The following is a 144,179-nucleotide window of genomic DNA, read 5'->3' on the forward strand; positions in this document are numbered from 1 at the left end:
CTGGTATGCATGGCCCCCTCACCCCCCAATCCTGGTATGCATGGCCCCCTCACCCCCCAATCCTGGTATGCATGATAGCCCTCATCCCCCAATCCTGGTATGCATGGTCCCCTTACCCCCCAATCCTGGTATACATGGCCCCCTCATCCCCCAATCCTGCTATGCATGGCCCCCTCACCCCCCAATCCTGGTATGCAATGTACCCCTCATCCCCCTATCCTGGTATGCATGGTCCTCTCACCTTCCCTACCCTGGCATGCATGGTCCCCTCACTCCTATTAATACTACACACACATAAAAAAAACATTTATACTCACCCTTCTTTCCTGTGTTCCAGCGCTGTCACGTTCTGACAGAGGCCGGGGCAGGAGTGCGGCCGGAATCGCGCATGCCCATAGCGCTGTCCGGCGCCATATTGCTGAAGACACACTGCTATGCGCATGCGTGATTCCGGCCGCACTCCTGCCCCGGTCTCCGGCCGAAGAGAAGCGCTGCGGCAACGCTCCTCCCGGTAAGGTAAGTATGTAAGTATGGCGTTGGAGATGGCGGTATGCAGTGTGTACGCATACCGCCATCTCCGGCGCCATACACACTCCTCACCACTGGAAGCCTCATTCTGTCTGGAGCCAGTCTGCGCAGGCACATCGCGCTTGCGCAGTCTATAAAGGCTTCGGACCGGACAGAGTGACGCTTACAGCATTATATTATAGATATGTATGTATCATATTTTTTGGATTATAAGACAGACTTTTATGATGCCCAAAATTAGGAGGAAAATTGAAGTGCATCTTATAAAATGAACGCTGCTCTTACCAAGGGGTCAGTGCTGTGGGCCCGCAGCTGGGGGTCTTGTGGTGGTGGTTCAGTGGTTCTGTGGTGTGCGGTGGTGGTATGGCGACGAGCAGTGGTCCTGCGGTGGTGGTACGGCGGCGAGCGGTGGTTGCACGGAGGCAAGCGTTAGCCCTGCAGAGGCAGCATATGGCAGCTGCAATTCTTTTTCCGGGGACCGGCGTTTGGTTTCCCACTTGGCACAGGCGCAGATGGTGGAAAGTCAAGAGCTCCACGTGATCCACGACCTCTTTACTTCCTGCAACCTTTCCTTCCTGGCCCTCACTGAGACTTGACTGACATCCCCTAACATGGCCTCCCTGGCCTCACTGAGTTATGACGGCCTCCACTTTAACTACACTCCTCGCCATGGCAACTTACATGGTGGAGGAGTGGGTTTCCTCCTTTCTAAAAACTGCTCCTTCAACCCTCTCCAACCCCCACCCTGTTGTGAATTCGCTTTCTGGCCTACCTCTGGTTACTAGTGAAGGTAGTGGAGCTGGTTAGATTGACAAAGGGGTTGCAAGTTCTCTTTCCGGGCTCCCTCTGGTGGTTACTGGAGGTAATGGAGCTGATCTAATTAACAGAGGCCTGCCACCTGATAATGAGGAGGATGACTCGAGATCTGGAGTTTCTGACTGGATTTAAGACAGCCAACTCCCTTTATCCCTGCTGGTGATTTTTTCCTGCCTCCTGAGGTCTTAGTTTCCAGCTCAGTCCCTGCATGCTCAGCTAAGCGTTCTTTTGCTATTGTTCACATTTAATCTGGTTTTGTCTATTTCATTTTTGTGTGTTCAGTCAGCTCCGGCTGGGGCTGTGCTGAATTTCCATCCTTATGTTACTGCTTGTGCCAGTTTGTTTTTGTCCCTTATTAGATTGGCCTCTTTTTGCTCTGCTTTCAGAATATACCAGAGTGCTGATATAGTGGGCAAAGTCAAGTGACTTCAGTATTTTTCTATCAGACGTGTTGGGCATTTTTGCAGGGTTTTTTGCGTGATTGCAGACAGAGTCTTTCCTTTCCTGTCCTGTCTAGTTAGTGTGGGCCCCATCGTTTGCTCAGTGTATTTTCCTATCTGCGTTTGTGTTTCATCTTGTCTCACTGACAATATATGTTTGGGGGCTAGCTATTCCTTTGGGGTCTGCTCTGGGGCAGTTTAGATTTCCCCTTTCTTGCTTTAGGCTTATTTAGTTCTCCAGCTGTGTCGAGGCGTCTAGGATCATCGTAGGTAAGCTCCACGGCTACTACTAGTTGGGTGGATAGGATCAGGGGTCTGCAATCCACTTAGTTACCAACCTCTCTGGTTTTCTGTGGCTAAACTTGGTCTTGCTTTCCTCCTCGGTGACCCAATCATAACATCACCCTCCCTTATCTTCCCTTCTTTCGAGGTTCACTCTGTCCATATCTACTATCCCTCTAATCTCCAAATGGCTGTCATATACCGACCACCAGGCACATCGACCAATTCTCCACCTGGCTCCTCCACTTTCTCTCTACTGAAATCCTCACCATCATCATGGGGGACTTCAACATCCCCATTGACACCCACCAGCCAGCAGGCTCCAATCTCCGGTCACTTACCTCATCCTTTGGACTTACTCAGTGGTCCTCCACAGCCACCCACACAGATGGGCATATATTAGACTTCATATTTACCCGCCTCTGTTCCCTACCCAATCTCACAACCTCTCCCTTCCCCCTATCTGACAACCATCTACTCACCTTCTCATCCTTGTCCTTCTCACCTGCCCCTCATGTCTAGCCACTAGCACGTCCTCACAGAAACCTCGCACACCAAGACATTCACAGAGTCTCAGACTCTCGTCTACCTCTGTCCTCCATATCTTCACTCCACAACAGGGACAGTGCCACCACTTTCTACAACGCCAAACTCACATCAGCCATAGACTCAGTCGCCCCTCTCATGCAAGGCAAAGTGCGGCAAATCAATAGGCAACCCTGGCACAACAACCTCACCAAACAACTTCGACAAGCATCCAGGGTTGCGCAGCAGCATTGGAAGAAAACACGCCTGCCAGACGACTTCACTGCTTTCAAACAAGCTACACTTGCCTTAAAATCAGCCCTCACCTCTGCTAAACAGACCTATTTCACAAACCTTGTATCTTCATTATCCCACAACCCAAAACAACTGTTCAGCACATTTAACTCTCTCCTCCGCCCACCACTGCCACCTTCAACTCCCCTCCTCTTTGCTGAGGACTTTGCCACCTACTTCAAAACAAGATCAACCAAAGCAAACCTTTACTGTTCCACCTCCCCAAACACTCCACATACCAGACCTCTGCCCTTCCCTGATAACCTCCCTCTCCAACATCACTGAAGGAGAGCTTACTCATCTCCTTTCCAAATCACACCTCACCACCTGTGCACTTGACCCCATCCCTTCCCACCTGCACCCCAACCTCACTAACATGATCACTCCAGCCCTAACCCATCTCTTCAACCTATCCCTATCTTCTGGTACCTTCCCCTCTGCCTTCAAACATGCCACCATAACACTCATCCTCAAAAAATCAAACCTTGACCCAATTGCTATGCCCAGCTATTGCCCCATATCACTTCTCCCGTTTGCTTCCAAACTCCTTGAGCAGCATGTCCATGCTCAACTTTCCCCCCACCTCTCATCTTTGACATTCTCCAATCTGGCTTCCACCCCCACCACTCCACTGAAACTGCCCTGACCAAAATTACTAATGACTTACTCACAGCCAAAGCTAACAGACAGTTCTCCATCCTCCTCCTTCTCAACCTGTCCTCTGCCTTCGACACAGTCGACCACTGTCAACTGCTACAGATTCTTTCTTCCCTTGGCATCAAAGACCTTGCCCTGTCCGGGATTGCCTCATACCTTTCCGACTGCACATTCAGCGTTTCCCACTTCCACACTACCTCCTCATCCCACCCTCTCTGTTGGAGTCCCCCAAGGCTCTGACCTGGGGCCCCTACTTTTTTCCATCTATACTCTTGGCCTAGGATAACTCAGAAAATCCAATGGCTTCCAGTACCACCTGTATGCAGACGACACTCAGATCTACCTCTCTGGCCCAGATGTAACCTCTCTGCTGTCCAGAATCCCGGAGTGTCTATCAGCCATATCCTCCTTTTTTACCTCTCGCTTCCTAAAACTCAATGTTGACAAAACTGAACTCATTATCTTTCCTCCATCTCACATATCTTCCTTATGCGATCTATCTATTATGGTAAATGGCATCAAGCTCTCTCCCGCACCTGAAATCCGCTGCCTCGGAGTAACTCTCAACTCTGCCGTGTCCTTCAAACCACACGTCCAAACTCTTGACACCTTCTGTCGCCTCCAACTCAAAAACATTTCCAGAATCCATCCTTTCCACAGCCCTCAATCTGCCAAAACTCTTGTACATGCCCTCATTATCTCCTGCCTTGACTACTGCAACACTCCTCTGTGGCTTCCCTGCTAACTCTCTTCCACTACTCCAGTCTGTCCTCAACTCTGCTGCCCGACTAATCCACCTCTCTCCTCACTACTTCCCTGTCTCTCCCCTCTGCAAATCCCTCCACTGGCTCCCAACTCATCAACGAATCCAGTTCAAACTACTAACACTGACCTACAAAGCCATCCACAACCTGTCCCCTCCATATATCTCTGATCTAATCTCCCAATATCTTCCCTCAAGTAATCTTCGATCCTCCCAAGACCTCCTACTCTCCTCCACACTTATTCGGTCCTCACACAACTGCCTCCAAGATTTCTCCAGAATATCCCCTATCCTCTGGAATTCCATGCCTCAACTCGTCCGATTATCCACCACCCTCGGATCCTTCAAACGGAAACTGAAAGCTCATCTTTTCAGGAAAGCTTACAGCCTGCAAAAACCATTCTGCCGCTTCAACACCGCCCGAGCCACCACCCCAAAACCACCAGAGCTGCTGCACCCCCAACCTTCTGTCTCTTCCCCACTATCCCATAGAATGTAAGTCCGCAAGGACAGGGTCTTCTCCCCTCTGTACCAGTCTGTCATTGTAAATTTGTTCACTGTTAACGATATTTATGACTTTGTATGTAATCCCCCTTCTCATGTATAGCACCAAGGAATTAATGGCGCTATATAAATAAATAATAATAATAATCTCCATCCACATAGTAAACAGTGCAGGGGCACTGGGGTATCACAAAATGTCGGCGGAGCTCCCCACCACCGAACACCCGCAGCGCCACTCTTGCCTCCTCCAGCTATGAGCCTGGGACCTTGCACCACTGCAGCCTGCACCACCGAACACCCGCAGCGCCACTTGTGCCTCCTCCAGCTCTGACACTGGGACCCTGCTCCACTGTGGCCTGCATCACCGAACAGCCCTTTCTCCCAGTCCCCTGAGGAAGCCCATGCAAAACATGCGTTGGGACTGCTTGGTGTGACCAGTTACGAGGAACTATTTGGGTGAGATTTTTTTTCCTTAGTATTAGACTTTTATTCTAAGGTCCATTTTGGTTATACACGCTGTAATGTCAATATGTTAAAAGTTTTTTTAGTGCACCCAGAGTGGCATTTGATAACTTTTTACCTTTTGTCTAATATTTTGGTAAGATTGCAAGAGTAATTGTCATTTGATATTATGATATTTTACATGATCTCAATATCCCCGATCCATACATTAATGTAATTGTGTCTGACTTTATGTCCTATGTCCTTTACATTGTTAGTTTGTCTATATAACATTTTATTAAGTAGTATTATTCATGAATATATTTAATAAATTTAATACGTTTTATACTTAAGTTGCCTTGTACTCTTTGGTTTCTTTTTTTGTCTGCAATTAATAATTGGAGTATACCTTTTGATTGATTCTATTTGTAATATTAGTTTTTAACCCCTTGTTTTCAGGAATGTTTGTACACATAGTAAACAGTGCAGGGGCTCTGGGCTTTCACAAAATGTCAGCGGACCCCCCGCACCACCGAACACCCGCAGCGCCACTCGTGCCTCCTCCAGCTCTGACTCTGGGACCCTGCTCCACTGTGGCCTGCATCACTGAACAGCCCTTTCTCCCAGTCTGGGGTCCGAGGCATTGCCCCACTCCTGCCTCCACCAGCAACGACCCTGGGACCCCGCTCCACCACTGTCACCACCCCCGGTAAGAAATAAGACACCTGGATTGCAAGAAGCCCCATTTTATTAAAAAAAAAGTTTTTTTTCCTATTTTTCTCCTCAAAATTTGGAGTGCATCTTATAATCTGGTGCGTCTTACAAACTGCAAAATGCGGTGTATATATATATGTATATATATATATATATATATATATACAGTGGGGAAAAAAAGTATTTAGTCAGTCAGCAATAGTGCAAGTTCCACCACTTAAAAAGATGAGAGGCGTCTGTAATTTACATCATAGGTAGACCTCAACTATGGGAGACAAACTGAGAAAAAAAAATCCAGAAAATCACTTTGTCTGTTTTTTTTTCATTTTATTTGCATATTATGGTGGAAAATAAGTATTTGGTCAGAAACAAAATTTCATCTCAATACTTTGTGATATATCCTTTGTTGGCAATGACAGAGGTCAAACGTTTTCTGTAAGTCTTCACAAGGTTGCCACACACTGTTGTTGGTATGTTGGCCCATTTCTCCATGCAGATCTCCTCTAGAGCAGTGCTGTTTTTGGCCTTTCGCTTGGCAACACAGACTTTCAACTCCCTCCAAAGGTTTTCTATAGGGTTGAGATCTGGAGACTGGCTAGGCCACTCCAGGACCTTGAAATGCTTCTTACGAAGCCACTCCTTCGTTGCCCTGGCAGTGTGCTTTGGATCATTGTCATGTTGAAAGACCCAGCCACGTTTCATCTTCAATGCCCTTGCTGATGGAAGGAGGTTTGCACGCAAAATCTCACGATACATGGCCCCATTCATTCTTTCATGTACCCGGATCAGTCGTCCTGGCCCCTTTGCAGAGAAACAGCCCCAAAGCATGATGTTTCCACCACCATGCTTTACAGTAGGTATGGTGTTTGATGGATGCAACTCAGTATTCTTTTTCCTCCAAACATGACAAGTTGTGTTTCTACCAAACAGTTCCAGTTTGGTTTCATCAGACCATAGGACATTCTCCCAAAACTCCTCTGGATCATCCAAATGCTCTCTACCAAACTTCAGACGGGCCCGGACATGTACAGGCTTAAGCAGTGGGACACGTCTGGCACTGCAGGATCTGAGTCCATGGTGGCGTAGTGTGTTACTTATGGTAGGCCTTGTTACATTGGTCCCAGCTCTCTGCAGTTCATTCACTAGGTCCCCGCGCGTGGTTCTGGGATTTTTGCTCACCGTTCTTGTGATCATTCTGACCCCACGGGGTGGGATTTTGCGTGGAGCACCAGATCGAGGGAGATTATCAGTGGTCTTGTATGTCTTCCATTTTCTGATTATTGCTCCCACAGTTGATTTCTTCACTCCAAGCTGGTTGGCTATTGCAGATTCAGTCTTCCCAGCCTGGTGCAGGGCTACAATTTTGTTTCTGGTGTCCTTTGACAGCTCTTTGGTCTTCACCATAGTGGAGTTTGGAGTCAGACTGTTTGAGGGTGTGCACAGGTGTCTTTTTATACTGATAACAAGTTTAAACAGGTGCCATTACTACAGGTAATGAGTGGAGGAAAGAGGAGACTCTTAAAGAAGAAGTTACAGGTCTGTGAGAGCCAGAAATCTTGATTGCTTGTTTCTGACCAAATACTTATTTTCCACTATAATATGCAAATAAAATGAAAAAAAAACAGACAATGTGATTTTCTGGATTTTTTTTTCTCAGTTTGTCTCCCATAGTTGAGGTCTACCTATGATGTAAATTACAGACGCCTCTCATCTTTTTAAGTGGTGGAACTTGCACTATTGCTGACTGACTAAATACTTTTTTCCCCACTGTATATATATATATATATATGATGCTAGGCATCATACCATTTACTAAGGGCATTTTTTGCTAACCACAGGCAGGGCAATTTTACATTCTGACCTGTAATATTATGAAAATGATTTCCCCAAATAGCTGTTTATTTTTTTTTTAGTAAACGTTATGTAATTTTTAATGGAATATTACACCATTTTTTTACTGCCTGTTTTGGTAAGTACATTATTTTTAATACTACTATTATAATCATCGTCAAACCTTTTTACATAAAAATGCAAAGGTCGTACTTTTCTTTCATTATGCTCTATCTTTGTCATCGCTACTTCTTAGTTACCAACAACGCTGTTATCAGGTAAAGCATGTTTTATTCCAAGCCTGTGTCATCTCTCAATATAATGAGCACCAAAAATGCAAATACATATCGATTTATGCAGAGGTCACTAAATGTGACAAGCAATCTGTGAAAAAGTTACTTGGAAGAAATAAGTTATAAAAAAAGTAATTGGAAAGATGACTGTAACCTTTCTATAATGAATAGCAATAATAAATGGTTTTTGTAGTGTTCTGTTGACCCTGTCAAAACAGTAAGGTGGTCTTTTCGTTACCGATTCATGATTTTGATCTGTACTATAATCAGAAGATATAGATGTGACATCGTTCATTAATAGATCCAGTCATTGTGTGCATGCATGTTGGTTAGAAGCAACTTAATTCATTTATTTTTGACTAAGAGGTCATAGGAATAAAAATGAAACAATTTATCATTCCAGGATACAAAGTTCTGTTTATATTTTATATTTCTTTTCTTTTTCTTTACTAATCGAATACAATACAGAGAGGATTTTTCTTACTTTAAACTCCAACTTTATTTTGATGCTGTTGTAAAATATATAAGCTATTTATTGGAGATGAGTGGATCTAACAAGGGTCAAATTCACCAAACCACGCAGATTTTACCTGGAAATTTGATTCCCAGTCAATTTACTCTCCACAAATTAAATGTCTCTTATCATGCTCTGGGGTATGGAAAGACTCTAGGGCATAATAAAAGTAAGATGTAAGAAACAGCAACTAATACCTCACTGCTCAGTTGTGCTGCTCACTGTTCCCCATACGGTCCTCAGTGACTTTTCATACCTCTGCCGCACTAAAATTCAATTTCCACTGAAATTATTCTCCATGAATTGAATGTCTCTTATCATGCTCTGGGGTCTACAAAAGACCCCAGAGCATAATAAAAGTAACACAGCTAATATGTCACCACTCATTTCTGTTGCTCAATGTACCCTGAACAGTCCTCTGCGCTTTATTTTACTGCTACCATACAATGAAGCCCCAAACATCTTAATGCTAGGCAGAGACTTCTTGCACAACTAGGCACATTCTTGGCCTAGTCATTGACGGAAGTCCTAACCTAGTGTGAAGATGCCAGGTTTTAAAATCAAGGCAGCAGTAAGAATAGATGCCAAGGATCATATAAGGAATGGCAAGAAGTGCAGGTATCCAAAAGGTGAGCGGGGAGGTAAATCTTAATTTTTTTATAACATTTTGCCTTTTTGTCTTTTACCGCACAGTAAAATGATGGACAGCCAGCAGCCATTTTGCTGAATTGATAAGGAGCAAATTACAAAAAATATGTTTTCTGAAGAATACAGATTTTTGTAAATTAATCCAACTCTACTATGTATTTATTTCTAATGTAGAGCAACAACATAATGGTATTTTTTTTTATATTCTTCAAAGCATCCCTCTCAGCAACCATCATGAGAATATTAACTAATTTAATTTGCAGGATTTTGATGATGTTTCTCTTTCACTTTTTAAAGCTTTTTTTTATCATACATGAACAACCATTTTTATTCTTGTTCTGCTTACTTGCTAATCAAGTCAATTTCATCCATAAACAAAGGCAGTTCCTAGTCCATACCAATGCAACTTAACTTTTGGTGACCAATCTTCTACACACATGGATACAATTTTAGTACCCTTTTGTGAAAGTAAGAAAAGCCCACAATGGAATCAGACAAAAGTAATTTTCAATTTAATTTTGCTGAATATCAACTATTGAAAATCAGACAATACTGTTGAATTGTGGTTCAACAGAAAATTGTTATAAAAACAAACTAATCAGAATTGCCTGGACAAAAATGATGAGGGCCATAGAAAAGATTGAAAATAATTTGACTAGGAACAAGTGAGATACTAGGGATAATTTGACTTTGAATATGTGAAACTAAGTTATGTCACTATAATTAGCATCACAGATGTCGACAAACTTGTAATCAGTTAGTCTGCCTAACATGTAAAAGGTAGCCACTGTGTTATTTGGTTCTATGGTATAGGCCACACTGAACATGGACCAGAAAAAGCTTAGAAGAGCATTGTATCAGGAGATTCTAAAGAAAATTCCAGAAAAACATGTTAAAAGCTATAAGACTATCTCCAAACAGTTTAATATTCCTGGTAATACAGTTGCACATATTATTCAGACGTTTATGGTATATGGCACTGTATTCAACCTACCAGGATGTAGCAAAAAGAGGAAAATTGATGACTAATTGAGATGGATAATAAGAATCAGTGGCAGATTACAACATCCATCGCTGTCTTGGCCAAAGTGGATTTTATAGAAAATGACCAAAGAAGAAACCACTGTTGAAAGCAAATCATAAAAAGAGAGACTGGAATTTGCCAAAATGCACATTGACAAGTCACAAAGTTGCTGGGAGAATTTCATTTGGACTGATGAGACAAAACTGAAGCTTGTTGGCAATTCACATCAGCTCTATGTTCACAGATGCAAAAATTTGCAAAAAGAACATTATGCTGAATGTGAAACATGAATAAGGCTTGCTTATCTTTTGGAGTTGCTTTACTAAAGCTGTCAAAGGGTGTCTTTAATCTGTGCAGGATACAATGAGATCCCAAGGCTATCAAGGCATTCTACAGTGAAATGTACTGACCATTTTTAGAAAACTTTATGAGTTTTAGGTGATAACTACTCCAACAGGATAATGACAGAAAAGAAGCAGCTAAACACATAAAAAAATGACAAATAGCAGACCTTGGCAAAGTGTGGCTTATGGACCACATCTGACTCCCTGGAATGGATGCAAATAGCGGATAATATAATGGTGAAGAATGGAGCTGTTGGATCATACAATATATAGGGAGTGTCAGCATACAGTGGATACGGAAAGTATTCAGACCCATTTAAATTTTTCACTCTTTGTTTCATTGCAGCCATTTGGTAGATTCAAAAAAAGTTCATTTTTTCTCATTAACCCATTCACTACCAAGGGTGGTTTGCACGTTAACTCCCGGGCCAATTTTTACAATTCTGACCACTGTCCCTTTATGAGGTAATAACTCTGAAACGCTTCCATGGATCCCGGTGATTCTGACATTGTTTTCTCTTGACATATTGTACTTCATGTTAGTGGTAAAATTTCATTCAAATAACTTGCGTTTATTTGTGAAAAAAACTGAAATTTGGCGAAAATTTTTAAAATTTCGCAATATTCCAAATTTCAATTCTTATGCACTTAAATCACAGAGATATGGCACACAAAAAACTTGATAAGTAACATTTCCCACATGTTTACTTTACATCAGCACAATTTTGGAACCTAATTTTTTGTTAGGAAGTTATAAGAGTTAAAAATTGACCAGCAATTTCTCATTTTTGCAACACCATTTTATTTTTACAGACCACATCACATTTGAAGCCACTTTGCGGGGTGTATATGATAGAAAATACCCAAAAGTGACACCATTCTAAAAACTGCACCCCTTAAGGTGCTCAAAACCACATACAAGAAGTTTATTAACCCTTTAGGTGCATCACAGGAATTTTTTGAATATTTAAAAAAAATTAACATTTAACTTTTTTCACAAAAAAAATAATTCAGGTTCAATTTTTTTTATTTTACCAAGAGTAACAGGAGAAATTGGACTGCAAAAGTTATTGTGCAATTTGTCTTGAGTACGCTGATACCCGATATGTGGGGGGGAATCACTGTTTCGCCGCATGGCAGAGCTCAGAAGGGAAGGAGCGCCGTTTGACTTTTTCAATGCAAAAGTGGCTGGAATTCAGATCGGACGCCATGTCGCGTTTGGAGAGCCCCTGATGTGCCTAAACAGTGGAAACCCCCCACAAGTGACCCCATTTTGGAAACTAGACCCCCCAAGGAACTTATCTAGATATGTGGTGAGAACTTTGAACCCACAAAGGCTTCACAGAAGTTTATAACGTACAGCGGTACAATTAAAAAATCATATTTTTTCCTCAAAAATGATCTTTTCACCCCCAATTTTCATTTTACCAAGGGTAACAGGACCCTAAAAGTTATTGTGCAATTTGTCCTGAGTACACTGATACCCCACATGTTGGGGTAAACCACTATTTGGGCGCAAGGCAGAGCTCAGAAGGGAAGAAGCGCCATTTGACGTTTTTGGCTGGAATTGAGATCGGACACCATGTCGCGATTGGAAAACTCCTGATGTACCAAAACAGTGGAAACCTCCCACAAATGACACCATTTTGGAAACTAGACCCCCAAGGAACTTACCTAGATGTGTGGTGAGAACTTTGAACCCCCCAGTGCTTCACAGAAGTTTATAATGCCTGGGCGTGAAAATAAAAAAATCGTATTTTTTCCACAAACATGATCTTTTAGTCACCAACTTTTTTATTTTCCCAATGGTACCAGGAGAAATTAGACCCCAAAAGTTGTTGTCCAATTTGTCCTGAGTACGCTGACACCCCATATGTGGGAGAAAACTACTGTATGGGCACATGTCGGGGCTCGGAAGGGAAGTAGTGACGTTTTGGAATGCAGACTTTGATGGAATGGTCTGCGGGTGTCATGTTGCTTTTGGAGAGCCCCTGATGTACCTAAACAGTGGAAACGCCCCACAAGTGACCCCATTTTGGAAACTAGACCCCCTAAGGAACTTATCTAGATGTGTGGTGAGCACTTTGAACCCCCAAGGGCTTCACAGAAGTTTATAATGCCCGGCATGAAAATAAAAAAAATCATATTTTTTCCACAAGCATGATCAATTAGTCCCCAATTTTTTTATTTTCCCAAGGGTAACAGGAGAAATTGGACCCCAAAAGTTGTTGTCCAATTTGTCCTGAGTACGCTGATACCTCATATGTGGGAGAAAACTACTGTATGGGCACACGTCGGGGCTCGGAAGGGAAGTAGTGACGTCTTGGAATGCAGACTTTCATGGAATGGTCTGCGGGTGTCATGTTGCTTTTGGAGAGCCCCTGATGTACCTAAACAGTGGAAACCCCCCACAAGTGACCCCATTTTGGAAACTAGATCCCCTAAGGAACTTACTTAGATGTGTGGTGAGCACTTTGAACCCCCAAGGGCTTCACAGAAGTTTATAATGCCCGGGCATGAAAATAAAAAAATCATATTTTTTCCACAAACATGATCAATCAGTCCCCAATTTTTTTTACTTTCCCAAGGGTACCAGGAGAAACTGGACCACAAAAGTTGTTGGCCAATTTGTCCTGAGTATGCGGATACCCCATATGTGGGAGAAAACTACTGTATGGGCACACGTCGTGGCTCGGAAAGGAAGTAGTGACGTTTTGGAATGCAGACTTTGATTGTATGGTCTGCGGGTGTCGTGTGCGTTTCGAGAGCCCCTGATGTACCTAAACATTGGAAACCCCCCACAAGTGACCCCATTTTGGAAACTAGACCCCCCATGGAACTTATCTAGATGTGTGGTGAGCACTTTGAACCCCCAAGTGCTTCACAGAAGTTTATAAATGCCCGGGCGTGAAAATAAAAAAATCATTTTTTTCCACAAAAATGATATTTTTGCCCCCAATTTTTTATTTTCCTAAGGGTAACAGGAGAAATTGGACCCCAAAAGTTGTTTTGCAATTTGTCCTGAGTAGGCTGATACCCCATATGTGGGGGTAAAACACTGTTTGGGCGCATGGCAGAGTTTGGAAGGAGCACCATTTGACTTTTTCAATGCAGAATTGGCCGGAATTGAGATCAGATGCCATGTTGCATTTGGAGAGCACCTGATGTGCCCAAACAGTGGAAACCCCTAATTCTAACTCCAACCCTAACCCCAACACACCCCTAACCCTAATCTTAGCCCTAATCCTAGCCCTAATCCTAACTCTAGCCCTAACCCTAGCCCTAACCCTAGCCCTAATGGGAAAATGGAAATAAATACATTTTCTTTTAATTTTATTATTTTTCCCTAACTAAGGGGGTGATAACGGGGGGTTTGATTTACTATTTACGGCGGTTTTTATGTTTGGCAGCTGTCACACGCTAGAAGACACTTTTTATTATAAAAATAGTTTTTGCATCACCACATATTGAGAGCTATAATTTTCCATATTTTGACCCACCGAGTCATGTGAGGTCTTATTTCTTGCGGGACGAGTTGACGTTTTTATTGGTACCATATTCGGGCACGTGACATTTTTTGATCGCTTTTTATTTTGTTTTTTGTGACGCAGAATTTACAAAAACCAGCGTTTCATGAATTTCTTTTGGGTGGTGCGTTTACGCCATTCCGGGTGCGGTAAAATTTATAAGGCGGTTTTATTCTTCGGGTCAGTACGGTTACAGCGATACCTCATTTAGGTTTTTTTATGTTTTGGCGCTTTTATACAATGAAAACAATTTTATATAAAAAATAATTATTTTTGCATCACTTTATTCTGCGAGCTATAACTTTTTTATTTTTCGCTGATGATGCTGTATGGCAGCTTATTTTTTGCGGGACTAGATGACGTTTTCAGCGGTACCATGGATATTTATATGCGTCTTTTTGATCGCGCGTTATTGCACTTTTTGTTCGGCGGTATGATAATAAATCATTATTTTTTGCTTCGTTTTTTATTTTTATTTTTTAAGGGGTTTGCTTAAGGGGTTAACTAATGGGACAGTTTTATAGGGCAGGTCGTTATGGACGCGGCGATACCAAATATGTGTATTTTTATTGTTTGTTTTTTTTGTATTTCCAAAAAATGAATTTATTGGGGAATATTTTTTTTTTTAATTTATTTAGCGATTTTTTTTTAAATTTTTACACTTTTTTTTTCTTTTTTTTTACTTTATTACAATGTCCCAGGGGGGAAATAACTGTCCTGTGACAGATCGCTGATCTGTCACATCACAGATCACTGTGACAGATCAGCGATCTTTCACAGGCAGTCCAGAAGGCTTCCTCATGCCTGCGCTTTGCAGGCACTGAGGAAGCCAGCTTCCTGCAGGCCCCCGGAGGTCCCCGCCGCCATATTGGATCCGGGGACCTGCAGGAAAGGAGCCCCCCGCAGCAGCGCTGCACATTGCGCTGCCGTGGGGGCTCAGGGAAGCACGGAGGGAGCCCCCTCCCTGCCGATGCTTCCCTTTAACCCCCGGTACACCGCGATCGTGTTTGATCGCGGTGTGCAAGGGGTTAACATGTCGGGGGCAGTCCATGACCGCACCTGACACATTGTGCCGGGTGTCAGCTGTGATAATCAGCTGACACCCGGCCGTGATCAGCGGTGCTCACCACGTAGGCGCCGCTGATCGCTGTGATGTAATATTCCGTCCATGGTAATTAGGTCCAGGGTCACATGGACGGAATATTACGTCCATTGTAGGTAAGGGGTTAATGTATACTCTGCACCCCATCTTGATTGAAAAAAACAGAAATGTAGACATTTTGCAAATTTATTAAAAAAACTGAAATACCACATGGTCATATGTATTCAGACCCTTTGCTCAGACACTCATATTTAAGTCACATGCTGTCCATTTCCTTGTGATCCTTCTTGAAATGGTCTTACTCCTTCATTGGAGTTCATCTGTGTTTAATTAAACTGATAGGACTTGATTTGTAAAGGCACACACCTGCCTACTGGTGGTCCCACACTTCTTCCGTTTAAGGATTATGGAGGCCACTGTGCTCTTATGAACCTTGAGTACTGCAGAAATTATTTTGTAACCTTGGACAGATCTGTGCCTTGCCACAATTCTGTCTCTGAGCTCCTTGGCTAGTTCCTTTGACCTCATGATTCTCATTTAGTCTGACTTTCACTGTGCGCTGTGAGGTCTTATATAGACAGATGTGTGCCTTTACAAATCAAATCCTATCAGTTTAATTAAACACAGCTGGACTCCAGTGAAGGAGTAAGACCATCTCAAGAAGGATCACAAGGAAATTGACAGCATGTGACTTACATATGAGTGGCTGAGCAAAGGGTCTGAGTAGTTATGACCATATGATATTTCAGTTTTTCTTGCTTAATAAATTTTCAAAAATGTCTACATGTCTGTTTTTTTTCAATCAAGATGGGGTGCAGAGTGTACTTTAATGAGAAAAAAATCAACTTATTTGAATTTACCAAATGGCTGCAATGAAACATGGAGTGAAAAATTTAAAGGGGCCTGAATACTTTCCATACCCCCTGTGCATAATTGTGCTCAATATTATGTGGTACAAATATTAGTCTAAAATAGGAATTATAATTAATATGTTAATTCTATTATTTAGTAGAATTAATTTCAGCCTATTTGTTTGCCCCTCCACAACAAAATTTTTCCCCTCAGATAATTGAATTGCCCATCCCTAGCCAGGATAAAAGCGTTAAAGCATTCTAAAGTAGTTTTCTAAGAGCCTTGACCTAAATTCTATTGAACGTCTATTGAAAGAGCTGAAACGCAGTCTTGAGAAGGCACTTTTTAAACCTCAGACACAAGGAGCACTTTGCTCACGTGGATTGAGCTAATATACCTGAGTAAAGGTGCAGAAGTCTCAGTGAGAGTTACAGAAGTCATTTATTTGCAGTCATTGTCTCCAATGGTTTTGTAATAAAATAGTAAGTTAAGAACTTAAGGGTACCATAATTTTTTTTAAAGAATGTTTTGGTTAAAACATATTTCAAAAGCCATGTCTGATTTCAGTAGTTGATAGTCAGTACTTTTAAATATAAAATTACTTTTGTCAGTTTCAAGTTATTTCAGCGACCATTGTGGGGTTTTCTTACTTTAATGCAAGAGCCCTAACAATTTTGTCCATGTGTTTACATCTATCAATATGAGGGATATAAATGTTCTATGGAGGTAAAAGTAAGTACTCTTTTGAAAACTACAGGTAATTTTTATTTGACCAAATCAATCTATTCATATAGCTAATAGTTCAATTAGAGCTTTGCTATTCATAAACTGAAAATAAGCAGTTAATTCATAAATCCTGAAATACAAAAAAGTCTCCTTTATTCAATGACACACTTTGATACCTCACACTTTTTGTTTTTAGTTATTTCTTCTTTATCAAACCAAATAAAATAAACAATAAAAATAAAAGCTTTTAAAATACTGGAAGATAAGGGGAAAGTTCACTTGTCCTATTAATTTTTTTAGCGTTAGATTTATACACAAATTTTCATGTGATAAAAATTTATAAAATACTAGTGTCTCTCCAGAGCTGCAGTGACAAAGGAAAGCAAATTTGAGTTTTGATAATTTTTTATTTCAAATTTTGTTTATGTATTTCAGCTAAAGATTTCACCTTCTTGACCTGGTCAATTTTTTAATTAATTCTGACCATTGCCAATTTATGAGGTAATAACTCTGGAATGCTTCAATGGATCCCAGTGATTCAGAGATAATTATTTTGTGATATATTGAACTTCATGATAGTGGTAAAATTTGTTTAATATGACTTGCATTTATTTGTGGAAATATCAGAAATTTGGTAAAAATTTAGAAAATTTAGCAATTTTCAAACTTACTTTTCATCCATTTAAACCAGAGAATTATAGTATCATAGAATGTTAGAGTTAGAAGGGCCCTCAAGGGTCATCATGTCCAACCCTCTGCTCAATGCAGGATTCACAAAACCATCTCAGACAGATATTTGTCCAGCCTCTGTTTGAAGACTTCCATTGAAGAAGAATTCACCACATCTCATGGCAGCCTGTTCCACTCATTGATCAACCTCACTTTCAAAAAGTTTTTCCTAACATCTAATTTGTATCTTCTCCCTTTTAGTTTCATTCCATTGCTACTCGTGTCTCCATGTGCGAATGAGAATAAGGATCCCTCTACACTGTGACATCCCTTCAGATACTTGTAAACAGCTATTATTTCTCCTTATAGCCTGTTTTTTTGCAAGATTAACATTCCCAGATCCTTTAACAATTCCTCGTACGACATACTTTGCAGTCCGCTCACCATCCTTGTAGCTCTTCTCTTAACTTTCTCCAGTTTTTCAATGCCTTTTTGAAAATGTGGTGCCTATAACTGTACACAGTATTCCAAATGTGGCCTTACCAAGGAGGAGTAGAGATGGATAATTACTTCACACTAGACTGGACTCTATGCTTCTCTTATTGCATCCTAGAACTGTGTTGGCCTTTTTTGCTTCTACATGACACTGTTGACTCATGTGCACTATGTGATCTATTAGTATACTCAAGTCATTCTTCACACGTGCTTTTGCTTAACTCTATTCCTCCTATTCTGTAGATGTAATTTTAGTTTTTCTTGCCCAGATGTAGAATCTTGCATTTCTCCGTTAAATACCTATTAGTCCCTGCCCATTGTTCAAGCTTGCCTAGATCTTTCTGAATCCATTCTCTGTCTTCTCTAGTGTTAGCTATCCATCTTAGCTTTGCATTGTCTAAACATTTTAACAGTTTACCTTCAGTTCCCCTATCTAGATCATTTATAAAAATGTTGAACAATACTGGAACCAGAACAGAGTCTTGTGGTACCCCACTTGAAACACTCTTCCAATTGGATGTGCAACCATTTATTACCACTCTTTGAGTACGATCAGCCAGTTATGAATCTACCTAACTGTAGTCTTGTCAATCTCATACTTGGTCATTTTTTTCAATAAGGATAGTCTGAGATACCTTATAAAATACTTTGCTGAAGTTGAGATATACTATATTTACTGCATTTTCCTGATCCACCCAGTCAGTGATTCCATCACAGAAGGAAATTAGATTAATATGGCATGACTTGTTTGTTACAAACCCATGCTGGCTCTGGTGAATTACTGTATTCTTATCCAAGTAATTACATACATGCCATTTAATAATTTATTCAAAGATCTTCCCTTATGTAAAAGTAAAGGCCCCGTCACACATAAAGACGCACCAAAGCGATCCCGACAACGATACGACCTTGTCAGAATCGCTGGTACATTGCTACATGATCGCTGGTGAGCTGCCAAACAGGCAGCTTCACCAGCGATCAGCACCAGTAAGGACGCTGGTATCTAAGATAAATATCAGGTTAATAAGCGATGCGCGTCACTTAGTTACCCGATGAGCATGCAGGTTTCTAAGATACACATCGGGTAACTAAGTGACGCGTGCCTCTTAGTAACACAATATTTACCTTATATACCAGCTCCCAGTGCCTGCTTAGAGCGCTGAGAGCCTCGCTGATCATTGGCTCCCGCTGCCATATGCAGCGATGCGCGCTGGCCAGCAGGAGAGCAACAATGAAAAATGGTCCAGGACGATGCTGCACGATCACCGATAACCGGCGGGGGGGCCGGTCGCTGATCCACATCACACACAGCGATCTCGCCAGCGAGAACGCTGTGGCATCACAAAATCAGTAATCTCGCTAGCGAGATCGCTGTGTGTGACCCGGCATTTAGTCTCACTGGCATGTAATTTCATAGAAGGAAATTAGATTAGTCTGGCAAGATTTGTTTGTTACAAATCCATGCTGGCTCTGGTGAATTACTGTATTCTTAACCAAATAATTACATACATGCCATTTAATAATTTATTTAAAGATCTTCACTTATATTAAAGTAATTCTCACTGGCCTGTAATTTCTTGGCTCCATCTTCTTTCCTTTTTTGAAGATAGGGACAATATTTGCCCTTCTCACATCTTCTGGGACTTCTGTTCTCCAGGATTTTTCAAAGATTCTGGCTAGTGGTTCTGCAATGTCCTCTACTAACTCTTTCAGTATCCTAGGATGTAATTAATCTGAACCAGAGATTTAAATTCATATAAATTATCTAAATGTTCCCTCTCCAGCTCTCTATTTACACAAACATATATCACAAAAATATTTTATAAATAAAATTTACCACATGTCTATTTTACATCAGCATCATTTTTAATGACATTTTCTTTTGTTAGGAAATTAGAAGGGATACAAATTCATCAGCAATTACTCACTTTTCCAACAAAATTTACAAAACCATTTTTTTAACGACCACATCACATTTGAAGTGACCTTGAGGGGCACATTTGACTAAAAAATGCCACAAAATTACATCATTCTTAAAACTGCACTCTCTTCAAAGTACTCAAAACAGCATACCAGAAGTGTATTAACCCTTCATGTGCTTTAAAGGAATTAAAGCAAGGTGGAAAGAAAAGAAATGAAAATTTTATTTGTTTTGCAAAAAATGTTTATTTAGTTCCATTTTTTTATTTAAACAAGGGTAACAGTAGAAAATGGACCTCAAAATTTATTGTGCAATTTCTTTTAACTATGCCGATGCCTTATATGTGGGGGATAATTACTGTTTGGGCTCAGAAGAGAAGAAGAACCATTTGACTTTTTTACACTCAAAATTTGATGCAATCGAGAACGGACGCCATGCCACTTTTGGAGTGCCCCTGATGTGCCTAAACAATGGAAACCCCTACAAGTGACTCTATCTTGGAAGCTAGACCCCTCAAGCAATTTATCTAGATGTGTGGTAAGTACCTTAATTACCCAAGTGCTTCACAGAATTATATAAATTTGAGTCATAAAAATAAAAAATCTGATTTTTTTCCACAAAACTATTGTTTTGACTTTTTTTCAATTGTTTTGTTAATTTCTTATGCAATTTCTACTTAGTACACTGATACATCATATGTGGTAGAAAACTACTGCTTAGTCACATGGCAGGACTCAGAACAGAAGGAGCACCATCTGACTTTTGGTTCTCAAAATTGGCTGGAATAGTGGACGCCATATTGTGTTTGCAGAGCTTTTGATGTGCATAAACAGTGGAAACCTCTCAAACATTACCCCATTTTGGAAAATAGACCCCTCAAAGAACTTATCTAGAGGGGTGCACCTTGAAGCTACAGGTGCTTCACAAAATTTTATAATGTTGTGCTGTGAAAATAAATAACTACATTTTTCCCACAAAAAAGTTGCTTCAGCCAAAAATATTTCATTTTCACAAGTGTAATAGGAGAGAATGAACCATACAATTCGTTCTGCAATTTCTCATGAATGCATCAGTACCCCATATGTGGTGGAAAAGTACTGTTTCAGCATACTGTAGATCTCAAAATGGAAAGAAAACCAATATACTTTTGGCTGATGTATATAGCGGACGTCCTGTTGTATGTGAAGGTTGCTTCCAGGGCTCAGTGGGAAAAAGCGCCATCTGAATTCTGGTATAATAATTATACTGGAGAACAAAGCAGCCTATTTGCGAGGAGCAAGACACTACAGGGAACAGTTTGTAGGTGAAAAAGTCTATATTATAAATACATGGTGTGAGGGACGAGGGAGACTCCATTTCAGATTATAGGTTCAGGACATCTCACTCCACTCCTGAAATGTGCCCTCCACCCTTGGAATTCCTCCTGGCCATAAAAGCAATGCAATATTTTCCTTTAATTAACTCCAATAACAAGCCCTTTCAAGCTATGGTCCCCGGCAATTTGCACAGGGGTGTGAATTGTCCTGTAGAACCAGCGAAACTCGATTCCTTTGTCTGTCTCAAGCACATGGAGAGATCGTGGCACCATAGGTCACAGCAAGGCTCTGAGGTATTGAATCTGAAAAATGACCTATAATAACAGAATGCAATATCTCTGAGCCTAGCCAAACACATTCTCAGAACCAACATTCCTTCCCCCATGTGCCTGTGTCCGGCAGCCACCTGTTGCTTTCTGCGTTATGGAGTTATGAAGCTTAGCTAGGAAGGATTACATACTGTGGGCATATTTGGTCTCCAGCACAGATAAAATCCAGTGGAACCCAATGGTGGTGCTGCTGACCCATCTGGGCTATAGGTGGAAAGTTTTGGGCCATCCATAGTTCTGCCTCATACTCTCAGACATGGGAGGAGAGAAGTTGCAGAAGCCTAGGGGTGGGCACAGAGTGTGGGAGGGAGCAGCCTAGGAGTTAAGAGACAGATCCTCATTTTGAGCTTAGTTTTCTACTGGCAGGAGGATCTGTAAGCTGACGCAGCCAGAAAAACCAAAAATTTGGACCTGTGATCCATCAGTGCTTCCCTGTGGTCACATGCTACATAACATGGTAATTGCAACCTATCTATACCCTATCCTTGTACTACACTCCTGACTGTATACCTGTGTATTGTTCATGTAAATATATACCTGCAATTTTCTAGTGTGCCTTTTCGGCAGTTAAATATAAAATTAATCTTGGGCTCCACTTTTATCTCGATACATGAATCACCATGTCTGCATGCTCCGTTGATTTTTTATACGCTACCTGGGTTGGTTTCTGATCTGATATAAGCCTGCTGTCGGATGGGGCTTATTTCGAACGAGGAACTGGTGGCAGCAAACTGTACTGTTTTAGTGAGGAACTTTGACAGTGATGGCCAGGGGGTTTATATATATATCCCCAGAATGGACTGGTGATGTATATCCCCCTCACTGGGAGCGCCTCATTAACTCGTACCTATAAGGGAAGCCTTTCCGGCAACTATTTACCCTCGGTGTAGTTCTCTGACTTACCTGGGGCAAGTGGTGGTGCCAGAGAGTTGTTCCCTGCTGGGTCCTTCTCTCCCCTCCCCCAAGGTGAGTGAAGTCGACACACCCTTCCCCTGTGTAATTTGTCACACACGATGCATCAAACAAGTGCAGAGAAAACTCAAGTCCATAACACTTAGAATAGCTACTTAACAAGTCTGTGGGAAACCTCAGAGAGAAATGTAATCAGCTAAACAGTCTGTGAAGCGCAGTTTGCACTTGAGAATGCTGGGAACAAGTAGGTCCGTGTCTAATCCGAGGAAGTCCAAACAAGGTGTTAGATTTTCCAGGGAGGCCTGGGTAAGAAGTCTCAGATTAAGTAGAGCAGTCCCGAGCTTTGCAGCTAATTAAACAAAGGCAGAACCAGAGCAGCAGCAAGCTTATGTGTTGAAGGTCAGCGGCATCGAGGAAGCAGCACGAGTAGTCAGGAGCAAGAAGAACACTGGCCCAGGTGAATACAGCAGAACTCAGAGAACAAAGAGCCGGATATTCACACAGGTTTGCAGGAGCAGCTGGAAAGCCAGGAAACCACCAGGAGCAGAACACAGGCAGAATAAGCTAGCACAGACCTAGAGTATGGGTTGGAGTTATAAGGCAGGAAGACAAGGGGCACATGCAATAAAAGATGTCATCTTGAAAAAAGGCAGGCATGCCCAAAAGGTAACCAAAAATATTCAGAGCCCTGATATCTGGATTGCAATTTTGGCTGGAACATATTGCGAATGTCATTCAACATTTGAAGATGCCATAACATGCCAAATCAGCAGAAACCCCTACAAGTGTCCCCATTTTAGAACGTACACTTTTGGAGAAATTAATATAGTGGTGCAGTGAGCATTTTTAACCCCCTCAAGCAAATCACAAAATTATATAACACTGGGCTGAGTCAATGGATAATTACCATTTTTTTCCACTAACATGTTACTGTGGCCCCAAGTTTTGAAGTTTCAAATGGGTTAATAGGAGAAAATTTACCATAAAATGTTACTCTATTTCACTTGAGTACACCGATACTTCATATGTTAAAAAATTACTTTTGAGGCACAGTGCAAAGCTCAGAAGGGAACGAGCACCATAGTGGAGTGCACATTTTTCAGGAATGATTTGAGCATGCCATGTCACATTGGCAGAGCATCTGATGTGCCAGAACTGCAGAATCCCCCCATAAGTGACCTCATTTTAAAAACTACACCTCTCATTAAAATCATCGAGGAGTGCAGTGATCATATTGACACAACAGACGTGTCACAGAACCATACACATTGGGCTGTGAAGAAAAAATAATCACATTCTTACAACAAAAATTTAGTTTTAGCTCATTTTTTTACATTGTCACATTAGAAAATGGGTAAAAATGGCAACAACATTTGTCCCACAATTTCTGCTGAACATGGCATTGCCCCATATGTGGATGAACTGTACTGCTTAGCCACATGGCGAGTCTCAGGAGGGAAGGAAAGCTATCTAATTCTTGAAGAACAAATTATGGTAGAATAGTTTGTGGACTCCACATTCATAGTCCCTAAGTGCCAGAAGAGCAGAATCCACCTCAAGAGACCCCATTTTGGAAAATACACATGTCTGAGATTTTATCTACAGCTGTACTGATGATTTTATCTCCAAGAGTGTTTGCCAGAAACAAGCAGCAGTTTATGTTCCTGATTGAAAATTGCAAATATACCAATGTAGTGCCCGTACATTGTAGTGCCCAGTATGTTGTAGTACCCAGATTCTGCTTCTGGAGACAAGCACCGGTAAATTAAGAGGGCTCTCTTGGCTTTAAAAATGTCAAACATGTGGACACTAAATGTGGTTTTGGCACACTGGGGCTCAGAAGGGGAAGGGGTATTTAGATTTCAAATTCGCTAGACTTCTTTTGGGGGCAAGGAGTCATAGTGCTTTTCCAAAGCCTTTGTACTACAAGTGACGTGCAAGCTCTGTATATTTCCAATTACAGATGACGGACCAGAGTGGAAACTTGCTTTCTTGTGGACTGAGTTGAAGCTTTTATTGGGAACATTTTACGTAACATTTTGCATTTATATCACTTTTTTATGTTTGGTTAATATCACACAAAATGCTTTTTTTTTTTGCAAAAACAAGTTTTTGTATAGCCTTGTTTTGAGAGCTATAATTTTTCTGTATTTCTCTTGACAGAGTCATGTTAAGGCCTGTTTATTGCCGGAGAGTTTAAGATTTTATTGGTACCATTTTCCGGTGCATAACTTTTTTTTGATGGCTTTCTATTCCAAGTTTTGGGAGGCATAATGAAGAAAAAACAGCAATTCAGGAATTGTTTTAAGTTTTTTTATGCCATTCACCATGGAATAAAAGTGATAAGACAGCTTTATTCCTCAGGTCAGCACACTTACAGTGATATTAGTTTTAGATAATTTTTTTATGTTTTGGCGGTAAAAAAATAAAAACTATGCTATAGAAAAAATAATTGGGCTATTTCCCTCTCTTAACATTTCTGCAAGGAACTTTTCCATACGCGTTTCCTTATTTATTTGTCCCTGCCATGTAACATCAGGGCCTGGCAGTTTAAATTTAGATAGATAAATGATGTTCTAACCCCTGAAGCATATGTGGTAACATACAGATATATTTGCTGGGAAGTGTTAGAATACCATTCATCTATTTTAACTTAAACTGGCAGCCCCTGATGATCCATGGCAGGAACAAATAAGTTAGGAAACGAATAGGGCAAAGCCTCTTACAGAGCTGTTAAGAGAGGGAAATAGCCTTAATATAGCAGATAGAGGGGAACTATAATGTGGTAGTTATTGATGAGCGAGTATACTCGTTGCTTGGGTTTCCCTGAACATGCTTGGGTTGTCTCCGAGTATTTGGAAGTGCTCAGAGATTTAGTTTCTGACGCTGCAGCTGCATGATTTGCGGCTACTTGACAACCTGAATACATGTGATGAATGCCTGTTTGTTAGGGAATTCCCACATGTATTCAGGCTGTCAAGTAACCGCAAATCATGCAGCTGCGGCAACAGAAACTAAATCTCAGAGCACTTCCAAATACTTGGAGATCACCCGAGCATTCTCGGGGAAACCCAAGCAACAAGTATGCTCCCTCATCACTAGTTGTAGTCTCTGTGAAGGAAACAGTGTGGTAGCCATCATTTTAAACATCACCCTGCACCCTGTAGAAGGAATTGATAAGACTGGATAGATAGACACGTCTATCTCTTGTTAGCATTAACTGTTCCAATACATAATTAGGATATAATATAATGCACTTAACAAATATATATATACAATATACATATAATATTATCTAAGAGTCTGCTGAGGGCTAATTTTAACTCCTTCCTGACATTGGACATAGTATTCCATCAATGTGCCCAGGAACTTAATGCCCATGAATAGAATAGTTCGTCATACGAGCGTGGCTGATCGCGGCTGGGTATCAGCTGATTCTCGCAACTGACACCCAGCACTAAGTGACAGGAGTGGTCACAGGGTTGGGGTTAGCGTTAGGGTTGGGATTAGGGTTAGGGTTTGGATTAGGGTTAGGGGTGTGTTAGAGTTAGGTTTGTGGTTATGATTAGGGTAAGGGTTGGGATTAAGATTAGTAATGTGTTGGGGTTAGGGTTGGAGTTAGAATTGGGGGGGTTTCCACTGTTTAGGCACATCAGGGACTCTGCAAACGCAACATGCGTCTGATCTCAATTCCAGCCAATTCTGCTTTGAAAAAGTGAAATAGTGCTCCATCCCTTCCGAGCTCTGCCATGCACACAAACAGTGGTTTACCTCCATATATGGGGTATCAGCATACTCAGGACAAATTGCACAACAACTTTTGGGGTCCAATGTCTTCTGTTACCCTTTGAAAAATAAAAAAATAAGGGCAAATGATCATTTTTGTGAAAAAAATATATTATTTTTTATTTTTATGGCTCTACATTATAAACTTCTGTGAAGCACTTGTGGGCTCAAAGTGCTCACCACACATCTAGATAAGTTCCATAGGGGGTCTTCCTTCCAATATGGTGTCACTTGTTGGGGGTTTCCACTGTTTAGGCACATCAGGGGCTCTCTAAAAGTGACATGGCATCCGATCTCAATTCGAGCCAATTTTGCATTGAATAATCAAACGGCGCTCCTTCCCTTCTGAGCTTTGCCATGTGCCCAAACAGTGGTTTACCTGGATATATAGGGTATCAGCATACTCAAGACAAATTGTACAACAGCTTTTGGAGTCCAATTTCTCCTGTTACCCTTGGTAAAATAAAACAAATTGGATCTGAAGTAAATTTTTTGTCTAAAATAGTTAAATGTTCATTTTTTTAAACATTACAAAATTTTTTGCGAAGCACCCGAAGGGTTAATAAACTTCTTGAATGTGGTTTTGAGCACCTTCAGGGGTGAAGTTTTTATAATGGTGTGACTTTTGGGTATTTTCTATCATATAGACCCCTCAATGTGACTTCAAATGTGATGTGATCCCTAAAGAAAAAATGGTGTTGCAAAAATGAGAAATCGCTGGTCAACTTTTAACCCTTATAACTTCCTAACATTAACTATTTTATGTGACATATCTCCATGATTTAAGGGCATGAAAATTCAAAGTTGGAAAATTGCAAAATTTTCAAAATTTTAGCAAAAGTTTTTTTTTTTTTTCACAAATAAACGCAAGTCATATCAAAGAAATTTTACCACTATCATGAAGTACAATATGTCCTGAGAAAACAATGTCAGAATCCCTGGGATCCATGGAAGCATTCCAGAGTTATTACCTCATAAAGGGATATGATATGACTTGCGTAAAATTGTAAAAATTGGCCTGGTCATTAACATGCAAACCACCCTTGGGGGTAAAGGGATTAATTCACTTTTTACAAACTTTGAATTTTCTTTATATATAGTAAAAATAAAAGTTATTTTTTTTAAATATATTACTCCAACTGGAATTGTCAGTGAATTAGTTTAAATAAATGGTTGTTTTTGCAAGCCACCAAAAAATAACCAGGAATGATATAGAAAAAATAAAAAAAGTATGATTGCCTGATGCAAGCAATCATAGAAATAATAAGTTTTCTTTATCACAAAAACTAACATAGAAATATACCTCATGCTAATATGAAAAACTAAGCAGTTTTCAGTTTGTTAGGTCTTAGCGTCTTTAGATTCTGTAATAAAGTTGTTTTCTAATGAAAGGTCATTTAAAATTTTTTTAGACCTTTTATAATTCCGTTTGAAAACAACCAGGATGATAATATTTTATTCTTTCTAATCAAATGCTGTCTACAGTATAATGCTCCCTACCCAATGTGATATTTTATAAAACAAATTCAGCAAGCAAAACAACAGGTAGATCACATCCAGAAAGCTACTTGTATATAGATGGTTTGATAACATAAGCACTAGTCTGAAGTTAATCTAATAAGAAGAGAAAAGCCCATTTGTTACGGAGTGTGTTACGGATGGCAACACGGAGTGGACCCTCCGGGTCGCGGCTCCAGAGCCCCTGCGGACGAGCTGTACCAGGTGGAGCCACCCCCTATACAGGGAGTGTTAGGGGCAGGCCCACAAGGGATGGAACCGCGACAGCCGGAGCCAAAGGGACGACTGGGTGAGCACCAGGGAACTATGGGGGAGAGTCAGCAGAGCAGCGGAACGGGAGTACAGTGATAGGAGCCTGGAGGGGTACGAAGCAGGAAGTGGCTGGAGGCTGTAAAAGAGAAAGAGGGTAAGAGAAGGCACAGACGAGGAGTACACAGGGAGGTAGCACAACTGGGAAGAAGGCAGGGAAAACAGGACAGCCAGAGGAGCGCACCCAGGAAGAGAGCAGCAGAAGAACCTAAAGTAAGCGGAGCTAGGAGATGCAGCGCAGAGGGGCCTGAGAACGAACAGAGTGCTGGCCAGAAGGACAGCAGCCCGGGAACGATACACAGGCGTCTTACCTGGGGAGACGCCTGGCAGAAATAGGCGATGGGCGCCGCCATGTTGGGGGCGGGGCCACCGCGTCACATGACGCCGTCAGAGCTCCGGCCAGAGGAGTGTGTGAGCGACGTCGGAGAGGCTGGAGGTCAGCAGCGGGGACGCGCCGGGGAGCGGGTGCGCGCCTGGAGGTGCGCACAGGACCCTGCGGATAAGTCTCAGCGGCGGCTGTGACAGTACCCCTCCCTCTACTCCCTCCTCTCCTAAGGTTGTCGAGAAATCGTTTCATGATCCGAGGAACATTAATGTTTTCCCGAGGTTCCCAGGATCTCTCCTCAGGGCCGAATCCCTTCCAATCGACCAAAAACAAAGTTCTACCTCTAACCGTCTTAGTGGCGAGTATATCCTTTACCTCAAAGATATTATCAGAACTGCTGGGTTGGAAATTTTGCGGAGCGGTTGAGTGGTAGTGATTAAATACCGCAGGCTTGAGGAGGGATACATGAAAAACATTGGGAATTCTTAGGGAGGCAGGCAACTTTAGTTTGTAGGCCACGTCATTGACGCGCCTTAGAATCTCAAAAGGACCGATGAAACGTGGACCCAACTTATAAGAAGGAACCTTTAATCTGATATGCCGTGAGGAAAGCCAGACCCTCTCCCCAGGGGAGTACGGGGGAGCATCTAAGCGTCTCTTATCGGCGTAATCCTTCATTTTGCGACCGGCCTTCTCAAGGGCCTCCCTGGTGTCCCTCCAAATCTGGGAGAAATCTAGCGACACAGCATCCGCTGCCGGTACACCCGAGGTGGGGGAAACGGGAAGGGGAATGCCGGGATGTTGACCAAAAACCACAAAAAAAGGGGACTTGGTAGAGGCTTCACTGGGGTGATTATTGTACGCGAATTTGGCCCAAGGAAGAAGAGAAACCCAGTCATCCTGGTGCGCGTTAGAAAAATGCCGGAGGTACAAAGTTAGGACTTGATTGACCCGTTGCACTTGTCCGTTGGACTGGGGATGATAGGCCGAAGAAAAATCCAGAGTAATCCCCATCAATCCGCAGAGAGCTCGCCAGAATCGAGAGGTGAATTGGACACCTCTGTCCGAGACAATGTGCTGGGGAAAGCCATGGAGACGGAAGACATGGAGCAAGAAAATCTTCGCCAACTCGGGGGCAGAAGGCAGACCAGACAAGGGAACAAAGTGAGCCATTTTTGAAAACCGATCCACGACCACTAAGATAACCGAACACCTCGAGGACTCTGGCAGATCAGTGATGAAGTCCATAGCTATGTGGGTCCAAGGAGTTGTGGGTATGGGTAATGGGTGTAGGAGCCCATAAGGTCAGGATCGAGGAACCTTGTTCCTGGCACACAAAGGACAGGAGGCGATGAAGTCCAGGACGTCTTGGCGAAGCGATGGCCACCAATAATGTCGAGAGACGAGATAGAGAGTCTTCTTTATTCCAGCGTGTCCGGAAAATTTAGATGAGTGCCCCCAGTGTAAGACCCTAGCCTTGTCCCTACCCGGAACGAAGGTCTTACCGGGTGGTGGAGAAAGTACGCTTAGGGGAGCCACAGCGATAATCTTAGCTGGATTGATGATGTGTGCTGGGTCATCTTCACTGTCCACAGGTGAAAAGGATCGAGACAGGGCGTCAGCCTTGACGTTCCTATTTCCTGGCCGGAAGTGGAGCTGGAAATCAAAGCGCCCGAAGAACAAGGACCATCTAGCTTGACGCGGGTTGAGCCTTTGGGCGGTCTGAACATAAGCCAAGTTCTTATGATCCGTGAATATGGTAAACGGATGGACAGCTCCTTCCAGAAGGTGGCGCCACTCCTCAAGGGCGAGTTTAATGGCCAGTAGTTCTCTGTCTCCGATAGCGTAATTACGTTCTGGAGGGGAGAAAACCTTGGAGAAGAACCCACAAGTGACCATGCGTCCAGAGGAGGTCTTTTGTAGAAGAACGGCTCCTGTACCCACAGATGAGGCATCAACCTCCAGAAGAAATGGCCGACTGGCGTCTGGACGGTGGAGTACTGGGGCTTTAGTGAATTCTCGCTTTAACTCTTTAAAAGCGGCTTCAGCCTCCCGCGGCCAGGAGTGGGGATTTACCCCTTTGCGAGTGAGAGCAGAGATAGGCTTGACTAGGGAGGAAAAGTGTGGAACGAATTGCCTGTAAAAATTGGCGAAGCCCAAAAAACGCTGGATTGCTTTCACTCCTTGGGGACGTGGCCACTTGAGAACGGCCGAGACCTTTTCAGGATCCATCTCCAAGCCAGTGCTCGAAACGATGTAGCCAAGGAACGGTAGCGAGGACTGCTCAAAAAGGCACTTCTCCAACTTAGCGAACAGGTAATTCTCCCTGAGAAGATGTAGAACCTGACGGACATCTCGGCGGTGGGTAGACAAGTCGGGAGAGAAGATCAAGATGTCGTCCAAATAGACTACTACACAGACATAGAGGAGATCTCGAAAGATGTCGTTGACGAGTTCTTGGAAAACTGCCGGAGCGTTGCAGAGTCCAAATGGCATCACTAAGTATTCGTAATGTCCATCCCGCGTGTTGAATGCGGTCTTCCATTCATCCCCGGACCGTATACGAACCAGATTGTAGGCTCCTCGCAGATCCAGCTTGGTGAAGACTCGTGCTCCTCTCAAGAGATCGAAGAGCTCAGGAATCAATGGAGGTGGGTACTTGTTTTTCACCGTGATGCGGTTAAGGCCTCGATAATCAATACACGGACGAAGAGTCCCGTCTTTCTTCTTCACAAAAAAGAAGCCGGCACCAGCAGGCGAGGACGATTTTCGAATGTAGCCTTTGGCTAAGTTCTCTTGGATGTACTCCGACATAGCCTGCGTCTCGGCTAAAGACAGAGGAAAAATTCTGCCGCGGGGAGGAGTGGCACCAGGAATGAGCTCGATAGGGCAGTCATACGGTCGGTGAGGTGGAAGAACTTCAGCCTCTTTCTTGTCGAAGACATCCGCGTGGGCCCGATATGCGGGCGGCAAACTAGAGGGACCAGGGGGAAGACGGGGAACACCTACGGGACGCACCGGCTGCAGACACCGAGACCGACAAGAGTCCCCCCAGCACAAAACATTACCATTATGCCAATCCAAAGTGGGTTCATGGAGTCGCAACCAGGGAAGACCAAGGAGAATAGGATGAGAGATACCGGCTAAATCAAAAAACGAGATTCTCTCCTTGTGCAAGGCGCCAATCTGAAGCTCGACCTCGTGTGTAACTAACTTGACGGTCTCTTGCAAGGGATTACCGTCTACGGATGCAAGGACCTGGGGGTTCTCGAGAGCCTTTACAGGAACCGAAAATTTGGAGACTACATCAAGTCTAATAAAATTCCCAGCGGCACCAGAATCCACGTAGGCCGCCAAGGAGACCCGCTTGCCACGCACATGCAATAGGACAGATAGAGAAAGGGGTTGAGAGGAATCATGCACACCTAGGGAGGCCTCTCTTACCTGACCTAGGCGGAGAAGTTTTCCGGACGATCAGGGCAGGCACGGAGCAAATGAGACCCGCTACTGCAGTAGAAACATAAGCCCTGAGAACTTCTCTCCTTGCGCCGTTGCTCGGAGAGTCTCAAGCGATCTACTTGCATAGGCTCGGGTCCAGACACGGAGGGAAAAGCCCTAGACCGAGGAGTGTGTGGTCTGCGGGTAGATGGCAACGGGCACGTGAGTCTTCTCTCCCTAGCTCGTTCCTGGAACCGCAGATCAATTCGGGTAGCCAACGAGATTAGATCTTCAAGAGCCGTGGGAGTGTCGCGACCTGCCAACTCGTCCTTTATCCGACCCGAAAGTCCCCTCCAGAAGGCTCCTACCAAAGCCTCATTGTTCCAACCCAAATCGGACGATAGTGTCCAGAATTGGATGGCATACTGCCCCACGGTTAGGGACCCCTGACATAAACTGAACAGAGATTCGGTGGTGGAGGCGAGACGACCTGGCTCGTCGAATACGCGGCGAAACGTGTCCAAAAAATTTGACAAATGAGCAACCAGGGGGTCATCACGCTCCCAGAGGGGATTTACCCACACCAAGGCGTCCCCCTCGAGGTGGGAGATTATGAAGGCCACTCTAGAGCGATCCGTGGGGTATGCTTGAGGCTGCAACTCGAAGTGGAGGTGACACTGATTCAGGAAGCCTCGGCATAGTTTTGCGTCACCGTTATAGCGGGGTGGTTTGGCCAACCGTGGAAGGGGATGGGGACCAGCAACGGGAGGAGGAGCAGCTGCGGCAGCCTGGAGCGCAAGTAAGCGGCCATCAACTGAAGCCATGTAGCTGAGGATGTGACTTTGTGCGTCCCGCTGCTGCGCTAACTCTTGCTGTAAGCCAGCCAGCTGGGCCGCATTACCAGGATCGGCAGTTTGGAGAGCGGAGAGACGCACGTCCATCGATTTCATGAAGGACATTATGCGCGTTTGATTCTCGCGTAAGAAAAGTAACTCCTTCTGAGTAGCCGTGACTCCAGCGGGGTCCATGGCCTGTGTATCTGTTACGGAGTGTGTTACGGATGGCAACACGGAGTGGACCCTCTGGGTCGCGGCTCCAGAGCCCCTGCGGACGAGCTGGACCAGGTGGAGCCACCCCTATACAGGGAGTGTTAGGGGCAGGCCCACAAGGGATGGAACCGCGACAGCCGGAGCCAAAGGGACGACTGGGTGAGCACCAGGGAACTATGGGGGAGAGTCAGCAGAGCAGCGGAACGGGAGTACAGTGATAGGAGCCTGGAGGGGTACGAAGCAGGAAGTGGCTGGAGGCTGTAAAAGAGAAAGAGGGTAAGAGAAGGCACGGACGAGGAGTACACAGGGAGGTAGCACAACTGGGAAGAAGGCAGGGAAAACAGGACAGCCAGAGGAGCGCACCCAGGAAGAGAGCAGCAGAAGAACCTAAAGTAAGCGGAGCTAGGAGATGCAGCGCAGAGGGGCCTGAGAACGAACAGAGTGCTGGCCAGAAGGACAGCAGCCCGGGAACGATACACAGGCGTCTTACCTGGGGAGACGCCTGGCAGAAATAGGCGATGGGCGCCGCCATGTTGGGGGCGGGGCCACCGCGTCACATGACGCCGTCAGAGCTCCGGCCAGAGGAGTGTGTGAGCGACGTCGGAGAGGCTGGAGGTCAGCAGCGGGGACGCGCCGGGGAGCGGGTGCGCGCCTGGAGGTGCGCACAGGACCCTGCGGATAAGTCTCAGCGGCGGCTGTGACAGTACCCCTCCCTCTACTCCCTCCTCTCCTAAGGTTGTCGAGAAATCGTTTCATGATCCGAGGAACATTAATGTTTTCCCGAGGTTCCCAGGATCTCTCCTCAGGGCCGAATCCCTTCCAATCGACCAAAAACAAAGTTCTACCTCTAACCGTCTTAGTGGCGAGTATATCCTTTACCTCAAAGATATTATCAGAACTGCTGGGTTGGAAATTTTGCGGAGCGGTTGAGTGGTAGTGATTAAATACCGCAGGCTTGAGGAGGGATACATGAAAAACATTGGGAATTCTTAGGGAGGCAGGCAACTTTAGTTTGTAGGCCACGTCATTGACGCGCCTTAGAATCTCAAAAGGACCGATGAAACGTGGACCCAACTTATAAGAAGGAACCTTTAATCTGATATGCCGTGAGGAAAGCCAGACCCTCTCCCCAGGGGAGTACGGGGGAGCATCTAAGCGTCTCTTATCGGCGTAATCCTTCATTTTGCGACCGGCCTTCTCAAGGGCCTCCCTGGTGTCCCTCCAAATCTGGGAGAAATCTAGCGACACAGCATCCGCTGCCGGTACACCCGAGGTGGGGGAAACGGGAAGGGGAATGCCGGGATGTTGACCAAAAACCACAAAAAAAGGGGACTTGGTAGAGGCTTCACTGGGGTGATTATTGTACGCGAATTTGGCCCAAGGAAGAAGAGAAACCCAGTCATCCTGGTGCGCGTTAGAAAAATGCCGGAGGTACAAAGTTAGGACTTGATTGACCCGTTGCACTTGTCCGTTGGACTGGGGATGATAGGCCGAAGAAAAATCCAGAGTAATCCCCATCAATCCGCAGAGAGCTCGCCAGAATCGAGAGGTGAATTGGACACCTCTGTCCGAGACAATGTGCTGGGGAAAGCCATGGAGACGGAAGACGTGGAGCAAGAAAATCTTCGCCAACTCGGGGGCAGAAGGCAGACCAGACAAGGGAACAAAGTGAGCCATTTTTGAAAACCGATCCATGACCACTAAGATAACCGAACACCTCGAGGACTCTGGCAGATCAGTGATGAAGTCCATAGCTATGTGGGTCCAAGGAGTTGTGGGTATGGGTAATGGGTGTAGGAGCCCATAAGGTCGGGATCGAGGAACCTTGTTCCTGGCACACGAAGGACAGGAGGCGATGAAGTCCAGGACGTCTTGGCGAAGCGATGGCCACCAATAATGTCGAGAGACGAGATAGAGAGTCTTCTTTATTCCAGCGTGTCCGGAAAATTTAGATGAGTGCCCCCAGTGTAAGACCCTAGCCTTGTCCCTACCCGGAACAAAGGTCTTACCGGGTGGTGGAGAAAGTACGCTTAGGGGAGCCACAGCGATAATCTTAGCTGGATTGATGATGTGTGCTGGGTCATCTTCACTGTCCACAGGTGAAAAGGATCGAGACAGGGCGTCAGCCTTGACGTTCCTATTTCCTGGCCGGAAGTGGAGCTGGAAATCAAAGCGCCCGAAGAACAAGGACCATCTAGCTTGACGCGGGTTGAGCCTTTGGGCGGTCTGAACATAAGCCAAGTTCTTATGATCCGTGAATATGGTAAACGGATGGACAGCTCCTTCCAGAAGGTGGCGCCACTCCTCAAGGGCGAGTTTAATGGCCAGTAGTTCTCTGTCTCCGATAGCGTAATTACGTTCTGGAGGGGAGAAAACCTTGGAGAAGAACCCACAAGTGACCATGCGTCCAGAGGAGGTCTTTTGTAGAAGAACGGCTCCTGCACCCACAGATGAGGCATCAACCTCCAGAAGAAATGGCCGACTGGCGTCTGGACGGTGGAGTACTGGGGCTTTAGTGAATTCTCGCTTTAACTCTTTAAAAGCGGCTTCAGCCTCCCGCGGCCAGGAGTGGGGATTTACCCCTTTGCGAGTGAGAGCAGAGATAGGCTTGACTAGGGAGGAAAAGTGTGGAACGAATTGCCTGTAAAAATTGGCGAAGCCCAAAAAACGCTGGATTGCTTTCACTCCTTGGGGACGTGGCCACTTGAGAACGGCCGAGACCTTTTCAGGATCCATCTCCAAGCCAGTGCTCGAAACGATGTAGCCAAGGAACGGTAGCGAGGACTGCTCAAAAAGGCACTTCTCCAACTTAGCGAACAGGTAATTCTCCCTGAGAAGATGTAGAACCTGACGGACATCTCGGCGGTGGGTAGATAAGTCGGGAGAGAAGATCAAGATGTCGTCCAAGTAGACTACTACACAGACATAGAGGAGATCTCGAAAGATGTCGTTGACGAGTTCTTGGAAAACTGCCGGAGCGTTGCAGAGTCCAAATGGCATCACTAAGTATTCGTAATGTCCATCCCGCGTGTTGAATGCGGTCTTCCATTCATCCCCGGACCGTATACGAACCAGATTGTAGGCTCCTCGCAGATCCAGCTTGGTGAAGACTCGTGCTCCTCTCAAGAGATCGAAGAGCTCAGGAATCAATGGAGGTGGGTACTTGTTTTTCACCGTGATGCGGTTAAGGCCTCGATAATCAATACACGGACGAAGAGTCCCGTCTTTCTTCTTCACAAAAAAGAAGCCGGCACCAGCAGGCGAGGACGATTTTCGAATGAAGCCTTTGGCTAAGTTCTCTTGGATGTACTCCGACATAGCCTGCGTCTCGGCTAAAGACAGAGGAAAAATTCTGCCGCGGGGAGGAGTGGCACCAGGAATGAGCTCGATAGGGCAGTCATACGGTCGGTGAGGTGGAAGAACTTCAGCCTCTTTCTTGTCGAAGACATCCGCGTGGGCCCGATATGCGGGCGGCAAACTAGAGGGACCAGGGGGAAGACGGGGAACACCTACGGGACGCACCGGCTGCAGACACCGAGACCGACAAGAGTCCCCCCAGCACAAAACATTACCATTATGCCAATCCAAAGTGGGTTCATGGAGTCGCAACCAGGGAAGACCAAGGAGAATAGGATGAGAGATACCGGCTAAATCAAAAAACGAGATTCTCTCCTTGTGCAAGGCGCCAATCTGAAGCTCGACCTCGTGTGTAACTAACTTGACGGTCTCTTGCAAGGGATTACCGTCTACGGATGCAAGGACCTGGGGGTTCTCGAGAGCCTTTACAGGAACCGAAAATTTGGAGACTACATCAAGTCTAATAAAATTCCCAGCGGCACCAGAATCCACGTAGGCCGCCAAGGAGACCCGCTTGCCACCCACATGCAATAGGACAGATAGAGAAAGGGGTTGAGAGGAATCATGCACACCTAGGGAGGCCTCTCTTACCTGACCTAGGCAGAGAAGTTTTCCGGACGATCAGGGCAGGCACGGAGCAAATGAGACCCGCTACTGCAGTAGAAACATAAGCCCTGAGAACTTCTCTCCTTGCGCCGTTGCTCGGAGAGTCTCAAGCGATCTACTTGCATAGGCTCGGGTCCAGACGCGGAGGGAAAAGCCCTAGACCGAGGAGTGTGTGGTCTGCGGGTAGATGGCAACGGGCACGTGAGTCTTCTCTCCCTAGCTCGTTCCTGGAACCGCAGATCAATTCGGGTAGCCAACGAGATTAGATCTTCAAGAGCCGTGGGAGTGTCGCGACCTGCCAACTCGTCCTTTATCCGACCCGAAAGTCCCCTCCAGAAGGCTCCTACCAAAGCCTCATTGTTCCAACCCAAATCGGACGATAGTGTCCAGAATTGGATGGCATACTGCCCCACGGTTAGGGACCCCTGACATAAACTGAACAGAGATTCGGTGGTGGAGGCGAGACGACCTGGCTCGTCGAATACGCGGCGAAACGTGTCCAAAAAATTTGACAAATGAGCAACCAGGGGGTCATCACGCTCCCAGAGGGGATTTACCCACACCAAGGCGTCCCCCTCGAGGTGGGAGATTATGAAGGCCACTCTAGAGCGATCCGTGGGGTATGCTTGAGGCTGCAACTCGAAGTGGAGGTGACACTGATTCAGGAAGCCTCGGCATAGTTTTGCGTCACCGTTATAGCGGGGTGGTTTGGCCAACCGTGGAAGGGGATGGGGACCAGCAACGGGAGGAGGAGCAGCTGCGGCAGCCTGGAGCGCAAGTAAGCGGCCATCAACTGAAGCCATGTAGCTGAGGATGTGACTTTGTGCGTCCCGCTGCTGCGCTAACTCTTGCTGTAAGCCAGCCAGCTGGGCCGCATTACCAGGATCGGCAGTTTGGAGAGCGGAGAGACGCGCGTCCATCGATTTCATGAAGGACATTATGCGCGTTTGATTCTCGCGTAAGAAAAGTAACTCCTTCTGAGTAGCCGTGACTCCAGCGGGGTCCATGGCCTGTGTATCTGTTACGGAGTGTGTTACGGATGGCAACACGGAGTGGACCCTCTGGGTCGCGGCTCCAGAGCCCCTGCGGACGAGCTGGACCAGGTGGAGCCACCCCTATACAGGGAGTGTTAGGGGCAGGCCCACAAGGGATGGAACCGCGACAGCCGGAGCCAAAGGGACGACTGGGTGAGCACCAGGGAACTATGGGGGAGAGTCAGCGGAGCAGCGGAACGGGAGTACAGTGATAGGAGCCTGGAGGGGTACGAAGCAGGTAGTGGCTGGAGGCTGTAAAAGAGAAAGAGGGTAATAGAAGGCACGGACGAGGAGTACACAGGGAGGTAGCACAACTGGGAAGAAGGCAGGGAAAACAGGACAGCCAGAGGAGCGCACCCAGGAAGAGAGCAGCAGAAGAACCTAAAGTAAGCAGAGCTAGGAGATGCAGCGCAGAGGGGCCTGAGAACGAACAGAGTGCTGGCCAGAAGGACAGCAGCCCGGGAACGATACACAGGTGTCTTACCTGGGGAGACACCTGGCAGAAATAGGCGATGGGCGCCGCCATGTTGGGGGCGGGGCCACCGCGTCACATGACGCCGTCAGAGCTCCGGCCAGAGGAGTGTGTGAGCGACGTCGGGGAGGCCGGAGGTCAGCAGCGGGGACGCGCCGGGGAGCGGGTGCGCGCCGGGAGGTGCGCACAGGACCCTGCGGGTAAGTCTCAGCGGCGGCTGTGACACCATTCCTGCATTTAGTTTGAATCAGACTTTTTGGATTTGTGCAAAATCCAATAGCATGCACTGAGTGCATTTAAAGCTATTGCAAATGTTATATTATAAACCTTACCAAATTTCCAGATAAACTCTACATATTTTGGATTGGTAATCTCTTTCAAGATGACAATTTTAAATAACACACTCAAGATTTCGCTAGACAATCTAATGTTATATTGGTTTACTACTTTTAAAATAACTGAAATGATTTACCAGCTGAATACAGCAAAACTAGCAAAGAAAAAATTAAGTTAATGTAAGTTTGAACTGTTCATTGAAGTCTGGCAGTACTTCATAGCATTTCAACAGACAGACTTTGCATGAGCTAGTCCACTTAGCAGACATTTTTCTTTTAACACAAGTACAAGTATTTGAACTTACAACAAGGACCCCTGCATTGTGCTCCCATAGTAGCTACTGTCTACTGGAGAGATCTGGCAGGATAAAGTCATATTGCCAGGATAAAACTAAAGAGAACAAGTAGAGGGCTATATCAGGAAAGAGAGCTTAGGTCAGGAAGTAGTCAAGATAAGAAACAGGAGGACAGAATCACAGTCACAATCATAAGAAAAATGGAGGGTTAAGTCAGCCAGAGTCAGCAACATGAATCAAAAAAGCTAGGTTAGGTAGCGTTAGGTGCAGGTATTCTCCCTCTGCACAAGGTAGAGCCCAAGCCTTATCTCCCTCTGTGGTCCCCCATTCAGCTTCCACCACAATGGGTGCTGCTCAACAGAGACATCAGTCTCAGCATCTTGCTCAGACTCGTGCTGTGCGCTTTGTTACTGGTGGCTCTCCAGCTTCAGCTATAGTAACTAGCAATAGGTAGCAGCGAACAGTCATTTCTGAGGCTAAGTCTGGGAATCACCCTACTGGGCATGTTCGTGAGGTGGCGACCTCTCATTGGTGGTCAGTCGCCAGCTACTCCGGTGATGTGGTAGTCCTGGATTGGTCCACGAGCAAGGTCCTGTCCGATTGGACTTAAGTGCAGTCTATAAAAGGGTTTTTGGAGCACTTGGCGGCGCGCTAAGATCATTTGCGGTCTTTTATGTGTGGGTGGAGACTCTGCCGCTCTGTCAGCGTGTGTGAACGTCTAGTTTTTCCTAGAGAAACAAGCTTTTCCTTGGCTTGGTCTAGCACCTGTCTCGGCCGCATGTGCTGTTAGCATGGGCTGTTTACAGGGCACAGTCAAACCCACGGGCTTTAACCCTTTTGGGGAATAGCACACACCTCTTTTGGTACCACTCAGCGGTTAGCTGACTTTCGTACTATTATTTTTGCACCACTCAGTGGAGCTGAATTAGTTAGTTGTATTTTTCTTGCCACTCGGCGGTTAGGTGAGCTGGTATTCCTTGGCCAGTGCTCACCCCTCTGCGAAGCTATCAGAGTAGGGTAATCTGCACTCAGACCACACAGGGTGATGTTTAACCCCGTGTGTTCTTGGTGATCGCTCGCTGCACTGCTCCGCCATTGCTCACTAGCAGCAGGTTAACAACTCTGCACTGTGGACCCCAGGTTACGATCGCACTAAATAAAGTGACTAATAAAGTGCGATCCGCCAACCCTAAGGGTGTGTGCACACGCTGCGGATTCTGCTGCGGATCCACAGCGGATTTGGTCCTGGTGTACAGTACCATTAAAATCAATGAAAAATGAAAACCGCAGTGCAGACAGTGCGGATTTTTCCGCGCAGATTTGCGGCGGTTTCAAAATCGCAGCATGTCAATTCTTTGTGCGGATTCCATTGCGGTTTGGCACCTGTTGCATGGCAGGTGTCAAACTGCAGGGGAAAACTGCAGGCTAAACCACAGAAAAACTGCAGATAAACCGCAGGTATTTTGACCTGCGGATTTACTTGCGGTTTTTGACAAATCCACGCCGAAAAATCCACAGGACAATCCGCAGCGTGTGCACACACCCTAACAGGTAGCAGGCTGTACAGCAAACCTGTCATCAGGATTTTCCTAAGTAAACTACAGGCATTGTCAGGTTGGAGTTGTTACATCAATTAAAATGATGAAGCACAGAAAAATACAGTAAAACAAACGTAAAAATACTCTGTTGTAAAAAAGTAACAGTAAACAGCAAGTGGTAGTAAAATGATGATAACAAAATAGGGTATTTATTTGATACTTTTTTTGCAAAAAATGTATACTAAGCCGCTCTACCAAACGTCAAGGTATACCCATCTTAGAGCAGTCCTAACTGATGTATTTAAAAGCCTGATCATGTGTATAGTACCTGTATAAGCAGGATTCAGACAGGCAAAGTCCGATGTGGACACGCTATGGAAGACGGCTTCAGTGTGCACAGCCCATAAGAGATACCTGGGTTGATGAAATTTGTCTTGTGGTTGTTGTTTAATCTTTGTTTGCAGTTAAAAGTTAATGAGATGCTTGTGCTTTGAGGTGGGAAAATGGGTGGCTCTTTTTTATGCTCTGACCTCTTCAATATCATTGTGACTTAAATGACGGATCACTGAACCTATTGTGACCTAACTCCTATTTTAAATACTGTGCTTGCACAGTTAATATTGTAGTCTTAAAAAAAAATTACTCCAGCAAAATGCGCACACGCAGTAACATCTATCGCTTGCCGGTGCCATTTTCTTTTCTCCAATGAAATGGTGCCAGCGGTGCATGCACAGTAGCATCTATCTGCAAGTGATGCTTTTAATCTGTGCAATCCCCGCCCACTGGCTTGTGCAGATTAGGAGCATTGCTGAATAATAGATGCTTTTACGCATGCACTGCCACCATTTTGTTGGAGCAAAAAAAAATTGGCTTCAGCAAAATGGTGATGGTGCATGCTCAGTAGCCATCTATTAACAATCAATACTGTAGATGCTACTGCACATGCGCCACCACTGACACCATTTTTATGCATTTACAATTTTTTATATATACCATAATATAAACCTCGCAATCGCAGTATTAAACCTAGGGGGCAGGTCACTGAAGGTTCAGTGACCTGTCATTTAAGCTTCAATAATGACGATGAGGCCAGAGCACAAAAAAAGAGCTGTCCACAGTCACGCCTCGAAGCATGAGCATCTCCTTAGCTGAAAATTCTATCACAGATTAAACTACAACCAGATGGATTTTTTAAATCCAGGTATCGCTTTAATCAGTTTAACAGTGCCAACCTCTAATGCCTGTAGTTTACTTAGCAAAATCCTTACGACAGGTTTGCTTTAACAAAACCAAAGTAACTAGAGACCTATAGCTGATTACTCTCAGCAGACTGTGCAAATAGGGTTTTTTTCCTCCTAATAGGTAACAGAAGGGAGATAATTACAGTATTCCTGCTATCACTGAAACTCTCACACACTCTGGCTGGGTGGAACCATAAGTCCCAGCTATACAAATACATTTGGCAGGACTGCTCCTGTAATGTGCCACCCGCAGAATAATTGTGAAATGTCAGAAAATCTGCTAAAGTAAATTAAATATGCTACTCCAAGCTCTCTAAAGATATTTGAATACCCAATTTAGTAAGAAAAAGCATGTTGGTGTATTTTCAAACTCTTCATACATTACTTTTATGTGTATATACAAATTTTAAATTCAGTTTTCTATGACAAGCGTTAAATTGAATTTTAAAAGAAATTAAGAATAACTAGATCTTCAGATCTGATTTATGTTAGGTAAGGGCTGGTTTATTTCTACTTATGCAAAGTCTGCTGATGTTTTTCACTTGTCAGCACTCCACTTGATATTCAGACACAATTCCTTTCTGTCAGGAAAAATAAAAGAATCATGTTACACATGATACTATGATAATGCAAAAGAAACATCACTCAGTTCTCTGAAAATCTTATTTGAAGTATGTCAGTAAAAGCTAGTTCAAAAAGTTGACTGAAACAAGCCAGTTTTATATAAACAGAGATATACAAGTATACACATACATGTACAGTATATATATATATATATATACTAGCTGAAGAGCCCGGCGCTGCCCGGGCATAGTAACTAACTGTGGTTAGTTATAACAAATTATAACTATCCTCCATCCCATAGTCCCATGCCCATATACCCATCATACATATCCACCATCCCATAGGCCCGTGCCCATATACCCATCACACATCCTCCATCCCATAGGCACGTGCCCATATACCCATCATACATATCCTCCATCCCATAGTTGAGTGCCCATATACCCATCACACATCCTCCATCCCATAGTCCCATGCCCATATACCCATCACACATCCTCCATCCCATAGTCCCATGCCCATATACCCATCATACATATTCGCCATCCCATAGTCGAGTGCCCATATACCCATCACACATCCTTCATCTCATAGTCCCATGCCCATATACCCATCATACATATCCTCCATCCCATAGTCCCGTGCCCATATACCCATCATACATATCCACCATCCCATAGTCCCGTGCCCATATAGCCGTCATACATATCCTCCATCCCATAGTCCAGTGCTCATATGCCCATCACACATCCTCCATCCCATAGTCAACCATTATGACATCATAATGAGGGGCGGGGCTTAATATGCACACACTGTTTCCCCATTATGCACATAGGGGCATTATGACATCATAATAAGGGGTGGGGCTTGACACGCATACACTTTTTCCCCATTATGAAGACAGGGGCAAAATTGCTTGGTGAATTGGAATGCGCGGGGTTAAAATTTCGCCTCACAACATAGCCTAAGACGCTCTCGGGGTCCAGACGTGTGACTGTGCCAAATTTTGTGGCTGTAGCTGCAAGGGTGCGGATGCCTATTCCGGACATACACACACACATACATACACACATACATACACACTTTGAGCTTTATATATTAGATATATATATAGTTGTGTGAAAAATTGCTTTCCCCCTTCCTGATTTCCTATTCTTTTGCATTGTTATCACACTTAAATTTTACAGCTCATCAAACAAATTTAAATATTAGACAAAGATAACACAAGTAAACACAAAATGTAGCTTTTAAATTAAGGTCTTTATTATTAACGGAAAAACAAATTGAAGCTTACAGGGTACTGTATGAAAAAGCGATTGCCCCCTAAACCTAACAACTGGTTGGGCCACCCTTAACACCAACAATTGCAATCAAGTGTTTGCAATAACTGACAATGAGTATTTTACAGTGCTCCGGAAGAATTTTGGCCCACTCTTCTTTGAAGAATTGTTGCATTTCAGCTACATTAGAGAGTTTCTGAGCATGAACCACCTTTTTAAGGTCATGCCACAGCATCTCAATGGGATTACAATCAGGACTTTGACTAGGCCACTCCAAAGTCTTAATTTTGTATTTCTTATGCCATTCAGAGGTGGACTTGCTGGTGTGTTTTGGTTCATTGTACTGCTGCATAACCAAAGTGAGCTTCAGCTTGAGGTCACAAACAGTTGGCCAGAAATTCTCCTTCAGGATATTTTGGTAGACAGTAGAATTCATGGTTCTATTTACCACAGAAAGTCTTCCAGGTTCTGAAGCAGCAAGACAGCTACAGACCATCACTCTACTTCCACCATATTTTACTGTTGATATGATGTGATATTCCTGAAATGATGTGTTACTTTTACACCAGACATAACAAACATGAACAAATTATTACACAACATGTATGTACGTACCTATATAAGAATGAAGTGATTAAAGAGAGTCAGCATGGGTTTGTAACTAATAAGTCATGTCAGACTAACTTAATTTCCTTCTATGACAGAATCAATGATTGGGTGGATCAGGGAAATGCTGTAGATATTGTATATCTTGACTTCAGCAAAGCATTTGACAAAGTATCTCACACAATCCTTATTGAAAAAGTGACTAAGTATGGAATGGACAAGGCAACTGTTAGGTGGATTCATAACTGGCTTAGTGAATGGACCCAAAGAGTGGTTGTAAATGGCTGCACATCCAGTTGGAAGAATGTCTCAAGTGGGGTATCACAGGGCTCTGTCCTGGGCCCTGTATTGTTCAACATCTTTATCAACGATTTAGATGAAGGAATTGAGGGTCAATGGATTAAATTTGCTGATGACACAAAGCTAGGAGGGATAGCTAATACTAGAGAAGAGAGAGAGGATTCAAAAAGATATAAATAAACTGGAGAAGTGGGCAGCAACTAACAGAATGTTTTTTAACAGGGAAAAATGCAAAGTACTACATCTGGGCAATAAAAATGAAAAAAGCATATACAGAATGAGAGGAATAGGGCTAAGCAACAGCACATGTGAAAAAGACTTTGGTATACTAATAGATCACAGACTGAATATGAGTGAACAGTGTGATGCAGCAGCAAAAAAGGCAAATGCAATTCTAGGATGTATTAACAGAAGCATACAGTCTAGATCACGTGAAGTCATTATTGCCCTCTATTCCTCTTTGGTCAGACCTCATCTGGAATACTGTGTCCAGTTTTGGGCGCCACATTTTAAAAAAGACATCAACAAACTGGAGCAAGTTCAGAAAAGAGCGACCAGAATGGTGACCGGTCTGCAAACCCTGTCTTATGAGGAAAGGTTGCAGGATTTGGGAATGTTTAGCTTGCAAAAGAGAAGACTGAGAGGAGACTTAATAGCTGTCTTCAAATATCTCAAGGGCTGTCACATTGTAGAAGGATCATCTTTATTCTCATTTGCACAATGAAAGACTAGAAGCAATGGGATGAAATTGAATGGGAGGAGACACTGATTAGATATTAGAAAAAACTTTTTGACAGTTGGAGTGATCAATGAGTGGAACAGACTGCCACGAGAGGTGGTGAGTTCTCCTTCAATAGACGTCTTCAAACAGAGGCTGGCCAGACATCTGTCTGGGAAGATTTAGCGAATCCTGCTTTGAGCATGGGGTTGGACCAGATGGCCCAGGAGGTCCCTTCCAACTCAACGATTCTATGATTCTATAATGGGACATACCTCTTCCAAAAAGTTAAACATTTGTCTCATCAGTACACAGAGTATTCTCCCAAAAGTCTTGGGGATCATCAAGATGTTTTATGGCAAAATTGAGATGAGCCTTTATGTTCCTATGGCTCAGCAGTATTTTTTTTCTTGGAAAGCAGGCCATTTTTCCCAGTCTCTTTTTTAAGTGGAGTCGTGAACATTGACCTTAACTATGGCAAGTGAAGCCTGCAGTTCTTTTGATGTTGCTGTGGTGTCTTTTGTGACATCTGCCACTCCTGACAAGGTTCACTACTGTTCTATGTTTTTGCCATTTGAGGACAATGGCTCTCATTCTATTTCATTGAAGTCCCAAAGCATGATAAATGGCTTTATAATCTTTTCCCCACTGATTTCCACACTGATAGATCTCAATTACTTTGTTTCACATTTGTTCCAGAATTTCTTTGGATCACAGCATGATGTCTAGCTCTTGTACTTCTTTTGGTCTACTTCACTTTGTCAGGCAGGTCCTATTTGAGTGATTTCTTGATTGAGAACAGTTGTGGCAGTAATCAGGCCTGCGTGCGACTAGGGAATTTGAACTCAGCTTCACAAAGATGTGATAAACCACAGTTAAATTTGCACTTCCACAGTTAAATTTTCAAATTTTACAGTTTCACTTTTTCAAACAGAACCCTGTAGGTTTGGATTTCTTTTTCCTTTAATAATAAAGACCTTCATTTAAAAACTGCATTTTATGTTTGTGAAGAAACTGGATTATATTTTAATTACCCAGGCAATTACTTTTTAGCAAACCAAGAAGAATATGCTGTTTTCTATATTTTCGCTTGTGTAAGCCTGTAATAGTGACTTGTAAACTGACATTCCATAGAACATAGCATGTGCTTATCTTTGACTAGTGATTAATTATGCATTGCATTATGGAGTCAGTTTATTGACTCTGAAAGCAGCAACGGAAAAACTATACAAAAAGAGAAAATAATCAAGTAATGCTACTTGATCTCATCACCGTTGTTTCCCTTATCTTGATACTGGACTGAAGGACATTGAGTAAATCTAAAAATAGGTTACATGCCTTGTGTATAAAGAGACTCAGAGACAGAGAGATAAACAGTAAGAGATTCTGCCAAGACACATACCTTACATCTAAGAGACCAGAGACAGGACAACAGCCAATATCATGGTACCATCACAAGAGATATGGATCTATCACTCTACTGAAAGCAACCTTGGGAATTTCGTCTCTAGTTGGAAGAATACAGATATGCTTCATTAACCATTGCTGAACCATGAATATGTTTGGAGAAAGCCAAGATTGGGACCCGCCGGTCGCCTGGCTCCTTGGAGATGTTCGGATAAGCCAAGTTGTGACTCTCGAGTTAACTTTCCTTGTACCTTGCATGGACTCAGTGCATTTTCATCTTCCTATGCTTGTCATTATCTCCTCTGTGTGTGTACCACAGGTGGGGTAGCTAACCCTTGAAGCTCTGATGTAACATCTGCCATTATCCCAGCAGGTCCGTGGAAGGGTGAGACTCTGTAATGTGCACCATTTTGGGTACTGTGCTGGGACTGTTCTAGGTGTTTCTATGCCTGTTTTGTGGTTCAATAAACATTGCCACATTGTTTTACTCTCACCCCATGTTGTCTGAGTAGCGTTATGCCCACATTAACGGGAGAGTGGTCGTTAGGCGAGACTATCACTTGTCCATGCGGTTCCGGCTAGTGGATCCTGGGTGCTCTCCAACCCCCCCGTGTTTCCACAATGTTTAATTGTGACATCTTTGTCTAATATTTAAATTTGCTTGGTGATTTGAAACATTTAAGTGTGACCAACATGGAAAAGCATAGGAAATCAGGAAAGGGGCAAACACTTTTTTACACAAATGTATAAATATATATATATATATATACATATATATATATATATATATATATATATATACTGTATATATACAGATAGAAGGAGATAGAGAGGGAGATTTACTGTATGTATAAATTTACATACCTTCACTACTCAATATGGAAATTGTAATACAAGGAAGGACAAGCCGTAAGGTTATTCAAATTGAGGAAGTAGCAGGTGTTCCTGAAATCTGCAAAATATCACATTTTAAGCACCTACATGTAATCTGTGGCTTGTAGAAACTGAAATAGAGCCAGATTTAAAGCTATTTTTTTGCTGCATGAAACTTCAAAAATCAGACTAAGTCTTGTGTGATGATTACTTCTTGTTCATTGAAGTGCCAGTTATCACCACTTGTTGCAAACTGAGAGGGACAAAATCGTTGTACTGAGAAACCTTGGTTTATCGCTCTGTCAAATCACAATGTTGAGATATCAGCACTGTTTAACACTGGATATCCAAGTGTATGGGAGCAAAATGACAAGCTGGAGTGAAAGTGAGAGTTGCATGGAGAAGAGCACTTAGTAATCCATGCTGTATTGCAAGTGAAAAGGAATGTCACTTATTCAACCTAATGTGTCAAACACTGCTAACACAAACCAACAGATCATGTTTGCACAACATTGGGTTACAATTCATATGTTTTCTTATAGGTGTCCCATTAACCTCATGCCACTGCTCTTAAAAGCTATGATGGTGTAGAGTAAGGCAGCAATGGAGGCTGGTATGGAGGTCTATTCTCTGTAACGATGAGTCCCATTTTATTCTTGGAAGCAAGAGTAGATGGAGACCATATGGGCAACACCATGAAGAGGACTTTACAAGGGAACATCACAATAATCAATACTGTTACACCTGTGATTATGATGCGGAGCAACATAATATAGACTCCTCTAGTTTTTATTTCAGGTGCACTAACAGTTCGGCGTTACTTTGATTTAGTGATGGAACCAGTGATGCAGCCAATTCTCCAAAGAGTCCCATGAGCCGATGTCAGGAAAATATGAGTTATTTCTTAATGCCATAGGTACACATACAAAACTTCCTGCTGCCACACCCCCATTTGGTTTGTGCATTGTAACACTGAGCTTCATGTGCAGGCACACATCTGCGACCCCCTTTCTATTCCCTCTGTGAAATCCTGCTCCCTCTCTCCCTCCCTCTCTCTCCTGTGGAATGTCCACTCGCCCCTCCCTTCAGGTAACCGAGCTTTGTGTAATGTGAGAGCATCGTCTGCCAGCTCTAGCAAGGAATGTAGATTCCCGCCAGAACTTTCTTTGTTCTCATCCCAACCTACTCTAAATCAAATTTAATAACTCATTAAACCTAGGTGAAACTTGGGATCCCAGGAGCTAGGCACATAGGCTAAGCCTGGCAGCGCTTTGCAGTTAATACGGCCACCCAGTAACACACAGACATGTTGTGTTTGCTCTTAAAAGAAAGGTAAATTCACAGGGGAAAATATAATGCCCCTGTCATCACCTTGTGAGCCCCCCAGCCAAAGATATGGCAAGTTGAAGCTTTTAATAACTTTTCAAAATAGGAGGTCCTCCCAGGAACAGCACATATGTGAGGTCAACAAAGTTGGGAGCTTCTAAGTTTATGGGCAAGCCTTAAAACAGGAACAACCATTTTGATAGTCATTCAGACCAGAGGAGGACAGCTATCATCCATGCTGTGGACTGAATCTCTTCTTTGGGAACTCCCCTATCCTTATCCACACATAATACCTGTGACTGAGAAATAGTAAGTTTCATATGTTAATCCCTTTTATTTCTAACTGTCTGTACATATTGTATTTTATCTCCTTTTGTAATACACTGCCTATATTTTCTGGAGTAAACTTAACAATTTACTAGTTTTGTTCTCCTTGCTCTAAGACTGAATTGAAATGTGCTCCACGCCAAATCACGCTAACTTTGGGTTGGTTCTTGACCAGATACAAGATTTAGTATCAAATGAGGAACTGGTGGCAGCATAGCATCCTGGTGGTATTGGAGAACCCTGGCAGTGACGGATTTGAGGTTTATGTGTGTATTCCCTGCCTGGGACTGGTGATATACATACCACCCTCACTAAAGAATGCCTGATAGCCAGTACAAGACAAGGCAGCCTTTCTGGTGACTACTTATCCTAAGTACAGTTTCTTGACTGACCTGAGGGTAAGGGGGGCACCAGAGAGCTGCCAGTTCCGAACTGGAACTGAAAATGGAAACAAAAGTTTGGGTTATAGCTCTAGCCATGACAGCCATTTTAAAATATGACAATGTCAGACTGCATTTTGCTCATGCTACTGTGAACAGCTTGTGTGGTCTAAATGTGCTTCCATGGCCTTTAGGGTCTCCAGACTTATCTCCCATTTAGCATAGCTGGGATGCCATTAGTCAGCAATTGCAAAGGGAACTTCCAGCAGTGGGTCTTGATCAGCATGACAGATAATTCCTCAGACACCAAGAAATAACCTTATTGACAGCATGACAGGTTGTGTATGTGCATATATTTCTGAGCATAGCACTCAACATGTTTATAAAATTTTGTTTCCATTTTTGTATCATAAGCCTTTCATTAAAATCTCTATTGGTCTATTGGTCCAGTGATTTAAAAAATCCCTGACTTTTCCTTCTTGATGTTATAATTTCAATGATGTGAAGTTTATATATAAAAAATGTATATTCCAATATTGCAATAACTTTCATTAAACTGCATCATTTTATGATTATGCAAAGAAAAAACATACTTTATTTTTCTAAATAATAAAATATGGTTTACAATTTTCTTAAATTCTTTATTCCATTAAATAATTTGAAGCAGAAATTGAAATTCAGTATAATTTGATACTCCTCTCATAGAGATATAGAATGAGCATGCAATTGTAATATATAGTGATGAGAGAGTATACTCGCTACTCGAGATTTCCCGAGCATGCTCTGGTGAACTCCGAGTATTTGGATGTGCTTGGAAATTTAGTTTCTGTCACCATAGCTGCATGATTTGCGGCTGCTAGACAGCCTGAATACATGTGCGGATTGCCTGTTTGTTAAGAAACCCCACATGTATTCAGGTTGTCTAGCAGCCGCAAATCATGCAGCTAAGGCACATACAAATATTCGGAGATCACCCGAGCATTCTCAGGAAATCTCGAGTGACGATTACACTCGCTCATCACTCGTAATATTATTTTTATCTGCAATAATTAATGCACTGCACCGCACAAATTCCATGTATCTTTTGCTTAAATTCTGATGAAACTTTTACATTTGTTATATATTGTAGTGCAGTGTGATAGACAGGCAGTGACCACAGTAACGTTCCAAAACAAAAGTTTCTTTAATGTTCAGAGTACTCGCAAAGTAGGAAACACAAAAGGATATCCTCCGGATTGCAGCCAGGAAAGAAGATAGACGGTCAAATTGCATCCAAATATACATGCCAGTCCACCTTCAAGACCGATTGCTGCGGGTGACTGCACCACTGTGTATACTGTGGGTGCCAGGCCTTTCAGCTACCTTGGCTGTTTGGTTCCACTTGCCTGTGCTGCCTCACACAGGTGGAGCTCGGCAGAGCCTTCTGATCTGCACACTTGCCAAACTAAACTAGCACTGACCCTGATGCAACCAAACTGCAAGGCTTTTCACTGGAATCTGTGGCCATGGGCCACATAGAAAACCTGGACTGGTAATGAAACGGACTGCATCACTACCATCTGTAGTCTGTTTCAAAACACAAAAGCCCAGAGAAGGTTTTTCCTAAATCTACCTTGGATAGGCAGCATGTCCAAGACCTATACTCACTTTTATTCTGCATTGCAATCACAGCTACACCTGTGACTGCAATGAACTCCCATGGCCTCAATACACCTCCGGGAGCATCCTGGGGGGGACACACAGCACCCCCTACATGTGACACCGGTCACTGCCTCACAATATAGACAGATTGTGAAAATTAAAAAATTTGCCTTATGCTAAATTTGATTAAAATAGCATGTGATCTTCTAATTGCATTCATGTTTTCAATATTTATATACAGTGCCTTGTGAAAGTATGCGGCCCCCTGGAACTTTTCAACCTTTTCCCACATATCATGCTTCAAACATAAAGGTACCAAATGTAAATTTTTGGTGAAGAATCAACAAGTGGGACACAGTTGTGAAGTTGAACAAAATTTATTGGTTACTTTAAATTTTTGTTGAAATTTAAAAACTGAAAAAGACATTCTGCAGCCAGATGTAGTGCGACTGTGGCATCTGGATACTCAGGGCCAGGCTTCTCAGGACAAGAGGTGTAAAATAATGAACCAGACTTTGATGCCGAGACCCACATCCTTGACCAGCAAGCACAGAGTTGTGATGTTCCCCAAATACTTTGCGGTGCAGATTTGGTGGCACAAATAACCTTCCTGGAAGATAGGAGGCCGGGACGTCCCCCTGAGCCTCCAACACCTCACCCTCCAGCTCAGGGTACAATGCCAAAACGACTAGCCCCTTCTGCAAAATCGGGACATGGTCTTCATGGTCATCACCACTAGGGAAGCTCTGGGACAAAGCACCAGTCTTGACATTTTTGACCCCTGGATAGAAAGTGAGTAGGTGACCACAAAACTGAACCTTTTAAAAAACAGGGACCATCTAGTTTGCCTAAGTTGAGACGTTTAGTCAATTGATAATATGGCAAGTTCATATGGTCAGTGATAACAGTAATAGGATGGCCAGCCCCCTCCAACCAATGTCGCCATTCTTCAAATGCCAATTTAATTAGCAAAAGCTCTGTATTACCCTCATCATAACTTCTCTCAGCTGAAGAAAACTTTTTTGAAAAGAAGGGGCATGGACGCCATTTACCATGGGATGGACCCTGAGGCAACACAGCCCCAACCCTCACCTCTGAGGCATCAACCTCCACAACAAAGGACTGTGAAACATTGGGTTGACTAAGGGCCCCGTTACATGCTTCAATGTCCCAGTGATCCCACCAACAATCCGACATGGATGGGATCGCTGGGGCATAGTTAGCTGATCTCTGGTGAGCTGTCACATAGGCAGACTCACCAGCGATCAGGACCAGCGAGCACGCTGGTATCCAGAGTAAACACCAGGTATCTAAGTTCCGCGTGGTGCTTAGCTACCCGCTGTTTACCCTGGATACCCGATCAGAATCAGCGAGCAAACTGGTATCCAGGGTAAACAGCGGGTATCTAAGTGAAGCGCGGCTCTTAGTTACCCGCTGTTTACCCTGGATACCAGCTCCCAGCGTCTGCTGTATGGCACTGGGAGCTCGCTGATCATTGATCTCTCGCTGTCACACGCAGCAATGTGTGCTGCCCAGCGGAAGACCAATGATACATTTATGGCCCAGACCATTAGGCAACGATTAACGATCAGCCAACTGATCATTGATCTTTGCTACAAGTCACATGCAACTATGTCGTTTCAACATTGCTGCAACGTCACTAAACTGGTGACGTTGCAACGATATCGTTCACAATATTGTTGCGTGTAATGGGGCCTTAAGTATACATTAGGTGCCATGGCAAAACAGCTCTTAAGGGAGGAAAAAGCTTGCAGGGCATCTTTCAACCATTTGGAAAACTCCGACCCCTTCCTTGTCATGTCATTAAGGGGTTTCACAATTACTGAATAATTCTGGATGCATTTCTGATAAAAATTAGTAAAGCTCAAAAAATGTTGTTGGGCCTTCAAATTCTCGGGATGGTCACAATCAAGGACAGCACGAATCTTCTCCAGATCATCATCTGAAAACCTGAAAATGACAACAGGTTCCCCAAAAACTGTACCTCCTGGATGGCGAAAACACATTTTTCTAGTTTGGCAAATAATTTATCTCTTAGTGTTTGCAGCACATGTTTACCATGCTCCCAATATGTCGCCAAATCAGGAGACTAAACCAAAATATCATCAAGATAGACTACCACAAATCTACCCACCAAACAAAGGAGATTATCATTGATGAAATGCTGAAATACTGCAGGTGCATTGGTCAGACCGAAAGGCATGGCCAGACTCTCGAAAAGACCCTCAAGGGTATTGAAAGCCATCTTCCATTTATCCCCTTATCTGATTCTAACCAGGTTGTAGGCACCCCTTAAATCCAACTTGGAGAACACCTTAGCTCCCTCAACCTGGCTGAACAGATCTGGAATCAGAGGAAGAGGGTATGGATCTCATATGGTGATTTGATTCAATTCCTGGAAATCTAAACAGGGACGTAGACCACCAACTTTTTTCTTCACGAAGAAGAACCCTGCCACCACAGGCAAAGATGAGGGTCTGATGTGTCCCTTCTATAGACTTTCTGCAATGAAATCCATCATGACTTGTCTCACAGGACCAGAAAAATTATACAATCAAACAAACAAGGTAGCACTCTGCAGCGCTATAGCATGCAAACATGAAAATTGAATTGCATTACTGCACTAGAAATATGAAAAATTGAGAATGCTTAGCACATAAATTGGCCAATTCATGTGTATCTGGTAGCCACGGTAAGGTGATTCTCATATACCAATGCTAATCCTCTCTTAGACAGTCTACAACTCTATGGGAGCCTAATGTGAATTCTCTCCTAGACTAAAGTCTAATATCTTCATGGAGACTCCCACACTCCTCATCCCGGCCTCTTTCTGTTGGAGTCTCTCAAGGTCCTGTCCTAGGACCACTACTCTTCTCTATCTATACTTTTGGCATAGGTCAACTCATTAAGTCCCATGGCTTCCAGTACTACTTATATGCTGATGACACTCAGATCTACATCTCTAGCCCAGACGTCACCTCTCTGCTGTCCAGAATTCCAGAGTGTCTATCAGCCATATCCTTCTTCTCTCACTTCCTAAAACCCAATGTGGACAAATGTGAACTCAATATCTTTCCTCATCACACATATCTTCCCTACCTGATCTATCGATCACAATAAATGACATCATGCTTTCCCCCGTACCATAAATCCGCTGCCTTGGAATAACCCTTGACCTGCACTGTCCTTCAATCCACACATCCAAGCTCTTTCCACCTCCTGTCGCATACTTCCTTTCCTCAGCCCTAAATCTACTAAAATGCTTGTGCATGCCCTCATGATTAATAATAATAACAACACCCGAGCATGCTTGGATAAGTCATCCAAGCAAGCACATGCACTCATCACTAATCACTTCATGCCAGAGATTACAGTGGGTACGGAAAGTATTCAGACCCCTTTAAATTTTTCACTCTTTGTTTCATTGCAGCCATTTGGTCAATTCAAAAAAGTTCATTTTTTTCTCATTAGTGTACACGCTGCACCCCATCTTGATGGAAAAAAACAGAAATATAGAATTTTTTGCTAATCTATTAAAAAAAGAAGAGCTGAAATATCTCATGGTCATAAGTATTCAGACCCTTTGCTCAGACACTCATATTTAAGTCACATGCTGTCCATTTCCTTGTGATCCTCCTTGAGATGGTTCTACTCCTTCAACTGTGATTAATTAAACTGATAGGACTTGATTTGTCAAGGCACACACCTATCTATATAAGACCTCACAGCTCACAGTGCATGGCAGACCAAATGAGAATCATGAGGTTAAAGGAACTTGCCAAGGAGCTCAGAGACAGAATTGTGTCAAGGCACAGATCTAGCCAAGGTTACTAAAGAATTTATTCAGTACTCTAGGTTCCTAAGAGCACAGTGGCCTCCATAATCCTTAAATGTAAAATGTTTGGGAACAACAGAAGCCTTCCTAGACCTGGCTGTACAGCCAAACTGAGCACTCGTGGGAGAAGAGCCTTGGTGAGAGAGGTAAAGAAGAACCCCAAGATCACTGTGGCTGAGCTCCACAGATGCAGTAGGGAGATGGGAAAAAGTTCCACAAAGTCAACTATCACTGCAGCCCTTCACCAGTAGGGCCTTTATGGCAGAGTGGCCTGACGGAAGCATATGAAAGCCTTCATAAAGTTTGCTGAAAACACATGAAGTACTTCCAGACTATGAGAAATAAAATTCTCTGGTTTGATGAGACAAAGATAGATCTTTTTGGTGATAATTCTAAGTGGTATGTGTGGAGAATACCATGCACTGCCCAATATAATGCCAACAATGAAACATTATAGTGCAGCATCATGCTATGGGTGGGTTTTTCAGCTGCAGGGACAGGACAACTTGGTGCAATTGAAGGAAACATGAATGCGGCCAAGTACAGAGATATCCTGGCTGAAAAACTCTTTCAGAGTGCTCTGGACCTTAGACTTGGTTGAAGGTTCACCTTCCAACAAGACAATGACCCTAAGTACACAGTTAAAATAACAAAGCAATGGCTTCAGAACAACTCTGTGACCATTCTTGACTGGTCCAGCTCAAGCCCTGACCTAAACCCAATTGAGCATCTCTGGAGAGACCTAAAAATGGCTGTCCACCAACGTGCACCATCCAACCTGATGCAAGTGGAGAGGATCTGCAAGGAAAAATGGCAGAGGATCCCCAAATCCAGGTGTGAAAAACTTATTGCATCATTTCGCTGAAGATTCATGGCTGTAGTAGCTCAAAAGGGTGCTTCTACTGAATACTGAGCAAGGAGTCTCAATACTTATTGTGATATTTCAACTTTTCTTTTTCAAAAAATTTGCAAAAATTTCTACATTTCTTTTTTTTTTCAGTCAAGATGAAGTACAGGTGTATATTAATGAGAAAAAATGAACTTTTTTGAATTTACCAAATGGCTGCAATGAAAAAAGAGTGAAAAATTTAAAGGGGTCTGAGTACTTTCCTTACCCACTGTAAATGTCGGCAGTAGAGATGAGGAGTTTGATCCATAATGGATTGACTTTGAAATATGCAAGTCCCTGTGAATTTGAACAATTTGAGAGTGAGCTCATGATATCAGGCCTTGAAGCAATCACATCACTTAATCTAGCAGAGAATCTTATGAGCACTTTGACATGGACAATAAAATATGAAGGCTGGCCAAGTATTTTACAGCAAAGAGAAAAGCGGTCAGAGCATACAGATCATTATAAATAGGAATAGAAAATTGCCTAAATCTAATTGAGCTGAAATTGAGGACATGCTTGGATGACCAGGAAATGGCACCACGTGTTGGTCCAGCCAGAACACAGTCTTCTTGCATAAGCTGAGAAGCCAGGCAGTTTTAGAACTGAGCATTCTAAGGAGCAAGGCCCACAAGAGGTATGCCCTAAGAATTTATCCTAAGACTAGTGTTAACTTCCTGCCCAGTTGCAATGGGAAAAAGCATAAACATGGTTTATTGGGTTTAACAAGAGGTTGCTCACCTTATGAAAGTTATAATCATGGCAGCACGGTGGCTCAGTGGTTAGCGCTGCAGCCTTGCAGCGCTGGGATCCTGGGTTCGAATCCCACCAAGGACAACATCTGCAAGGAGTTTGTATGTTCTCCCCGTGTTTGCGTAGGTTTCCTCCCACACTCTAAAGACATACTGATAAGGAATTTAGATTGTGAGCCTCATCGGGGACAGTGATGAAAATGTGTGCAAACTGTAAAGCGCTGCGGAATATGTTAGCGCTATATAAAAATAAAGATTATTATTATTAATCATACGTACCCCACACAAGGTGAAGGAAAAAGGTTCTTTTTTGCTACTGTTGTCAGGTGTCAAGGTGCCAGAGATATAATGTGTCAATATTGTACTAGGAGAACCAGTAGTAATGAGGTATAGAGAAAAAATACCTTGAATGCTCAGCTTGAAATCTGAATGAAATGTGAACATTGCAGAGCAGATGGAACATTCATTGAAGAGATGGCTATGCAGTAAGATATTTTTTAGAGATCAGCAAACTTATTCAAGTGGGATTGAATTCTACTTGACTATACATTGCATTTTTGCATACTTTTGTAAATTTGAGGATTCAGCAAAATGTAGAACAGGTAGCAGCAATTTTGCTGAACAATAGAAGACCGGCAAAGGTTTAACAAAAACTTTATATACTAACTGCTCACCTGCCCCCCGTCCCTCCCGTGCTTGCTGCCTGCCATCCTGCCCTCATAGCCACCTCTTCTCTTTTCTGTCTTGAGATGCATCTCCCGGGCTGTTCCTTCTTAGGCCGGGACTTCCAGTCACAATTGGGATTAGAGGTCACCGCATGTCAAAAGAACACGTGTGTTTTTCTTGCCTTTGAGATCCATAGGTAGGACATTTAAGAGACAGATATTATGGAGGAGCACCAAAGAAGAGTGGACTGATATCACTGAATGAGAAAGGGAAAGGTGAAATAACAACATTTGAGGTGCATTAATGACAATAACTCTTCTGAGTTAGATTAACTCAGTGTGTTTATATACATCAATGGATCTACTGTGCATTCAATGTATTGGGTGGATAGGAGCATTCAGCCTACCTCGCGCCAAGTAAGATTTGTTTGCATTTATATTTTTACAGTTACTAGTTCAGCATGGACATATTTCACTGCTTGGGAGTGTACTGTGTTATACTAGGTCACATCAATCCCAAGGGCTATGCAATCTTGTTTGAGGAACTTTATTTTAGGAATGCTTATTCCAAGTCAAAGTTCTATTTACTATTGGCCACACCAGCTTAGAAAACGTTATTTTTTAAAATGCTTTGCGACTGGAAAGTCACTAATAATTTACCTATTTCTCTGCTGAAGAAATCTGATAATTATCCGTAGATTTCCGCTTTGGATTATCTTCATTGCTAATCCTGACAATGTTAACAGGATGGATACTGAACACTAGATATATTTATATATCTCAAGCTCATAAAACCTTATGACAAAACATTTCAAAATGCATTGTTTACATTGTTTGCATTATACCTAGCCTAGTGTACATTGTCATTCATTAAAATTATTTACCCTTTATAAAGTATTCAAAGGATACTTTTAATGCATATCAAACTCAAACTCATATTATTTTAATGTACAAATATAAAATATGTATAAGGATGTGATGCAACTTTTCTTTTAATTATGTTCATTATGTTTAATTATGTTCATGCATTGATCCTCTATTTATTTATTACACTGTAAAGAGATATTTAAATTTAGTTAAGGCGGACAAAAAAAATAGAACACAGTAATAATATTGAAAATGTCAGCTTTAATTTCCCTAAATTTATTTGTGTCAAATTAAATTGCATTGTTAGAAATTAATTACTAGTGCATCACATATCATGTTTTATGCTTAAATGTCAACTAGATTGTCTTTGTGTAAATAAATCTAAATTGCAGTCATGCATTGTATCTTAATTTAAAGGTAGAAATGATAGTTATTAGAAGCTTTCCCGTGCATTTATATACTAGTAACATAACAATGCTTATGCACACACAATATTGATTAACTATTACAATTATTGAATGTATAGAAATGAAGTAAAGTTATTTATAATATATTTTGAAATACCTAAATACTATGGACCCAAATCATCAAAGCGTTTTCGCCAAAAATCTGGCATATAACACTTAGATAAGTTAGGAAATTTTGCGACTTTTGGCAGCTTCACACCAAAATAAGTGGAGATTGGGTGGGCTAAGGGTGGAAAGGGGCATGACACAAAAGCACTTGTAATTTATCATGACTAATGGCTTTCCAGTTCCTGACTGGAGTAAGATTTATGGTGAGGAACACACCATTTTTCATACACACCTGATTCACTAAGAGACATGAGACATACATGTTTCCATAGCATCTAGCTAATTAAATGCTGACTATTTTATGTCCACATGCCAAAATCAGGTGTTGTTATAGTGTGATAAGCCCTTCACGTGAATACATTTTTGTGTTTTTTTTAAATCACTGATTTACACCAAGCCATTTAAGGAAATATTGAAAGTATTATAGCAACCCAATAAGTGCATATATTAGGCACAAGGGAGGAGAGCTAATTTACATACCTTTACTTTTGGAGCATTGCCTGGAATAAAGAATCACCTATGTCCACTGGCTTTATCCACAAGAATAAACATTACCCCACTCAGAACATTATCCACAACAGTTGCTTCTCACTCAGCCAACCAGTATACTGCTCTGCACTGATAGGTAGTTTGAGTTCTAAAAACAGTCTTAAAAGGGTTGTCTGGTCCAAACTGATAAATCTGCAGTCACTCTGCAGTCACATTCGCTGGTTTATGTGCTGGGATAGGGTAAGTATGCATTATACATAACTCTCAGGCAGGGTCCGTTGAGTAAGCATGACCTCGCTCCATACACTTGTAAAGTGACCATCCAGTGGCCATAGCTAGTTAGAGGGCACGGCCTGGCTTCAGACAATTGTATGGAAATGAGGCCATGTCCACTGGTTGGGAGTATGTATAACTCTTATCAGAAACCAGCAAATCCCAGCAGTGCACAATGTGGATAATGGATGTGCGGGGGCGCTCCTGGCTTTCACAAAATGCCGGCAGAGCCCCCCTGCACTACAGAGCACAGCAGTCATTTTCACCGGCAGAGGTGCACATCGGAACACCCCTCATCTCAGCCTGCGGCCTTCAGCAATGCGCCACTCTTGCCTCCTCCACCAGCAACCCTGGGACCCCACTTCACAGCAGCCGCCGCCACCCTGGTAAGCAATAAGATGCATGGATTATAAGAGGCACCACCACTTTATTTAAAAAAGTATTTTTCCTATTTTTCTCCTCAAAATTTGGGGTGCGTCTTATAATCCGCAAAATACATAATGTAAGCATATTAAATAAATGTACATAGGTCTTGGTGTTAATATCGCAAACGCCAAGATCTTTTCTCGGTCATTCATTTGTAAACCTACCTGATGACGGGGGCCTCTGTTCTCTAAAAGACTGCAAGCATAAATATTCTCAATAACCAATAAAGGAATAATTTTTGCTTTCTTTTTGACGGAAAGGTATGTAATATCACATAGATTATTCTGGCTAACATGGTGCCACACTTTTACATATCAGGAAACTAAGCAGCAAATTTACAATTGTGCATGACAGACTGAACTACGTCTCAGGTGTTGTTCTGTAGCTTCCTTAGATACTCTGTCACTTAATGCATTTCTAGTTGTTTAGTGCACAGACTAAACTGATAGAAAAAGTGAAATATTTCCATTTTTCCAAATAATCTTTTGCATAATTAAAGGTAATTTTCTTTCACAAAAAGAAGTAGAATTAAAAAGCTGATCTTTCTAAAATGCCATCATCGCTCTTCTGAAGTTTTCAACTGAAACCTGTGCAATCCAATTTAGGATATGGGGAGATCATAGTAAACATCAATTTAAGAAATTATAAGCAGTTAAAACATTATATTTGATCTTTGAAATGTCATTGTTATGCAGTATGGAGAAAGCAAAGCAAAATAAATTATTTTCCTGGTTGTGTAAAATATTAACCAGATGCTTCATAATTTACTGCTTTGGTATTCTAAAGGCCAAAGCAATTTTCTGAATCACATTTTACACTTGTGATGTTTTTATTTAGATGCCTTTGGATGAGAGATGAATAATTATTACCAACTTCTAGTAATGCAGAATGGCATAATCTCTATTGCTCCCATTAACATAGAAATAGTTGTAATTAGAAATCAGTCAATGTAAAATACAAATAAATCTTGAGCATTTAGGTTCAATGTAAAACATGGTGACAGAATTGTGCCCAACAAAGTCTCAGATTAAACTGCAATGTACTGCCCTACTCGAAAGCAAAATGCAGGCACACATTATACATACAATTACAATAGACAATGCATTTTAATGCCTTTATACCCATCCATGGTAAATGATTAGGCTAATGTGGAACTGTATGCTTCCTGCTACAATTGCATTATCATTTTAATATTTGAAGAATGAAGACATTTAATTTTATGGAGAGTGCTTGAGCTCGTCTTTTTGGGCCTTGCATTATTTTTTACCACCTGCGTGGCCAGCAGAATCTTTTGCACTCAAGTTTAGGCAATCATAAGCAATATTATACTGACTGTAGTGATTTTACCTTTTCTATTTTGTATTGGCTGAATGGTATAGTCTTTGTGCTGGAAGCTAGAGATGAACAATTAAATTCTAAATTAATTAAATTATCTACAATTTGATTTGCAAAAAACCAACAACCTAAACCTTAAGCCGGAGTCACACTAGCGAGAAAATCAGACGAATGCAATGCAATAAAAAATCGCATTGCAATCGTACCAATGTTATTCTATGGTGTAGCTCACATCATCCAATTTTTTATCAGATCTTTTCCTCGGGCCAAGACAATCGCAGCATGCTGTGATTGTCACCGATTTTTGGATTGGACTCGCCAATGCAAGTCTATGGGTGCGATTAAAAATCGGATTAAAAACGGACCACACGTGTGACTTGCGATAAAATCGCAAGACTTCTCCAGGTGACAGGAAATAGCATCAGGCATTGTCAGTAAGCTTTGGCATGCAAATTTCACTGGCACCAGTAAAAAAAAAAAACAGGAAGAACGCCTCCACAGATTCCTCCAGCATGTTGATGCGTGTAAATGTCGAAATGCTCATAGTTCTGGTCCAGGAGAGGCCAGAACTATGGGATCAGAGAGATCCCCACTATGCTGACCGGGCATGCAAGGAGGCAGTGTGCAGAAGAATCTGTTCACAGATGTTCAGTTCAGTGGTTATGCGGACAGATCTCGGGAGGAACAGGAGCAAATTAGTAAGTTCAATATTCTAAAAAGGTTTAAATTGCACTATAAAAATGTTGAACCATAATTAAAAAGCCAAATGTAATATGGTCTATGTAAGTTACAATATGTGACCTCCTTTGGCAATTATCTTTATGAAAGTCCTACGCCATTAATGTCTGCATATTATCCCAATCTAAATTACACATCCCTGACTGTTGGCCCCATTAATATTTTCGGACATATTTTGCAATCATTAGCTATTAGTTCTCACAACAAATGCTGTGCTCTTCTCCTTATTTTTGGTCCCTATCTTAGCCAGTATATATCTAGATTTTTATGTGACAAAAAATAATAGATGTTCGCATCCATACATCATAAACTCATGTTTTTCATCATTTTTTGTTAAAGTATGTTGGTAAGAAGGTCCTTTGTAGTAGACCTGAAACCGTTACTCCTTTTTGTAGTATTGGTCTAGAGCCTTCAGAAATTGAATTTGTATAAGTTTAAATATGCTTGCTTAAGCAAATTTTTTCTGTTGCTAACATAGCCATATGTGTGGTCTGAACACTTGTGCTTGGTTTGACATTGCAGTGTCTGATGTGATGAGGCGTTGGCACAGCTGTAGGGACACATATAGGAGGGAGAGACAGCTGAGGGCCCGTAGTGGAGCGGCCGCAACCACCAAGAGGAAATACTTCTACTTCAACCGCCTACATTTCCTTGCTCCTGTGATGGATCTGAGACCGTAAGTGCTTGTTTTTCCTTTTTTTATTTTTTTGAATGCTCAAATAGTAATGTTTTCTTTATTTTTTTTAAATTGTAGCATGGAGTCAAGCCTTACAGAGAGGGAGACGGGTTCTGACTCTGAGGTGCTGATAGATCCAGTGTCTGATGTTGCTGCATGGTCTGGCCCATCTGCAGCACTTTCAAGAGACACCCCCCCACCACCATGATCACCACCACCACCAGAATCTGCTAGCCAGCCAGCACATCCCGAGGACCAGGGCAACAGTAGCAGCCCCACCATGCCACTGGATACCTCTCCCCAGCCTTCTGCCATACCACGACGAGGCCAGCGCAGGAGAGAAGGAGCAGCTTCTGGAGCAAGGAGGCAGGTGGACAGAGATGTCTTGTACTACTTGGCAACAGCTGCTAATGATGATGGGGAGGAGGCTTATGGGCACAGTCTGGCACAGTACCTCAGGGCAACTCCCTGTGGGTACAGGCTGCATACCATAGGGGTTCTCCAAATAGTCCTTGACGCAAGCACACCACCCAATAATCCCAGCACTGTATTTAATTTTTTTGGAGAGGTGGCAGCTTCTCGACAAAAATCAAATACATATGCTGGGTGGACATCAAGTGCCAAGTCAAGCATCCTCTGAACCTCTTCCTCCTCCTCCTCCTCCTCCACCACGGATGCCAACACCTCTGCATCAGCCTGTACAAAATCAGAATGTGGCTCCACAGGTACAATATATGGGCCAGGGTGCACATGCACAATAAGGCCACTTTAAATTACACAATGTTGGAGGCTGGCCACAAAATGGGTATGCTAGACATGGCCATATTGGGGGATATGGGCAATTTGGGCAGCCCTGCCATCAGGACTGTCCCCACCAATTTCATCATTACCCCTACCCAAACCCACAACTTGATCCTGCCAGCATGCAACAGATGCAAGAGCCATCTGGCAGTGCACAAGGGGACAGTGATTTGGCCCAACAGCCAAGGCCAAATGTCCAAGCAGGACCCCCACCTTCACCACCCCCAACCTACCATCACTTGTAGGTTTGCATTTGGTACTCAGTGGTTTGTTTATTTTTATAAACAGTATTTATATTTTTGGGGACATATTTGGATTTCATAATGTGCTGCTAACATTATGCCATATGTTACTAATATGGTTTCTTTCGTTTGGCATTCCCAAAAAAACAAGACAAGTAATAAACTTGTTAATTCACAATGTGTGCTTGTTCATGTTCGGACATGTTATTTAATGTGTTAGATACATCTAACAGTAAACTAGTCACAAATACACACAAAGGATCAAGAAAAAATAGTTTATGATAACACAACAACCAAACCACTACATAAATAAGGCATCATCTTGCCAGGGAGTAGCACCCAGAGGTGTAAGAAAATAAGTAGTGAACACATCACGTACTTTGAGTCCAGAGATGGGACGACGGGGTGGGTTCACATGTGTCCTAGGTCTCCACACATTGCCAGACTCAACTTCAGCACCATCATGTGAGGTGTGAGGGGCAATCATGAATTCATGTGAAGTTATGTAGGACCACACAGGCTTTAATAACTTCATTGACATTAGCTTCACTCAGCTGAATGGTGGACTGGAGGACTCTCCATTTGGCACAAAGAATACCAAAGGCGCACTCCACCAGTCGTCGTGCGCGTGATAGGCACAATTTAAATATTCAACGCCGGTGGTCAAGGGTTCGATGTGGATATAGCTTCATGACATGTTGAGTCAATTGAAACGCCTCATCTCCTACAAGGACATAAGGCACCGGTTCAAGATTTGAGGCTGGAAGCTGATGTGGTGGTGGTCGCAGTCGCCGACCCATAATGGAAGAATTGAAGACTCGGGAGTCTCCAGTTCTTCCATAGGCCCCAATATCTACAATTATAAACCTGTAGTGAGTGTCGACCAGGGCCAACAATACTACAGAAAAATATTGTTTATAATTATAGAATTGGGACACTGAGTTCGGCGGCTTACGCACGTGGATGTGCTTCCCATCCAGGGCTCCAATACATTGTGGAAACTGGCACGTGTCCTCAAATCCACTGGAGATACGCAACCAGTCTGCCATTTTGGGCTCTGGCATGACCACATGATGGAGTCTGGACCAGATTTCTGAGCAGGTAGACCGGACAATGCCAGATATTGTGCATTTTCCTATTAAAAATTCTAAATGCAGACCAGCATATGAAAGGCCAGTGGAAAGGAAGCTAAAAACAGCAAAAAAACATGAGTGCACAGCCCAACAAACAACAGATAAAGCTTTGAGCAAAGTTAGAGTGGATCAATTCTAAAGCATGCATGGTCAACATTAAATTGCATGCCATGGCTTGGTTCATTAATACACAAGCATATAATGTATCTTGCGAAATGTGCTTGTAAAAATATAATCTTAAATGGCAATAATAAATAAGGTTCAAGGTATGGAAATTAAATATGCTGCTTCACACATCATCAACATATTGCTTTAAGACATAACGTAAGGTGAGGATAAGCCGCTCCTCTGCAGAAATAGCTTTGCACATCCTGGTGTCCTGAAACGTAATCCCAGGGCGCACAATCTCCAGCAAAATATCAAATGTAGCAAGTCTCATCCGACAATATTGAAAGAACTTCTCCGGATGGCTACTCACAAATGTATAGAGACGGTGAAAATGGCCTTTAGATATCCTGTGCAACAAAAGCGGATGGACCCACATTCGTCTACGCCTCCTCGGATCTACAATCACAGGGTAGGGCTCACCAAAACGTCAGGATATAACCCAATTGAAAAGAACGCGCTCAGTGGTGTTAAAAGTCAGCCTGTCTGTCATGTTTAGCACAAAGCAGACCTAACCAAATCCAAGCACAGACTCTATTGCAAAGTTAGGAGGGTCCCACCTGTTGTAGAGCCAATAAATATAGTGCTGGATGATGATTTAAATTAGTTTCAGGCCTAAAAACCGTTATTTGTCCATTTTGGTAGCCTCCGACAAAATATCGGCAGACGGATGTCAGACGGATGCTTAGATGTGATTAAAATTGCATCATCGCTGGAAAATCGGATGACAGATGGATCACTGTTCAGGAAATATTTGTGCGATTTTGGTCCATAAAAATTGGACCGATTTTTTTGTCATTGTGTGTGACTCCGGCCTCATCAATCCCAGAGACTACCCTTACTTTTTCAACTGCAACGAATTCACATGACCCGAGTGCATTGCATTATTATTGTCAACGATGTGCATCAACAACCACACGACCAAGAAGAAGAAGCCAAAGATGAGTCATTTTAAGGTCCATGCTGAATAGGTATGGGGGCAGCCAATGAAAGGGGGTATAAAAATGTATTGTTTTTTTCAAGGAGAAAGAGCATCTCAGCTCTGAAAGCTTGCAAATATGTTTTCTTTCTGGTTAGTCAATAATGGTATCACTCTGAGAATACTTTTGTTAATTTTGGGCATAAAAGTTCTTACATTGACCCTTCGCTGCTACATATAATTAATACATAAAAGTTTCAGTACTTTGAAACATTATTATTTTTGCAAATATTTATTTACAAGAAACTTGGCAACAATTCAAATAACTAAAGCATGTCTGAACACTATTGTGAATTATAAACAGTTAAAGAAATCACACTACAAAATTTTCCTTGATATCTTTTCTCCAAATCTACAATAACCTGGTGAAATTGCTTCCTGTGCTCATCGCTCACTGCTTTGCAGAGCTGTTGCAGAGTAAAAAAAATTTTTTTTTTATGTTTCAAACGTGACACAGCACGCCATATCTGACCTTCTTATTTTGTGGTGGTGAAATTCATCTGTGTGCAGAGCTGTTGCAGATTTAAAAAAAACTAATTTTTTCAGTTGCTAACGTGATTTAGCAAGGCATATGTCACCTTGTCATTTAGTGACGCTGAACTTAATCTACGCGCAGAGCTGTTACGGAGTAGAATAAAAATTGTCATCTGTGTACAGAGCTCATGCAGAGTAAAAACAAATATTTTTTTTGTCACAAACGTGATACAGCAGGTTAGACTGAGTTTGAAATTGTTTGGAGCATATATTCTATTGTATACAGGCCTCATCCACACTAAAAAAATACTTTTTTTTCTGGAACTAATGTGATACAGTAGGGGAGATCTCAGTTTGAAATTGTTTGGAGCATGTATTATTTGCTATACAGGCCTCATCCACACTGAAACAATTCTTTCTTCTGTTACTAATGTGATACAGTAGGACAGATCTCATTTTGAAATTGTTTGGAGCATATATTATTTGCTATACAGGCCTCATCCACACTGAAATAATTCTTTCTTCTGTTACTAACGTGATGCAGTAGGGGAGATCTCATTTTGAAATTGTTTGGAGCAAATCTTCTATGTTATACAAGTCTATACACACTAAAAAAATACTTGTTTCTGTTACTAACATGATTCAGTAGGGGAGATCTCACTATGAAATTGTTTGGAGCATACATTCTTTGTTATTTAGGTCTCATTCATACTAAAACAATTATTTCTTCTGTTAATAATGTGATATAGTAGGGTAGATCTCACTTTTAAATTATTTGAAGCTTATTTTCCATGTTATACAGGCCTCATCGACACTAAAAAATTACTTTATTCTGTTATTAATATTATACAGTAGGGAAGATCTCACTTTAAAATTGTTTGGAGCATATCTTCTATGTTATGCAGGCCTCATCTGAAGCGCCCCACAGGGCTGTGGGGTACTCGGTACCGGGCCTTAGTCAATTCTTCAGGGGAATGTCACAGCAGCAGTGGCCCGGTCCATGGCCCTGGGCAGCCAGTAAAATTAATAAATGATGATGATGATAGGGTAGTTTGCAGAGGAAATAGTTTATGACGCCACTCGTGGTATTCGGCAAGGGTAGCCAACGCTGCAATGCAGATCCTCTGGGATGGTGTTAGGGCAGCAAAAATGGTTAAGCTCTCCACGGGTAGAGCTGTGTCCCAGGACAGTTAGGATGTTAAAAGTGATGATAGTAGCTGCTGTGGTGAGTGTGGTGCAGGACAGGTAAGACATGAATGACTCAGATGACACAGCAGGGTGCAGTTTCCAATACTTTACTCACAGTTCACTTGTGCACAGATGCCCATTTAGTACCGTGCCCTCCAGGTGAGGGGTCCAGCAAACTTCCAGATAGAATGGAATACACCTTTCCAGGACTCCCTTCTGTGTGCTTCCCTCCTAGCCGTCTCACTCCGCTGGTTTCCACCCTCCTGGCAAGCACCTTCACAAACAGTGTCCCAATATATAGACATGGATAAAATGGGAGGAGGAGGGAAGGGAACAATGAGCAAAAGGTTCAGTGAAAATTAGTCACTATGACCAGCTGCCAGTGCAAGTAAGCAGAAATTTAATGGGTCTCTTTCATGTCAAAGACCTAAAGAACATATAGGGTATAATGAAGTAAAGTCAGTAATCAGGAAAGAGGTAATGCATACATATCATAGGAGTAGGGGATTATCTGGAGTAAAAATAGTACATCTCAAAACCTGGAGAGAGGGAGCTAAAGCAAAGGAGGAGGAGGGGATGGGAAGGAAGGAAAGGGATGATGCAGAAAGATATGTATAAGATTGGTAGACAAGCACTACTTCAGAAAATATATATGGAAGTATGTAAGGGGTTAATACATTGTCAGGAGCAGCATCTCTGTTGTCATGGAATATATACTGCTCAAATAAATAAAGGGAACACAAACAGTCTGTTGCAAATTAAATAGTGTTCCCTTTATTTTTTTGAGCAGTATATGATTATGTAAATTATTTGCAATACATGTATATGATGAGTGGAAGCATGTAAAAAAAATAAATGCATGTGGAAATCTGAGTGTATACAGAAAGATAATGGACATAGTGTGCATATAGTGGATACATAGACTGGACAGCTGATTACCTGTGAGGAGAAGGAAAATGCGGCAAGCAGGGTAGATGCCATGGGGCTGCTGTGTAGCTGCAGCTCCTATTTATGTGTCTGGCACACAAGTGCAGATGTCAAGAAGTTATCAGGGGCCATCCCACTCCTCAGATCCCAAAAAATGGAAACGCTACAAGTCTTGGAAAATGACAAAATTTTCTATTATATTTTTCTTACAAACTTTGGATTTTTTTGACCACTTAAATAAAAAAGAACCTAGAAATCTTTGGTATCTGCGTACTCGTACTTACCTGGAAAATCATAATGCGGCTCAGTTTTAACATTTAGCAAACATGATAAAAGAAAAAACAATTGTGGAATTGCACTTTTTTTTGCAATTTTACCACACTTGGAATTTTTTCACCGTTTTGCAGTACACTATATGGCAAAATCAATGGTGATGTTGAAAAGTACAACTCATTTTAAAACAAACCTTTACATGATCATATTGATGGAAAAATAAAAAAGATATTGCTCTGGGAAGAAGGGAAGCAAGAAACGAAAACGCAAAAGTGAAAATTGCAAGGTCGTGAATGGGGTTGAAGCATACCTATTAGTGATGAACGAGTATACTCGTTGCTCGGGTTTTTCCGAGCATGCTCGGGTGTCCTCCGAGTATTTTGGCGTGCTTGGAGATTTAGTTTGTGTCGACGCAACTGCAACTGTATTTTGCCTGTACAAGTCCCCTCTAAAATGTAAAGTGCTGCGGAATATATTGGTGCTATAGAAATTGTTATTATTATTATTATTATTATTATTATTATATAAAAGGTAATGAATGTACATACCTCAAATAAGAACTCCCCACAAATTTAAACAATTTGAAAATGAGCTTACAATCATAGGTATGGCCACATGGGCTTTCCCATATTGTCTTGCAGCTATTACATTGCATAGTATAGGACATCCAATCATGTGAGACTATCACAGTGAGGGCCAGCCAAGGATTTTAAAGCTTAGGGAAAGGAGGTTAGAGCACACAGCTCATTACATAAAGACATAAATCTAATTGTGGTGTGCTTCTGTGCATTAAAAACGTGAGTGGTAATCTCAGCTAGTGAATAACATTTCAATGATTTAAGTGTTAAAGAAGTGCTGTACCTTCATAGTCAACAGTAAATTGATTTGTGATATGCTAATATCGCTGCTCCCATTCGCTTCCAAACTCCTGGAGCTGCATGTCCACGCTGAACTTTCCTCCCACCTCTCATCTAACTTGCTCTTTGACAATCTACAATCTGGTTTCTGCCCCCATCACTCCACTGAGGCAGCCCTGGCCAAAATTAATAACAACCTACTTACAGCCAAAGCAAATGGACAGTACTCTATACTCCTGCTTCTAGACCTGTCCTCTGCTTTTGACACAGTTGACCATTGCATCCTAGTACAGATCCTCTCCTCCTTTGGCATCAAAGACCTCGCCCTATCCTGGATCTCATCATACCTTTCCAACCGCACATTCAGTGTCTCCCACTCCCACACTACCTCTAATCTCACCCTCTCTCTGTAGGAGTCCCCCAAGGCTCTGTTTACGGCCCCCTACTCTTCTCAATCTATACACTTGGCCTGGGGCAACTCATAAAGTCCCACTGATTCCAGTACCAACTTTATGCTGATGACACTCAGATCTACCTCTCTGGCCCAGATGTCACCTCTCTGCTGTCCAGAATCCCAGAGTGTCTATCAGCCATATCCTCCTTCTTCTCCTCTTGCTTCCTCAAGCTCAATGTGGACAAATCTGAACTCATCATCTTTCCTGCATCTCACAGATCTTCCTTACCTGACCTATCTATCACAATTAACAACATCACACTTTCCCCATACTGGAAGTCCGCTGTCTCAGAGTAACCCTTGACTCTGCCCTGTCCTTCAAACCGCACATCCAAGCTCTTTCTTCCTCCTGTCGCCTCCAGCTCAAAAATAATTCCAGAAACCGTCCTTTCCTCAACCCTCAATACTAAAATGCTTGTGCATGCCCTCATCATCTCCCACCTCGACTGCTGCAAAATCCATTTCTGTGGCCTCCCTGCTAACACCCTTGCTCCTCTCCAGTCCATTCTTAACTCTGCTTCCCAACTAATTCATCTCTCTCCTTGCTACTCCTCCGCTTCTACCCTCTGCAAATCTCTTCACTGGCTCCCATTCCTTCAGCGTATCCAGTTCAAATTACTAATACTGACCTACAAGGCCATCTATAACCTGCCTCCCCCATATGTCTCTGAACTAATCTCACAATACCTTCCCTCACATAATCTCCGGTCCTCCCAAGACCTCCTTCTCTCCTCCACACTTATTCGCTCCTCATCCAACCACCTCCAAGACTTCTCCCAAATATCCCCCATCCAATTCTTTGCCCCAACATGTCCGACTATCAACCATATTCGGATCCTTCAGACGGAACCTGAAAACCCACCTGTTTAAGAAAGCTTACAGCCTGCAATGACCCCGCTACCTCCTCACCACTACCAGATATATCACCTCAACCAACACCGGAACAGCTGCAACCCACCAACCTACTGTCTCCTTCCCCACCATCCTGTATAATGTAAGCCCAAAAGGGCAGGGTCCTTTCCCCTCTGTATCAGTCTGTCAGTGTTAGTTTTTTTACTGTACGTGATATCTGTAATTTGTATGTAACCCCTTTTCATGTACAGCACCATGGAATCAATAGTGCTATATAAATAAATAATAGTAATAATAATTTGCTGCGCTGTCAACAACTTAACAGCATTTTTATTATTTTGCACACACTGCAAAAAAGCAGGGCATTTTAATTCCCCTCTGTCTTAATTTTTCTCCTAACCAAGGCTTGTGTTTCTCATATACTGTAGTATGCTCTATGGCTTGTGAAATGGACACAACATTTTTTTTAAATATAAAAGAAAAATCTCCACAATCCAAAAATGTAAACATGACTGTCTACCTCATACAGTATGCGTGTTGTAGAAAAATAATATTTAGCACATTTCCTTCTTGTAATATTCAAATATTAGACCTGTAAAGGTCATCCAAATACCACTGTTGGTTACTACTGATTTCCATCCATTTTTCCCTAGTCAGATTGAGATGATTTAGACACTAATAATTCTATGTTTATATTAAATATATCAAATGGGGTTTAATACAGTCCTAGGAGAACTCAGAGTGTTATACATATGTTTTCCAGCTACTTAAATGCCTTTTTAGTATTGAGATTTGCATCAGAATTGAACCTTTTGGTGAAATTCAGCGGCCCTGACGAATTTAAATTTTAATTATTAATCAATGAACTACATAAATTGTTTGCTATATATCCATGATGATATTATTGGTCTTACAAAAACATATACAAACAAATCTTGTGTTATTATTCTTATTATGCATTGACATCTGTACGCATTATATGTATGATTGACATTGTTGCTCGCCTGTGTTTTTTCCCTCTATTAAAATAGCAAAACAATATGATTTGTAGTGTATATAAGTATTGCATTTGTTACTTTTTATGTAAAGATAATATTTTAAAATATGTCAATTATAGTTTCTTTATAAAATTTTGAGACTTTATGGTAAGAGACGTGACTTTATGGAAAAAAAAAGTTAAATGCTCAGGACTAAGACACCATTATTTTTCTTTAGAGGCCATTTCAAATGAATTGGACCCTGGTGGTTAGGAATAATTTACCAGCCAGTCACCGATAACTTCATCAGAATTCTTCCCTGAGGAAACATAAGATGTTAGACTGCTGAGTACAAACCCTGGTGCTACATTGTTAAGTGGATGAAAGTGGTGGAATTAGATGAAAGTATTTTCAAACATCATTTAGTCCTTGCTGCTCTGCAACAAGAATCCCTGTTGTGCCCAGTGTGCTTGCTTGTGAAGATAGAGGATACATATTTACAGAGTTACCTGCTCAATCATGTAACAGTGCAATTGTCTGCATTTAAATGTGAGTAAAAACAGTCATCAACAATAGCTTTTAGGCATATAAAGGCTTGGAATAATAGCAAGAATCATGATGGATTTTAACCTCCTGCCTTTCATGGTAGGGAAGGTACAGAAAAAAATTGATCTTGACGGATGTGCATATGTATTTCTATGAATATAATAATTCAAAAGAAAATTGAAAGTATTTAGTAAGAAGTAATGGACATCTGAAGGAGAATTTGTTCAAGCATAGCTTTTGTGATTATTACCATAAACTAAATGCTCTTCATTATAAGTCTAGAGGAGGACAAACGAACATGTACTAATGCTTTTAAATTTTAAGTCACAGACAAAATACAAAGGGACTAAAAATGCAAAGAGAAGGAAAAAAAATAGTTAGTTTAGTGACCACGTGTACAGGGTCGGCCATTTATATGGATACACCTAAATAAAATGGGAATAGTTGGTGATATCAACTTCCTGTTTGTGGCACATTAGTATATGGGAGGGTGGAAACTTTTCAAGATGGGTGGTGACCATGGTGGCCATTTTGAAGTTGGCCATTTTGTATGCAACTTTATTTTTTCCAATGGGAAGAGGGTCATGTGACACATCAAACTTATTGAGAATTTCACAAGAAAAACAAAGGTGTGCTTGGATTTAGTTTACCGTTATCCTTTCATGAGTTATTTACAAGTTTATGACCACTTATAAAATGCGTTCAAAGTGCTGCCCATTGTGTTGGATTGGCAATGCAACCCTCTACTCCCATTCTTGACACACTGATAGCAACATCGCAGAAAAAATGCTAGCATAAGGGGTCAGATTCTATGTAGGAATGCTGAAACCTGACACCCATAATGTGGGGGTGCACCATCTTGCTGGAAAAACTCAGGGAACGTGCCATCTTCAGTGCATAAAGAGGGCAACACATCATCATGCAGCAATTTCAGATATCCAGTGGCATTGAGGTTTCCATTGATGAAGAATGGCCCCACTATCTTTGTATCCCATATAGCACACCATACCATCAATTATGGGTGTCAGGTTCAAGCATTCCTACATGAACAGTTTCCTGGAAAGTGGATTGGTCATCGTGGGCCAGTTGAATGGCTACCAAGGTCTCCCAATCTGACCTCCTTACTCTTTTATCTTTGGGGTCATATAAGGCAATTGTCTATGCTGTGAAGATAAGAGATGTGCAGCATCTGAAACAACAGATACTGGAGGCCTGTTCTAGCATTTCTTCTGTGGTGTTGCTATCAGTGTGTCAAGAGTGGAAAAAGAGGGTTGCATTGACAATCCAACACAATGGGCAGCACTTTGAACACATTTTATAAGTGGTCATAAACTTGTAAATAACGTATGAAAGAATAACATTACATTAATACCAAGCATACCATTGTTTTTATTGTGAAATTCTCAATAAGTTTGATGTGTCACATGACACTTTTCTCATTGAAAAAAATAAAGTTGGATCCAAAATGGCTGACTTCAAAATGGCCATCATGGTCACCAACCATCTTGAAAAGTTCCCCCTCCCATATAGTAATGTTCCACAAACAGCAAGTTGATATCACCAACCAATCCCATTTTATTTAGGTGTATCCATATAAATGGCCCACCCTGTAGTAATCTTATAATATTGACATTAAATTACCGTGAATTTGTTAAAGGCAACCTTTCACGTTTGAAAATGTTATTTAGCTCCAGAAATAGGGTTAATAGGTAATAGGTAAATCATGACTGCCTGCATTATTGCAGTTTTGGATTCAGGGAGAAAATTAATTTATGTCCTCCATGTAGCCAATCATTTTCAGTCATAGGGGCGTGCACGGATCGTTTAAAGTCAGTGTTCACTATGCTGTGAGATGTGGCTGTAATCATGCCTCAGCATTTTGACTGACAGCCTGCTCAGCACAAACATGCTACACACACACACTGCATAACAGGCTGTTAATTACAGTGTTGGGGAGTGATTACAGCCATTCTCACAGTATAATGACTGTAACTAGAGATGAGCAAACCTTTAGCATTTAGAGCTTTGAATTGAAGCTTCAATTAAGACGAGGTGAGTAAGGGAGCAGTGTAAAGATACTGTCACACTTAGCGATGTACCAGCGATCCCGACCAGCGATATGACGCGGTCAGGATCGCTGGTACATCGCTAAGTGGTCGCTAGTGAGCTGCCACACAGGCAGATCTCACCAGCGACATCGCTGGGGACGGGGGTCGCTACTTACCTGTCACACTAGGCAATCCTGCGTCCTCCCGCCTGGCTCCACGCGTCGCTCGTGTCACAGCAGGAAGCGCCGCAGGAAGCTGACGACGAGAAACAGTCCTGGACGTTCTCACGCGATCAGCGATAACCAGCGGGGGAGCGGTCGGAGGTAAGTATCAGACACGGCGATATCGCTAGCAATATCGCTATAACGTCACTAGTTATAGCGATATTGCTAGCGATATCTCTTAGTGTGACATGCCCTTTAGTCTGTTTTGCTGGGAGCCCTGATACTTCGTGCAACAACTTCAACTGGATTTTTGTTCAGTTACATTCAGGTGACATAAATATCAACTTGGTAGGCCACAAATGTTAGAAAAATTTCAGGATAGTAACAGAGGTAGTTGACTGATCAATTCACCCACAGTTGAAATTTTAGAATTGCACAGTAGCAGTCAGCAATTGCCCATGCATGAGGTATCAGAGTCGGGGCCAGAATTTATAGCATTTAATGCCACAGGCAACAATTTAAACTGCTTTTTCACTCAGCCACACTCAGGTGACACAAATATCAGCTAGGTAGACAACAAATGTTATAAAAATTTAAGGATTGTAACACAATTAGATGACTAAAAGTTTGTGCAGACCTGCCAGTCTGGGAGCCCTACTGCTAAAATGCAAACCACACATGAAGGAGACCCAACTTGGAATACAAACATTTCAAAAAAATGTTGCCACACACCACTAAAGTGGCATCAATTTCCCCAGAGTAAAAATAGTATAATGGGTCTGTGACACACATTCCACTACAGGCAACACACCAGATGTAGAACCAACTTGGAGTCTCCACATTTCAAAATATTATTGTCACACATCACTAAAGTGGCATCAATTTTCCCAAAAGAGAAATAGTATAATGGGCGTCTGACACACCTTCTGCCACAGGCAACCAACCAGATGGAGACCCATATTAGATTTTCCACATTTTCAAAAATTATTGTCACATGCCTCTAAAGTGGCATCAATTTCCTCAGAGTAGAAATAGTATAATGGGACTCTGAGACCCCTTCCACTACAGGCAACACACCAGATGGAAAACCAACTTGGAGTCTTTACATTTCAAAAAATTATTGTCATACACCACTAAAGTGGCATCAATTTCTACAGAAAAGAAACAGTATAAAGGGCCTCTGACACACCTTCCACTAGAGGCAACATACCAGATGGAGATCCAACTTGGAGTCTTCACATTTCAAAAAATTATTGTCACACACCACTAAAGTGGCATCAATTTCCCCAGAAAAGAAACAGTATAATGGGCGTCTGACACCCCTTCTACTACAGGCAGCATACCAGATGGAAAGCCACCTAGAAGTCTCTACATTTAAAAAGAAATTATTGTCACACACCAATAAAGTGGCATCAATTTCTCCATAAGAGAAATATACAGTAGTATAATGAGCCTCTGACACCCCTTCCACTACAGGCAACATACCAGACGGAGATGCAACTTGGAGTCTCCACATTTAAAAAAAAAAATATTGTCACACACCAATATCGTGGCATCAATTTCTCCAAAAAAGAACTATAGTATAATGGGTCTCTGACACCACTGCCACTACAGGCAACACACCAGATAGAGACCCAACTTGGAGTTTCCACATTTCCAAAAATTAATTTCACATCCCACTAAAGTGGCATCAATTACCCCAGAGTATAAATAGTATAATGGGCCTCTGACACCCTTTTCACTGCAGGTAACCCCCAGATGGAGACCCAACTTAGAGTTTCTTTTTAAAAAAATCTATTGTCACACACCACTAAAGTGGCATCAATTTCACCAGAAGAGAAATAGTATAATCGGCCTCTAACACCCCTTCATCTACAACCAACACATCAAATGGAGACCTAACTTGGTGTCTCCACATTTCCAAAAATTATTGTCACACACCATTAAAGTGGCATCAATTTCCCAAGAAGAGAAATAGTAGATTGGGCCTCTGACACTCCTTCCACTAAAGGCAACCCACTAAATGGAGACCCAACTTGGCGTCTCCACATTTCAAAAAATTGTTTGCAGCATCAGCAGCAGTAGCAACAGCATTCACAGAAGCAATGGCAAAGGTGTCACAGACTGCAATCAGTGCAGCACACTAAAAACTACACCGTTAACCATCACCTAGTCTGTCCAGTCTGCGACTGGGGCGCAAAATTCATTGGAGATCCTTAACTTTTCATCTTGATGAAAGTTAGATGGTCTACACTTTCAGGTGACAGCAGTATGTGCTTATCTGTCAGGACACCAGCAGCAGCGCAGAAGTCATGTTCTGAGAAATCGCTGGCTGCCGAGCATGTCAAAACCTCCGAGTCATGACGGACAAGCACAGGCCACTCTTTGAAGACCAAAATGCGAAAGGGTCCAAACCCTCCCTGATAATATTGAGTTTGAGTTTGAGATACTCCTACACCATGCTCTCCAGTCATTCACATGTCAGACTTGTACTCTGTTCTGCTGTGCACGGGCTGGTCTAAAAAATATGTGAAATGACTCAAAGAAATTGCTTATGCCACTTACACTGCTGCTGATATCTTTGCATTCACGACAACATTCCTGTGGTTGGAAGTCTATAACTGAGATGCACTCTGTGTGCCTCACTGCTGTCTTAGAGAAAACCACTCAGGGTGATTCTCTTTGCAATTTTGGAATGTGTGTTTCATTAAGGGAGATGTTGAGGATGCAGGTGGAGGCTTCGTATTTGCAACTAAAATTGAGGGACTGCAAAAGCCATCAGCTTTCAGAAACCATCTATATCCACCAGGTGGAAAGTCAGCACTTCCATGGCCAAAAGATTGGAAATGGTGAAGTACAAGCTCTTAGCTTTGGCAAGTATAGGAGGAAACATTCTCCACAACAGTGGAACTGAGGTCTGGCTTCTGTGCTAAAAGAGGGTGGAGTAAGGTGAGCACAACAAACTGCTGGACTGTGAGTAAGGTGCAGGTGGAGATATCATGGTGGATTTAGAAACATGTGGTGTGCTCCGTGAAACAAAAAGACCAGGCATCTCCACTTCCATAACAGTTGACAGGTTTCCTCTCACCCTGAGTGTAGGGGATGAAGAAGTGGATGTTCTGCGGTTGGAAACCTGTGTGAGACAACTTGCCACAGTGATGGAGGAGGAAGAAGCAGCAGATGTGGTCGATGGGATGATCGGTGGATGGTAAGGCCCGCTAGTCCTCATTTTAGAGCAGTGAGATTCCCAGACTAAGGTATGTTGATCTCATATGGGTCGGGTAATGCATGTAGTAGTCAACTTATTGCAATTTTTGCCTCTACTGAGTCATTTTTTGCAAAGTTGGCAGATAACGTGATTTGGGCCATCCTTTCAGGTCTCCAAAAAGACAGCCCTTGCTGCCTCTGTGAACTGCAGACTGGCAACTGCTGCTGGCCACAGCCAGAGTTGTGGCTGAGGATGCAGTGCTTGTTGTAGTTGCATCACTTGGTGTCTGTGTGCGAAGATGCAATGTTACCTCCTCATCTTCTTCCTCCTCCACCTCCTCTGCTGAGCTAATCAGCTTCTTGCCTCTGGGTTCACACCAAGTGGGATCTTCTCATTGTCATCCTCTTTGTTCTACCACTCCTCACCCTGAGAGTTACCCTCCTCCTCTTTCTTCCCTCATAGTACAGTCCGCATGTGCCTTAGGTCTCTGAGGCTAATCAGTATCACCTCCACCCTCGGGGTTAACATCCGCTGACAAGGGTCTGGATTCTGCTCGGAGTCTACTTCATCTGGCCCCAAATTCAACAAGAAGCAAGTACAAGTACTTCCCTTCTCTGTATTCTGTAAATTTTTGGAGCAGACCTCTGGTACCCATAGAGTAGAATGTGTGAACAGCTCTGCAGATTCGCCCATGTGTGGTTCACCACCGTCAGTTGGGTGATTGGAATGTGTTGATGCAGGGGGAAACAATGGTGATTGGGGTACCACCCCTAAGAATTGCACTGTGTGATGTTAAGGTTAAGGAAGAGGTGGAGAGGCCACTTGATGCAGCATTTCCCATCCATTGGAGCACATGCTCTTTCTGAACCTGATCTACAAGGCATACCGTTGTGGGGCTGCCAAAAAAAGGGAGTCGAGAAGCCCATCCAGTAACAAATGCTTTCAGTTGTATTTGAATAAGATGAGACAGTGTTTGTTTAGTAGGAATTTAAGTAACATTACCACCTAACCCACGTACTTGTTGAACACCAAGCCTAATCCCCCTGTCACTAAATGAACAATCAGTATTTATATTCTGAGAAAGTGTGCCTGTACAACAATATTATCCCAAAGATTTTAATTATGGACATGGGGTCTAGTGTCTGCACCCCATATTAACTCCAATGATTTTAATCAGCAAATGGGACCTCCTGGCTGCACCCAAATATTAGCCCAAATGATTTTGATTAGGAAATGCAGCCTACTGTCTGCACACCAATAATAGCTATAACAATTTTCATTAGAAAATGGGGTCTCCTGCCTGCACCCCAATATTTGCCCAAATGATTTTGATTAGCAAATGTGACCTCTTATGTCCTGAATGCAGCACATCCCAGTTGGTCAATTCCTCTGGATGAAGTGGATTTGCTCATCTGAGGAAAAATGTGAAAATCTATCTGACAGATTAATTTGAGAGAGGTTATAGCTAGGGATGAGCGAGTAGTGAAATACTCAGACTCGCTGTACTCATTACGAGTAGCTCCTAATACTCGGGTATTCGTAAAGAGTAGCGAGTCCTATGTAAGTCTATGGGAAATGTGAGTAATGGGCAGAGAATTTGTGTGGGCGGAGAATGTGTGTGGGTGGAGATCATGTGTGCGCAGAGAATGTGTGTGAGGGTCTGTGGGGCTGTGTGTGTGCGGGGCTCTGCCGGGCTCTGTGGGCTCTGCCGGGCCTGTGCGGGGCTGTCCCGGGCTCTGTCGGTGCTGTGCGGGGCTCTACTGGTGCTGTGCCGTGCTGTGCCAGCATCTGCTAGTGCTGTGTCGGCCTTTGTCGAGGCTGTGCCAGGCTCTGCCGGTGCAGTGCGGGGCTGTGTCGGCCTCTGCCAGGCCTGTGCGGGGCTGTGGCAGGCTCTGTTGGGCCTGTGTGGGGCTGTGCTGGTGCTGTGTGGGGCTGTGCTAGCCTCTGCCGGGGCTGTGTGGAGCTGTGCTGGGCTGTGCTGGTGCTGTGCGGGGCTGTGCCGGCCTCTGCCGATGCTGTGCGGGGCAGTGCCAGTGCTGTGTGAGGCTGTGCCGGCCTTTGCCGGGGCTGTGCCGGCCTCTGCCGTGCCTGTGCAGTGCTATTCCGGCCTCTGCCTGGCCTGTGCGGGGCTATGCTGGCCTCTGCCGGTGCTGTGCGGGGCTGTGCCAGGCCTTTGCGGGGCTCTGCCAGGCTCAGGCTCTGCTGGCTGTGCGGGCATCATCCAATGGGACTACCTGTCCAATCCGGCTATGCCTGCTACAGTGACAGCATTAGCGGATGATGGGAAAGTAGTTTCTCATCATCCGGCTAATGTGAATGTAAAAAAAAAAAAAAAAAGAGACAAACAGAACATACAACATATAACAAATAGTACATACACATAACATACAACACATAACATAGAGTACATACTCACTGCACACACCTAATTCCCCAAAGCCCGTGTCTCCTGCCAATAATATTAAAATAATAAACCAACCTATACTCACCTTTCCACCATAATCCATTAATAATGAGTGTCTCACTACGATCTCCCATGGAGAGCTGCCACATCAGCTCATGCGACCAATCTCCAGGGGCTCCAGCGATACAGTGACGGAGATAATCCTCCATGCTGTATCTCTCCGCCGGGAGATCACAGGAGTTAACTTGTGACTTACAGCAGCACTACAGTGTGAGATTTTTTTCACGCAGCAGTGCTGCCGTAAAGTGAACTCCAATGATACACTGCTGGAGGGTTATCTCCGGTCAGTGTGTCGTTGGAGCCCCTGGAGAGCCCCGCACAGGCCTGGCACAGCCCCGCACAGCATGGGCAGAGGCCGGCACAGCCTCCACAGCACCAGGAGAGCCTGGCACAGTCATGCACAGCAACGGCAGAGCCTGGCACAGCCCTGCAGAGCACTGGCAGAGCCCGGCACAGCCCCGCACAGGCCCGGGAGAGCCTGGCACAGCCCCGCACAGCCTGGAGAGCCGGCACAGCCATGGGTCTTCTTGGGAATGATGCAACAAGTTTTTCACAAAAGGATTTCGGGATCCTCTGCCATTCTTCATGGCAGATCCTCTCCAGTTCCGTGAGGTTGGATGGTGAAAGCTGGTGGAAAGCCATTTTCAGGTCTCTCCAGAGATGCTCAATTGGGTTTAGGCCAGGGCTCTGGCTGGGCCAGTCAAGAATGGTCACAGAGTTGTTCTGAAGCCACTCCTTTGCTATTTTAGCTGTGTGCTTAGGGTCATTGTCTTGTCACAAGGTGGACAAGTCTGAAGTCCAGAGCACTTTAGAAGAGGTTTTCATCCAGGATATCTCTGTACTTGGCCGCATTCATATTTCCTTCACCTACAACCAGTCGTCCTGTCCCTGCAGCTGAAAAGCACCCTCATAGCATGATGCTGCCACCAGCATGTTTTACTGTTGGGATTGTATTGGGCAGGTGATGAGCAGTGCCTGGTTTTCTCCACACATACCAGTTAGAATTATCACCAAAAAGTTCTTTCTTTGTTTCATCAGACCAGAGAATCTTATTTATCATAGTCTGGGAGTCCTTCATGTTTTTTTTAGTAAACTCTATGCGGGCTTTCATATGTCTTGCACTGAGGAGAGGCTTCCGTTGGGCCACTTTGCCATAAAGGTTTGACTCCTGGAGGGCTGCAGTGATAGCTGACTTTGTGGAACTTTCTCCCATCTCCCTACTGCATGTGTGGAGCTCAGCCACAGTGATCTTGGGGTTCTTCTTTACCTCTCTCACCAAGGCTCTTCTCCCACGATTGCTCAGTTTGGCTGGATGACCAGGTCTAGGAAGACTTCTGGTGGTCCCAAACGTCTTCCATTTAAGGATTATGGAGGCCACTGTGAACTTAGGAACCTTGAGTACTGCAGAAATTCTTCTGTAACCTTGGTCAGATGTGTGCCTTGCCACAATTCTGTCTCTGAATTCCATGGCCAGTTCCATTGACCTCATGATTCTCATTTGGTCTGACTTGCACTGTGAGCTGTGAGGTCTTATATAGACAGATGTGTGCCTTTACAAATCAAGTCATATCAGTTTAATTAAACACAGCTGGACTCCAATGAAAGAGGAGGACCTTCTCATGGAAGATCACAAGGAAATGGACAGCATGTGACTTAAATCTGAGTGTCTAAGCAAAGGGTCTGAATACTTATGACCATGTGATATTACAATTTATCTTTTTTAATAGATTTGCAAAGATTTCTACATTTCTGCTTTTTTTCTGTCAACATGAGGTGCAGAGTGTACATTAATGAGGAAAAAATGAACTATTTCGAATTTACTAAAATGGGCTGCAATGAAACAAAGAGTGAAAAATGTAAATGGGTCTGAATACTTTCCGTACCCACTGTATATCCCACCATTCTGTATATGCTTTTTTCATTTTTAGAATGGGAGGAATAGGGCTAAGTGACAGCACATGTGAAAAAGACTTGGGTATACTAATAGATCACAGACTGAATATGAGTCAACAGTGTGATGCAGCAGCAAAAAAGGCAAATGCAATTCTAGGATGTATTAACAGAAGCATACAGTCTAGATCACGTGAAGTCATTATTTCCCTCTACTCCTCTTTGGTCAGACCTCATCTGGAATATTGTGTCCAGTTTTGGGCACCACATTTTAAAAAAGACATCAACAAACTGGAGCAAGTTCAGAAAAGAGCGACCAGAATGGTGACCGGTCTGCAAACCCTGTCTTATGAGGAAAGGTTGCAGGATTTGGGAATGTTTAGTTTGCAAAAGAGAAGACTGAGAGGAGACTTAATAGCTGTCTACAAATATCTAAAGGGCTGTCACATTGTAGAAGGATCAACTTTATTCTCATTTGCACAAGGAAAGACTAGAAGCAATGGGATGAAACTGAATGGGAGGAGACACAGATTAAATATTAGAAAAAACTTTTTGACAGTTAGAGTGATCAATGAGTGGAACAGGCTGCCACGAGAAGTGGTGAGTTCTCCTTCAATGGAAGTCTTCAAACAGAGGCTGGACAGACATCTGACTGGGATGATTTAGCGAATTCTGCTTTGAGCAGGGGGTTGGACCTGATGGCCCAGGAGGTCCCTTCCAACTCTACGATTCTATGATTCTATGATTCTAAAACAAAACCCCTCATGCGCTAGTTCCTGTCATCTGCTATGCAACATGTGGTTGCGGGATGAAATACATAGGACTAACATCTAGGGATTATGGATAAGAGTCAGAGAGCCTGTGAGAGACATTAGTGCTGCGAAGACAGTGGTCGACACCACAACATTAAAGACGGTGCCATGTCACCTCAAAATTTACCATGTGAGTAATTCCAAGACCTTTATGGTTCCTGGCATCGATATCATCCCTTGAGGTATCCTTGGAGTTAATATTTAAAAAATCCTGGTTCAAAGAGAGGCTAAATGGAATGTTGATTTGGGAATTATGACCCCCAATGGGTTAAATCATTCCTTGAGCCTCACCTTCTTTTTGTAAATGTCTAGTTCCTATGGTATTTTTATAAATGTTTTATTTTATCTCTGTTTATTATTGTTTTATTTACTGAAAACTTTTTCCTTATTTTTTTTGTTGGCTGTCTTTCCTTCCACAGATCATGCATCACCTTTTCCATTCTTTTTACCATCCTAAGTCTCGGAATGAATATGGACTCTTTTTAATGCTGATGCATATGGATGGCAACAATATTCAACTTACAGTTCATGGAGCATGATATGTTATTTTGATATATATCTTGATTATTGTGGGAGCTGACTTCTGTAATGTTATATGTCATATCATCACTCTGTATGCGCCCGAGTTCCCAACCTGTAATAGCCTGAGGTGTGTGCATATGCGCTCCTCTGTCCATCCCCCCTTCACTGCTCCCGGCATCTAAATGGGTGCCCGCACACACGATGGACTCTGGCTATTTGCCTACATCTCCCAGCTATGTGTGGCCTCCTTTGATTTGCATGGCCTGTGTGAGCAACGCGTACGGCGGTGTGCGCATGCGCCGGCATACTCAGCTGCTATTGGTCCATAGCGACCATGTGACCACAGGTTAAAAATGTGTGGAAGTACCGGGATGTTGTATCTCCTTCCAAGAATGTTACCCCATAATGAGGATTGTCGATTTTCTTTTTTTGTTGTTATTTGCTATATGCTATTTAATGCCTATTTGTGGGTTCTCTAGTTTTAAATTTTTTCCTTGCCTGTACAAGGTTCATTACTTCCCATTCCCTTTCCTCCCTTCCTACCTTCCTTCCCTTACCCTGTTTAATGACTGGAAACCAATAAAATTATTTGAAAAGAAAAGTAAAAAAAAAAAAAATGTGTGGAAACTCATATTTCTGTATCCCTCCGAGGAAGCGACATACTACACAAGCGAAATGTGTGTTGGGGTCTGTGCATGTTCTGGTGTCATTCCTCCTACTGCCATGGGTATGGGTGCAATACTTTAATTTATTTTTCAATTATGCACAAGCACTTTTTGGTATAATGTCTGAGCAATGGTTTAAGCTCACTCTTATGGCAGCCTCTCAGACAACCTTAACCCTTTTACCCCGGGTGTGGTTTGCACGTTAATGACCAGAGAAAAAGCACACTGATTCAAAGCAATCATATATACTGTGGTCAGAACATTATACAATAGATGGAATGTTATATGTAAGTATATACTTGCTTAAAGGGATGAATGGCAGACCATTCGGAAAAGCAAGTAGTACATAGGGAGGAAAAACCGAACAAGTAGGTCATGACAAATGGTAGGTCTGGAGCCTTTTTTTTATTATTATTTTTTTTCTTTTTCTTGTTGTCACTATATATTTATTATATACATTGTTGCCACTTTTACATTTTTCCTTAACCTTACTGTATTTTATATATTTCATTCCCCACTCGTTTTCACACACTATTTTTATTTATACATGTATCACTACTGTCCATTGGTCATCACTTTTTTCTGTTGTCATTTCCCCTTTTATTATCGCCACTATCATGCAACTTTACTCTTTATGCACACACATTATGTCACTCTATACAATTTATGGCACATTATTATTTTTTTTTGCATGCATCCATCATATACATGCACTTGTCTCTAGCAAACAGTTCCTTATACAAGCATGTTGTCTTCATATTTACATAATGAAGCAGGCTTTTCATAAACAATTGCGAGTGCCTTTACTAACATTTCTTTGACATCATTATCCATTTATATGTGTTGACTTTGCATCACTCACTTACTAATTTTCCTATGTGGTTATTGTTCTTTTTCAATTGGTCTTTTTAGAGGTTGCAGGTACTCTTATGTGCTGAAAGTGTCATTACTTGCCTACCTTTTTACTGTTTATCTCAATAAATATTATATGTTTTTATTATATGTTTTATACCTTCAATTTTTATCCAACCATTTGTCATGACTTTCTTGTTCGGTTTTTCCTCTCTATGTACACGATAATGACCAGGCTAATTTTTACAATTGTGACCACTGTCCATTTATCAAGGTAATAACTCTGAAATGCTTCAATGGATCCCGATGATTCTGAGATTGTTTTTTCATGAGATATTGTAATTCATGATAGTGGTAAAACGTATCGATATGACTTGCGTTTATTTGTGAAAATAACGGATATTTGAAGAAAATCTTGAAAATGTGCAATTTTCCAACTTTGAATTTTCATGCCGTTAAATCACAGAGATATGTCAAACAAAGTACTTAATAGGTAACATTTCCTACATGTCTACTTTGCATCAGCACAATTTTGGAACCAACATTTTTTTGTTAGGAAATTATAAGGGTTAAAAGTTGACTAGCGATTTCTCATTTTTGCACCAACATTTTTTTAGGGACCTCATCACATTTGAAGTCAATTTGAGGTGTCTATATGATAGAAGATGCCGAAAAGTGACACCATTCTAAAAACTGCACCCCTCAAGGTGCTTAACACCACATTCAAAAAGTTTATTAGCCCTTCAGGTGCTTCACAGGAATTTTTGGAATGTGGAAGAAAAAAATGAACATTTAACTTCACATCCAGCATTTTTTATTTTGACAAGGGTAACAGGAAAAAATGGACCCCAAAATTGGTTGTGTAATTTCTCCTGAGCATGTAGATCTCCCATATAAGGGATAAAACCACTATTTGGGCGCGTGCAGAGACTTTTTGAATGCAAAATTTGATGGAACAATTGGCAGACACCATGTCGCATTTGGAGAGCCTGTGATGTGCCTAAACAGTGAAAATCCCCCACAAGTGACACCATTTTGGAAACTAAATCCCTCAGGGAACTGATCTAGATGTGTGGTGAGCACATTAAACCCTCAGGTGCTTCACAGATTTTTATAATGTTGAGCCGTAAAAATAAAAAAAATCTAATTTTCCCCACAAATATGTTTTTTATCACAAAATATTGCATTTTCATAAGTGTAACAGGTGAGGTTGCACCATACAATTTGTTGTGCAATTTCTCTTTAGTACGCTGATACCCCATATGTGTGAAAATACAACTTCTGATGCACAGCGCAAAGCTCAGAAGGGAAAAGGCACCATATTGGAATGCAGATTTTGCTGGAATGGTTTGTGGGTGCCATGTCACATTGGCATATCCCCTGAGGTGCCAGAACAACAAAAAACCCTATATGTGAACTCATTTTCCAAACTACACTCTTCAATTATTTCATCTAGTGGTGCAGTGATCATATTGACACCACATGTGTCTCACAGAATTTTATACCACTGAGCAGTGAAAGAAGAATGAATTACATTTTTACCACTAAAATGTTGTTTTATCCCCCAATTTTTAACTTTTCTAAGGTCTAATAGGATTTTTTTTACAGCAAACTGAAGTCCATTTTTTCCTGAGTGTGCCAATACCCTACTTGTAATTTGGAAAAACAATTCAGACACAAAGCAAAGCTCAGAACGAAAGGAACGCCAGCTTTTACTGTTATGGTTTTGCAGGTACCATGACCCTCTGGGAGAGCTCATGAGGTGCCAGAACCTCAGAACCCCCTAAAAGTGACCCCATTTACAAGCTACACCTCTCAATGAATTCATCTAGGGGTGCAGTGTTTATATTGACACCATGGGTGTGTCACAGAATTTTATACCATTGGGCAGTGAAGACAAAATAACTACATCTTTATCACCAAAATTTTGTTTTAGCCCCAGATCTTACATTTTCACCCAAAAAGTGGGTAAAATGGCACCAAAAATGTATCCCACAATTTCTATTGAACGTTACAATACCCCATATGTGGCTGTACAGTAGTACTTAGCCATACGGAGAGACTCGGGAGGAACGGAAAGCTATTTGCCTTCAGGAGCGCAGATTTTCCAAGAACAGTTTGCGTACTCCATAAACAGAGCCCCTAATCAGGGGTGAACCTAGCCTCTCTGCCGCCTGAGGTGAACTGCACAACGGCGCCCCCCCTAGTAAATTTTTAAAATCGGTAGTAATTAATCTGGTTCATGTCTATCCTGTAAAAATTTGTACAATAGTGGACATTTTAATTTAGAGAAATAGAGAAAAGATGTCTGAACACAAGGATATCAGTGCCATCACCACACATACAAGAACCACACAGAAGAATCCAGAAGAGGGGTCTATATACCACACACGATGTGTATGACCTGTATACACCATACGCTACACTCTATATTCCGCACATGATGTGTATGACCTGTATACACCATACACTCCACTCTATATACCGCACATGATGTGTATGACCTGTATACACCATACACTCCACTCTATATACCGCACACGATGTGTATGACCTGTATACACCATACACTCCACTCTATATACCGCACACTATGTGTATGACCTGTATACACCATACACTACAGTTTATATACCACACACGATGTGTATGACCTGTATACACCATACACTACAGTATATATACCGCACACGATGTGTATGACCTGTATACACCATACACTACAGTTTATATACCACACACGATGTGTATGACCTGTATACACCATACACTCCACTCTATATACCGCACACGATGTGTATGACCTGTATACACCATACACTCCACTTTATATACCGCACACGATGTGTATCACCTGTATACATCATACACTACAGTCTATATACCGCTCATGATGTGGAAATAGTCATTTTTCATTAAGCTGGGGCTATATGTCGACTTTGGCCATGAAACAGCGGCTTCTATAATGCTGGTGTATGGGGTCGCATTGTGACCCACCAGGTACCGCCACAAAGAATCAGAATCAGTTGGATTTTTTTAAAAACTTGATTGTCACAGTTGCAATACCTTGTGAGTCATAATGTGACCCCGTCAATGGAGCAGCAGCAGCCTAGAGCGATTTTTGGCCGTTGGTGTCACAGTCAATGTCACCTTCTTTGATGTAATGGACGTGAAAGGTATATAAATGCTATTCAAAACAATGTACATATTTTATATGACATTTTCTTAGTAAATATTAATATAAAACTGATTAGCTGTGGTGCGGGGGACCAACTTTAGAACCCCCTTAAATCCCCAAATAGTCACTCTACATTAAGGCTATGTGCCCACGTAGTGTTTTCCATGCAGAATATTCCTGAGCAGAAACGCACACCCTCCTCCCAGGAAAATGCATGCATTTTATGAAGCGCTTTTGTAAGCGATTTTGACGCTTTTGTTAAGCGTTTTCCTATGCGTTTTTGCTATGCAATTGAATGTATGCGTAAACGTGTGCGTTTCCGCAAAATTATTGAACATGCTGCGTTTTATTCCGCTTAGCGTTTCCGCAGCGGAAAAAACGCACCATTAGCACAACATGTGCGTTTTCCATTATATTACATTGGATGCTTTTCTTAAGCGTTTCCGCAGCAGAAACTCTTGTCTAAAAGCACTGCAGAAATGCTTAAAAAACGCAACGTGGGCACACAGCCTAAAAGAGAGATATATGACTGAACTGCAATACCAGACACAGCCCATAGACAAGAGGGCGCTAACAAAGCAGAACTTTTCACAATCACATTAATGTGGTGACCTCATATGTGCAGCCACTGGGAATGGGGAACCTGGTATCCCATGGATGATGGGGTCCTTAAGCCTCCTGCATGACCTAATATTAGCTTAATTATTGATCAAATCTAGCATCACAAATTAGGATTTAGTTCAGAAATAGCCACAAGATGTTCTGCAGCAGCTTGCACCTGCAAACCAAATCATATCACTAAGCAGAGGACATGGAGCATAGTCCTAATAGTCCAAAACTTTACCTACAACCTCTTCAACTTATGGGAATATTTGCTGAATATGTCAATATTGGCCAAGATGTTCTGCAGCAGCTTCCACCTTTACAAAACACACACTGCATCATTAGGTTGAGTTGAGGCCAGGCCTAAGGGTATGTGCACACGTAGTGAAATCTGCTGCGTTTCCGCAAAATTATTGAACATGCTGCGTTTTTTTCCGCTTAGCGTTTCCGCAGCGGAAAAAACGCGCCATTAGCACAACATGTGTGTTTTCCATTATATTACATTGGATGCTTTTCTTAAGCGTTTCCGCAGCAGAAATGCTTGTCTAAAAGCACTGCAGAAACGCTTAAAAAATGCAACGTGGGCACACAGCCTAAAAGAGAGATATATGACTGAACTGCAATACCAGACACAGCCCATAGACAAGAGGGCGCTAACAAAGCAGAACTTTTCACAGATTCTGCTGCTTTGTACTGTACCTTTATTTTCAATGGGAAAAAAAACGCAGTGCACATGCTGCGGATTTTTCCGCGCGGTTTTGCTGCGGTTTACAATCCGCAGCATGTCAATTGTTTGGTGCAGAAACACTGCAGTTTTACACCTCATCCATTATGAGGTGTAAAACCGCAGGGCAAAACCGCAGGCAAATCCGCAGATAAACTGCAGGACTTTTGTCCTGCGGATTTACCTGCGGTTTTCTCTCCAAAATCCGCACACCCAAAAAACTACGTGGGCACATACCCTTATTTATAGTCCTACTTGGTAAATTACTGCATCATTTCTATCTACAAACTGTAATTGTTCAACTTCTATGGGACTACAAGTCCCAGTACATCAAACAATACATGTGGCCAAGATGTTCTGCAGCAGCCACTCATCTACATTCATTTACCAGCATGTCATAAAAAACTTGTCAACTAGACACAGGTTGCAAACCTCATAAAGTGTAACCTTGCCAAGATGTTCTGCAGCAGCAACGCAAGGTAACAATTTGTAGCAGTCCACAAGTTACTGTTGTGGGACTATAATCCCCAGCAGGTTTTAGGTAAAGAGTAATAAGCTGTAGCTGCTGGAGAACTAGAAGTCCCAGCATACAAAGCAGGATTAATAGGGAAGAGCAGAAGTGCCTGTGGACTACAAATCCCAGGATATCATAGAGTCACTAGATGCATAGTTTGGAGCTAACCATAGTGACCCTTGGAAGATGTTCTGCAGCAGCAGCAAGGTAGTAGTACTCACACAGCTCTGCCAGAATGTCTCCTCCAGGAGCTCCAGTTGAACATGGTCCTCAGGGAAGGTGTGAGGGTCTCTCTCTAGGTGCCCGGAGGTCCCCTGTCGTGCTCTCAGCTCTATCGCTTCACACAGTCACCTGGAGGCTTCAGACAGCGTTCAGAGGTGTGTTTACATAGCACGCTGTACATGACAGCCTCTGAACCCTGTCTGAACTCCAGCGCGCTGCTGGGTGCCATAGCAACGCCACGGGTCTCAGCCTGCTCTGCAGTGTCCCGCCCGCCCCCTGTCAGCTGTGTGTTGCCGCCTGGCCGGCCGGCCGCTCTCAAAGTTCTACTTCTTTCACTGTGCGCGTGTGCCCCTGCTTCTAGGGGGGCAGCTGCCCCACGGTGGGTAATATGCCCATGGCTGGGACTAGGAGTTCTAATTTTCCCTGTGCCTCTGTTTCATAGCACTTATCTGACTGCAGGGGGTGGCGCTGTGCTGCCGCCCCCTCCTGAGTGCCGCCTGAGCTCACTTCTCAACTTGGTTCATGGATGATGCGGCCCTGCCCCTAATTGCTAGAAGAGCAGAATCCCCCCTCAAGTGACTCCATTTCATAAACTTTCCCCCTTGGGGAATTTATCTACAGGTGTAGTGATGATTTTGACTCCATGGGTATTTTCCAAAATCAAGCAGCATTGAATGTTGCCATGTGAAAATTGCAAACTGCCTATGTAGTGAACAGTACGCTGTAGTGACCAGTACATTGCAGTCAACAGTACGTTATGCCCAAACCGTGCTTCTGGAGGCATTCACCCATACGGTTGGCAGTTCCAAATGTGGATGCAATATGTTTAGGCGCACTGTGGGGCTCAGAAAGGAGGGGGTATTCGGATTTGGGAGCACAGAATTTGCTGAATTTCTTTTGGAGGGTTATGGAGCCATTTCAATTTTCCAGAGACTTTTTGCTACCAGTAATGTGGAAGCCTCCTATATTTCCATTAACAGATGACAGACCTGAGTGAGGGCTTGCTTTTTTTGGATTGAGTCGAAGCTTTTATTGGGAACATTTTAGATAACTTTTGGAATCACATTTATCCGGCACTCTACGCTGAGCACTTACTTTGGGGTTTCCATCTAAATCTCCAAGTGATGTGATTCAAATGAAACCCCGGACGGAGCCATTCACTATAATGAGGCAGCAGAGTTACTCTGAACTCCATCTGGCCTCTGTTCAGTGGTGTCCTTCTTTTCAGAAGTACACAAAACTGCGGCCACGGCACTTTTATGCAATCCTAAAAACAATGCCTCTATCTGCCTTATTATAAGGAATCTTCTGCCGTGGGTTCCATCTGAATCAAGTGTTTCTCAGATTTACACGGAAACCACGGTGTAAGCATCCAGCGCAGAGCACGGGATAAATGTGCGCCAATCCTTATTGCTATCTTTGGGAGGCAGAATTAAAATATCAACAGCAGATGAAGAATTGGTTTTATTTATTTTTTATACCGTTACTTGTGCGGTATATGTGATTAGGCAATTTTAATATTTGTGTCGGTGCGATTACAGCGATACCAGGTTTATATTGGATTTTTATGTTTGGCTGCTGTCACACACTAAAAGATGCTTTTTATTGCAAAAATAGTATTTGCATCACCACATTTTGAGAGCTACAATTTTTCCATAGGTCTTGTCTTTTGCAGGACGAGTTGACGTTTTTATTGGTACCATTTTCAGGCACATGATATTTTTTGATCGCTTTCTATACCAATTTTTGGGAGGCAGTATGAACAAAAACCAGAAATTAAGGAATTTCTTTTTTCGGGGGGATTATGCCATTCTGTGCGTGGTAAAATTAGTAAGGCAGTTTAATTCTTCGGGTCAGTACGATTACAGCAATACCTCATTTATATTTTTTATGTTTTGGCGCTTTTATACAATAAAAACTATTTTATAGAAAAAAATAATTATTTTTGCATTGCTTTATTCTGAGAGCTATAACTTTTTTATTTTTCTGATGATGGAGCTGTTTTGTGGCTTGTTTTTTCGTGGGACAAGATGAAGCTTTCATTGGTACCATGTTTATGTCAGTCTTTTTAATGCACTTTTTGTTAGGCGGTATGATGATAAAGCGTGGGTTTTTTGCCTTGATTCTTATTTTTTTTATGATGTTCACTAAAGGTGTTCACTGGGCATGATCAGCCAGCTTTCTAGGTTTGGTGATGACATTGGGTTACCATGGCAAAGATCAAGACCCCGCATCACATCATGGGATCTCCGATCCAAAGGCAAAGGAGCTATCAGCCCTCTGCCAGCTTCCAGAATGCTGTGATTATGTTTGATCGCTGCATTTCGGGGGTTAACGTGCCGGGAGCGGTCTGTGAATAAGCTGACACCCGGCGGCGATCACTTGCACACACCCCCCCCGTGTGAGAGGGCGGTTGCGCAGTCGTTATAATGCATCCTTGGTCAAATAGTCCCAGGGCACATGGACGGATTATTACATCTGATGTCAGAAAGGGGTTAACCTAGTGTTATTTTACGCCTAATTTGCATAGTCATCATCATTGCCTGCACAGGGTAGGTTTAATTTACCACACTGGACTAGTTGTACTACCGATTAATTGTCACAGGATATCTTTCCAGTATCATTGTCTTTTGTCATCTTAGTTCATGTTTTTATTTAAATGTCTCCAATTCACCTTTTACTGCTTTCTCTAAATAAAAGTATTATGTCATTGTCAAAAAACTACTGGTTTCTTATTGCCCCATATAGTTCTTTGGAGTGACAGTGTCTGTCCACATTTATATATGGACTAGTTTAAGAGCCCAGCATTGCCAGGGCATAGTAACTAACTGTGGTGTATTTGTTATAATCGTTATATTGCACAAAAATTGTTGCTGTATGTCATCTCCTCCTGTATGTAGTATATACCTGTATGTCATCTCCTCCTGTATATAGTATATACTTGTATGTCATCTCCTCCTGTGCGAAGTATATAGCTGTATGTCATCTCCTCCTGTATATAGTATATACCTATATGTCATCTCCCCTGTATACAGTATATGCCTGTACGTCATCTCCCCTGCAAATAGTATATACCTGTATGTCATGTTATCTCCCCTTGTATATAGTATATACCTGTATGTCATCTCCCCCTGTATATAGCAATGTTCAACTATCTGCCATGGTAACCATTATGACATCATCTTCACCATGGCAACCTTTATGACACCATTGTCGCTATGGCAACCTATTATGACATCACAGTCACCATGGCAACCGTTATAACATCATCATCAACATGGCAACCTATTATGACATCATTGCAGCCATGGCAACCCATTATGACATCATTGCAGCCATGGCAACTATTCTGACATCATCGTCACCATGGCAACCTATTATGACATCATCGTCAACATTGCAACCTATTATGACATCAGTGTTGCCATGGCAACCACTATGACATCAAAATGTGGGGCGGGGCTTGATACACACACATGTAAGGTTCGGCCAGGGTGGTAGTCATGGCCGAGGACTCTGGGGCAACGGTGGCCTGGCCTACCCTCAGAAAGACATGACAGTTTTCTGTCAGCACACCTGCAGCTCCACTTCTCTCAGGGCTTCCTGTAATGCGCTGCACATTCTCCTTAGACAATGTGGAACAAACAGAGTCACAGTCCCGTTCAACGCTTGAACTATCAACTTTACTGCTTCTGGTACACAGCACATACATATTCACTCCAATATCAGCATCAGGATTAGCAATGGACAATTTCTCTTCCTCTGTTCCTGTCTTTCCCTCTCTATCACCAAGCTCACTTTCGGGATGGACTGTGCTCTCCGGTCTTCCAGCGTCATCTCTGCTCAGTCCTACTCCAGTAGGGGGAACCTTTTAGCCGTTTCACCCTGGTCTCGAGAAGAACCACCCACGTAGTAAGCCGCCACATTCTGAGTGACCTGCCCTTATGGCTTTTTCTTCTTCTAGCATCAGCAGTCTCACTTTTACTGCACTGTCAGCGCTTCTCCTGGTGCTTCTCAATGCTGAAGTCCTGGCCCGAATACTGTATGACTGGGCTCTTGACTTTAATATTACAGAGCTAACAGCTCTGTCAAGGCGCTCCCACCCAACTTATAGAAATCTCAGCTGTTCCCCAGCTTAACTGCCGTTAGCTCTTCCTACTTTAGTTATGTACAGGGTGGGTATGCGCTCCACCCCATTTAGTGGCTTAACTAGGGTCCTACGCTTTCTCTACAACTATACCAGTAGTTACACATAAATATACACATCATCAGACATTACAGTATCATGTTTACGGACATGTCCTTGTGCCCCTTACACACACAGACACTCATTTATATATATATATATATATATACCTGTATGTCATGTCATCTCCCACTGTACTGTATATAGTATATACCTGTATGTAATCTCCCCCTGTATATAGTATATACCTGTATGTCATCTCCCCCTGTATGTAGCAATGTTTAACCATCAGCCATGGCAACCCATTATGACATCATTCTTGCCATGGCAATCATTCCGACATCATTGCCATGGCAACCTATTATGACATCATCGTCTCCATGACAATAATTATGACATAACCGTCACCATTGCAACCTATTATGACATCAGCATCACAATGGCAGCCATTATGACATCATAATGCGGGGCGGAGCTTGATGTGGTTAGTTATAACAAATTATAATGATTATATTGCACATAAATTGTTGCTGAATGTCATCTCCTCCTGTATATAGTATAGTACATAGTATATACTTGTAATGATTATAATATGTGCAACTGTAGTCACAGGAACATCGAGCTTTTTGGAGATGGTCTTATAACTTTTACCTTTAACATGTTTGTCTATAATTTTCTTTCTAATCTCCTGAGACAACTCTTTCCTTCGCTTCCGCTGTTCCATGTTGAGTGTGATACACACCATGTCACCTAACAGCACAGTGAGTATCTGTAGCCCTCTATACAGGCCCACTCGCTAATTCCAAGATTGTAGACATCTGTGATGTTAATTAGTGGACACAGCGCGATTTAACATGTCCTTTTGTCACATTATTTTCAGGGGTACAGTCATTTCTGTCCAGGCCTTTCTCATGAGTTTTATTTTTTTAATTCTGTGGAAGTATGGTTGAAAAGCAATTTTTGACTTTCGTTTGTTCATTTTCAAAGATTCTTGATTTATTATTATTTTGGTCAGATTCAAGTTATTTCTGTGACCTCTGTGGGTTTTTCTGTCATTAAACGAGGGGTACCAACAATTTTGATCACGTGTGTAAATGCGCATCATTAAAGTGCTGTGAAACTATTTGTTGTGTACTGTAGTTCTTTTTCCTGCTTAAAATGTTTATGGAATATGCTTTAGGTCACGTTTACACATCAGTATTTTGGTAAGTATTTTACAACAGTATTTGTAAGCCAAAACCAGGAGTGGATGAAAAATGCTGAGGTGGTGCTCACTTTATATTAAAATTTTCCTCTGATTCTTCCAAATCAAGAACATAGGATTGCAATGTCACTCGGGCGCTGTGGTGAAGGAGGAGAGGCCATTTCTAAGTTAGAAGGATTTATTGGTCCACATGTTTCTGGGATGTACCCTTCATCAGGTAGAACAAACAGGAAAACATTATCGACACTCATACCGGTCAACGATTATGTAATACTTACACCTAAAACATAAAAACCCTTTGCTTGTAAGGATGCTTGCAGCAGCACAACTCCCCAGAAGAGCAATGGCTACATCCTGAGGGTATGGTTTTGTCAGCTGAGATTGAATCACATATTGAGCGCTTACTTTCTTTAATCTTGTCCTACTACTTATTTTGGCTTACAAAACTGAAGAGCTGATCAAATACTGATGTGTGAACATGGCCATACAGAAACTGAAGACCAATTTGTAGTATGATAGATCTCTAGCCCTAAAGACATGGATGTCTGAAGAATGTGATCATTTGTTAAATACAGCAGTAGCAGTGATTTTTTTTTTTTGTTTTCTTATACACTGTGGTGCATTAAGTCTGGCGTTTTGTATGTCAGTCTTAATAATGGCTTACAGGAATAAGATGCCTCAAATTCTTTAATAGGTGCACACTGGTTAATGAATTTGGTGCCTCTTATTCTTATCAGGGATGTGTGACTCATCAGAAATGTTACTCCAGTTTTTACTCCTGTTACTGCCACTTTCAGTAATTTTAAAGGGCTGACATAGTCAGGCACCATCCCATCTTTGCCCCTCCCAACCTCCACCCATTTTGGCAAGGTTGCTTGAAATTATGGTGAAATTTCCAACAGTCCCAACATTTTTGTACAATTTCATGTTGCACAAACATTTTGCAGTTTTCATTTTTTATGTCTGTTTTCTGGCATAAACACTTTAATATATCGGCCTCAATATGTGAATCTGAGTTTATAATCAGTATGATGTTTAAATCTATAGTATGTGTTACTTCTCTAGTAAAACAGAAATATATTTCTCCCCTCAATAGCTCGTTTTATGTTGATCACTAAACCCAACAAATAAGCTCATATTTGTCATACAGATCACTTTAGCTTTTGCCTCAGAAAATATATGAGAAGGTGATAGTTCATCCATGCATAATCTTAGCTTCTTTTTCTTCCAGTTAAATGAAAAGAAAATGTTTTTACGTCTTATATGGATCACGCATGTTATTTTTCTAAATTAACTAGGATATCTGCTTATACAAATCTCATGGTTTGTTGGGCCAAAAGTAATGAGCTCAATGAATCAATTTGTCTTTATTTTATTTGCAGTCCTGGGAAGGATTAATCATAATTTAAAAGAAACTGGTGTCACTTTCCATCAGTCATCACCAATGAGCCTAGACAATCTTTAAAAAAAAAAAATTTAAACAGAAAGTGAATGAAGTGGATCTAAAAATATCAGTAAATGCAGTTATCTAAGGTATTAATCACCAGCTTGAAATTACACTTTTCTTCAAACCAATGATAAGCAAAAAAAATACATAAATATAAACACATTTACATGTAAATAAACACAATATTTTAATATATTGCTTATGGAAAATGAAATTTCACTTTGTTGTTGTTTCTTAGAATTTGGTCGTTATAATCAACTGGAATATTGAGAGTTTTTTGTCCAATTTTTATTTGGAGCCTTAAGGCCACTGCCACATGCAGTATTTAGCGATTAGAAGTGGGTCCCAAGTCTTTATTGATTATATACCAGTCCAATCTTTATCTAAGATAAAACGAAGCAGAGAAAGTCATGGCACCAGAACCTGGATGCTGGTGTGTAACTGTCTAGCAGAACAGCGTGGTGATGATCCAGAGGGTGAGGAAACTCAGGTGTTTGCCACAAAAAAGGTATCCACAATGTCCAGAAAAGAGAAAAGGCAGCACTCACCGTTCCTGATGCAATCTTTTATTCAAAGATTTGAACAAATGTGGCGAGAGATGTGTGTGTGGAAAGGATTAGACTACGGCAATTCCGCGCCTTGTGCGCTTCCCTGAGTGGGTCCAAAAGTGAGGAGGAAGTGACAGGGATCCTACCTATATCATTGTTCAACTCTCCTGATTGCATCAGTGCAACATCGATAGGTGCCACCCCTCCTCATCTGTCCTGATAAAATTAAAAGCAAGGTGAACTACAACAAGTGAAATTAAAAACATGCAAACAGACTTTCTTCTAAAAATAATGTCATATCAAATTGTTTCAAAATGCTGAAGAAAGCGTACAAAAAAGTGGTTGGATTGTTTTTCCAATATAATAGAAGCCACATGGACAAAAAATTACAGTTGCGGCCAAAAGTATTGACACCCCTGCAATTCTGTCAGATAATACTCAGTTTCTTTCTGAAAATGATTGCAAACACAAATTCTTTGGCATTATTATCTTCATTTAATTTGTCTTAAATGAAAAAAAACACAAAAGAGAATGAAGCAAAAAGCAAAACATTGATCATTTCACACAAAACTCCAAAAATGGGCCAGACAAAAGTATTGGCACCCTCAGCCTAATACTTGGTTGCACAACCTTTAGCCAAAATTTTTGCGACCAACCACTTCCGGTAACCATCAATGAGTTTCTTACAATGCTCTGCTGGAATTTGAGACCATTCTTCTTTGGCAAACTGCTCCAAGTCCCTGATATTTGAAGGGTGCCTTCTCCAAACTGCCATTTTTAGATCTCTCCACAGGTGTTCTATGGGATTCAGGTCTGGACTCATTGCTGGCCACCTTAGAAGTCTCCAGTGCTTTCTCTCAAATCATTTTCTAGTGCTTTTTGAAGTGTGTTTTGGGTCATTGTCCTGCTGGAAGACCCATGACTAGTGTTGAGCATTCCGATACCGCAAGTATCGGGTATCGGCCGATACTTGCTGTATCGGAATTCCGATACCGACATCCGATATTTTTTCAATATCGGGCATGGGCATCGGAATCGGAAGTTCAAAGTTGATTGACAGCCAAAATGACGTCATCATGATGCGCCGTCATTTCGGGCCTTCCGGGGGTCTCTGCCGGCCTGCCCGGGGTCTGTACCGGCCTGCCGGGGGGCTGTGCCGGCCTGCCGGGGGGCTGTGCCGGCCTGCCGGTGGTCTGTGCACCCTGTGGGGGTCTGTACCGGCCTGCCGGGGGGCTGTGCCGGCCTGCCGGGGGGCTGTGTGGACTGCCCGGGGTCTGTACCGGCCTGCCGGGGGGATGTGCCGGCCTGCCGGGGGGCTGTGCACCCTGTGGGGGTCTGTACCGGCCTGCCGGGGGGCTGTGCCGGCCTGCCGGGGAGCTGTGCTGATGTCCGGGGGTCTGTGCAGGCATCGTCCGATGGGACTACAAGTCCCATCGGGCGATGCCTGCTACCATGACAGTGATTGACACATTAGCCAATGATGGGACAGTAGTAGTCCCATCATCCGGCTAATGTGTTAAATGTTTAAAAAAAAATATATATATACTACATACAGTACATACTACATACATACTACATGCATGCTACATACATACTACATGCTACATACATACCACATATATACTACATGCATGCTACATACATACTACATGCTACATACATACTACATATATACTACATGCATGCTACATACATACTACATGCTACATACATACTACATACATACTACATGCATACTACATGCATGCTACATACATACTACATGCTACATGCTACATACATACTACATACATACTACATACATACTACATACATACTACATGCATGCTACATACATACTACATGCTACATACATACCACATATATACTACATACATACTACATGCATGCTACATACAATACATACTACATGCATGCTACATACATACTACATGCTACATACATACCACATATATACTACATACATACTACATACATGCTACATACATACTACATGCATGCTACATACAATACATACAATACATACAGTACATATAACATAGAGTAACATACTTACCAATACTTGTCACATTGTTCCCCGAAGCCATTTACGGAATAAATATTAACATAACAAACCACAAAAATTCCCACACAGCTTTTACCATAAAGTGAGACTAGGGACTTTTTTTTTTTAAGTGGCGGAGGAATACAGTGCGGAAGGATACCTACCTTCCGTCATTGGATTCCTGCAGCCCGTAGAAAGCGGCAGCATCAGCTGATGCTGCAGTTCTCTACCCAAGATCGTCGTGGGACACACTCGTGGACTGCTTCGGATCATGGGTGAGTATTTTTGTGGTTTGTTATGTTAATATTTATTCCGTAGATGACAATGGCTTCGGGGAACAATGTGACAAGTATTGGTAAGTATGTTACTCTATGTTATATGTACTGTATGTCTATGTATGTATTGTATGTAGCATGCATGTAGTATGTATGTAGCATGTATGTAGTATGTATGTAGTATATATGTGGTATGTATGTAGCATGTAGTATGTATGTAGCATGCATGTAGTATGTATGTAGCATGTAGCATGTATGTAGCATGCATGTAGTATATATGTGGTATGTATGTAGCATGTAGTATGTAGCATGCATGTAGTATGTATGTAGCATGTAGTATGTATGTAGCATGCATGTAGTATGTATGTAGCATGCATGCAGTATGTATGTAGCATGCATATAGTATATATGTAGTATGTATGTAGTATTTATGTAGCATGTAGTATGTATGATGCATATATGTAGTATGTAGTATGTAGCATGTAGTATGTATGATGCATATATGTAGTATGTATGTAGTATGTATGTAGCATGTAGTATGTATGTAGTATGTATGTAGCATGCATGCAGTATGTATGTAGCATGCATGTACCGGGTGAGTCATAAAGGATGGACGTTTTTAAACTAATCATAAAATCGTTAAATATTTATTAAATATAAATGTATTCACAGATTTGGTTACGTATACTAATAGCATTTGACAAATTCAAGTGTGGAAAACAACATCTGCCATGTGGTGGCCATTATCAGTGATGCATTTCCAAAGGCGTTCTTGGAAGTTGGCATCAACACGTTCCAACACAACTCTGTCGATTTGGGCAACTTCCACTCGAATAGCTTCCTTCAGTTCTTGTAATGATCGAGGCTTAAGCTTGTATACACGTGATTTGAGGTGACCCCATAAGTAATAATCGCACATGGACAGGTCTGGGGACCTAGGAGGCCAATTAATATCGCCAAACCTGGAAATGATGCGACCAGGGAAGAGAGGGCGAAGAACGTTCATTGTTGCTCCGGCTGTGTGGGCCGTTGCCCCATCTTGTTGAAACCACACACTAGAGATGGGGATATGTTGCCGTCGTAACTCAGGAACAAAGAAGTTATTTATCATGGCGATATAACGTTGTGAGTTCACGGTAACAGTATTGCCATCATCGCCTTCGAAAAAGTACGGACCGATCACGCCATATTTGCCCATAGCGCACCACACCGTTACCTTAGGGCTGTGCAGCGGTCGTTCATGTAATTCTTTCGGATTTTCATAGGCCCAATAACGGCAGTTCTGCTGATTAACCATGCCATTGACATGGAAATGAGCTTCATCACTCATGAATAAAATAAGGTTGTCGTTTTGCTCAATAATTGCTTCCATCTCATGTGCGAACTTCAGTCGCGCTGCGTAATCCCCGCGCTCCAACTGTTGCACAATGGCCAATTTATAGGGGTGGAAATGCAGGTCTAAATGCAAAATACGCCTTACTGTACGATTACTGAGGGCAAGTTCTAAAGAATGTTTCCGAGCAGATTGACTCGGACTACGCAGCATGGCTTGCCTGACGCGTTCCACATTTTCAGGGGTACGTGCCGTTCGTGGAGCCCCCGGTGGTCGTTTGTTCATTAGTGTACCTCGTGTACGGAGTGCTTCAACCCAACGTAGGATAGTGTTACGAGCGGGAACAGCTTGATTTCTGTGAATATTGAAATGACGCCGAAACTCACGCTGAACGGCTGTGATACACTCATTATTCTTGACAAAACTGTCGTACGCAAAAACGCGATGTTCTATCGTCCACGGCACCATAGCTTAAACTGAAACTAAAATAAAAACAATGCTTTCACCTCACAAACATAACCCCGCCTCCCGCACATCTCTACCTCCACCTGGTGGTGAGTTATAGCCACTTCAAATACATCCGTCCTTTATATTTAACGATTTTATGATTAGTTTAAAAACGTCCGTCCTTTATGACTCACCCGGTAGTATATATGTAGTATGTATGTAGCATGTAGTATGTATGATGCATATATGTAGTATGTAGTATGTAGCATGTAGTATGTATGATGCATATATGTAGTATGTATGTAGTATGTATGTAGCATGTAGTATGTATGTAGTATGTATGTAGCATGTAGCATGTATGTAGCATGCATGTAGTATGTATGTAGTATGTATGTAGCATGTAGCATGTATGTAGCATGCATGTAGTATATATGTAGTATATATGTACTATGTATGTAGCATGTAGTATGTATGTAGCATGCATGTAGTATGTATGTATGTAGTATTTTTTTTTTTTTTTTTTTTTTTACATTTAACACATTAGCCGGATGATGGGACTACTACTGTCCCATCATTGGCTAATGTGTCAATCACTGTCATGGTAGCAGGCATCGCCCGATGGGACTTGTAGTCCCATCAGATGATGCCTGCACAGACCCCCAGACGTCAGCTCAGCCCCCCGGCAGGCCGGCACAGCCCCCCGGCAGGCCGGTACAGACCCTGCACATGGTCTAGCAGTCCAGTGCCAGAGGCAGCAAAGCAACCCCAAAACATCAGGGAACCTCCGTCATGTTTGACTGTAGGGACCGTGTTCTTTTCTTTGAATGCCTCTTTTTTTCTCCTGTAAACTCTATGTTGATGCCTTTGCCCAAAAAGCTTTACTTTTGTCTCATCTGACCAGAGAACATTCTTCCAAAACGTTTTAGGCTTTTTCAGGTAAGTTTTGGCAAACTCCAGCCTGGCTTTTTTATGCCTCAGGGTAAGAAGTGGGGTCTTCCTGGGTCTCCTACCATACAGTCACTTTTCATTCAGATGCAGAAGGATAGTACGGGTTGACACTGTTGTACCCTCGGACTGCAGAGCAGCTTGAACTTGTTTGGATGCTAGTCGAGGTTCTTTATCCAACATCCACACAATCTTGCGTTGAAATCTCTTGTCAATTTTTCTTTTCCGTCCACATCTAGGGAGGTTAGCCACAGTGCCATGGGCTTTAAACTTCTTGATGACACTGCGCACGGTAGACACAGGAACATTCAGGTCTTTGGAGATGGACTTGTAGCCTTGAGATTGCTCATGCTTCCTCACAATTTGGTTTCTCAAGTCCTCAGACAGTTCTTTGGTCTTCTTTCTTTTCTCCATGCTCAATGTGGTACACACAAGGACACAGGACAGAGGTTGAGTCAACTTTAATCCATGTCAACTGGCTGCAAGTGTGATTTAGATATTGCCAACACCTGTTAGGTGCCACAGGTAAGTTACAGGTGATGTTAATTACACAAATTAGAGCAGCATCACGTGATTTTTTTATGTTTGGTGTGGAATTATATCCAATTTGGCTTTAGGACAATTCTTTTTGTGTTTTTCATTTAAGACAAATTAAATGAAGATAATAATACCAAAGAATTTGTGTTTGCAATCATTTTCAGGAAGAAACTGAGTATTATCTGACAGAATTGCAGGGGTGTCAATACTTTTGGCCAAAACTGTATGTATACAATGAAACAGGTTCTACTAGAAATAAAATCGCGGACCATATGTGGAATATTACCTATCTGTAGCGATTGGCAGGTAAGATAGTAGGGACAAAAAGTGCAGTTTCCAAATGTATGATTAGTACCTTTTGGTTTAAGACCAGAAAGCCAACTTTTGGACTTTGTTTTAGATGGTTTTGCACAAGAATATCTTTGAGGTTTGCACCTCTTCTAAAAGATATCAGGGATTTTCGGGCTACTAATTCTGCATTATTATTATCTCTCAAGGATATGCCAATTTTTATTGATAGCCATCCTAATCTGTCTAATTTGAAACTAAAGATGAATCTCTTCTGGTGTGGGCTGGATATGCACTGTTGGTGATGCAATAAGAAATTAGACAAAGAAGGCTTTCTGTGTACCTCTGTGGTCAAGCAGCCATCACAAGCCTTTATTTTCAAATCTAGAAAAACTAGACTGGAATCAACAAACACTGATGTGAATTTCATGTTGATTGTTTTGGCTGAATTTAGATGTGACATGAATTCATTGAAGGTGTCCTGGCTTCAGCCCACACAATAATGATGTTGTCCACTTACCTCATGTATAGCCTAATGTTTCTCAGGAAGGGATTGTGCAAGGAGTACACAAATTTGTCCTCAAAAGCAGCTAAGAATAGGTTGGCAAAAGCACATACCACTGGTGTACCCATGACTGTGTCGGTGTTCTATAGGTGTATCTTTGAATTTGAAAGTGTTGTGTGTCAAAATAAAATGCAAGACCCCACAGGCAAATTCAACAAAGTTATTATTGTTTCCTGTGCTCGACAATATAGACTTGACTGCCTCCATCCCCTGTTGCTGTAGTGTCCTGGTATAAAGACTCTCCACGTTGATAGATGCCAACAAGAACCCTTCCTGCCAGGTAAAATCCTGGAGAGCACATAGAAAAGTTCTTGTATCCTTAACATAGGAATGTAAAGTGGGCAGAAGTGATCATAGCAGCCTGTCTATATAGTATGACAGTGGTTCAGTGAGGGATCCTATCCCCAAGACTATCAGCCATCCTGGTGGCGTTTGGAGTGACTTGTGTATTTTAGGTATAAAATACCAATGAGGCTTATTTGGGAATTCTGGAAAGAGTTTTAAAATGCTTTTAATTCTGGACTGCTCATATAATGATGTCATATGTTTGGAAGCTTCTGATTTTTTTTGCAACATTTGAGCTAATTCGAGTCACACCTGTGGATGTACTTTAATGCACGCCTGAAACACACTTATTTGTGTAGCATCATGGGAAAGTCTCAAGAAATTAGCCAAGACATCAGGAAGAGAATTGTGGACTTGTAAATGCCTGGTTCATCCTTGGTTACAATTTCTACAATTTACTATTTCAATGCCTAATAGTGCCTCATTCATCTGTACAAACAACTATACGAAAGTACAAACAAGATGGGAATGTCCAGCCATCATACCGCTCAGGAAGGAGATGGGTTCTGTGTCCCAGATGTGAACGTGCTTTGGTTCGACAAGTGCATATCAACCCAAGGACAAAAGCAAAAGACCTTGTGAAGATGATGGCAGAAGCTGGTAAGATTGTGTCAATATCCACAGTAAAACGAGTACTGCATCAACATGGACTGAAAGGCCGTTCTGCCAGGAAGAAACCATTACTCCAAAAGAAGCATAAAAAAGCCAGAAAATGTTTGCAAATCCACACAGGAACAAAGACCTTAATTTCTGGAGACATGTCCTATAGTCTGATGAAACTAAAATTGACCTTTTTTGAGCATAGTGACCATTGTTACGCTTGGAGGAAAAAGAATGAAGCTTTCAGAAAGTTGTGGGAATCAGGGTGTGTTGCAGCCCGCGCTGCCGAGATTCACAAATCACCTGGGATACAAGATGTTGTAGCTGTGTATTCCTTTATTTCCTCCTACGCGTTTCGGCGCCCTTCCTGGCACCTTCCTCAGGGATATCCCAGGTGATTTGTGAATCTCGGCAGCGCGGACTGCAACACACTCTGCTTCCCACAACTTTCTGAAGGTTTTTCCATGTGTGAGTGGTTGGTGGAGGTCCTGCAACAGCTGATTCTGTGATATGCTCTTAAGCCAGTTGGGGGTTACACAACTGGAATAGGTGAGTGGAACTGTATTATACCGCTCATACTTCAAGTGTCACTAGTGATAGGGCACTATTGCGCCTCTTGTTCCCCCCACCATTTTTTGTAAAGAATTAAGCTTGGAAGCCTAAGAACACTGATGCCGTTGCACAGGTCAAGGACAGTTTGTATTGGCAGGAGAGAGTGCTTGTCCTGGCCTGCGTGTGCACAGTTTAACTAATCTGAGTCCTCTAGCATTGATACTGGTGATGATGCTGAACCATCATACTTACAGTCCTTCCAAGGACTTCTATTGTGCTTTGCTGTTTGTGTCAGATACAATGTGCATTTAACTTAGGTACAGTTCCAGGAGCAGGGAGAGTGGAAGAATAAAGGCTCAAGATAGGATTGAGTGTTTCACAGTCCGTTGCTAAATATATAGGTGCTGTATGTGACCAGATTTTTTTTGGTGCAAAAATTGACTATATTGTCATCAATAATTATGTGTTGCATTTCTGTGATATATAATATTCCCAAAAAGCATAGAAAAAATATTTTGGATTCAATTACTCACCCATATCGTAACACTTGCTCTGTGGTAGATTTTTGCATTCTAAAATACTTCCAAAGAGCGCTACAATTTTTTTCTGGTTTAAATTACTCACCCATACAGTATTCCATGGTGTGGGGTACATTTATGTGATATCTAACACTACAATAAAGCATTTAAAATGTTTCTAGGTAAATGACTCACCCATACAGCATTCCATGGTATGGTACATTTCTATGACATCTAACAATACCAAAAGGCATTTAAAACATTTTCTAGGTTAAATTACTCACCCATACATTATTCTGTGGGGTTGGGGTACAATTCTGTGATATCTAATGCTACAAAAAAGCAATTAATTTTGTTCTGGGTTAAATTACTCACTCATACAGTATTCTGTGGTGTGGAGTGCATTTCTGTGATATCTGCTACTACAGAAAGCATTTAAAAATGTTTCTGGGTTAAATTACTCACCCACACAGTGTTCCGTCATCTGGGGTACAAAGAGTTACATTTTTTCTGTATTCAGTTAGTCATCAGTTAGTCATCCATACAGTATAGCATGCATAGTGAGTGAAAAAGATGAAAGAACTACGCAAAACTTGCGAAAGAATGACAGGAGGAATATTTTAGCCAGAGGAAGCTGGCGTGACAGCAGAGGTGGCAGGAGCCTGTGGTCCAGATCCGGCTGGTTTCCCTAGAACCACCAAGTCCTGAACCCAGGAAGCAACCTTCATGGCTGAAGTTCTTGCAGATTGCTAATGGGAGAGCCAGGATCCAGGAACTGGTGAGCGGATCTAGGCTGGTAGGAAGAGACAAGGAGGCGCGCTTTGACCAGGGCTGGGGAGATGTTATCGGGCCCGCTAGCCTCAAGGTATTGAAAGTTGGCATCTCAGGGCGTGGTCATTACATAGGACCGGCAGCAGAGAAGGTGGTCCATTGAAGAGTTTAGGACCTGTCATCACATTTTGTTCAACCATTTGGCAGTAGAAACGGTTCACTTGCCTCAAGGCAACAAGAGCTACAAGAGCTGATGGCTGAAACCAGAGCCATGTTCCTCAAAATGGAAGGTTAACATCGCTGGTGTTTGGTGGGTGTGCATAAAATAAATGGGAGTGGGCACCATCCAAAAAAATTCAAGATACTAAGATCAATCTCATGCATACAAGAGTAATCATAAAGAAGGGAAAGAGAAAAGAGGTATGCAAAACCAGTGATCACCAAGAGATATAAATGAAATTTTGTTAAATCACTAGCTTTGTTATAGCAAACTATAATGGTTATATTGCACAAAAATTGTTGCTGTATGTCATTTTCTCCTGTATATAGTGTATATCTGTAAGTTATCTCCTCCTGTATATAGTATATACTTGTATATCATCTCCTCCTGTATGTAGTATATACCTGTATGTCATCTACCCTGTATACATTATATACCTGTATGTCTTCTCCCCTATATATAGTATATACCTGTATGTCATCTCCACTTTATATAGTATATACCTGTATGTCATGTCATGTCCCCCAGTATATAGTATATACCTGTATGTCATCTCCCCCTGTATATAATACATACCTGTATGTCATCTCCCCCTGTATATAGCAATGTTCAACCATCAGCCATGGCAACTATTATGACATCATCTACGCCATTGCAAACTTTATGACACTATCGTCGCTATGCCAACCTATTATGACATCATAGTCACCATGGCAACCATTATGACATCATCAACATGGCAACCTATTATGACATCATCTTCCCCATGGCAACCCATTATGACATCATCTTTGCCATGGCAATCATTTTGACATCATCACCATGGCAACCTATTATGGCATCATCGTCACCATGGCAACCATTATGACAAACCATCACTATTGCAACCTATTATGACATCAGTGCCTCCATGGCAACCATTATGACATCATAATGCAGGGCGGGGCTTGATACACACACATACACACACACTCTTGTTTATTTATATAGATAGCAATCACAATGCATTCGGATGTAAATCGGATGCTAGGTATGAAAAATTAAATTTTACTCGCATGAAACTCGTATTACACTCAGGCTACTCTCGGCAGGGAGACTCTGACTGATTTTTCATGCGTTTAGTGTGACTCTGGCCTAAGAAAAAAAAATCTCACTAAATCTATAAACTCCACACCATAAAACAATATCCAGTGTAAAAATGCAAACCAGCCTGAAGAATATAACATTTGTCTGCACTTAAAACTTATTAATAGTTGTAAAAATCTAGACTGATTGCTAATTTTTATATCAACAGATTTGTGTTGTAAGGTCGGTGTACAGTACTTGAACTTGCTATTGCAACTTGATAAGGATCGATTGTAACTTGATAAGGATCGGAAAGAGTTTTATCCATTTATCTTATGTTTTGCACTGCACACACTACATATAAAATGATGCAACTTTTTATTTTGCTCCGTAAAACAATATTTTTAGCCTTTTACAATAATACATTGCGAAAAAGATATCCAATTGAAGATGATAAAATGTAAGGAAATCAGAGAGATATCATTATGGTCCAGAATGATAAGACTTGTGTACTTCACCATTTTTTTAATCGATAAATAGCAAGACCAAGTGTACTCTTAGACTATTTTATGTGTTCCATGTGGTTTTACACTTTGTTCTCTTGCAACTTTACCTTAGACAAATTATTGTACTTAAACTAAAATGTGTAAAATTACATGTTATTTAATGGTAGATTCTAGAGATAAATAGATTTTTTTATCTTTTGGAAATGGTTTTATTGTGGCAGGTGAATGTCAGAGCAATTCCCGAAAATGCCAGCAAATAAAAATAGTGATAGAAAAGCACAACATGCAAAATAAACTTATTTTTATCATGCTATGGTGTTATAGTGGGAATTGTTCTCTGAATTCGCATTTACATTTTTAATAGTTTTCTAAAGTGTCCACATCTTGAACTATTTCATTGGTATGCTAAGAATATATTTTTTTCTTATCCAGCTTTAAAATACAAAGATAACAGATAAAAAACTGTGGTATCACTGCATTATTCTAAAGCAAGCATCTACTTTAAAACCTTTAATAATATGACACACTAGTAAATAGCCTGTCCTAGGATGGTTTCTGTATTGGAAAATGCATCCACTTTAGGCTACAGTTTTTGTCCCGGGACAACAGCTGTAATATATACACGTAAATATTCAGACTCAAGGAAATTACTTAGTGGAATTTCGAAGAATAACTGTAATGCAAAAGCATCTACTAATACACAAAGTACACAAACCAATATGAAGCTCCCTTTGTTTGTTGCCCTATTGACCTGCTCTATGTAGATACTAGTGAAACTTTTCCTAAGCCCTTGGACAGCAGGAACTACTTGCCCACAAGGCTTGGTACTGCCCACAACATGCTGTAAATTCATGTACAGCACTTTGCAGCAGCTGATCACGGGTTGATAAAGCCCGAGTAAATGTTCTGTTTGGTATAGCAGGAAATGCTCTCCGCTATACTGTTTAGTGCAGGACACAGTGCACGATTTAGTGAATTTGGATGGGATGACTTTTTACTCACCCCCATCCTCAGTTAGTACTGCTATCACACTGTACATTCCTGTACAGTGCATTAATATGACTGTGCGTGTAGCAGGCGCTGCTCTCCAGTACACTGGTGAATGAGTGCCACAGAATCCTCCCTAGACCCCCAGCCCCACTTTCCACCATATCTAGTGGGTGCATGCCATAGTGCACTCTTTAGTATAAAGAATCAGGTGTCAATTCCACCTGCATTGGCCCACATTTATAAATGCCTTAGCATGTCATGTGTTCATCTATGCGGTGTAAGTATTATGGTCATAAACGGACATAGCAGAAGCTAAGGTACATAGAGATTATCATTTATTTTAATTTTTTATTATTTAGCTTCAAGTTTATCTACTTATTCTATTTCTGCAGAAAGTTGAAGAATACTATTAGAGATGTGTTCTTTTTTGCAGAAAAGTTTACTTTTGGCAGCTCTTTTAAAACCAGCATCATGGATGGCTTCCACTTATAAAGGAGCTGTATCAGATGGGGTTATTCCATTTTCAAACAAATCCCAAGAAAACTGTTACCTTGACTTACTTGTCATCTTGTTTGACTTAAAATTGGGTCCATCGGGTTGTTTTGGCTTTAAGATTTCTTCAAAGGTATTTTTGCTGTCAAAATTGCTACAACTTTAGACAGAAAATAGAGATGAGTGATCACTAAAATACTCGTGTGCGTGTTGCTCGAATGCTCGTTTTGAGAAACAAGTATAAGGGGAGTAAATGGGATATTCAAGCATTTTTCCAGCAGACAAAGAAGTCTTGGGGGCAGTAAAAATGTTCAAATGGATGGGAAAAGTGCTGAATGGAAGGAGAACAGCATGGGGAAGACCCCTGGAAGCATCTCTGACTTTCAGATCTCTGCTGTGAACAATAGTGTCACAGTTTTGCTCTACTTTAAAGGGGTTGTCCAGGCTTTTCACATAATCTCAGTGCAAATCTGGGCTGCAGAATGGTGACAATAAGTAATTTACCTTCTGTCACCAGTTTGCAGGGTTTTCTAGATGTCAGTCTCTTGCTTCTGAGCAGAACGTCCAAGGGGGGGGTGTTCTGGCATTGAAATGAGAACTGGTCGTTTCCTCCTACTCTACTACTCTACTACAATTTTCCCTCCTCACTAGAGTTTCACTTTCCATAGATCAGTGTTCAGTGTGTGTCTGGGGGAGGAGCAGCTGGGTGGTTTTGCTCTCTGCACTGAGGCTGCTAGAGGGGGAGGATTTGTTACTGTGTGAGGAGGGCTTGTTCATGTGGATGGGGAGGGCCTGTTGCTATGGAGGGTGGGGTTGTTGCTATAGAGGGCAGGTTTTTAGTAGAGTAGGTGGAAACGACCAGTTCTCATTTCAATGCCAGAACACCCCCCCTTGGATGTTCTGCTCAGAAGCAAGAGACTGATATCTAGAAAACCCTGCAAACTGGTGACAGAAGGTAAATTACTTATTGTCATCATTCGGCAGCCCAGATATTCACTGAGATTATGTGAAAAGCCCGGACATCCCCTTTAATGAGTGATGATAAAACATTCCAGTCAAATAAATTTACAGCACACTCAAGTTGAATGCAAGATCTTGCTGTTTTTACTTCAAAATACACACAAGTTCAGCGTAGGCATAGAGGAAGGGTTGTGAGTGTGACCTATAGATGTTTTGATCCAGTCCCGGGTCTTGCTAACAGAGTCGCTCGGGGGGAGGGGATGAGATAGATATTATTAGAATTCATATGCAGGCAGCCCATACAAGTTATATACATATATACAATATATTGTGACAAAGTCATTGGTGAAGTGATGGAGGGGATATACGTGTGACTGCACATGATGGCATCAGTGATGCAAAACCAGATTAGTTTCCTCCAGCACACTACCTGTTGGGTCGGTTTATTGCAAGTTATATTATGGGCTGGTTTTAGTGGACATTCATAGAGCATGAGGGAGAATGCCCACATAGCTCCTACTGCAGAGCTGCCAGGACCTGCATGATGTCAGAATATGTGATCAGTCACATGATGGAGAGTCACATGGTCTGGTTTTAAATATCTGAGCTCCAGGGATAGTCTGGGCTGTTGAGGGCCTGGAGAGGAAGACTACAGGAGAGTGTTTGTGCACATAGTGTTTGTGTAAGGACATTGTTAACCCTGATCTGGCAGTTGTGCGACTGGCACAAAACCTGCTGAGCTATGGAAACGTCACTATTTACCAGTAATTTCCATGAGTCTGCTGTTGGTGTGTCTCTTAAAGGTGATCTAAAAAATACAAAACAATTTCTATTGTTTAAATAAATAGGTTATTTTTATGTAGCAGTTGTGCGACCTGTGCAAACAGTGCAGAGATATCCAAACTTAACAATTTACCAATGGCAATAATTTTTGCTTAGTCTGCTGTTGCCATGTGTCAGTAAGGCGATATAAAAAAATAGTAATTTTCTATTGGTTTAATAAATAGCTCATCTTTATCTAGCAGTTGTGCAACTGGCGCAATCTGTACAGAGATAAGCAAGCGTCACAATTTACCAGTGGCAATAATTTTCCTTAGTCCGCAGTTGCCGTGTGTCAGCAAGACAATATAAAAAAATACTAATTTTCTATTGGTTAAATAAATAGCGTATCTTTATCTAGTAGTTGTGCGACTGGTGCACAGCCTGCTGAGATATGCCAATTTGACTATTTAACTGTAGTTTTCGTGAGTCTGCTGTTGCCTTGTGCAATAAAGCTGATATCTGAAAAAAATAGTCACACATTGCTAGATACAGGGAATTTGTACCCTCTGTGAGGGTACTTGTGAAAAATAAAGCCAGGAATTTTTTTTCCATAACACATTCAAAATGAGAAACGGTGACATTAAAGGAAGTGGATGTAGTGGTGCATGTCAAGGCCATGTGACAGATCAGAAGGTGACTGTATTTCATTCTAGTTTCCTTTCAAAATTTGCTTAGTGCACTACCAACTGTCGAACCCAAACAAGTGTGAGGATGTTATGGGTTGGATGGCAGCAAAGGCTCCACTGTGTTGACAAGCAACAACAAGAATTCTTCCACATAGTGCAGTCTCAATAGCCAAGAGACTGGGACTTTGAATCCTCAACCTGGTCCTCCTTCCTCCCCCATCAAGAATCCCAGGAGACATATGACCCCAATGCTGGCCACTCTGAGGAACTATTTATGTTCCCTTGTAATTATTCAGGTCTTTCAACATGCACATTAAAAAGGGTCATGAGGGGATGGAGTGCAGTGATGCCCAAACATTTGAGCACCCACGGCCAGGAGAAGGACACATTGGGAAAGATAAATTCATGCCTGAAGAGGTGGAGGATAATCATGACTCACAGTTGCCATCAGGGCAGCCTAAAATTACAACTCAGAAGGAGGATCATATTGATGTATTGGAAGATGACATGGTCGATGATGAGGCCACTGATCCAACCTGGCGCTGTGGCACGCGAAGCGAGCACAGCAATGCAGAGAGGGTTAGATCCATAGGACGAAAATTGTCAAGAAGAGATAGTAGTTTGACCAGAGGGAGAACTCGGTGAACTGGTCCACAGAGCCCCCCACTTGACTAGGCAGCAGGCCAAAGGTGCATTGTTCCTCTGTATGGTAGTTTTTTGTGAAAGTCTTTCAGACAAAACAACTTTAATTTGCAGCATCTGACAAACCAAGCTAAGAAGAGGCAAAAACACTGCCAACCTGAGCACAACCAGCATGCAAAAGCACATGGCAGCCAAGTACCCCAGTAGGTGGACGGAACGCCTCGTTACAAAATCTGTGTCTGAGCGTGAAACCACTACCCCATTCCCTGTGTTACGGCCTTCCCAATCTGCTTTCCAGGAAGCATAAGCTGATACCCCTCTGAACCCAACCTTCGGTTGCATAGCCACATCCAGATCATTGTCCCAGCACAACATTAAGTTGTTCCTGCCCCAGACATTTCAAAGGAAGCAGAAATATCCACACACCCAAAAGCTAAAAACCTGCATTGCCAAATTGCTAGCCCTGGAAATGTTGCTGTTTCGGATTGTGGGAACTTAGTCTTTCCGTGACCTCTTGGTGGTGGCAGCCCCACAGTACTCAATTGTCAGCCGCCACTATTTTTCCTGGTGTGCCATCCCCACATTTCATAAGCATGTGTTACACAATATCAGCCTTGCTCTGGCCAACGCAGTCACAGGGAAGGTCCACCTGTGGACAAGTTCTTGTGGACAGGGAAGCTACATTTGCCTGATTGCACACTGGGTGAATCTGGTGGAGTCTGGGGGAGAGTCAGAGGGTTGGACATCACACATCTTACAAACACCAAGAATAGCGCGCACAACTTCCATCAGGGTTTCAGGCTCCTCGTGTCCCAGTTCCTGTCTCTCCTTCTCCTCATCCTCAGTGGAAATAGACTCCCCATCACTTCCCAGCTGGGAGGTCTGCAGCACTGCCTTGGCAAAGCAGCAGCACGCTCTACTGAAGCTAATCTGTTTAGGTGATAAAGCTCACAATGCAGCCGAGCTGCTGAAAGGGATAAAAGCTGAACCTCCAATCAGGTCTGTTTGTGTGTGATAATGGGCGTAACTTGGTGGTGGCTTTAAAGCTTGGTAAGCTGGTACACTTTCCAGGTATGGCCCACGTGCTGAACTTGGTCATACAGTGGTTTTTAAAAACATACCCTGACTTGCCGGACCTACTTGCAAAGGTTCGCCATGTCAGTGCACATTTCTGAAAGTAATCTCAGGCTTTTGCCGGTCCAGCTTCGCTGCAGCAGTGCTGTTAGTTGCCTCATCTCCAACTGATTTGTGACTTGCCCACATAATGAAATTCGACTTTTCATATGTTGGCAAGGCTTAGTGAACAGCAGAGTGCAGTGTCTGAATTCCAGCTTCTCAATGCACATAAAAGTTACGCTCAGCCCCCACATATCACCGAGTGGGTGTGGATCTATTAAAATGTTTGCTGCAGAGTCTCAAAGAGGAAGCATTGAATGACAACAGGTGGCTATGAAGCAAGATTTTACAGTGGCTGAAACCACAGAGCCCAGCCTCACACAATATTCTCAGGCCACATTGAGTCATGACGAGGAACAGGAGGAGAAGGAGGAGGAACTGGAGTTTTTGGTCTGCGCTACACAGATGACTCCCAATCCCAGCTTTATGCTTGTTCAGCATAGCTAGCCTGAAGAGGAGGAGAAGGAGGTGGTGATGCGTTGTGAGAAGGAGAGGATGGTTTGTGTTCATCCTGGTGAGTACATTTAATGTTTGACTCTTTGTAGTCTTTCACACATTGCATAGTTCATGTCCAGATGCCTTTCCCAAGACTAGAGTTGAACGAAATGGTTCGGCCAAATTCAAAATCCGCCGACTTTTGCTAAAGTCGGGTTTCGCCGATCGAAACCCGACCATAGCATAAGGTCGGCCATGAGGTAACCGACTTGAGCGACAAAGTCGCGTTTCCCACAATCCTTCCAGCACCTATTCTCAGCCAATCATGAAGGATGCACACTGTGGGCAACGAGATTATGTCGGCAGCGGCCCCCACCATGTTAGAGAAGGGCATGCAAGTGATTGGCTGGCTTTGTGTGACATCACAGTGCCAATAAAAGGCCGTGACCGCCATCTTACTTCTGCCGATCTTAGCATAGGGAGAGGTTGCTGCTGATCGTTCTCAATAGGGAGAGTGTTTAGGCAGGGAAAAAGTAAAAAAAATTGCTTGTGCTGATAGCGAATGTCACTGTAAAACACAACTGTATAGTGTGCAGTGATAGGGGAGGATATATTTGTGTGCAGCAGCTCTGTTGGTTATTAGGCTGCCTTATAAGGCTCCCTGATAGCTGCATTGCTGTTTGCACACTGCTGTGCAGAGTGCTTTTTTAAAAGCAAAAATTTTTTTTCCCTTTTCTATGCACAGTTAGCAAGCGTTCATTTTTTCAAATTTGTTTGTGCAGCAGCTCTGTTGGTGATTAGGCTGCCTTATAAGGCTCCCTGATAGCTGCATTGCTGTTTGCACACTGCTGTGCAGACGACTTTTTTAAAAGCAAAAATCCTTTTATTCCTTTTTTTATGCACAGTAGATACTGAGCGCAAATTTTTTCACACACCGTACAGAGGTGTACGCTCCTCACACACTACCGTGTACCGGCTGGTATCACGGACAAATACATGCTATATGTGTCTGACTCTGTAAAAAAAATACACGGAGATTAACATTTTTCCATACATACACTGTATAGAGGTGTCCGATTCTCAAACAGTATCGGATATCTGGTGTTTTTATTACGGTCAAATCTACACAGAGTCAGCGTGTGTGTGTGACACTCCATAAATACATATACGGACATTTCCCTTTCTCCATACACTGTATTGACTGCTGTCCGATTATCAAACAGTATTGGATATCAGGTGTTCTTATTAATAATGTCAGTGCACATCTACACAGAGTCAGCGCGTGTGTGTGACACTCCGTAAAGACATATACGGAGATTGACATTTTCACCAACAACGTATACAGCTGTACACTTCTGATACAGTACCGTATATCTGCTTGTTGGATTATGGTCAAATACATACTGGGTGAGCGTCTGTGACTCCCAAAATATATATGGAGATTTCACCTTTTACATACACCTTACACAGCTGTACGCTCCTCATACAGTACCATTTCTCTGCTGGTATTTTTGGTACATTTTCCCAAACATGAGGAAGTCTGGTGGAAGAGGCCGCGGACGTGGGCGGGGGGCACAGGGTACTGATGGTGGTGATGGTGGTGGTGCATCGGCTGGTTCTGGCAAAAACACATTAGCAGCTAAGGCAGGAGGTGTTGAGCCTGCGTCATCATCTGGCACAAGAAGGCCTTTAAGGTTCCATTTTCTGGGAGTAGGCAAACCGCTTTTAATGCCGGAGCATCTGGAACAGGTTTTGGCTTACATTGCCGAAACAACCTCCAGCTCTATTGCCTCCTCTTCTGAAGTTACAAAAAGTGCAAGCACAGAGTCATCAGTGCAGGCCTCTGGTCAGGAACAACACCTTTCGTTGTGTCTTTCACCCACACCAAAGTAAAGGATGCTGCAGCACACACATCAGATTACTCCATGGAGCTCTTTTCACATCCCATTCCTGGGTTATCAAGTCAAATCCTGAATTCCCCAGTCCAAGATGAATCTGACATGGAGTGCACTGATGCACAGCCACTGCTAAATGAATCTGCTGGTACATTCACCCACAGCACTACATTGCCCTTGCAGTCTACTGAGCCCGAATCGACCCTGATGAAACTCAGGTGCCCCTTCCCGCATACTATACCACCTTAGACGCTGACACAGATGAAGGTAAAGAGGAAGGTGCAGATGACATTGAAGACGAGGTCACGGATGACCCAGTTTTTGACCCGGATTGGCATCCACTTGGGGAAGAGGGTGCTGGTGACAACAGGTCCGAACAGGAGAAGGATCCGCAGCAGGCATCATCATTGCAGCAGTGGTTATCCAGCAGGCTCGTAGCTGTCAAAAAACTTGGCAAGAAAACTAAAAGAGTTGCAGGACAGCTTGGCCAGACGGTCAAGTTAGCACAGTGTGCAAGCCCTGAAAATTTGTACAATAGTAGGAAGAGTGCAGTGTGGCACTTTTTTGAACAAAATCCAACTGATGACGCAAAGGTTATCTGTAAGAAGTGCCAAAGGACCTTTAGCAGAGGGAAAAATCTAAGAAATTTGAACAACAGTTGCATGCTTAGACATTTAACCAACATGCACTTGCAAGCGTGGACGGACTACAAAAGCTCAGGTAGCACATGTGCACCTGCTCCAACTGAAGTTAGCAGCCAACACTCCATCGCTTCCCCCATTGTAAGGCCACCGCTAAGCACACCACCACCAAGAAATGTTGAGGTGTCATCGCTAGGCCAAACCAGTCAGGCAATCACAATATTTTCGAGAACAAACACTGAATCTAGGCCATCAACACCCTCACCATCACCAACCCCTTCTCAGTCCGTCATGTCCAATGCAAGTTCCCCCATATGCAGCTCTCAAGTCCAGCTCACCCTACCAGACACTCTGAGTAGGACAAGAAAGTACTCATACTCTCATCCACATACACTGGCTTTGAACGCCTACATTGCCAAACTGATCTCATTAGAGATGATGCCCTTCCGTTTGGTAGAAAGCGAGAGCTCATGGCCTACGCTGTCCCACGGTATGACCTACCCAGTTGGCACTTCTTTTCTCGAAAAGCCATCCCTGCCCTCCACCGGCATGTGAAAGACCGCATTGTCCATGCACTGAAACAATCAATGAGTGGAAAGGTGCACCTCACAGCAGATGCATGGACCAGTAGGCATGGCCGGGGCCGTTACGTTTATATCACTGCACACTGGGTTAATGTGGTGGAAGCAGGCTCCACTGGGGACAGCGGCAGTGGAACACTGCTGCCTAGCCCATGGTATAGGAAACAGTTGGCTGTAGGCATTTGACCCTCCTCCTCCAGTAGCGAAAGCTCGACGACAGAGCGCAGTCACACGAGCACTCCATCCACATCTGTCAGTGTTGCACACGAGGTGTCCCACTATCGAACAGCTAGTGGTAAGCGGCAGCAGGCTGTTTTAAAAATGATATCTTTGGGCGACAGTAGACACACCGCGGAGGTACTGGCCGACTACTTGCATCGACAAACTGAGTCATGACTGGGCAGTCTACATCTTGAGCCAGGAAAGGTAGTCAGTGTTAATGGGCGGAATTTTGTGGCAGCCATCGCTGTTGTGAATTCACTTTCTGGTCTGCCTCTGGTTGCTGGTGAGGGTGGTGGAGCTGGTTGTATTGACAGAGGAGTTGTGAGTTCTCTTTCCGGGCTCCCTCTGGTGGTTGCAGGAGGTAATGAAGCTGATCTAATTAACAGAGACCTGCGACCTTATAATGAGGACGACGATTGGACAACTGGAGTCTCTGACTGGATTTAAGACAGTCGACTCCCTCTAGCCCCTGCTGGTGATTTTTCCTGCCTCCTGAGGTCTTAGTTTCCAGTTCAGTCCCTGCCTTCTCAAGCTAAGTGTTCTTTGCTATTGTTCACATTTGATTTGGATTTGTCTATTCAGTTTTGTGTGGTCAGCCAGCCCCGGCTGGGGCTGTGATGAATTTCCATTCTTATGTTACTGTTTGTGCCAGTTTTCTTTTTGTCCCTTATTAGATTGGCCTCTTTTTGCTCTGTTTTCAGAATATGCCAGAGTGCTGATACAGTGGGTGAAGTCTAGTGACTTCAGGGTTTTTTTGCTATCAGAAGTGTTGGACATTTTTGCAGGGTTTCTTTGGTGTGATTGCAGACAGTGTCTTTCCTTTCCTGTCTTTTCTAGTTAATGTGGGCCCCATCGTATGTATACTCCACCTGGGTAATGTTTTTTACTTTTTTAAAACTTTGCACATTGTGCAATGGTGAAACTTCTACTCCATATTGCTAACAATGATAATAACTGCAAAATTTATTGTGAGGTCCCCATCATGGCCTTTTTCAGCTTGTATGATACAGACCTTTTGGGTAATTTTTAGAAAACTTTGCACATTGTGCAATGTGACACTTGCACTCCATATCTCTAAATATTGTAATAACTGCAAAATGCATTGTGAAGTCCCCATCATGGCCTTTTTCAGCTTGTATTATTAAGACCCCTTGGGTAATTTTTAGAAAACTTTGCACATTGTGCAATGGTGAAACATGTACTTCCTATCTCTGCCTATTGTAATAACTGCAAAATGTATTGTGAGGACCCTATCATGGCCTCTTTCAGCTTGTATGACACAGACACCTTGGGTCATTTTTGGAAATCTTTGCACGTAGTGCAATGGTGAAACTTGTACTTCTTATGTCTAGCAATGATAATAACTTCAACATGTATGATACAGACCACTTGGAGTAATTTTTGGAAACCTTTGCACATTGTTTAATGGTCAAATTTCTATTCTCAATCTCTATATATTCTACTAGCTGAAGAGCCCGGCACTGCCCGGGCATAGTAACTAACTGTGGTTAGTTATAGAAAATTATAATTATCCTCCATCCCATAGTCCCATGCCCATATACCCATCATACATATCCACGATCCCATAGGCCCGTGCCCATATACCCATCATACATATCCTCCATCCAATAGTCGAGTGCCCATATACCCATCACACATCCTTCATCCCATAATCCCATGCCCATATACCCATCATACATATTCTCCATCCCATAGTCCCATGCCCATATACCCATCATACATATTCTCCATCCCATAGTCCCATGCCCATATACCCATCACGCATCCTTCATCTCATAGTCCCGTGCCCATATACCCATCATATATATCCTCCATCCCATAGTCCCGTGCCCATATACATATCCGCCATCCCTTAGTCCCGTGTCCATATACCCGTCAAACATATCCTCCATCCCATAGTCCAGTGCCCATATACCCATCACACATCCTCCATCCCATAGTCCCGTGCCCACATACATATCCGCCATCCCATAGTCCCGTGCCCATATACCTGTCATACATATCCTCCATCCCATAGTCCAGTGCCCATATACTCATCACACATCCTCCATTCCATAGTCCCGTTCCCATATACCCATCATACATATCCTCCATCCCATAGTCCCGTGCCCATATACATATCCTCTATCCCATAGTCCCGTGCCCATATACCTGTCATACATATCCTCCATCCCATAGTCCAGTGCCCATATACTCATCACACATCCTCCATTCCATAGTCAACCATTATGACATCATAATGAGCGGCGGCAGGGCTTGCAACCTTTGATGACATACATACACACATACATACACACTTTGAGCTTTATATATTAGATTATTATAAATTTTTTTGTGCTACCCTTCTCACGGTCTCTTTAAGCATGTATCTGGTAGACTGATGTTGCTTTTTTGGTATGCACTTGGACATTTTGGAACATCAATGCATTAATATGCTCCACACAATTGTTCAGGTTTCAGCCTTACACAGAATCATAATATGCATAATGAAACATGCTCTATATATATGTTGCTAGTTCAAAAATATAAACCACAAATCCCTTTATAAAGGGAAATTCGACATAATACCTCTGTTAGCATATGCCATATACTGCTCATATAAGCAGCACTCCAGTAGGTGGATGGAATGCCTGGGTTCAAAATCTGTGTTTGACAGTGAAATCACTGGCCCTTCCCCTGTGTTACGGTCTTTCCAAACTGCTGTCCAGGAATCAGGCGTTGATGCCTCCTGCTCAAAACCTGCAGTTACATTGGCACAACAGTTAGCAACCACGTCCATTTCATTGTCCCAGTGCAGCGTTCAGTTGTTCCTTGTCAGCATATATGTCTGTTCCCAAATTGTTAGTTAGATAGGGCATACATATACGTTACCACTAGAGTTGAGCGAAACGGGTCAGTCAATTTCAAACGTCGCCGACTTTCGCAAAAGTCGGGTATCATGAAACGAAACCCGACCATAGCGTGAGGTTGGCCACGAGGTCGGCGACCATGGCGCCAAAGTCGCATTTCAAATGATGCTTCAGCGCCCTTTTTCAGCCAATGATGGAGGACGCACACTGTGGGCAACGCGATGACATAGGCAGCGGTCACCACCATCTTTGAGAAGGGCAAGCAAGTGATTGGCTTGCTTTGTGTGGCGTCACAGGGGCTATAAAAGGGCGTGAACGCCGACCGCCATCTTACTTCTGCCGATCTTAGCATAGGGAGAGGTTGCTGCTGCTGATTCTGTAGGGAGAGCGTTAGGCAGGGAAGAAGAAAAAAAACTGCTTCTGCTGCTAGCAATTTTGACTGTACAACACACCAGTTAGTGTGCAGTGCAAGGGGAGGCTATATTTTGGTGCATCAGCTCTGTTGGTTATTAGGCTGCCTTATAAGGCTCCCTGATAGCTGCATTGCTGTTTGCACACTGCTGTGCAAACTGCTTTTTTAAAAGAAAAACACTTTTCATCCTCTTTTTTGCCCAGTTACCAAGCGTTCATTTTTCCACAATTTTGTGTGCAGCAGTCCTGCTTATTAGGCTGCCTGCTGCCATGTTTGGGACTGAGTGCATCATTGTCAGCTTGCTAAAATCTCTAGGGAGATTCAAATTCTCCCCAGTCCTATATAGACATTTTATACACCATCCAATTTCAGCCTGTTATATTAAGGTGTAATGTACACTGGGCCTGAGATATTACTTCAGTGTCCTCAAGTCTGTAGGGAGATTCAAATTCTCCCTAGTCCTATATAGACATTTTATACGCCATCCAATTTCAGCCTGTTATATTGAGGTGTAATCTACACTGGGCCTGAGATATTAGTTCAGTGTCCTCAAGTATGTAGGGAGATTCAAATTCTCCCTAGTCCTATATAGACATTTTATACGCCATCCAATTTCAGCCTGTTATATTGAGGTGTAATCTACACTGGGCCTGAGATAATAGATCAGTGTCCTCAAGTCTGTAGGGAGATTCAAATTCTCCCCAGGCCTATATAGACATTTTATACACCATCCAATTTCAGCCTGTTTTCTTGAGGTGTAATCTACACTGGGCCTGAGATATTAGTTCAGTGTCCTCAAGTCTGTAGGGAGTTTCAAATTCTTCCCAGTCCTATATAGACATTTTATATACCATCCAATTTCAGCCTGTTATATTGAGGTGTAATCTACACTGGGTCAGAGTTAATAGTTCAGTGTCCTCAAGTCTGTAGGGAGATTCAAAATCTCCCCAGTCCTATATAGTCATTTTATAAACCATCCAACTTCAGCCTGTTATATTGATGTGTAATCTACACTGGGCCTGAGATAATAGTTCAGTGTCCTCAAGTCTGTAGGGAGATTCAAATTCTCCCCAGTCCTATATAGGCATTTTATACACCATCCAATTTCAGCTTGTTAGATTGAGGTGTAATCTACACTGGGCCTGAGATATTAGTTCAGTGTCCTCAAGTCTGTAGGGAGATTCAAATTCTCCCCAATACTATATACACCTTGTACATTGTTTAACAGTACCATATTGCTGGAAGTGTGTTGGAAGAGGCCGTGGAAGTGGGCGTGGGTTGCCAGCTGGTAATGATAGTGTTGGTGGTGGTGGTGGATCTGCTGGTAGTGGCAAAAGCACAATAGCACCTAATGCAGGAGGCGTTGAGCCTGCGTCATCGTCTGGCTCCACAAGGCCTCGAAGGCTCCCTTTTCTGGGAGTAGGTAATGTGCTTTTAAAGCAGGAGCTTCAGGAACAAGTTTTGGCTTACATTGCTGACACAGCCTCCAGTTCTCTCACCTCCTCTTCTGAACTTTCAAAAAATAAAAGCACTGAGTCGTCATTGGAGGCTTATGGTCAGGAACCATACCTTTCCTTGTGTCCTTCACCCCTACCAAAAGTAAAGGATGCAGCAGGCCACACTACAGATTACTCCATGGAACTCTTTTCACATACCATGCCTGGGTTATCAAGTCAAATCGTGAATTACCCAGTCCAAGAAGAATCTGACATGGAGTGCACTGATGAACAGCCACTGCTAGATTTATCTGTTAGTGCATTCACTCAGAGCACTACATTGTCCTCGCAGTGTACTGAGCCAGAATCTGACCCTGATGAAACTCAGGTGCCCCTTCCCGCATACTCTACCACCTTAAATGGTGACAGAGAGGAAGGTGCACATGACATTGAAGAGGATGTGATGGATGACCCAGTTGTTGACCCAGATTGGCATCCATTGTGGGAAGAGGGTGCCACTGCCAATAGCTCAGAAGAGGAGGAGGAGCATCCGCAGCAGACATCGACATCACAACAGCTGTTATCTGGCAGGTCCGGAGCAGTCCAAAAACGGGTTACAAAAACTAAAAGAGTTGCAGGACAGCTAGGCCAGACAGTCAAATTAGCACAGCGTGCAAGGCCTCAAAATGTCTTCCATAATAGGAAGAGTGCAGTGTGGCACTTTTTTGAACAAAATCCTAAGGATCAGGCAAAGGTTATCTGTAAGAAGCGCTCAGACCTTTAGCCGAGGGAAAAATGTGAGAAATTTGAATACCAGTTGCATGCTTAGACATTTAACCACCATGCACTTGCAAGCGTGGACGGACTGCCAAACCTCACATACCACATGTGCAACTGTTCCCAATGAAGGTAGTCAGCAACGCTACATCGATTCCCCCACTATAAGCCCACCGGTTAGCACACCACCAGCAGCAAATGTTAAGGTGTCGTTGCAAGGCCAAGTCAGTCAGGGAATCACAATGTTATTGCTACGAAAGACTGAATCTAGGCTGTTGTGAGTTCATTTTTCCCTTCACCATTGAGGTCTGATGAACTCCCTCCTCTGGTGAAGGAAGGAAGTGAGGCTGATTACCAAAAACCTGGGCAGCTAGATGATGACTGGGTGGCTGGAATTGAGGACTGGATATAAGGCTGCCGACACCCTTCTTCCTGGCTGGTGATTTTCCTGCTGGATTCTTGGAGACCAGTCTGATTCCTGCATCTCAAAGCTAAGTTTTTCTGCTCTTCTTTGTACTCTTCAGTTTTGTTTTTGTTTTGCCTTGTTTTTTGGGAGTTCTGCCATCCCCGGCCGGGGGTGAGCTGAACTTCATTTTTGTCTCTGATCTGTTGATATTTTGCTCTGTCTTCAGAATATACCTGATTGCTGATATAGTCTTTTGAAGCCTATCGACTTCAGGGCCTGTTTTTCCTATCAGTCGGTTGGCTCATTTTGATAGGGTTTTTGCGGCTGGCAGACAGCAGCTTTCCTATCCTGTCCTATGTAGTTAGCTTGGGCCCCATCATTTGCTCAACCTATCTTTCTATCTGTGTTAGTGTTTTCATCTTGCTTCACCGTCATTATATGTTGGGGGCTGCCTATTGCTTTGGGGTCTGCTCTGGGGCAGTTTAGTTTTTCTCCTTTCTGTCTTTAGGCTATATAGTTCTCCGGCTGTGATCGAGGGGTCTAGGGCACCGTAGGAACCCCCCACGGCTACTGCTAGTTGTTGTGGATAGGTTCAGGGGTCTGCAATCCGATAGCTGCCAACCTCTCTGGTTTTTCTGGACTTAGCTGGTATTTTGTTTTTTCCTCCTTCGGTGACTCATCATAACTAGTGTTGAGCATTCCGATACCGCAAGTATCGGGTATCGGCCGATATTAGCTGTATCGGAATTCCGATACTTAGTTCCGATACTTTTTTCATATCGAATACCGGAATCGGAAGTTCCCATAATGCTAGGAGCCCGCTCGATTTGATTCAGCCAATGGGGATCCTCAGAAGTGTGGGCACATCCTGTTAGGCATGTAGGCATGTTAACTACTGGCATGGCTGTGATTGGCTGCTGAAATGATGTCATGATGCACTATAAAAAGCGCTGCAGCCGCCATTTCTGGTCACTCTGCTGTGAATTCAGTTAGGGACAGGCTGCTGTTGAAGACTGTGAGGGACAGTTAGAAATAGCGATTCCACAAAACATATAGTGCTTAACCCAGGCTACATAAACCACCACTGTAGCTTGCTTTTCCCTAGCAGCGCTGTTTTCACAGCTGTCTGCAAGGGCTGTGTGAGTGCAGACCCACGCTGTGTAGTGTGTCCTGCAGGCACGTCTGCTTGTAGGCCGCCCAGCGTGTGTCTCTGCCTCATACACATTTTTCTTTTATTGCTGCTTTTTTTTTCTCCTGTATAGTGTGCTTCCATACGTATCCATATACGTTGGTTGCAAACACTAAAGGAGTGAACAGCGGAGCCTTTCAGCAGCCTTTCAGTGCTATAGCCCATTTCTCTGCACTGTTTTTGGCTGTCTGATAGGTCTCTCTGTGTGTGAGTGCAGCTCACGTTGCAGTGTGTTCTACAGCCACCGCTAGCTGTAGTCCGCTCAGCGTGCGTCACTGCCTCATACATAGTCCTTTTTTTGCAGCTAATTTAGCCAGATTTTTGCTCCTATATTAGTGTGCTTCCAACCGCATCCATTGTCATTGGTTGGTTGCAAACACTATATAGGATTAGATAGAGGAGCCTTTTTGCTGGCTTGTGCCCTTCAGGGCCAGCCAGGCTAGTATCACCCTATTTTTTGGAGCCTCATCAATTGCATTGTAGGTTAGCTTCCTGCATTGTAATCGCTCCAAAAAGTTTGTGATACTATAGCTTTCAAACTTTGGTCACATCCTTTCCTTCCCCCCCCCAAAAAAAAGGAAATAAAGTTCACCAAACACTCCACTTTACAGTTGTCTAGGCCACATTAGATCATATTAAAGTGTAGTACACACACTCTTAGCCAAATTAGTGTTTCTTATACTGGTTAGCAGGTGTTCAGGAATAAGAACACTAAGCCACCCCTTTTTTACTTTTCTGCCTATCTTATCAGTCTACCAACATGAAGAAGGCAGGGAGTAAGGGACGTGGTCGTGGCCGTGGAGTTTCAGCAGGGAGAGGACGGGGGGATTCAGCAGGGAGAGGACGTGGGGATTCGGTGTCTGCTGCGGCCACCAGTGACCCGGCATCCCCCGCTTTTACCAGGCAACAGTCCTTCATGCGCAGCTTTGTAGGACCTCGCCGTACCCCACTGCTGCGTGACGAACAAATTGAAGCCATTGTCGGATGGATGGCAGCTAACGCATCCACTTCAATGACTTCCGCATCCTCCCAAGGCCAGAGCACTGAAGAGCAACCATCTGTCTCTTCACCACCTGCCAAATTTGCCAAATTGCCCAGGCAGTCTGAGAGCCCTGGACAGGAGCCATCTCAATCTTTACTTCTGTTCTCAGAATCTGTTGGCTTGGAAAGAGGTGGCCAGCCAAGCAGCATTCTAGAGCGTGAAGAAGAGGGAGTATGCAGTGATGCGCAACTGCTTTGTCCCTCTGAATCTGAAGAGGCGGGTGGGCCAGTGCCTATTGTCAGCACACCTCAGTGCTCATCTGATGATGATGAGACTCAGTTGCCAATTTCTGGTGCGTACGGTGCTGGTGAGACAACCCAGGACCAGCCGGTGCTTGAAGAGGGGAGTGGAGATGATGAGGTCCTTGACCCATCATGGCGTCAGCCACAGGAAGGTGGTGGGAGCAGCTCTGAGGAAGAGATTCCCTGAACGGCCAAAAGAGGAGGGAGAGGGCGGGGGCTGACTTGGTTGCCTGTAGCCTCCACTTTGGCACCTGTGAGGAGCAATCCTCTTCCAAAACACAAAACGGGCGCTCCCAGGACTTGCAGTGCGTGGTCTTTTTTTGACACAGTTGCAGATGACATTTGCTTTGTCAAATGCAAGCTGTGTCATCAGAAAGTGAAACGAGGGAAAAATGTGACCAACCTCAATACCACAAATATGTGGAAACATGTGCGTACCAAGCACGAGGTGGAGTTACACAGACACACTGAAGATGTAGGCCAACCTTCAGCAGCACCTACCACCTCTTCAGCTCGTGTTGGGGCCTCTTCCTCCAGCTCACACACAGCTGGTTCGGCTTCCTCACTGGAACGCCATGGAAGAACCACTGCCACTGTTGTCCAGAGACCCAGTGAAATTCCACCCACTGAACCACATTCGCAGTCATCAGCACACTCCCAGGCCACTCACCAGCAATCGGTAGCACAGGCATGGGAGAAAAAGCGGCCATACTCGGCAAACCATCCCCGAGCACTGGCTCTGAATGCCGGCATTGCCAAACTACTGTCCCTTGAGATGCTGTCATTCAGGCTGGTGGAGACTGACACCTTCCGGAACTTGATGTCATTGGCAGTTCCACAATACAATGTGCCCAGCCGCTTTTATTTCAGCAGGCAAGCTGTCCCTGCCCTGCAAAAGCATGTGGAGGGAAAAATTAAAAATGCGCTACTAAATGCCGTCAGTAGCAAGGTCCACCTGACCACCGATGCGTGGACCAGTAGCCATGGACAGGGACGATACCTTTCCCTCACTGCCCATTGGGTCAATGTTGTGGAGCCGGGTACAGATCTGGAGAGTGGCTCTGAACGTATTCTGCCAACTCCAAGGATTGCAGGAATGCAGTCTGTACATATTGAGTCCTCCTCCTACTCTAGTTCCTCGGAATCAGCACTGCGTGAGCCTGTTAGGCCAGATATGAGCACAGGTGTGGCCAAACGTCAACAGGCCGTCCTTAAATTAATTTCTTTGGGGAATCGGAGCCACACAGCACAGGAGCTCTGGAATGCCATCAAGCAGGAGAGCGATGTGTGGTTTGTGCCAGCGAATCTCCAGCCAGGTTTGGTAGTGAGTGACAATGGCCGAAATCTAGTGGCAGCTCTGGGCCTAGGCAACCTCACTCACATACCATGTCTGGCACACGTGCTCAATTTGGTCGTGCAGAGCTTTCTGAGGGTCTATCCGGATCTTGATGCACTGCAGCACAAGGTTCGCCTAGAGTGTGCTCACTTGCGGCGTTCCAGCATGACAAGATCGCGCATTGCATCTCTGCAACGCCGATTCCGCCTGCCAGAACATCGCATCATATGTGACCTCCCCACCAGGTGGAATTCAACATTACATATGTTGGAGCGGTTGTGTGAGCAGCAGGCAGCAGTAATGGAGTACCAGCTGCATCAGGCGCAAACAAGTCGCACTGTGCGCCGGACACACTTCACCACCAATGAGTGGGCCACTATGAGGGACATCTGCCAAGTTTTGCGTGCCTTCGATGACTCCACGCGGATGGCCAGTGCAGATGATGCACTAATCAGCATGACTGTCCCCCTCATCTGTCTGCTTCAAAAAACCTTACAAGCACTAAGTGAGGAGGTTTTTGAAGAGGTCGAGGATGAGCAGTCAGAAATGCCATCTGCTTCTGGCAAGTCTGCGCAACGTGCTTCCACACAAAGGCCCAGGCAGGGGACACTTAGTGAGGAGGATGACGAGGAGTCAATGGAGGAGGAGGACCACATCTCTCCAGAGGAGGGAGGTACACAAGGCTCTAGTAGTCAGTGTGTACAGCGAGGGTGGGGTGATGCTGAGCAGGCAGAGATGCTGCCTCAAGCTGGGGACAGCGTTTCCGGTCCAGTTGGCAGTCTGCAGCACATGGTTGATTTCATGCTGCAGTGCTTGTTAAATGACCGCCGCATCGCCAACATTCTCCACACGGCTGATTATTGGGTGTACACCCTCCTAGATCCTCGCTATCGGGACAACTTACAAAGCCTCATACCACAGTTGAACCGGGAGCGAAAAATGCGGGAGTACCAAGAAACACTTGTGCAGGCCATCATGTTCTCCATTCCCCCCACAAGTGTTGCTGGTAGTGCTTTTCAAAGCAGCCATGTGGGTAGAGGCAGTGGAGGAAGCTCTGCACAAAGAGGTAGCAGAGGCAGTGCCGCAGGACAAGGCAAGGCCAGTATGGCCCAAATGTGGAAAAGTTTTGTGGGACCGCCACAAACGGCTACACAATCACAGACGGCTCCAGTCAGCAGGAGGCAACGTTTCTGTCAGATGGTGACAGACTACTTGTCTTGCCCTGTTAGTGTACTCCCAGACGGCTCTTCCCCGTTCAAGTATTGGGTCTCTAAGCTGGATACATGGCCAGAGCTTAGCCAGTATGCATTGGAGGTGCTGGCTTGCCCTGCTGCCAGTGTATTATCAGAACGTGTCTTTAGTGCAGCAGGTGGTGTGGTAACAGACCGTCGCACGCGACTATCCGCCGATAATGTTGACCGGCTTACTTTTGTGAAAATGAACAAGGCCTGGATCTCACCTGAATTTGCCAGTCCTCTTCCAGAATAAATAATTGGCTGGCAACAGGAGCAAGGTCTCCTGTTGTGTTCATGTTTCTATGACCTGAACTTTATTTCCTGGGCTACAGCAACGCCCGTTGTTGCTCAGAAGTGCTGTCCACACAGACAAAACACTCGCTCATGTGTAAGTGGGGTTCGGTAACGTCAGCTGATCCCCTGCTGTGTGTATGGCAAAGTGTCCTGCTCCCTCCACAGTCAAACAACCTCAGATTTACACCTGGCTCCAAGTAGGCCTCGGCCTACTACCTGATTTTCCCTGGGCTCCGACACCGCCAGTTGGTGCTCAGAAGTGCTGTCCGCACAGACAAAACACTCGCTCATGTGTAAGTGGGGTTCGGTAACGTCAGCTGATCCCCTGCTGTGTGTACGGCAAACTCTCCTGCTGCCTACAACTTCTGACTACCTCTGATTTAATATGTTCTCTGATTTGCCCTCTGTCTCCACTCTGTTTTGAGTATTTCCTCCGGCCTACAACACCGCCTGTTTCTGCTCTCAAGTGCCGTCTGCACAATCCACACTTGTTCCTGTGGTACCTGGGTCCTGTAACATCTGCTCATCTCCAGAGTTGAGCACAGCAATGTCTCCTGCTTTGTCTACATTCCCACTACTTGTAGTGGAAATGTGGACAGAGCAGGAAACATTGCCTGACTGACCTCTAGGGAGAAGCTGCTGTTACAGAACCCCAGTAACACAGGAACAAGTGTGGGTTGTGCAGACGGCATTTCAGAGCAGCAACTGGCGTGGTTGGAAGCCAGAGGAAATACTCGAAACAGAGTGAAGACAGAGGCCTAATTGGAGTACGTTGACAGTTAGTAGTCTAGAAACAATCGCAAACTGTCACCAAGTAGGCCTCGGCCTACTACCTGATTTTCTCTGGGCTCCGACACCGCCAGTTGGTGCTCAGAAGTGCTGTCCGCACAGACAAAACACTCGCTCATGTGTAAGTGGGGTTCGGTAACGTCAGCTGATCCCCTGCTGTGTGTATGGCAAAGTGTCCTGCTCCCTCCACAGTCAACCTCAGATTTACACCTGGCTCCAAGTAGGCCTCGGCCTACTACCTGATTTTCCCTGGGCTCCGACACCACCAGTTGGTGCTCAGAAGTGCTGTCCGCACAGACAAAACACTCGCTCATGTGTAAGTGGGGTTCGGTAACGTCAGCTGATCTCCTGCTGTGTGTACGGCAAACTCTCCTGCTGCCTACAACTTCTGACTACCTCTGATTTAATATGTTCTCTGATTTGCCCTCTGTCTCCACTCTGTTTTGAGTATTTCCTCCGGCCTACAACACTGCCTGTTTCTGCTCTCAAGTGCCGTCTGCACAATCGAAACTTGTTCCTGTGGTACCTGGGTCCTGTAACATCTGCTCATCTCCAGAGTTGAGAATGGCAATGTCTCCTGCTTTGTCTACATTCCCACTACTTGTAGTGGAAATGTGGACAGAGCAGGAGACATTGCCTGACTCACCTCTAGGGAGAAGCTGCTGTTACAGAACCCCAGTAACACAGGAACAAGTGTGGGTTGTGCAGACGGCATTTCAGAGCAGCAACTGGCGTGGTTGGAAGCCAGAGGAAATACTCGAAACAGAGTGAAGACAGAGGCCTAATTGGAGTACGTTGACAGTTAGTAGTAGTCTAGAAACAATCGCAAACTGCCACCAAGTAGGCCTCGGCCTACTACCTGATTTTCCCTGGGCTCCGAAACCGCCAGTTGGTGCTCAGAAGTGCTGTCCGCACAGACAAAACACTCGCTCATGTGTAAGTGGGGTTCGGTAACGTCAGCTGATCCCCTGCTGTGTGGAGGGCAAAGTGTCCTGCTCCCTCCACAGTCAAGCAACCTCAGATTTACACCTGGCTCCAAGTAGGCCTCGGCCTACTACCTGATTTTCCCTGGGCTCCGACACCACCAGTTGGTGCTCGGAAGTGCTGTCCACACAGAAAAACACACTCGTTCATGTGAAAGTGGGGTTCGGTAACGTCGGCTGATCCCCTGCTGTGTGGAGGGCAAAGTGTCCTGCTCCCTCCAAAGTCAAAATACCTCAGCTTTACACCTGGCTCCTAGTAGGCCTCGGCCTGCACCATGATTGTCCCTGGGCTCCAACACCGCCAGTTGGTGCTCGGAAGTGCTGTCCACACAGAAAAACACTCGTTCATGTGAAAGTGGGGTTCGGTAACGTCAGCTGATCCCCTGCTGTGTGGAGGGCAAACTGCTGCTGCCTCCAAATTGTAACTACTTCAGATTTAAACATTCTCTGGTTTGGCCTCTGTCTCCACTCTGTCTCTAGTATTTCCCCTGACCTCCAACACCGCCAGTTCCTGCTCACAGTTGCCGTCCACGCATTCCACACTTGTTCCTGTGTTCCTGGTGTTCTGTAACGTGAGCTGATCCCCCAATGTGTGTCCGGCACTGTCTCCTGCGCTGTCCACCTTCCCACTGCAAGTGGTGGGAATGTGGACAGAGCAGGAGACATTGGCAGACAAACATCAGGGGATCTGCTGACATTACAGAACACCAGTAACACAGGAACACGTGTGGATTGGGCAGACGGCTAGTGTACGCATAAACTGGCGGTGTTGGTGGTCACGTGAAATCCTGGAAACAGAGTGGAGACAGATGCCTAATTGGAGCACGTTGACAGTCTGTTGTAGCCTACAAACAATCTAAAACTGCCACCAAGTAGGCCTCGGCCTGCACCCTGGTTCTCCCTGGGCTCCAACACCGCTAGTTGGTGCTCGGAAGTGCTGTCCACACAGAAAAACACACTCGTTCATGTGAAAGTGGGGGTCAGTAATGTCAGCTGATCCCCTGCTGTGTGGAGGGCAAACTGCTGCTGCCTCCAAATTCAAACAACGTCTTATCTTAAACTGCCTCCAAGTAGGCCTCAGCCTACAAAATGACTATCCCTGGGCTCCAACATCGTCAGTTGTTGCTCGGAAGTGCTGTCCACACAGAAAAACACACTCGTTCATGTGAAAGTGGGGTTCGGTAACGTCAGCTGATCCCCTGCTGTCTGGAGGGCAAAGTGTCCTGCTCCCTCCAAAGTCAAAATACCTCAGCTTTATACCTGGCTCCTAGTAGGCCTCGGCCTGCACCCTGATTGTCCCTGGGTTCCAACAACGCTAGTTGGTGCTCGGAAGTGCTGTCCACACAAAAAAACACACTCGTTCATGTGAAAGTGGGGTTCGGTAACGTCGGCTGATCCCCTGCTGTGTGGAGGGCAAAGTGTCCTGCTCCCTCCAAAGTCAAAATACCTCAGCTTTATACCTGGCTCCTAGTAGGCCTCGGCCTGCACCCTGATTGTCCCTGGGTTCCAACAACGCTAGTTGGTTCTCGGAAGTGCTGTCCACACAGAAAAACACACTCGTTCATGTGAAAGTGGGGTTCGGTAACGTCAGCTGATCCCCTGCTGTGTGGAGGGCAAAGTGTCCTGCTCCCTCCAAAGTCAAAATACCTCAGCTTTATACCTGGCTCCTAGTAGGCCTCGGCCTGCACCCTGATTGTCCCTGTGTTCCAACAACGCTAGTTGGTGCTCGGAAGTACTGTCCACACAGAAAAACACAATCGTTCATGTGAAAGTGGGGTTCGGTAACGTCGGCTGATCCCCTGCTGTGTGGAGGTCAAAGTGTCCTGCTCCCTCCAAAGTCAAAATACCTCAGCTTTACACCTGGCTCCTAATATGCCTCGGCCTGCACCATGATTGTCCCTGGGCTCCAACAACGCTAGTTGGTGCTCGGAAGTGCTGTCCACACAGAAAAACACACTCGTTCATGTGAAAGTGGGGTTCGGTAACGTCGGCTGATCCCCTGCTGTGTGGAGGGCAAAGTGTCCTGCTCCCTCCAAAGTCAAAATACCTCAGCTTTACACCTGGCTCCTAATAGGCCTCGGCCTGCACCATGATTGGCCCTGGGCTCCAACAACGCCAGTTGGTGCTCGGAAGTGCTGTCCACACAGAAAAACACACTCGTTCATGTGAAAGTGGGGTTCGGTAACGTCAGCTGATCCCCTGCTGTGTGGAGGGCAAACTGCTGCTGCCTCCAAATTGTAACTACTTCAGATTTAAACATTCTCTGATTTGGCCTCTGTCTCCACTCTGTCTCTAGTATTCCCCCTGACCTCCAACACTGCCAGTTCCTGCTCACAGTTGCCGTCCACGCATTCCACACGTGTTCCTGTGTTACTGGGGTTCTGTAACGTCAGCAGATCCCCCAATATGTGTCCGCCACTATCTCCTGCGCTGTCCACCTTCCCACTGTAAGCGGTGGGAATGTGGACAGAGCAGGAGACAGTGGCAGACACACATCAGGGGATCTGCTGACATTACAGAATCCCAGTAACACCGGAACACGTGTGGATTGGGCAGACGGCTGCTGTACGCATAAACTGGCGGTGTTGGTGGTCACGTGAAATCCTGGAAACAGAGTGGATATAGATGCCTAATTGGAGCACGTTGACAGTCTGTTGTAGCCTACAAACAATCTAAAACTGCCACCAAGTAGGCCTCGGCCTGCACCCTGGTTCTCCCTGGGCTCCAACAACGCTAGTTGGTGCTCGGAAGTGCTGTCCACACAGAAAAACACACTCGTTCATGTGAAAGTGGGGGTCAGTAATGTCAGCTGATCCCCTGCTGTGTGGAGGGCAAACTGCTGCTGCCTCCAAATTCAAACGTCTTATCTTAAACTGCCTCCAAGTAGGCCTCAGCCTACAAAATGACTATCCCTGGGCTCCAACATCGTCAGTTGTTGCTCGGAAGTGCTGTCCACACAGAAAAACATACTCGTTCATGTGAAAGTGGGGTTCCGTAACGTCGGCTGATCCCCTGCTTTGTGGAGGGCAAAGTGTCCTGCTCCCTCCAAAGTCAAAATACCTCAGCTTTATACCTGGCTCCTAGTAGGCCTCGGCCTGCACCATGATTGTCCCTGGGCTCCAACACCGCCAGTTGGTGCTCGGAAGTGCTGTCCACACAGAAAAACACTCGTTCGTGTGAAAGTGGGGTTCGGTAACGTCAGCTGATCCCCTGCAGTGTGGAGGGCAAAGTGTCCTGCTCCCTCCAAAGTCAAAATACCTCAGCTTTATACCTGGCTCCTAGTAGGCCTCGGCCTGCACCCTGATTGTCCCTGGGTTCCAACAATGCTAGTTGGTGCTCGGAAGTGCTGTCCACACAGAAAAACACACTCGTTCATGTGAAAGTGGGGTTCGGTAACGTCAGCTGATCCCCTGCTGTGTGGAGGGCAAACTGCTGCTGCCTCCAAATTGTAACTACTTCAGATTTAAACATTCTCTGATTTGGCCTCTGTCTCCACTCTGTCTCTAGTATTTCCCCTGATCTCCACCACCACCAGTTCCTGCTCACATTTGCCGTCCACGCATTCCACACTTGTTCCTGTGTTCCTGGTGTTCTGTAACGTGAGCTGATCCCCCAATGTGTGTCCGGCACTGTCTCCTGCGCTGTCCACCTTCCCACTGCAAGTGGTGGGAATGTGGACAGAGCAGGAGACATTGGCAGACAAACATCAGGGGATCTGCTGACATTACAGAACACCAGTAACACAGGAACACGTGTGGATTGGGCAGACGGCTAGTGTACGCATAAACTGGCGGTGTTGGTGGTCACGTGAAATCCTGGAAACAGAGTGGAGACAGATGCCTAATTGGAGCACGTTGACAGTCTGTTGTAGCCTACAAACAATCTAAAACTGCCACCAAGTAGGCCTCGGCCTGCACCCTGGTTCTCCCTGGGCTCCAACACCGCTAGTTGGTGCTCGGAAGTGCTGTCCACACAGAAAAACACACTCGTTCATGTGAAAGTGGGGGTCAGTAATGTCAGCTGATCCCCTGCTGTGTGGAGGGCAAACTGCTGCTGCTTCCATATTCAAACAACGTCTTATCTTAAACTGCCTCCAAGTAGGCCTCAGCCTACAAAATGACTATCCCTGGGCTCCAACATTGTCAGTTGTTGCTCGGAAGTGCTGTCCACACAGAAAAACACACTCGTTCATGTGAAAGTGGGGTTCGGTAACGTCAGCTGATCCCCTGCTGTCTGGAGGGCAAAGTGTCCTGCTCCCTCCAAAGTCAAAATACCTCAGCTTTATACCTGGCTCCTAGTAGGCCTCGGCCTGCACCCTGATTGTCCCTGGGTTCCAACAACGCTAGTTGGTGCTCGGAAGTGCTGTCCACACAGAAAAACACACTCGTTCATGTGAAAGTGGGGTTCGGTAACGTCGGCTGATCCCCTGCTGTGTGGAGGGCAAAGTGTCCTGCTCCCTCCAAAGTCAAAATACCTCAGCTTTACACCTGGCTCCTAATAGGCCTCGGCCTGCACCATGATTGTCCCTGGGCTCCAACAATGCTAGTTGGTGCTCGGAAGTGCTGTCCACACAGAAAAACACACTCGTTCATGTGAAAGTGGGGTTCGGTAACGTCGGCTGATCCCCTGCTGTGTGGAGGGCAAAGTGTCCTGCTCCCTCCAAAGTCAAAATACCTCAGCTTTATACCTGGCTCCTAGTAGGCCTCGGCCTGCACCCTGATTGTCCCTGCGTTCCAACAACGCTAGTTGGTGCTCGGAAGTGCTGTCCACACAGAAAAACACACTCGTTCATGTGAAAGTGGGGTTCGGTAACGTCAGCTGATCCCCTGCTGTGTGGAGGGCAAAGTGTCCTGCTCCCTCCAAAGTCAAAATACCTCAGCTTTATACCTGGCTCCTAGTAGGCCTCGGCCTGCACCCTAATTGTCCCTGGGTTCCAACAACGCTAGTTGGTGCTTGGAAGTACTGTCCACACAGAAAAACACACTCGTTCATGTGAAAGTGGGGTTCGGTAACGTCGGCTGATCCCCTGCTGTGTGGAGGGCAAAGTGTCCTGCTCCCTCCAAAGTCAAAATACCTCAGCTTTACACCTGGCTCCTAACAGGCCTCGGCCTGCACCATGATTGTCCCTGGGCTCCAACAACGCTAGTTGGTGCTCGGAAGTGCTGTCCACACAGAAAAACACACTCGTTCATGTGAAAGTGGGGTTCGGTAACGTCGGCTGATCCCCTGCTGTGTGAAGGGCAAAGTGTCCTGCTCCCTCCAAAGTCAAAATACCTCAGCTTTATACCTGGTTTCTAGTAGGCCTCGGCCTGCACCCTGATTGTCCCTGGGTTCCAACAATGCTAGTTGGTGCTCGGAATTACTGTCCACACAGAAAAACACACTCGTTCATGTGAAAGTGGGGTTCGGTAATGTCGGCTGATCCCCTGCTGTGTGGAGGGCAAAGTGTCCTGCTCCCTCCAAAGTAAAAATACCTCAGCTTTACACCTGGCTCCTAATAGGCCTCGGCCTGCACCATGATTGTCCCTGGGCTCCAACAACGCTAGTTGGTGCTCGGAAGTGCTGTCCACACAGAAAAACACACTCGTTCATGTGAAAGTGGCGTTCGGTAACGTCAGCTGATCCCCTGCTGTGTGGAGGGCAAAGTGTCCTGCTCCCTCCAAAGTCAAAATACCTCAGCTTTACACCTGGCTCCTAATAGGCCTCGGCCTGCACCATGATTGGCCCTGGGCTCCAACAACGCCAGTTGGTGCTCGGAAGTGCTGTCCACACAGAAAAACACACTCGTTCATGTGAAAGTGGGGTTCGGTAACGTCAGCTGATCCCCTGCTGTGTGGAGGGCAAACTGCTGCTGCCTCCAAATTGTAACTACTTCAGATTTAAACATTCTCTGATTTGGCCTCTGTCTCCACTCTGTCTCTAGTATTCCCCCTGACCTCCAGCACTGCCAGTTCCTGCTCACAGTTGCCGTCCACGCATTCCACACGTGTTCCTGTGTTACTGGGGTTCTGTAACGTCAGCAGATCCCCCAATATGTGTCCGCCACTATCTCCTGCGCTGTCCACCTTCCCACTGTAAGCGGTGGGAATGTGGACAGAGCAGGAGACAGTGGCAGACACACATCAGGGGATCTGCTGACATTACAGAATCCCAGTAACACCGGAACACGTGTGGATTGGGCAGACGGCTGCTGTACGCATAAACTGGCGGTGTTGGTGGTCACGTGAAATCCTGGAAACAGAGTGGATATAGATGCCTAATTGGAGCACGTTGACAGTCTGTTGTAGCCTACAAACAATCTAAAACTGCCACCAAGTAGGCCTCGGCCTGCACCCTGGTTCTCCCTGGGCTCCAACAACGCTAGTTGGTGCTCGGAAGTGCTGTCCACACAGAAAAACACACTCGTTCATGTGAAAGTGGGGGTCAGTAATGTCAGCTGATCCCCTGCTGTGTGGAGGGCAAACTGCTGCTGCCTCCAAATTCAAACGTCTTATCTTAAACTGCCTCCAAGTAGGCCTCAGCCTACAAAATGACTATCCCTGGGCTCCAACATCGTCAGTTGTTGCTCGGAAGTGCTGTCCACACAGAAAAACATACTCGTTCATGTGAAAGTGGGGTTCCGTAACGTCGGCTGATCCCCTGCTTTGTGGAGGGCAAAGTGTCCTGCTCCCTCCAAAGTCAAAATACCTCAGCTTTACACCTGGCTCCTAGTAGGCCTCGGCCTGCACCATGATTGTCCCTGGGCTCCAACACCGCCAGTTGGTGCTCGGAAGTGCTGTCCACACAGAAAAACACTCGTTCGTGTGAAAGTGGGGTTCGGTAACGTCAGCTGATCCCCTGCAGTGTGGAGGGCAAAGTGTCCTGCTCCCTCCAAAGTCAAAATACCTCAGCTTTATACCTGGCTCCTAGTAGGCCTCGGCCTGCACCCTGATTGTCCCTGGGTTCCAACAATGCTAGTTGGTGCTCGGAAGTGCTGTCCACACAGAAAAACACACTCGTTCATGTGAAAGTGGGGTTCGGTAACGTCAGCTGATCCCCTGCTGTGTGGAGGGCAAACTGCTGCTGCCTCCAAATTGTAACTACTTCAGATTTAAACATTCTCTGATTTGGCCTCTGTCTCCACTCTGTCTCTAGTATTTCCCCTGACCTCCACCACCACCAGTTCCTGCTCACATTTGCCGTCCACGCATTCCACACTTGTTCCTGTGTTCCTGGTGTTCTGTAACGTGAGCTGATCCCCCAATGTGTGTCCGGCACTGTCTCCTGCGCTGTCCACCTTCCCACTGCAAGTGGTGGGAATGTGGACAGAGCAGGAGACATTGGCAGACAAACATCAGGGGATCTGCTGACATTACAGAACACCAGTAACACAGGAACACGTGTGGATTGGGCAGACGGCTAGTGTACGCATAAACTGGCGGTGTTGGTGGTCACGTGAAATCCTGGAAACAGAGTGGAGACAGATGCCTAATTGGAGCACGTTGACAGTCTGTTGTAGCCTACAAACAATCTAAAACTGCCACCAAGTAGGCCTCGGCCTGCACCCTGGTTCTCCCTGGGCTCCAACAACGCTAGTTGGTGCTCGGAAGTGCTGTCCACACAGAAAAACACACTCGTTCATGTGAAAGTGGGGGTCAGTAATGTCAGCTGATCCCCTGCTGTGTGGAGGGCAAACTGCTGCTGCCTCCAAATTCAAACAACGTCTTATCTTAAACTGCCTCCAAGTAGGCCTCAGCCTACAAAATGACTATCCCTGGGCTCCAACATTGTCAGTTGTTGCTCGGAAGTGCTGTCCACACAGAAAAACACACTCGTTCATGTGAAAGTGGGGTTCGGTAACGTCAGCTGATCCCCTGCTGTCTGGAGGGCAAAGTGTCCTGCTCCCTCCAAAGTCAAAATACCTCAGCTTTATACCTGGCTCCTAGTAGGCCTCGGCCTGCACCCTGATTGTCCCTGGGTTCCAACAACGCTAGTTGGTGCTCGGAAGTGCTGTCCACACAGAAAAACACACTCGTTCATGTGAAAGTGGGGTTCGGTAACGTCGGCTGATCCCCTGCTGTGTGGAGGGCAAAGTGTCCTGCTCCCTCCAAAGTCAAAATACCTCAGCTTTACACCTGGCTCCTAATAGGCCTCGGCCTGCACCATGATTGTCCCTGGGCTCCAACAATGCTAGTTGGTGCTCGGAAGTGCTGTCCACACAGAAAAACACACTCGTTCATGTGAAAGTGGGGTTCGGTAACGTCGGCTGATCCCCTGCTGTGTGGAGGGCAAAGTGTCCTGCTCCCTCCAAAGTCAAAATACCTCAGCTTTATACCTGGCTCCTAGTAGGCCTCGGCCTGCACCCTGATTGTCCCTGGGTTCCAACAACGCTTGTTGGTGCTCGGAAGTGCTGTCCACACAGAAAAACACACTCGTTCATGTGAAAGTGGGGTTCGGTAACGTCGGCTGATCCCCTGCTGTGTGGAGGGCAAAGTGTCCTGCTCCCTCCAAAGTCAAAATACCTCAGCTTTACACCTGGCTCCTAACAGGCCTCGGCCTGCACCATGATTGTCCCTGGGCTCCAACAACGCTAGTTGGTGCTCGGAAGTGCTGTCCACACAGAAAAACACACTCGTTCATGTGAAAGTGGGGTTCGGTAACGTCGGCTGATCCCCTGCTGTGTGGAGGGCAAAGTGTCCTGCTCCCTCCAAAGTCAAAATACCTCAGCTTTATACCTGGTTTCTAGTAGGCCTCGGCCTGCACCCTGATTGTCCCTGGGTTCCAACAATGCTAGTTGGTGCTCGGAATTACTGTCCACACAGAAAAACACACTCGTTCATGTGAAAGTGGGGTTCGGTAATGTCGGCTGATCCCCTGCTGTGTGGAGGGCAAAGTGTCCTGCTCCCTCCAAAGTAAAAATACCTCAGCTTTACACCTGGCTCCTAATAGGCCTCGGCCTGCACCATGATTGTCCCTGGGCTCCAACAACGCTAGTTGGTGCTCGGAAGTGCTGTCCACACAGAAAAACACACTCGTTCATGTGAAAGTGGGGTTCGGTAACGTCGGCTGATCCCCTACTGTGTGGAGGGCAAAGTGTCCTGCTCCCTCCAAAGTCAAAATACTTCAGCTTTATACCTGGCTCCTAGTCGGCCTCGGCCTGCACCCTGATTGTCCCTGGGTTTCAACAACGCTAGTTGGTGCTCGGAAGTGCTGTCCACACAGAAAAACACACTCGTTCATGTGAAAGTGGGGTTCGGTAACGTCGGCTGATCCCCTGCTGTGTGGAGGGCAAAGTGTCCTGCTCCCTCCAAAGTCAAAATACCTCAGCTTTACACCTGGCTCCTAGTAGGCCTCGGCCTGCACCATGATTGTCCCTGGGCTCCAACAACACCAGTTGGTGCTCGGAAATGCAGTCCACGCAGAAAAACACTCGTTCATGTGAAAGTGGGGTTCAGTAACGTCAGCTGATCCCCTGCTGTGTGGAGGGCAAACTGCTACTGCCTCCAAATTGTAACTACTTCAGATTTAAACATTCTCTGATTTGGCCTCTGTCTCCACTCTGTCTCTAGTATTTCCCCTGACCTCTAACACCGCCAGTTCCTGCTCACAGTTGCCGTCCACGCATTCCACACGTGTTCCTGTGTTACTGGGGTTCTGTAACGTCAGCAGATCCCCCAATATGTGTCCGCCACTATCTCCTGCGCTGTCCACCTTCCCACTGTAAGCGGTGGGAATGTGGACAGAGCAGGAGACAGTGGCAGACACACATCAGGGGATCTGCTGACATTACAGAATCCCAGTAACACCGGAACACGTGTGGATTGGGCAGACGGCTGCTGTACGCATAAACTGGCGGTGTTGGTGGTCACGTGAAATCCTGGAAACAGAGTGGAGACAGATGCCTAATTGGAGCACGTTGACAGTCTGTTGTAGCCTACAAACAATCTAAAACTGCCACCAAGTAGGCCTGGCCTACACCATGATTGTCCCTGGGCTCCAACAACGCCAATTGGTGCTCGGCAGTGTCTTTGGCACGGGGACTCCCTGTTGCCCAGCCTGGTTCCAGCACACCTGCTGTTTCCGGGTAGTGTCAAGGTCACTATTCCACCAATCCGTTGTCCTGTCGTCTTGCGGTCGGGTTAGCTGACTCTACGGTGCCTGCAGTTTAGGTGACTCCTATGTGGGCTGCGGGAACTGGCACTGAAGGCTGGATCCATAGTGCCAATGGGACATGGACCCCCTGTAGGACTGTGGGTTTCGGTAACTGCGGCTGGCTTGCGGCCTGGCTACTTTGCTTTGAATGGGTACCTTCTGCTACCCACCCGGGTTCCAGCACTGTCTGCTGGTTCTCGCCAGAGCCTTTGGCCTAGGTGCCTCCATCTCGGTATCCGAGGTCCAGCACCGTCAGCTGGTCCTTGGTAGTGCTTTCTAGCACAGGTACCTCCTGCCTAGTAACCGTGGTCCAGCACCGTCAGCTGTTCCTCGGTAGTGCCATTGGCTCTTGCAGCTTTTGCTACCCATCTGGGTTCCAGCACTGTCAGCTGGTTCTCGGCAGTGTCTTTGGCACGGGTACTCCCTGTTGCCCAGCCTGGTTCCAGCACGCCTGCTGTTTCCGGGTAGTGTCAAGGTCACTATGCCACCAATCTGTTGTCCTGTCGTCTTGCGGCCGGGTTAGCCGACTCTACGGTGCCTGCAGTTTAGGTGACTCCTATGTGGGCTGCGGGAACTGGCACTGAAGGCTGGATCCGTAGTGCCAATGGGACATGGACCCCCTGTAGGACTGTGGGTTTCGGTAACTGCGGCCGGCTTGCGGCCTGGCTACTTTGCTTTGAATGGGTACCTTCTGCTACCCATCCGGGTTCCAGCACTGTCTGCTGGTTCTCGCCAGAGCCTTTGGCCTAGGTGCCTCCATCTCGGTATCCGAGGTCCAGCACCATCAGCTGGTCCTTGGTAGTGCTTTCTAGCACAGGTACCTCCTGCCTAGTAACCGTGGTCCAGCACCGTCGGCTGTCCTCGGTAGTGCCATTGGCTCTTGTAGCTTTTGCTACCCATCTGGGTTCCAGCACCGTCAGCTGGTTCTCGGCAGTGTCTTTGGCACGGGTACTCCCTGTTGCCCAGCCTGTTTTCAGCACGCCTGCTGTTTCCGGGTAGTGTCAAGGTCACTATGCCACCAATCCGTTGTCCTGTCGTCTTGCGGCCGGGTTAGCCGACTCTACAGTGCCGGCAGTTTAGGTGACTCCTATGTGGGCTGCGGGAACTGGCACTGAAGGCTGGATCCGTAATGCCAATGGGACATGGACCCCCTGTAGGACTGTGGGTTTCGGTAACTGCGGCCGGCTTGCGGCCTGGCTACTTTGCTTTGAATGGGTACCTTCTGCTACCCACCCCGGTTCCAGCACTGTCTGCTGGTTCTCGCCAGAGCCTTTGGCCTAGGTGCCTCCATCTCGGTATCCGAGGTCCAGCACCGTCAGCTGGTCCTTGGTAGTGCTTTCTAGCACAGGTACCTCCTGCCTAGTAACCGTGGTCCAGCACCGTCAGCTGTTCCTCGGTAGTGCCATTGGCTCTTGCAGCTTTTGCTACCCATCTGGGTTCCAGCACTGTCAGCTGGTTCTCGGCAGTGTCTTTGGCACGGGTACTCCCTGTTGCCCAGCCTGGTTCCAGCACGCCTGCTGTTTCCGGGTAGTGTCAAGGTCACTATGCCACCAATCTGTTGTCCTGTCGTCTTGCGGCCGGGTTAGCCGACTCTACGGTGCCTGCAGTTTAGGTGACTCCTATGTGGGCTGCGGGAACTGGCACTGAAGGCTGGATCCGTAGTGCCAATGGGACATGGACCCCCTGTAGGACTGTGGGTTTCGGTAACTGCGGCCGGCTTGCGGCCTGGCTACTTTGCTTTGAATGGGTACCTTCTGCTACCCATCCGGGTTCCAGCACTGTCTGCTGGTTCTCGCCAGAGCCTTTGGCCTAGGTGCCTCCATCTCGGTATCCGAGGTCCAGCACCATCAGCTGGTCCTTGGTAGTGTTTTCTAGCACAGGTACCTCCTGCCTAGTAACCGTGGTCCAGCACCGTCGGCTGTCCTCGGTAGTGCCATTGGCTCTTGTAGCTTTTGCTACCCATCTGGGTTCCAGCACCGTCAGCTGGTTCTCGGCAGTGTCTTTGGCACGGGTACTCCCTGTTGCCCAGCCTGTTTTCAGCACGCCTGCTGTTTCCGGGTAGTGTCAAGGTCACTATGCCACCAATCCGTTGTCCTGTCGTCTTGCGGCCGGGTTAGCCGACTCTACAGTGCCGGCAGTTTAGGTGACTCCTATGTGGGCTGCGGGAACTGGCACTGAAGGCTGGATCCGTAGTGCCAATGGGACATGGACCCCCTGTAGGACTGTGGGTTTCGGTAACTGCGGCCGGCTTGCGGCCTGGCTACTTTGCTTTGAATGGGTACCTTCTGCTACCCACCCGGGTTCCAGCACTGTCTGCTGGTTCTCGCCAGAGCCTTTGGCCTAGGTGCCTCCATCTCGGTATCCGAGGTCCAGCACCGTCAGCTGGTCCTTGGTAGTGCTTTCTAGCACAGGTACCTCCTGCCTAGTAATCGTGGTCCAGCACCGGCAGCTGTTCCTCGGTAGTGCCATTGGCTCTTGTAGCTTTTGCTACCCATCTGGGTTCCAGCACCGTCAGCTGGTTCTCGGCAGTGTCTTTGGCACGGGTACTCCCTGTTGCCCAGCCTGTTTTCAGCACGCCTGCTGTTTCCGGGTAGTGTCAAGGTCACTATGCCACCAATCCGTTGTCCTGTCGTCTTGCGGCCGGGTTAGCCGACTCTACAGTGCCGGCAGTTTAGGTGACTCCTATGTG

The sequence above is a fragment of the Dendrobates tinctorius genome, unplaced genomic scaffold (genome assembly GCF_039654945.1).
Source record: "Dendrobates tinctorius isolate UK_male_01 unplaced genomic scaffold, ASM3965494v1 ptg000035l, whole genome shotgun sequence".
Classification (NCBI taxonomy): Eukaryota; Metazoa; Chordata; class Amphibia; order Anura; family Dendrobatidae; genus Dendrobates; species Dendrobates tinctorius.